Source organism: Stylophora pistillata, chromosome 8, assembly GCF_964205215.1.
Source record: "Stylophora pistillata chromosome 8, jaStyPist1.2, whole genome shotgun sequence".
Lineage (NCBI taxonomy): Eukaryota > Metazoa > Cnidaria > Anthozoa > Scleractinia > Pocilloporidae > Stylophora > Stylophora pistillata.
Window position 1 is genome coordinate 19,023,244 of NC_142526.1, and position 140,837 is coordinate 19,164,080.

Below are 140,837 nucleotides of genomic sequence, written 5' to 3' on the forward strand. Positions count from 1 at the left end.
AACGATTCTATTTTGATAAAACGTAAATGGAGGCGTGAATTGCTGATTATGCAACATAGAGGGGGGGAGGTTACCTTTCATTTCATTTAAGGTGAACGTGTTGAGACGCTACACATAACTTCTGACCTGAGCGCCTTTCCCTTTTTGCAATAAACTAATAAATCTTAGCTTTCAATCGATTGAAGTTTAATACAATAGGCAATAAATGACGTCTGAGTCAAATCGCCCCCGTGGCAGTTACTGTAACTGTAGCTCTGCAGTCGTAAAATGATAGTTATTCGATGTCTAGACGAAAGCCTTGACGAACACTCCTAACGAAAATGATGAGATTGTTATCCTGTGAACTTCGCTTCTATTTTGTTCAGAGTTTTTATCAGTCCATGAAGGTGGCATTGGTTTTTTTTGTTTTACGGTTTTGGCTATTTTTAGATCGCTTTTTCGATTTTTGTACCAAAAAACTTTGGTTTTCCGGTTTTGGTGTTCATTGCCGTTTGCAGATTTTCCGTTTTTTTAACATTTGGGTTTCGGTTTTTGTCAAAATACTGATGGGTTTCTAGATTTGGTATCCAAAGTGCCGTTTCGGTATTTCCTATTTGGGTTCCGGTTTCTCTATGTGCTCCACTTGTCACCACTGTATCGGATTGATTAGGGTTTTGATAATAGCCTTTATCGCATTTACGCCCACTGTACGAGAGCTCAGCGGACTTTGAAGTTTCGAAACGAGGCTACGGGTCACACAGGTAAAACCACAAGCAGCCCAAGCTCTCTTTGAGAACCGCACAAAGAACACAATTTGCATATTTATAAGGATTTGTCAGTGGGATTTTCTACAAGATCTCCATAGAGATATTAAAAAGTGAAAATATTAAATAAAAATGGCTTACCTTATTCCATACGTGTGTTGTTTGCTCCTGATGTCGTTATTTTACCGATTTCACTTGATTTAAGCGGTTTTTTTTTAATCCTGGTTTTCTACCACATAAAGAGAAGTCTTCTCTACCACATAAAAAGAGAAGTCTTTTCTACCACATAAAGAGAAGCCTTCTCGTTATGTGGTAGAAAACCAGGATAAAAAAAAACCGCTTAAATCAAGTGAAATCAGTAAAATAACGACACCAGGAGCAAACAAGACACGTATGGAACAAGGTAAGCCATTTTCATTTAATATTTTCACTTTTAACTATCTCTGTGGATATCTTGTAGAAAATCCCGTACAAATCCTTATAAATATGCAAATTGCGTTCCTTGTGTGGTTCTCAAAGAGAGCTTGGGCCGCCTGTGATAAAACTTTCAAGTAAAATCGAAGCAAACGGCTACGTTTGGAGGCATTTTTATTCATTTTCTTAAGGATACAGCGTGTTCTCGTCATGGTTAGATATTGTATTGCGTACGGGTGCAACAGTTTATTCAGTGAATCGGCAACTGACGAGATCCACAAGATTAGGATCGAAACCGCGGTCTTGCCAAACACGTTCAACTATCAAACTGAAGGCGAACAAAACGCACCTAAAAAACTTCTCAAATAAAGAACTTACAAACGACCAGATTAATTTACTGGCAAAAGGGCTTAAATTCATTCCGACACCCGCTACAAAAAAAAAAAACAGATCAGACAACAACTATTGTGTGACTTTGATCAGTTCGCAAGGAGAATGCGTCTGATTTACATATACCGAGGGGAGGTCAAAAAACCCATCCCTGCCACGTCAAATCTACATGGATACCACCAATACAAAAATCAGTATCCCTTGAAAGCTATTTAGAAGAGGTTAAAAGTGACCTTTCAGTAATAGAAATTACAAAGCCAACTGAGATAATTTGCTTCCGGCCGAAAGCAAGGTGCTGAGTGCCTTGAAACGTGACTCTGAGTTAAAAACCTCAAAAAGGCCGACAAAGGAACAACAACGGTAGTCGTGAACAAACGCGACAAAATTTTGCCGTTCCTTTCCGAAATGACAGCCATTCTTTCAATCTTTCTTTCGTGATGCCAGAACAATTACCACTAAGGATTTCAACCTTTTCCTCGGCAGAAAATAACACAGATTCCAAAGTTATGGTCAGACATGGAGTGTTTCTGGTGTTTCTCGAAAAACGTTGACCAGATAGCCTCGTCCTGAAACTGTAACTCCACGGACCCTTTGCATTGCAGACACAAATGCGATAAGGTTATAAGGGCTATTGGGAAGTGAAAATGTATTGGTGTGGATCGTTTTTCATGCGGTTTTCGGTTTTGATCGAATTTTGTTTGCGGTTTTACGGCTTTGCGCGATTTTTTCTACGGTTTTGCGGGTTCTAAGAGTCTCCAATGCCCCGCCCCCCGTCGTCCATGCACTCGTTGTCGTTCTCAAATACTCCATGTCAGGTTCTTTTCTTTGTCGTAGACAAATAGATAACTTGAATGAAGTACGACCGGAAGAGGTGGGTTCAGTTATTTACAAACGCTTTGGGTACCACAAGAAGTTATTATAAGAAGGGTTAACGCTCTGACAGTGGACACATACACTGGAAAAATGTGATCTTCTCGTGATTTCTACTAAAAGATTAGTAAAAGCTTGTAAAAGCGAAAAAGCGGGAAACACCGTATTAAGTCAAGAAAGCCTGACTTGGACCTTGCATGTACATGGGCTTAAGAAGAGCTTTTTGTTGATTTTCTTTAAAGAACTCCACTGAGGCCAAAAAATTATGTATAGAGAACACACCATATGGATAACCTGCAAATCCCACTTCGATCCTTGATTAAGGTAATATATGTTTCACCCAAAAATTTTTATTGAAATTCCTCAGAAATTTCAAGAAAAATTTTGCGAGTGACGAAAGTAGCAAAAAATTCATTTGACTTCTGACTTCCCCCTTCAACCGAGACTAAGGCATGACCAGCGCAGCAGTGTTTAAAAAACTGACTTTACGGCAGGGTAATTACTGATGTATAAATTTTTCCAAAGCTTTCCCAGGTTCAATTTTCAAAAGGAGACGAAGAAGCCCATTTATCTAATATACTGTACTAACGAGGACTAGGATAGCAAAGGCAATCTTTCTTCAAAGATTACCTACTACTTCCGGAGTTGGTGACTCGTGTCATTTCCGGTTTAATAACTTTAAAACTGCTGACCGCTTGACCTAGTCGATTTTATTCTTCGCTGAGTTGTGTTACCTGCGGAAGGTTCTGTTGTGATATTTTGGGCGGAAATGTTCAAAAAGCAAAAGAAGAAATCGGAAGAAGAAGCGCAGACTGTTGACAACAACCTACAGAACCATCGTTCATCAAATATCGACAATGATTCGTCATTTAATGTCGTCGTCGAAAATAGAAGTAATAGTGAAGTAACAGATGGCGATCAAGTGGACGGCTTCGATTCTCAGGGGTTTGTTGATTTGACTCCGGCAGAAAATCAACCCAAATTACTGGGACCCAAGCAACTTTGTCAGGTACTTAATTGAGTAGTGTGATACTTTTTGCTAAAGAACGTCAACCCATTTTCGAGAACGATCAGCAAGAAATTTGGTAATGTGTTTGAAACAAGTCCGCTCACGCACAAAAATATTTATTGGGCATAGCTCGTGCCAAAGTTTTATCTTGAAACTTAGTACTACTTAAAAAATATATATATTCCTAGAGATTTACTTTCGGTCTTAAGTTCGCTTCTGAATTTTTAACACCTTTTTGTTGAACTAGATGAACCGTAAGGTTATAAAACTAGCTTTCGAAGTCACGTGCTGTTTTTTGACGATATTAGTGCAGATGTGAAAACAAAACTTTGAAAAACAAGAATCAAAACATGAACTTACAAAAGAATCGTTATTAAGAAGGTAAACAACGTTTTTGTTCAAGTCTGCAGACCCTCTTAAGATGTGCTATAAGCGATATTCATTTACGATTTTTCCCAAGAGTCGTAATTGAGTATTTCATCGTGCGTAAAATTATTCACTAGGAGCAATATTTTATTGGCTATCATTTGGAGGAGGTGTTAATTTGCCCTTTGGAAACTTTCCGGAATACTTTTGTTATGTCGGAAAGCTCTTACTTACTAGCTGTTCTGCAGGCATCAAAAACGCTTTTTTTGGGAGTTTTTTGTGTCTGTGTTTTTTTTTTTTCTTTTTTTTCAAGATGCAAATGTACGTACTGGAAAAAAAAAAACACTCATGCATACACACCAAAAAATTTAAATTTTAAATGCCAGTTGAGCTTTTTTTGCATGCTAAATCGCTGCATTGCACGCTCAGGATATCGTCAAGTTCTACTCTACCATGCAGAGTGGATTTACATTTATTTCATCTGGAAATATTTCCTTGCATGATAATCCATACAAAATATTTCCTCTCAATGATACTGAAGGGCAATTTTTAAGGAAATATGGACTGTAAGTGATGGCATTTTCATTGTTTTGTTTGTTTTAATGATTGATTTATTTAGTATGTTGGAACATTTGCTGTGAGTCTGGGTACTGGAGGAGAGGGAACAAATACACTATCAACACACAAAGAAAGAACAAGATTTGTGAAAAAGAAGCTAAAAGAATACCGCGTAGGTTTTATATAATAACTTGCATCACACATCATGCATTTTGATGTCATCTGTGATCTTTTACAGAAAAGACATGGCAACATGAAATCTATTTGTTAAGTATATCATAGTCTAGGTTGTCAGAATTGAGGGATTATAGGATCCTTTTTAGGCAACAAACAAGTTCATGTTCTTACTATGCCTTTTCTATAGTTTTAGAGAATGAAACAACTCTCATCAGATCTGGGGTCATTTGACTAAAGACTTTTTGTGATATGGGGTTGCTGCATTTAAATGTACAGATAGTTTCTCTGCTTTACTACTAGTGTATTTAGATTTTACACTGAGCTTTTCTGTTTGGTTTAGTTGCATTGGTTTTGGATAGGGTAGTTTTTAAGCCCTATAACCCATCACAAACTGAATTACCAGGCAGTTAATGCTTGTGGAGCACTTGGGTAAATCTTTGCAGGGTATGTGCTGCTGGTTTCTGAGAACCTGTACATTATTATAGTGCATACTGTACAGCCAATAATAGACCCCATCTGTAGTCACTTTGGGAAAATGCAATTTTTACAATCCCAGCTCAATCATTTTCTTTTCATGCATCTACCTTGTAAAGCCCTTTAAGAAGGTCATTCTGTAATGCAAGCAGATTGTTAGATATTAAAATAACAGCACGAAATGCCGTTACAACTTTTTAACCACAAATCTCTACCTACCCGAATTTTCTTATCCCTGAAATTCCAAATCGTGCAACCCCATTCTTGTAACTGTATTGAAAATGCAACTCCATTAAAGTCAATGCAGTCATGAAAATGCAACCCATCCAATGGCACAACATCCCCATTAGCCTATTATTAGGAGGAAATCTTCAGTCTCAGAGTCTATTTGTCCACAGGGAATTTCTCTGGATGTTGAAAACTGCAAAACTGAGTGGAAATAACACATGCTTTTATTTCTGACCAAGGCTCACTAAATTACAATTCACAAAAAAATATTGGAACATCAAAACAGATAGAACATAAAATTTGGGCTGAAATCATTAGTTGACCTGTGATCCTGATTAATTATTTCCAAATCAATGAATCTACTCTTCTTCAAAGCTATTCTCCTCCTCTTGCTAACAAAACGTAAAATTGTGACTGCAGTTCTATCAACTGGTCTGGCTTAAGTATTAGGGAGCTTTAGCAACGGCAACGGCAAAGAGAACGGCAGAAAACAGTAGGCTTAATGAGCAGAAACAATCGCCCTGCACGTGCGTTTAACATTTTGGTACGTTTCTTTGCCGTTCTCGGCAAAACAACAACGTGAAATGACCAAACTTTAGGTTTTCTCGAGAACATGAGCGCATGACGGTTAATTTTTCTTTCTTTCTCCTTTAACGCCGTTCGTAGTGATATAGTCCCTTAATAGTTCGCCAGCATTTTCCAAGTGAAACACATTGGAATAACCTCAAAAAGTTACAAAAACGAAAAGTTAGATTTCGACACGGCGTTTTCGTTGCCGTAGTCGTTGTCATTGCTAAAGCTCCCTATTTTGTAGCTTAACAAGGGCAAAATTGAGAGTGGGTGCTTCACCTTTTTTTATATCAAATTTTATCATACATTTCATAGCTTTGCACTTCTTGATTGATAACATTTAGTTTATAGTACTGTACATGATGTCAAATGTTTGTTTCTCCAGAATGCTCAGAAAGGTGTAGCAGTGGCTATTCTGACTTCTACTGATGGAATCAAAGTTGTTTCTCCCAATGACAAGGTAGTTAAAGTACTTTACTTGCCAATGGTCACTGTATTTTAGGATCATGATTTAAAGGTGTTTTGTGGTTTGATTGAAATTAAATTTCTCATCAAAAAACTGAAAATCCATCCTATCAACATATCTTTTCCTCGGGCCTTACATGTACTTGTAAGATTGACTTGCATACTTTTGATTTACAGCAATTTCATTCTGTCTAGTTTTTGTTTTACTATGCTTTAATGGATCAAGAAAGCTTGTGCCATCGTCCCAACCAATCAGTTTCAAAACTAAAAACAGGTGCAATTTGATCACTGCCATTTACCTATATACTGGTATCTGACAGTTTCTCTAGGCTTTTCTTGACTTCACATTTCCTCCTTGTTATATTTTTCTTTGTTTTAACAGGCAATTGGTATTACGTGGGTATTGGTTGTAAGTCCTTGACTGTTCCCTGGTACCTCTTTTGACTCCCCATTGTTGAGAGGAAATGTCAAGGGTGAAGTGTATTGCCCAGGATCAAGAACAATCACTCTCCCCAGAGTTCAAACCCAAAACTTTCCATCCAAATACCAGAGCTAGCCATCTAGACCACAGTGTTTTCCTAAGTTCTTTTACCATATTTTTTAATTCAAGATGGTGATACTTTGAGTGATTGTTTTTTTGTTTGTTAGCGTGTCAGAATGGCCCATCCATTACAGAGAATCTCATTTGCAACATGTGATCCAGAATTTAGACTCTTTGCTTACATGTCTCATGACCCCTCCCCCATGGGGACAGCAATATACTGCCATGTTTTTATGACGAAGTATACAAGACAGGTGAGTGAAAATTACTTTGGTTGAAAATTAAATTTACTCGACAATTTTACCACTCTGCATTTTTCACAGATGGGTAGCAATGGCAGAGTGCTGAATGGATGAGGTAAGAAGATTTATTTATTCAATTCCAACTTGTTTTTAACTCCTCTTTTTCCATATTCCTATATTTTTTCCATAGGTACAGAGTCTCACAGCTTTGGTGGGCAAAGCATTTCAAGTAGCTTTTTCTGAATCAAAGTTTCCACAGGGAACAGAACTTAAGCTGGAACCAATGAAGAAGGGGCCGGATAGCATAATGCCTCAGGGAAGAAAGTGGGTGGGTACAAACTTTCTAGCTTTTTCCCATCAAACTTTTCATTTGATTAAAGTTGGTTTGTTCTCACATGTCACAGAATGCAAGGGCAAATCCTGATGTGAAAGGTTTTCAGCCCTTTCACTTCCAAGATCTCATCAATGAAATTCTCCTAAATGTCTGTTATACAATTCTTATGATGTTATTTTGGAGAATTTGATATTGGATCAACTAATAATCCCCCAATTGATATTTTTCTTTATTCTCATCACTTGCTTGCTTGATAAGGTAATGATGTTCTAAGGAGAAATTCTGTCTTGGTCACTGGTGGGTGTGAAAGGGTTAAGGAAGGCAGGACCATGACTCAGTGTGTGGTTAACCCTCTAACCCCCAGAAGAGATTAACATGTAACTTCTCCCTATAATATCCATACATTATCCAGTAAATGGGTAGCGAGAATACTCTTACCTATCAGGTAGAATTTGTTATCTTGATTTATCACCAGATTCTCCTCACTAATTTACAAGGAAATGTGTAGCATTAGTAGTAGTAGTAGTAGTAGTAGTAGCAGTAGCAGTAGCAGTAGCAGTAGCAGTAGCAGTAGCAGTAGCAGCAGTAGCAGCAGCAGCAGCAGCAGCAGTAGTAGTAGTAGTAAGACCTTATTTATTGAGCGGGTAACATTTGACAGTAATAAAACTGATAACCTAATGGCCGTAAAAAAAAAACAAAGTAATAGCAGTAGTTGTAACAATATTAATAGTAATTAAAATAGTATATAAGCCTTTGTACATCACAAAAGAAGATTTTAAAATGTGGTTATATACAGATTTTAAAATTTACATGAATAATTGCATAAGAATATGATTATTTATAATTATTTTAAAAAGGGAACTCATAAAGTTTTTTACACTAGTACTCCGTTTGAGGTCGACACTACAGCTAAAGGGGAGAAATAACAGTCAGATATTGGCAGTTAAAGAGTTAATGAGGGGACCACCTCTACACGGTGTCCATTGCTGTGGGTTTGACTTTGATTGTTGGTGATTCAATAGCTGTTTTATTTTTCAGGCCAAGCTTGAGGCCCAACAGGGTCATGAGAATTCTCAGCATGCAATGCTTGCAAGGTTAAAAAAGGAGCAAGAAAAAGCAGCAAACAGAAGTAGCTCGCCTAATTCTTCTCCAAGGGAACAAGCCACGCCCAAGAAAGAAGCAAAAGCGGAGGAGCAAGCCTCACCGACTCCTTCTAAACCATCACCAAGGATGGGAAGACGTAGGTCTCTTGGCAAAGCTCGTACCCCACCTGAAGTCCGCAAGTCAAATATTCCGCAGGGTAATGAGGTATCTGGGCAACACGAAAGAAAGGCAAGCCCTTCCGATGCAGTCGCTGATGGAAGCCCTGTGGCACAGAGGAAAATCAATGAAAGCCCTGTGGCACAAAGGAAAATCAGTGCTCCAGTTCAGGGAAACAAAATTTACACGCCACCAAACGAAGAACATGCTACAGCCCCTGTGATTACCAGCGAACGTTCATTTACTCCGCCGCCATCGCGGAGCGACGCAGTTTCGAACGGCGTGTCATCCAAGCAGAATGTTTCGATGTTGCCACTTGCCAAGGTTGCATCAGACCCGAGTTTTTCAGCAGCGGATCGCGAACTGTCGACAGGCAATAAATTTGATTCTGCGTCCAAGAGTACTAGCCACGAAGATGAAAATTGGTACATGCCTGGGATACCAAGGTTGGTGTTTGTATCGAACGAATTACAGTAATTACTTCAGCAATCAGGGTTAGAAAAAAGTTCAAATTGAATATGAAAATGTGTCTTTGGTATTGGATTGACATGAAACCTGTGCGAGGCGTTCGCGAAATAGCGTTTTCGTAAGCAAGTGCTTTCGTGAACAAACGTTTTCGTGAACAAGCGTTTTCATGAATGAGCGTTTTCGCGAACAAGGAAACGTTTCTTGCTTGGCAGGGACATCTTCTTGCCCAAAGTCGATTAGATGACTATTTTTTTGTTACCCGAATGGAATTAAATTTGTCTAGAATTTGATTATTGGATGCTCTAAAAGAATTGAGAAAATTGTCTTGAAAAGGTTTTGGAACAAAGGAATAAAGAAACCCGGATTTTAATTTAACCTGGGGTCAGCGCTAATCAGCCTTCGAAGAACTGGGTCCCGGGCACCAAATCGAATCATTACGGTATCCCCGCAAAGAAAGTTAAAGAGGGCCTAAGACAGGTGGGATTTAACTTGCAATAACCTTTGAAATGAAAGGAGAGTTTTTACTAGGAAAATAAGTGATGGTGAGTGGTCATGATAATTGTTTATATCATTAATGTCAAGATTTCTTCGACTAGGGAATTTGTGGTTGAGATGTTACAAAATTCAGAGGAAGGCTCATTCTTTGTGCGCGACAGTCAAAGTAGACCTGGCTGTTTCGCGTTGACGATGCGTGTTCCAAAGGAGGCGAATCCTAGTGGTTTTGGAAACTTTTTAATCGTGAAAGTCAAAGATGGCGTCATGATACAGGTAAAGAGTGTCTGTTGTAGTTAACGAACCGTTAAAATGACCAGGAAAAGGGCTACATGACTAAAGATGGAGTATATCTCGGTGTCAACTTTTCCAAGGTGCCTTCTTTGTCTTCCCTTTAGAAAGGAAGAACGAGGAGCATGAGAACGAGGTTGTCGTGGTTGCTGTAGCATGAAGCAAGTAGTAGGGTACAGAATGCCAGTCCATCAAGGGTTTCCTCCTTCCCCCCCCCCCGGCCCTCCATAGGGAGGCACTGTTGGGATAAATAAAACTGACCGGCACCTAAACAGTCCTTCCAGTTTTACTGTTCTCCAGAATTTGAACATTTTTTTTCACCCAGTAGGTGAACTTCTAAATTATGGCTCTCTTTTCAACAGGGTTTTGACAAAGTCTTACCGGACCTCACAGCTTTAGTTGAACACTACTCCAAACACGCCGACGGCCTCCCTTGTAGTCTGTTGATTTCCGGTTCGAACGTGTTATGTGAAGATGAAGATTATATGAATAGCGTACCAGCGGATCCTGATTATCAGAGTTTATCAGATTTTACCGCAATGATGGCTGAACTGAGTTGAGAGAATTCAAGTCCTTTTTTAATGAGATACGTCACGGTTAGAGAAATTCCGTGTATATTTTCCAAGCTTTTTAGTTACAATCCGGGTCAGTCTCGGCTATCCTTGAACTGGAACGTCGACGTTCCTTTTCGGATTCTCCTTTCCTTTTCGATGTTTGTCTTCCCTATAAGCTGATTATCTCGATGTTTTATTCTATTTAAGGGAATGCCTCGGTGATATAGTTGGCAAGGACTCAAATATTGTTACTTGACCACACAGTTGATCTTCTATTAACGGTCATTAACCTATCAGTTGTTAGTCAAGGCAAAAGTTGTTGTTCTTCATTTGTCTTGTAGCTTCTTGTGTCTCTTAACACCATATACAGACTCGAGATACCTTCTAATTTATCTCATGAAATGATCGGCGATACTACGAATCAAAACAAAATTATTATGTTTCAGTAACCACGAAGGTTACTTCAGGGAGCATTGTGTTGTTAATGGGGATCAAGGTCTAGGGTGATACTATGTTTCATAACACTATTAATATATATACAGAAATAGTACCTAGGTTTAAGTTATTTTGTGTCAAAAATGTGATGAACATTGATTCGTTAAGTGCTGGTAAATGTGAACTGATACATAATTATGAAAAGTACCCGCATTATTGAGTATTTTGCTTTGTAAAATTTTATTGCTTTGAAAAAACTTACGTGACAAAGTATTTGGGATATATTATGCAGGAGGAGAAAATTGATCGGGAGTAGACAAGCAATCGACATTGGCTGAAATCTTAACCATGTAATAATATATTGATAATTTATATACAGTTATACTTTGATATTGAATGAATGAAGGTGTTAGTTTTCATATCACGGTGATTATTAAAAATAATTTACCCTGCCAAAATTTTCATTTAACCTCTACACCCTGACATCAGTATGCATATTCTCCATACTGTTCTCTATACATTCCCTAAGGTGCTGAAAAGGAGAATTTACTTAGCAATCGAGAGCTTATGTGGTTGATGATCATTACCATTGTTCTCAAGACCTTGATACATGTAAGGAGAAATGAGATGTTAGTCACTGTTAGTGGTTTTAGGGTCAAAGTCAAACCAGCCTCGCTGGCTGTCTTCAGGGGGTTTGAGCGGCGGAGCCAACACCGCCTTTGTTGTAATTGAGCGTTCAACAATTTTACTGCCATGTAAGCTTCTCAGGTCATGTAACCCAGGGTGTAAAATGTTAATTGACTTAAACGGTGAGATGATGTTCAGGTAGCGGGGAACCTCACTCTTGAAACACGCACAAAAAAAAAAATACCTAGAACCTAATGAACAAACACTAAAAGCTCTTTGCAAGAAGATTGCCTGACGCGCAACGTTAACCGTTCACACCCTAACATCAGCATGCATATTCTCCATACTGTTTCCCAGACATTTCCTCTTGATTGTTAATCAAATTCTCTTTGTCAGCACCTGACAAGGAGAATTTGTTTAACAATCAAGAGCTTCTTTAGTTGGTGATCATTTCCAGTATTCTCGTGACCTTGATGTGTGATTCAGGGCTGATATAGTAAGGAGAAATTAGATGCTAGTCATTCTTGGAGGTTAAAGGGTTAAACAAAGCCAACCGCACGGACCTACGAAGAGACAAGCACAAAATAGACAGTGAACGGAAGGATTTTATCAGCCCAGTTGAGGTGGATCAGTCGCTTTCGATGACGTCACCATTCAAAGCAGGATCCAGATGTAATCGATCTGGAAAGTTCAAGAAACAGTCTACAAGGTCAACAGACTAAAGACATCTTAAGAAGCTTCACCAAATGAGTTTATTGTGTATCTCGGCATAAAAATAGCACGCAATCTCCCAGTACTGTTTACAAATTCAAAACTGTAGAAAAACTTACCTACCTACCTATTATAACGAACCCATACTGAAAAGTACTTAAGTTTTGTGATATTACAACTACAATTGAGTTAAAAACGTAGAAGTGAAAATGGAGCTGTTTTCACGCACTCGAATTGAAACTAAACCAAATTCAAAAGCCATTCAGGACTAAGAGCAAGTGTTACGTCAGCAGTCCCCGCACGGGAAGAATTCAGGCTGATAGAATATACTGATTCTAATTGGTTGGGTCGATGACGACTCGTTTTTGACCTAGCCAGTTGTTCAATCATCCTTCACAAAGCTAAACTAAAATATTCCTCAATACAACGATACGAATTTTATTTTTTAATGGCGTAAAATAGAGCTGCTTTAATCAGCATTTAATTTACTACGTTGACAAAATTACAATCGTATTCGTGTAAGATATGATATTAAGTTTCTAAGTTTACCCTTTAACAAGTCATCTCTGTGAAAATTACATTTTTAAGGATCTGATGGTATTGTATGGTAAATGTAGCCTCTTACTCCCCCGCTTTGTACATTATCCGAGTATAGATGACACATTACAAAATTCCTCTTAAGTATATTATCTCTGTCAGAAAATGGGTTTGAATTATTTCACAAGCTTTCCTTTATCTGATACCGCACATGTTAATGTCGTGTAATCTTTTACAAAACTATTACGCGAAGGTGTTCGTATTTGAGTCGCGAGACCAAATCAAGCCAATTAGAAATTAATTAATTGGACATATATAAAGCGCGAATGATCAAATAGCGATTGATTTTGAAGTCCCATTTTTGAACCAATCACAGAGCTAGAGTTATTCGAAATGGTCCTGCTAACAAACGTTAGAAATACTCCATTAACTATCATGCTACCTCTCTGGCTCTGAATGTGAACTTTCAGTGTATAAGTGGTATAAAGATATAATTTCAAGAATGACTCTACTGAGTTCTATACATCAAGCTCTCCACTCTTGGAAGGCAGCCATTAAACGCACTCCTCTGAGGACATTAGAAGAGGATTAATGTATTCAAAACCTTCAAACTCCGACTGGTCGATGGTCTCGAGCATTTTCCTGTAATGAAAAAGTAAAACATGAATCTGATTTCCGTACTCCAATTTGCCTTACCGAGTCATCGATAATCAACACCCATTTTTTTTTTTTTCTGTATGTTGAAATCATAGCAGTGCTTCAGTAAATTTAACTTACGGGTCATCTGGTGTAAGTTGAACAGGTTCGTTGGTGAATTGAGGATCAAAGTTTTCCAGTCCATACTGATCTTCTATCCTTGGCTTGAACGGGGGAGCCACTTGTCGTGCTTCCAACTGTTAGAGTACACAAAAAGAACATTTATAATTGCTCATATTGCCGCCATCTGCGAAACAGTCTACAAATCTTAACACTGACTCCAAGGGCCCGTTTAACGGAAGCTGCGGTAACTTTACGGCCCCGAAGCCATAGTTTAAGATCTCGTCTTATGAATAGTAGTGTGGATCTAGGCCAAATAACAACTCCATACTGTTTCGTTTCCAAAATTTCATTGTTTTAATTTGAAACATATCAAAATCTTGATTTCGAGGCAACCGATAACTGGCGAGACTTTCGTCTGGAAGAATGCTCCAGATTGCACACTGAATCTAGGTCAAAGCGGGGGTCTCAGGGAGCTGAATCTTGAAAGACGAGCCTTCAGTGTTTGGAAAAGTTGAATTTGAAGCATTCTATTTTGAATCTCGAACCGCTGACAGAATTTTCTTCGCTGGAGCTCAAGAGGTCTTTAGTTTAGGGCAATAATAAATGTAAACCAATGATAATAAACCAATGTAAAGCCTGCTAAAAATATACGAAATATGAGAAACGAAATCAGAAATGATAAAATATGAAAGGCTGTACAAACCTGTTCCCAATCGACCGTCCGGAAGAACACATGTGATGTTATATCTGCAAATCCTGTCTGAGGATGACAACCTAAACGTTCGATGGGGTTCTAAAGACATCATCAACAAAGAGTTAACCGCTTGCATACAATAAGCTATGGCGTCTTTATATTTATCATATTTAATTGAAGCCCTTCATATGGATAGAAAATCTGCCCTCTCTCGCGCATTGTGTTATGCCTAGCATACGGGAACTACAATTCCTCGAGTCATCCCAATAAACATACTACTTTTTCACAAAACGATGTTTTACTGTTTCGTTGTTTTGATATCCCCTTCCTTCTATAAACCTTCTTGGTCTTCAAAAACCTTTTGAACGTTTTGCAACATTGGCTGACTGTGAGAAGGAAATATCTTTAAGAAAAGTTGGCAAGCAAATTCATTACAAGGCTAGTTTTGTTTTTCCTTCGTCCTCAAATTTCTAACTTTTTTTTAAAACAGTCTTACCTTGTTGAGAAATCCTTTGAGTATTGACGCAGCTTTTACAGATAAGGATCTAGGAATTCTTATAGGTTTTTCTAAAATGACTAAAAACAGGAATGTAAACTAACATTAGCTTTTGGCAGAGATTAGAGCTTTCTAAGATTAAAAAATTAAAAACAAAAATTATAATCGTAACGGCCAATAAGAGAAGGTATAATAGGAGCCAATGATAACTCAAAGAAAGAACAAGCAGGCTGCCTAAAGCGCGGGAAAACACGGGTGACCAAGACGCATCTGATTGGTCGAGAGGGTGGCTTTCCTCGATCATACCAATCCAATATGGCGGCTTTGGCACTTCATCGGAGAATTTAGCACATTCCCGCTAGAAATTAAGCCTGCCGTGTAGGCGTATTGCGTGAAGGTGGAGGTGAAGGAGAATCTAAGATCAAAACTGCAAGCTGAGTTCACCAGATGAGACAGATCTATACAGGAAATGGATTGAGCTGCGAGTACCAGTTGTTCGTAAAGCGTGATCGTCCTCTGTTGTCTGTGATGTTGACTGACGTTTCAAGAACCTGAGTGAGTCATCATTACAGGCAAATATTACAAGAAAATCTGCTTCGTTGAAACTGCTTTGTTTGCTTTTTAGTTACTAGCTGCAAGACTGGAGAAGCGTTCGTAAACTGTGACTGGTAAGTATGTAAAAGTAAGTCATCGTGTTCGTTTAACAATTAGTTCAATGATTTACGTTACAATTCTTTCAGATCTATTCTAGCACCAAAGCTTCTCAATAACATTTGCATTTATGATGCATGACACCGAAAGAAAATTTGTGATGAGAAGTTCAAGTACTCAGGGCACGCGTATCTAGTATCTAACATTATGTTTAATTTACGGGCAAACCTTGAAAGAGATAATCTTCCGTATTTTGATCAGGGTTTTCTGCACTTCCTACAACATCAAAAGGTGATCTACCAGCTAACATTTCAAACATGAGTACTCCTAAAGCCCACCAGTCGACACTGAAGCCTGCAAAAAATGAGAAAAAATAGCCACCATAGTGGCACATGTAGTGGTTAAGACGCAAAAAGTTAGATTGCAAGGTCTGCGTTTGAAGTTTAGCCATGCCATCAGTGCCTCTCTCCCCCCATTAGTTTTATTGGTTACAGTGTCGCGGAAACTTGTCAAAATACTATGGTTGGGAGGGGGGTTATAGATGTCCACTATAGACTAGCATCTATCCTGATGGAGTAACAATAATTGTCACTTCACATCAAGATAAGCTCCGATGTCCTGGCGAAATGGACCCCTAGGGTTCATATTTACTGGCGGACTTGGAGCCCCCCTGACAGAAATGGACCCCTGGGGTTTTGTAGAGGTTCCCTGGGGGAGCGTCCAAATCCGCTGTGGCATCGGCCATAAACCGTAATGGACCACCGTGTTCACGAGACCTTAATCTATCTACATACCATAATCTTCCCCTCGAAGAATTTCAGGCGCAATGTAGTTTGGCGTTCCGCAAAACGTGCTTGTTGTATCACCGGGACGAAGACCTTCCTGCGAAACGAAGTTTGCAGGACAATTAGTTCATCCTTCAATAAGAAAAGACGGCAGATTTATGATATCACTTAAGGATCTTTTAAAAGGGTCAACTTACTTTACACATTCCGTAATCTGTAAGTTTCACATGGCCGTCAGAATCAAGTAACACATTGTCTAGTTTGAGATCCCGGTAAATCACACCTAACAACAAAAACACACATCAGCTAATAAGGAACAGGAAAAAAAAAATTATATTTCAGTACCTTGTTGTGCGTGAAATCATCAAATGTTTGTAACGTAAATGGGTCATACCTCTTTCATGTAAAAAGTTGAGTGCACATGAAATTTCAGCAGAATAAAACCTAAGGATGAGTTATGAATTAGTATACCGGCATATAATGTTTCCTCTCACAATTCACTTCTGTCACTAAAGCATTAGTGTGACCAATCAAGACGTTTCAAGTCTAAAAAACTGTCGAAATGTATCAATTAGGTCGACCAAAATAGGAATTTCAGTTGAGTATGAAATAACATTTGATGTTTGACAAACTGTCTAACTGACTGACTGACCAACAGGCTGGGTTGCAGAATGCCTGAGTGAGTGTTTACCTTGCATGGTCTTCAGGTAATCTCCTCTGTCTTTGCATGTGATACATAAGGTCACCACCACTCACAAACTCAATAACAAAAAACAACCTGCAAGAAAGTAAACCGATCATAAAAATCACTTTAAAAAAAGGTTTCCATTTGTTGTTTTTTTTTTGGTAATCCTCTGCTCTTTTGCAGAGAATTTCAAAGTTCTTTTCACCTGCTAGCCGTTTGGAAACAAGAATGTAGTCCAACCAGGAATGGATGATTTGATGCTTGTTCAAAGACATGTTTCTCTGTTTGAACCCAGTCAATATCCTTGAGAAATAAAGCAAACCATTACACCAGTTAACAAATTAGGGATACAAAACAATCCTACCTAGCTGCTATCATACCGTTAGCTACACAACAGCCACGGTTGGCTTGAGTGTTTACAAACTTTCCATTCTAGTCTAGAAACACATTTAGTACTTAACAAAAGGTTGCTAGCCAGGCCTTCTTTGCCAATCAATTCTTTGTGGCTCAGTGGTTGAGCAGAAAAGTCAGTACTCAAGCCATGTGGCCCAATCAGCAGGAGCTTGAGCTTATCCTGGTTTCCTAACCATGAAGCAATTTGGAGTATCACTACCCCCCCCCCCCCCTCCAGGCTTCTCTGACAACTCTGGGTGGAGAGAGGTACTGTGAGAGTAAAGTGTTTTCCCCAAGAACACAACACACTGACCAGCCAATCTTACATCCAAACTCTCAACCCGAAGTCCAGCACACTTATCCTACCGCCACTGCATGGTTGAGCAGAGTTTCTTGAAATTCTAGGGTCCAAGATTCATGCCCTCACAGGGAGCTCATATTTTTTTTGTCCCACCCCACACTGGTGACCAAAATGAATAATAACTTTCTTAATTTGCCCACTAAACTCAGAATTTACCATGATCTCTATTTACCCCATATTACTTCCTCATAATTATGAGTAAAAGGGAAGCCAAGATCAAAATTTCTATGTAACCATACTTTTAGCCTGAAATATGACAATTCTGATAAAACTGATTGAGCCTAAAACTTTTCTTCAACACCTACAAATTTCTTGAAAGTCATTTAACGAGAGAAGACTACAAACATGCAATTTTAAGCACAAACACCAACCTCATCATCATTAACAAGCTCTTTCTTGACAACTTTCATTGCATATATTCTCTTATTTTTCTTTAACTCCACCTGGTGGGAGAAGAAAATAGAAAACATTCATTAGCAAGTTTCATACTATTACTTTTCCTGAGCAATAAGTTAATAATAATAATAATAATAATAATAATAATAATAGGATTATTTTAATTACACTATACAAACAAAACTACAGGATACTGCTCAAAGGGCTACAACCTGGTACGATGCAAACTTTCTCAAAGGGAACTATGATAAAAACGGAACAATGGTAATGAGAGGAGGCAGACTGAACGATAAACAAATAGAGCTAAATGTTAATGGGACAGCCATTAAGTCGTACAATCCTATCAAGTTACTGGGTGTAAACACTGATGATAATTTAGATTTTTCTGACCACATAAGTAACATTTGTATAAAAGGTAGCCAAAGGGTAGGCGTAATTAATAGATTAAGGAAGTTAATCCCAGTTAAGGTTAAAATTACAACTTTTTAAGGCTGCTATCCTGCCTTATTTAACTTATTGTAGTACTATATGGAATTGTTATAAAGCTAGTGATTCTAGAATATTAGAGAGGGTACAGGAATGGGGCCTTGGGGCTGTTTACTGTGATAGCATATCATCATATAGCGATCTTCTCAAAAAGGCCAAATTAACAACCTTATACAATAGAAGATTACATGATAGAGCCATGTTCATGTATAAAGTTAGAAACCATCTGTGCCCTAATAATATTAAGAACTTGTTTCACATTAATAATAATAGATATAATTTAAGAAACAATGATTTCATTATGCCCAGAGTAAGCACAACACGTTATGGTAAGCACTCTCTTAGGTACTTAGGTCCAGTAATCTGGTCTAAGTTAGATGGAAAAACAAGAACACTAAGAACGCTACAAGAATTTAAAAGTGCTTTACATACATTAGATATACAAAGTTTAATCTCTTCAGACAATTCCAAGAACTGTATTTTATATAAATCTTATTATTTTATATTATCAGTATTGTATTTCTAATCTTTTAGGTAATTTTAATTACACAGGGTAGGGTAGTACATATATATAGGGTCAACTATACAGAGCAGGACTGCCTATATTATGCATTTTATATATATTGGTCAAGATTAGTTTAGTTTAGGTGTCCTTATTTAGTGGGAAAATGCTATTGATTTGACAAATTAATAAATTTTATTATTATTATTATTATTATAATTATAATTATTAATGGTGTTCATATAATTCTGAGGATGAAACTCACCAGCAAAACTTTAGCATAGCTGCCTCTTCCTATTACTCTGAGAAGAGTAAAGTCGTTCAATGAAATCAAGAAATTGCTTCCGGATGATGCTTCTTTAGCCTTAGATCCATGTGAATAATCTACACTAACAAGCCCTCGCTTACGAGTTGCTGGACTGTCACTTCTCGCTGTGTTCATGAAAGAAATGTGAGGAATGAAATGTAAATGAATGTTCTACACCTGTCAAACAATCATCCTAATTACGAATTTTCTAAACTGGGAAAGAGAAAAATATGACACACTCATCAGTAATGTTATGGAGGATCAATTTCAAATTTTAACATCATCAATTAGTGGTTAATAATTCTATAATTACTCTAATAAGCCCAAAAGGGTCTTGTTTATTTTCAGGACTTTCAAATGAAGGGTGTGTCAAAGATAAAGGTAGGCTATTTCAGATATAGTTGAAAGTCAAAATAGGAGTTCTTTTTTTCTCATAAACTATTACATCATCTTTTGTGAATTCCCTATACAAAAGCATACATTTATATGGCCTCTGGTGAAAGCTTTCAGCATGAAATTATAATTTAAAAATAAGTAGATAAATATTAAGTTAAAATTCTCAAAATATAATTTCTTGCTTACTTCTTTTGGGTCCTGGTGCTTCCTCTGCTGGAGGAAGTTTTGTACCTACTGCCCCAATGGGTGGGAGTGATGAGTGAATTGTTTGACTTGATGGATGCTAAAAGGAGTAAATAACCCATTACTGAGAAGAAAAACCAAACAAACTAGGCCAGGTTAAAAATATGGCTCAGTACAAAAAGTTATGTCATCCACAGATAACTCACTGGTTGTTGTCCACATTGGATTTTTATCAGCTTGTGGCATTTTTTGTGAACAACTAGCTTACATTCAAGGCATTTGTAACCCTACAAGATATCAAAGCAAAGGTAAAGTCAAATGTGGAACTGAAAGTAAAACAAAGAAAAATCATATTTATATTTTAATGCTAAGGTGTACAAGTACTTCAAAGACAAAGTACAATAATGTATTTCTTTGTTTGCTTTATCAAATGCTGCTTTATTGAGCACAGTGCTTGTTGAATACCTGTCTACCAAGTCCCCAAATTCTATCTGAACAAAAGGAACAAGCAGCAAGCTGAAACAAAGATAAAGATAAGTCAGTTTTGAACCTCAAGGTTGTATCCATTCAAACAATTGTGGTGGTCATACACCCTATACTCCAAGAGGATACACAAAGCAACTGAAGTTAACCCTTTAACTTTCAGAGGTGTTTAACATGTTACCTCTCCCTATAACACCCACACATTATCTGGCAAACAGGTAATGAGAATATTCTAACTTATCAGGTTGATGTTGTTATCTTGACCTAACAGCATATTATTGTGATTAATTTACAAGGGAATGTGTAGTAGTTAGAGGAGAGAATTGACAATCAGGTCTTGGGAGTTAAAGGGTTAATTGTAAGTTCCAACTGAAATAAAATCCACTCACCCGACTAAATCTCTTTGCCACAAATGAATGACCATTAACAATGTGTATCTTTCTCCATCTCTTTGCTCCTCGTCTATATATATTCCCTAGGGAATAGCATTGTGTGAATACTTCATCAATTGCTAGTGGAATCTTACAGCTAAAACAAAGGCAATTCACTGAATATAGTATCCTTACACAAAAACTTTAAACATTTCATTTCAACCAACAAACAGCTCTTCACATTTGACTCTGATTACATCTCCCCCTTCCACCTTGTTGTCTAAAGCCCTTTCTCTGTGACCTATGGCCAACAACTGTTTGTTTTGGGACTGTTCGCCTCAGGTTCAAACCATTTACATTATTTTGTACTCTCAGTATTGTATCTACTAATCATGAAAACTCTTATAATTATTAATCCATAGTAATTGCTTTTTCACATTCTTCCTTCATCATCACTGTAAAATGATGAATTTTTCAAGAAACAATATTTTTTACATGTATCACACAGCTCAAACATGTTATCTTTTGAATTCATAAGACTCCACAGCTCTCTATGGCCTGTTCAAGAACCTTTGCAGCTTCCCACGACCTACAGTTGAAAAGTTAGTTCCACAATGGTATAATGGTTATGTAATGAAGTCATTTTTCTTCTCAAACCAATAACTTTCACAATTAAATTTCATGGCTCTCTAGTGAGGGTAGTTCCCTATAATTCATAATTCCAACACTGAGTTTTCACTTTTCTTTTTTTAAAGCAAATAGTTGAGATCAAGTTGGAGTAGAATTTATATAACACAAAAAGAAGAACACTTTTTTTTTATTCCATCCAAACAAGTTATTCAGCCAACCCAACTAGCAAACTACTTTTCCTTGCAAAAAGACAATAAATCTGAATTGATTGCCTGAAAAACACTATGTTGTTAAAAGATTTTATATATTTAGCATTGTTATTAGTATTATCATAATAACAAATTCTCTTGCACACAGAAATATGATATCACTGCACACATGAATTTATATGATCTTTTAGAGTCATGCACATGTACAAAGTACTTAACTTTTATATCAGAAGAATTTTTTTGTTGCACACATGCTTGAAACACAACACAAAGGGTTAAGAGTCTGTTTTCCCATGGAGAGTTACAATTTCAATTGATAATATTAATATTGTTTTATTCTTTTTCTGTAGGGAAGACAATTAACTTACACTTCCAATGACGGTACCATGTGAGCCACAAATAATAATACTTCCAAAGGATCTAACTAAAAAATCTTGTGGCGACTGATGTGATGCAGCACTAAGTCAAGAGCAACTTACTGTGTGTACAGACCCTAATTCTGAAATAAGTTGAGCAAAACAGTTACTACCATGAAAATGTTTACCTATCCTAGAAGAAACAGTTAATCCTTTGAATTCTTCACCGCATGCAATAGAATGAGGACGTCTGGCTTTTCTGCCACTGCTGGAGGTTTGTATTTCTGATTCGTGTGATTCCTCTGTTTCATTATTTTGCCGTGTGAACACAGAACTAAGACTTCCGGAAATGTTCCGGTGTGCCCGTTTGATGGACCGGAAGAAGCGGGCAGAAGCTTGTCGCATGAAGCCAAACTTCTGATTTGCTTTGCTTGCTTCATATTCCTCTTCTATGCATGCTCCAAACAAGCCAGATATAGATAAAACATCTGATTCCATGTAACAGTTCTTTTTAGTTACAAGTTACAATCCCTTCAATCTTTTTGTCCTCAAAGGAAATTGAACAAAGCAAAAATTGGATCCAGGCAAAAAACTAGGATCAAAAAAGTTGATTGCTGCAAATTATCCACAAGAAACTCTTAAATAGTATTCTTTGGTGTAGAAAAATTGAGATGGTTGGAGGTTGACAGTTATGCTTCTCTGCAGGTGCCAACACTTAATATTGCTCAAGAAACATCTTGTTCAAACATAAAATTCCACTGGTTGGAAATCCATGAAAAAACAACTGCACATACTCAAAATCAAAAACCAGCAATTCCTCAAAATGCCTTGTACTGAGTAGTAAATTAATGCCCCGGAAATAAACTTCTGACTGTAAATGGCAGAAGTTGACGAATTATGCCTAGAAATTAAATCATCAAAACAACATTAATTTATTCTTTCACACATTTAAGAAAGTATACAATCAATACTGGTTGTTGATAGAATTTTTTAAAAAGGACCAGTAAAATGTCTGCTCCAGGCAATTGAAATTCATAATTAAATATTAAAACGTACAAGTTATGTACCAAACATAAAGTGGAACCTGCTGATATTTGTACCACAATGAGCCACTGACTAATTAAAAAAAAGGAACATGATTGGCTTATAAATAAATAATTAGATATACCTTTTGTTTTGAGTAACAAAAGGTTACAAAATTCAATTTCAAGTCTGGCTTGTCAGAACACTACTGACAGTACAATTGGAAATCAAACCAAGAAAAAAATGACTACAAAAAGCAAAATAATTGTCTCTAAAAGACTAACAATGCCATTTACTTTGTACAATTTCATGATAAAAGTGATAACCTTGTTATTATGAAAAGACAAATTACAAAACTAAACCCTCTGGAAGCTAGCTCAGGACCTGCACAAAAATGCACAATACTTATGGTAAATATTCTAATTGAAATACCTTCCCTTGTAACAATTTGAATCAAATCAACACCTAAAGGATACCCTGTAACAGACTACTTTCAATAGTTTCAGTTAATATTTTTGAAGTTGCAAGACAAACTTTGACCACCTCTGCCAAGAAAAATACAGGGCTTTGGTAAGTGCATCAGTGCTTGCCATTTGCAAGGCTGTGCTCTAAGAAAAATTGAAGGGAGCCCAGTGCTCTGAAACTTTGAAATCCAGGGTGCCCAGTATATGCTTTTTAGTAAAATACCAAGATTCCTGAGTCACCCACAAGCAAAAGTAAGGTGTCAGGGGCCACTGGGTGCTGTTACACCACAGCCCTTGTTATGTACTTAACGAGCAGTAACATGAAGTTAGCTGTAGAGAGAAATTGTTTCCCCTATTTGTAATATGTAGCACTCTTGAAAATAACTGGAATCACTGGATGGTTTGAACCTGAAGCAATCAGTGGGTTGTCAGAATGTTGTCAGTCCCTGTGACTGATATTTCAACAACCTGAGCTATGATTGGTCAATTCCCAATCATTTGTGTGGTACGACATGCTAACAAATGGACAGAAATTAAAAAATTGATGGGTTTTTCTTTTAAAATGACAGTCATTTGATGCCATTTTGAGTGACCAGCAATAGTTTCCTGAACCTGTCAGACACATGGATGAGCTATAAAACATATTCTACTGCTGGGTAACCTTTTCTTCTTATTCTGTATCATTATTTACACTATTATGAGTATTTTATTTACATCTTTGATTCATAGCTTGCACACTTTATGCTTCACACATAGATCAAATGCAAAAAAACTGTCCACTACTTGCAGCACAAACTAAAAAAGAAAGAGAGGTGATTTTATCACTCACTTGTTTCACCATCACAGAGTCGACCTGGTTCATCCGGAACTCCTTTAAACACTGAAGAGTGAAGAGGAATAAAATCAATCCCATTAAGTAGAAAAAGTATGAAAAAATTAAGTAAGACATAATTTTTTATATTCCTTTATTCAGCTCCTCTTTACTCTCCTCCATTTCTGAGAGAACTGCACTGGCTACCACTTAGCTATATCTCAGTGACACCGTACTTGCTTTTAAAGTGCCACTATGATCAAAATTTCGCATTGCCTTTTCTTTTCACTTCTGGAAACTAGAAGTAAGAAACACTTACCATGCCAAGTTTAATCGCAAAATTCTCACGGGAAGTATGATTATTTCAACCTTGTTTTTCGTTTTTGGTCGCCCGCCATTACTCAATTCAAAAATGGCCGAGTGTGGCAAAAAGAGTTGGCACTAGTTGGAGCCTTTCGGAAGTGACGTCATATGCGCAGCTCGACCGAAAAAACGTGGCTAAATTTATATGCCATTTGGAAGAAGAATTCGAGGAAGAATACATCTTATAAAACACCTAGAATTTCCACTGTGGAATCTCTCACAACACACGAAGCACAATGCGAAAGTGTGCATATGACATCACAGGCCAACTCATGTGTAAAACCGCTTTTCAGTTCAGTCACTGGCTCTCGGTTGCGAGCTGAGTAATGGCGGACGGGTTTTTTGTGAATTTCGGCCAGCTATATCAAGGCGTATTTCGCTTCCATCAACCTAAAAACTATCACATAATACAATTCTAACCATATTAACTTGATTGACGCTAAAAAATGTCAAAACCAGAGACAAAACTTTTCATCGTAGTGGCAATTTAAATGTATGACAGGTTCCACTCCCACATATCTCTCCTCAAAGTTTCTAACACATGGTGAGATAACTGGTCACATGACCAGAAGCTCCCAACTTCTGCATAATTTATACCCTTATATCGAACTAAATCTGGACAAAGGACTTTCTTTTATCGTACAGTAAGTCTATGGAACAGTTTAGATAATACCCTCAAACTCTGTAATTCTTCTTGTGATTTTAAGCATAAACTTAGTGCCAAATTCCTTGCTGCTTTCCTTTGTCATCACTCTTAGTTGTAACTTTGGCAAACATTTATTAACATTTTAGCTTCCTTAATTTTTCTTTTATACATTTTAGTATTGTAATTTTGTAATTTTTAGTTCATTGTCACTGAAAAACCCTCTTTAGGGAGTGTCAATAAAGTTTGTATTGTATTGTATTGTATTCTGAGCAAGAATTACCACCCTTGGAAAGTGCTCAACATGAGCACTAAGGGAAAAAGGAGTAAATCATTTTAAGAAGAATATTTAATTTATGGGAACTTAACTAAAGCAGTACTTTGGCACAAATGACCCTCAAAATCAACAGATTAAATTCGGAACTTAAAACCATGAGAAATAATACTTTCAACATGATAGCTTAAAATTTAAATTGTTTGTGTGAGTCTCATGCTCAATGTATGAGTCATACTCAATGAGACTTGAGAGCTCTTGATGTAACTTATTATTACCTCAAGCGAACATACATGAAATAATGCTCTATCAATTACACACAAAAGATTACCACACATAATCCATAGTCTGCAAGTACTTACAATGGACAACAAGCTCAGAATCTCTGTTAAGCTCATATAATCTTATTGCCTCATCAAGTTCTTCTTGAGTTGAAATGGTGCATGGGTCACCTAACAGATAAAGAAACGTATGCAAGATATTAATTAAATTCTCAAAAGAGAGGGAAAAGAAAACTCCTGGATCTCTGACTAGGATTTGCACCTCAAACCCTCTCAGTTCACAATCCAATTGCTCTACCATTGAGCTTGTGAGCTACTGCAGACCATGTTATTGATTCCTTTGTGTCTGACAATGGTCCTGCATACTACTAAGATCAATTATAGATTGAAGCCGTGTGTGTGCAACTAGGCAAAGACAAAAGGGTAAAGTTAAGGCTTGATCTTCTAATGATGTAAACTGAAAGGGGCAGAGCATCAGACAGGAAAAGCTAAAGGTCTGAGCTTTGATTCCTATATCATCATCATGGTTTACTTTTCCAAGTATTTTCCCCAAAATAGTTACTTTAAGATTTTTTGGCAGAAATTGGTGGGAAAGGGGTGTTGAGGCACTCGTAAAGATCACAGAAGAAAATCAACCACAGGTGATCAATTGTGAGTCTTACATCAGATGCTGTTCAGCAAATTACAATTGAGAGTCAATTGCAATTTCTCTCTACAATGTTGTACTTCTTTAATCTCTGTAATTGGTCAAGAAAACTTTCAAATTTTTTAACTAATCAGAAGTAAAACAAAACCCAATCACAACCTGGTTGCTCACAATTTTCCTCACCTCAGGTAGTTTGCTTGTTTTATGTTGCCATATCATTGGCATTTGAACAATTTCCCTTCTATATGATTGGCTGTTGTGATTCCTTGGGCAATTATTTTACACTCACACTCTAACACTCAAAAACTGGATTAAACAGCACTCCTTCAAATTTTACTATTTACTAAGAGGCTGATCACAAGAGAGCACTGACTGGTTGCCAATTTCACACATGTTGAGGGTGTAGTAGTAATATTCTAACATGAACAGGACAAAAGTCAGAAAGCCGACCAAACATGAATGATCCCAATATGTAAATTTCTTGTCGGGTGACTTAACTTATTCCCCTTCATAACACATGTATGTGTCTGGGAATTTTGATTATCAACATGGACCAAAGCTGATGGGATTGTCATAATTGATTCCTAATAACAAGACATTTCTCAGAGTGCAAATAAATCTAGTTCTTCTAAAACCACTGAAGTCTAGGGATACATTTATGCAAGATAAATTTCTTATCTGGGTCTCTTAACTTTTTCTCCTTCATAACAAATGTACGTGTCTGGGAATTTTGATTATCAACATGGACCAAAGATGACGGGATTGTCATAATTGATTCCTAGTGACAAGACATTTCTCAAAGTGCAAATAAATTTAATTCTTCTAAAAGCCAATGAGGTTGAAGGATATATTTATGCAAGATCGAGATGGATTACTTCCAAGCGCGTCATCGATCAATGTTACTAGACATAAGAATGTTTTTTTTACTTTGAAAAATTTATCTTGGGCTACTTTATACGCTGAAAATTTGAATCACAGAATTCCAACGAGTTATTTTGTTTTCCAGTCATTCGTATTAGGTTCTCGAAAAAATAATTAAGTCTTAAGAATGTTACTCTAGACAATATGGACAGCAATGAAATTAAGGGATGGATAAAATGTTATTTACAAACAACTACAGACGAAATGGAGGAGCGAATTTTTCCAAATTGTTGAGCTTCTTAGAGCTCAGCACGTTTCAATATAAGTGTTGTTACAACATCACTACAAGCCTTTTATGGCAAACTTAAAGTGATGTGATCAGTAGCGTATCAATATAAAATCCTATTTAGATCGTACCTAGGTAGCGTTTCGAAGGCACAGTCATTCACTAACCTTCTTCGTCGAGCCATTTCATCGTGAATTCATCTTCTTCGCCAAACCTGAATATGTCTCGCATTTCATCGCAGAATTTCTCCAGAGTTATTCGATTTTCCATGGACAAAACCATTATTGTCCTGATAATAATATAAATAATAAATTAACCTCCACGAAAATTGAAGTGAAATGTATGAATTTAGCGTCCACTAAATATGAAAATAAGCCGCATAAGAGTGCTACTCACCCATTATAAGCCGCTTTAACGGCGACCGCTTCGATTGAATTCATAGCTGGCATAGATCACGGTCGTGTAAATTGTTTAAGCCCTACAAATAAGCCCTCAAAGTAGAATGTCTTTGCGTTGATTCTTGAGTAAACTAGAGCTTTCTATGACTACATTTCCTACTACACATCTCCTTGGAATCTACATCGATCACGTGACATTCCAACCGGCGGAAGGTGCTTGGCGGTTTCGCGGTTACAAATCATGGTTACCAACACAACGTGGCTAGTGAATTTACACTTCTCATTTACAAAATAAAGTAAACAAAAGCAAAGCTCTTTTTCTTACCCGGCAAAATTTGCACGTAGATTGATAGGCAAATACAGCAAGCCTAATTCGCCTTGAAATCCTAACTCCTCATTTGCAACATTGAAATCCTGAGCAGAGGCCTCCAAGTTCCCCAACTCTTCTTGCTCTTCCTTGCTTCCATCCATCTCACGGTAGCTTGTCAATACACATGGATCAACTCCTTATGAACGAATAATAAGAGAGAAAATTGACCAAAAGTCGGATTGTGATAAACTATGAAATAGTACAATTTCACATTAGCGACAACATATCGTAGGCAAAAACACCTTCTCTTGACTTATTTTCTGTTAAGGGTACACTTGCCAACTCAAGCGTGCCAAGTCGTGTTTGATATTCATAGGGGGCTGCCTGCTTATCCAATTTGTCAGAGTTCAGATTTTAAATTGCGATACGCGCTTGGTTTCGAAAGGCTGGTTTATCGTATTGCAACCATAAAATAGTCTTGCAACACACATTTCTGGTAAAGAGGTTTGACACTTTCTTCTTGTTTATCACTTTCGTGAAGAGTAAAGCAGATGTAAAAAAATACAGCCGTGATTGCCAAGACAATCCTAGTTTTGTCAAATCCCGAGCTTGACAGGCTTTTAGAATTTATAAAAAATAAAACTGGTCTAATCGGAAATCGAAGGCTCTTTTCCGCGAGCGGGTGTAGGCGCGCGAGCGCGAGTAAGGGGTGCGCGAGGACACACGTGGGTTTTTATGGCTGGCGTAGATCTACATCTCATGATAGATGTTCAGGCGTTCCTGCACTCTTGTTCAAAGCGCGAAAAAAATCCATTACTTTCCATGCAGAAAGTCACGTCTTATAATATTTATGTAGTGTTTGTTCCTATTGGATAGATACCTTAGCTCTTACATAATCTGGATTCTCTTGCTTAGCACACCCTTAACCGCAGTCACGAGACTATCCATAGATCTATCATTGTATATTAAGTTCATGAGTATTCTAATAAAGCAGTTGTGTAGAGCACTTGGTCTGTGCACGTGTTACTCTATAGTAGTATACATCGAACCCTAACAGACAACCGTTCACCTCCACAATTCTCGTTTGTGACGTCATTTCCTTCATCATCAGACCCTTCCCACGTGTTGAGGACTGGATAGACATTCTTCCCTACTGATGTCATTCCAATGAGTTCTGTCATAGCGAAATTCCTGGTATCAAAAAGAGGAAGCGAAACGGAGACAAACAGCGTTCTTCTTGGGTGAGAAAAATGAAGATGGCATGCATGGTGATGAAAACGCACTCATCCTCCGCCGCTGGACTCGGCTCAATACGAAACAACTAGACTTTAGCGATAAAAAAACACTTTAAAGCAATTTAATATTCTAGCATCTAACAATTTGTCATTAAAGCTTTCAACCTTAAATAACATTATCCTGATTTAAGGAATTTTTCTGCTTTGATTCAAAGCCAGTCCAAATATTTCCTTTCAGTGCTCCCTCCTTTTTCGGCTCGAGAGCTTTTCGATGTACGATATTTTCTGTTATGCAAGAACTGAAAGTGTAACAACTGAGTCAAGCTCGCTAAAATCACGAAAAGCACGCAGTTCTCTTGCTTAAGACTTAATGTTATTCTTGGCCAAGAATTAGAACAAAAACTAGCTCGAAACGCACACGACCCGCCGATGTCCCGCGCTGTAAAGGGATTAGCTCTTCTGCCGGCTTGTTTAATCTTTGCAAGTCAAGGAAGTAAGATACGTTCGTCGCTCTAAAGTTATAGTATACCGGATATAAAGTGTTACGTCTATAAGCTAGCAGAAATTATCTGTTGTATATTCGCGGCAGGTACGTGCGTATGTAGAAGTTTTGTCCTCAAAATTGCTATATTTTTTTTCATCGAAAATAAACTATTTTTAACTTACCTTTGAAATGTCTGAAATCGATTATTTTCCGTCCTCCTTCTTTCAGATACGATCTAAGGCTCCGCCTTATACTTTTCTGCTCAAGTGTCTTTGAGGGGCATTTTGCATAAATTTTGAATGATTTTACAATGTAAAACAACGTGACAATCACAAGTCAAAATAATCATTACGTCATCTCTCTAGAGTGTAATTTGACTTTTAAATTAATTTTCCATTTTTGATGCACGGTTTTATCTGTTTTGCATGAATTTTCGCTTTCTAAAGATTATGGCTTTTACAATCAATGCAAAAGAAAAACAATAACGCAAAAAAAGGACAAAAAAAATGTTCAAAAGAGTGAAGACTCCGTTTAAAAAAGTGACTTAAAAACAAATTGAAATATCCCGGAGAAAAATATTATATTTACTGTCACGTAAAATTATACATCTCGATCAATTCAATAAATTTCAATTTCACGATATACTGCGGAAGAAATTCTTGACATTTTAAACACTCTTCCTATTGGATCTAAGGTAAGAAGATCAATACAAAGGATATAAATCAAATCTACAGTACGTTTATTGAAAAGTAGGGAGTTACTAGTTACACTATTAACCGGTGCAAGACCTAACTGAAGAAAGACTGAATAACTGTCAGAGAACACGTGACCGTGTAAACCTAGAAACTTCCTCCTAGCTCGTCTCAAAAGATGTTGACGACTTCAATTCCTTTACTTCTACACAGGTGAAACCACAGTTTTTCTAATCAATTTTTCTGAGTTATCAAATGCGGCAGATCTTCGTGCCTCCTACGGAATGCTTCGCTTTCGAAACGTGCTTTAGACGAGACATTTAGGTCTCTATCTTTTTCTTTTGGTTTCTATAATCATTGTTGCGCATAGCATTTCCCTAAGTACGTCGCAGTGATGTAATTGCGGATCGAGTTGCGCAGCATTCATATGGTCAGTTTATCACAAATGTAATCAGTTGAGGCTCTTCTGCTCCCTGTGCACCAGTAGTTGGCATAGTAAGTCGTTATGCCAGATTCTTCATGTCGCCGATTAAGATACATTTCGCCTTTCCAAATCTACTCCAAAAGATCTTATCACACCTGGGTAGCTTTACCCGGAGAGGGGTACTTCCTATAGTGATAGGCCAATGTAGATGTGCCGCTTGATGGGATCGCATTTTCACGACTGGACTGACTATAATGGGGTTGTGTTTTCGATAGATTCACATAAGAGAATAAAATCTCGCATTCTGATTGGTTAATGAAGCGAGGTATTTAACGTGGAATTGCAAGTTGAAAACGAGGTTGAGTGATATTGTTTTGCATCTACATATACATGGCAACTATCGTCCAATTGTAACACCACGACTGCGAGAAAATTTTTTGACAATGTCATTTTAAAATGTTTTCAAAGTCATTGTCACCATTCGAAGAGCCAAAAACAAACAAAAGCGTTTTTCAAAGTGAGCCGGAGGTTCTTGTCGACTTTGAAATGGCTTTCTGGAGCGCACCGCCAAACAATGTTTTTGCTGTTTTCTTTTTTTCTGATTTTTATTTACTTTTGCGATTCAAGGAAAATCCATTACCTTACTCGATTCGTGTGATATCGGTGTTCAAGTGCAATTTAAGGCGGAATTCCCTAGTCAAGTAATAAATTTCCTATAGAGTTACGAAGACGGAGTCGCACATTTTTGGGATAGTGGGGATAAGGAAATTGTGGTAAGTAGGAATTTAAAAATATGAAGATTTGCGGTTCAAATATTGTTACAGTTTTTCCAAGAGTGACTAATGAGGTAGGGGCTCTGTAAAAGCTAGTGGAACATACCCCAGTCCAAATATTGGTTTTCGCGCCCAATTTAAGGCGGAATTCCCTGTCAAGTAATAAATTTCCTGGAAAGTTATGAAGATGGGGTTGCGCATTTTTGGGATTGTGGGGATAAGAAAAGTGTGGTAAATAGGAATTTAAAAATAAGAAGATTTGCTGTTCAAAAGTTGTTACTGTTTTACCAAGGGTGACTAAATGAGGTCTATAATTGGCCACAGAATAGACGACAATGGGGTAGGGGCTCTAAAAAAGCCAGCGGAACATACCACAGCCCAAATACCCCCTCTCTCCCTTCCGAAGCTTTATCTCCCTATCAAGGAAAAGTAACATCAGAAATACCCGTTACTGTGGAATTGACACTCAAGACCTAATAAGATCATACCAATGTGCGTTTGAAGAATCTCTTGACATGTGTAAGAAGTCTCAATAGGAAAGAAAGCCCGCTGATAAGGAACCTTACAGTAACAAGCCAGAATAACTCTTTGAAAACGTACTATAACTATGGAAAGGAGAGGTAGTTTTGAAGTCTGTTTCAAATACAGCAGACTGATGGACTCTTTTAATTGCGGTCACCTGAAATCAAATAGGTAATTTCCATTGGGTATATGAGGAAAGGCTACACAGGAGATATCAGTGACATGTGGGAATCTTTATTTGTAGGTCTCGTCAAATAGGATGACGAATGATCCTTTGTGTACTATACCAAGCCCTACGGAGTGAATGTTCTGCAAGACATTTTTCGCGGAAAAAAACTCCACATAACTCTAGCATGCCATCAAATGATAAAGGAGACGAAATTATGGCAACGACGACGACTTTGTAATTTATATCAGGCAGTAAAAGAAGTCTCTTGCGCCGTAGAGAATGTGTATACTAATGGGTTAATTTTTACAACTTTTCCGATAATTTATGCAAGTACATAGCTTAGTAAGGTGGAATGTCCAGTTTGTATGCTGGATAGTTGTACAGATTTTTTATTTCCTGGTCGATATCCTTTGTCTCGTATGATGGAGTACCTCCGTCCGCTTGAAGCTTCACTGGTGTCGAAGTCCCATAATACACGTTGTCTCTGTACACGTGATGTTGAGACGGATCGCCATTGGTCAGCCAAATGCATTTGTATTTAGTAGGGCGACTAAAACCAACGATCTCAAATACGTTAGCAGAGTACTTGATATTCTCATCCTTTCCAACTGAGTGGGGCTCATAGTAGCTTAAACTGCTTTCTCGTCTGCCTGGTCTTGTTCGCTGTACGAGGTGATTTCCGTAGATGACTACATTCTTGAGACCATTGTGAAGACAGGCCTTGCGTTTTCTGTTTTTATGCGAATACAACAGAATTCCTGTGTCGTCGACGTAATTACGGGCAAGCCAAAGGTTTTTCCCATTTCGCGCTTTGATGCCACCTGATGGATTCGCAGGCCAACCTCTAACGTAGTTGCTTTTCACTTCCAGGTTGTCAAAGCCTTTAAGGTACATGGCGTGGTCTCTGTGTCGGCCGGTATTGGGACTTCCGTTGAATATATTTTCCGCTATTTTCATTCTTTTGTCGCACTGGTCATAAAGACAACTTTTAAAGTAGCCTTGATCAGATTTAAGGTTGTAATGAGTCTTAAGGAACTCTAATTTCTTTTTTTGATCTCGCCAATGGGATACTGGCTCAACTTTGGAAGACAACCAGTCTAATTTACTTAACTCGAGGCCACATACATTGCCAATTACCCAAACGTTAAGAGTACTTCTAAATCTGGAAGCAACTCCATATGCACCCGAATCGCGTAAAAAGACGTTTTTGTAAACACCACTGTTTCCAAGCTCCATCATTACCAATTGTCGATTCTGTCCGTTACTTGAAGTTGGACTTGCCGATGAAAAGAATACACAGCTCTCTATTGTAATATCACGTGTAGATGATGACCCTTTGATTTGATCCTCAAATACTACACGAATTCCGTCAAAATACAGATACTGCAGTGAAACACTGCTTACAGGTGATGCATTGTGTATTTTTATGGCATATGGAGTCGACGCCTTGATAACAGCAATACCACTCTGGGTTCCATGCAGTTCCACTGAGCCACTTATAGCAATATCACCGCCGACCAAATACTCACCACGAGGAAAGAAAACCTTGTTGTTTGTGGAACCTTCTACGTGTTTAACGATGGCCTTGATGGCAGATGTGTCGTCCGTTTTTCCATCTCCAACCGCAGCAGTTAAGGAACCTCCAGGTTGCTTCACGTTGGTCATTCCAGCAGGTACGTCATCTGACCCTGTCAGATAGTTTGGAGCTAGGAGCACAAGGAGAAGGGAACGTGTTAACAAAGGGTCTTTCTAGTTTAAAAAACTCCCCCTACAGTTGCCACGTGACTGGATCTTGTCAGCGATTGAAAGTCAATACCTGCGATGGAGTTACTCCAACACAGCGGTGGAACGGCAGGCATGCTGTGGGAGATCAATTTTGGCCAGCCACGCGCCCAGCATAAAATTTTACCGGAAAATATGAGAGACATCCGCTGTCACACGTAATTAGCAATAATGAATTCAATCGATCGGATGGATCCTCAAAGGGGAAATAAAAGTTGAAAGATGTAAAACTTGTGACTTTTCGAGCACAAAGATTATCTAATTACGCCGGGTAACCTTCATTTTCATTTACCAAGCGTGCTTGCGAAAACACTATTTTAATCAGTATGTAACGAGTAATTTGGAAGATTTAAACCTCTTCCTTCCTGAATAAAGTGATTTATTCACCTCTCTCCGGGTCATATTTTTTCGTTCGCGAATCTTCATCTCAGTTTTGCCGAATAGACACCGACCTTTCTACAACCAGTCAGTTTGACGATGTTCGTATTGTTCTCGTATGTTTGGTGACCTAGAGGAAATTAAGTCCCTTTGTAAGCTTACTTGATTGCTTTTTTACTACGCTTGGCCGCGCTCCATCGTGATGAAGAGGCGTCTTCTGTTCTAAGTTGTATTTTCCAGAATGCTTTCTGGCGGCGCTTCTACCCATCCTCCGGTGAAAAGAAATAAAGATCGCGTCAGGATCAGTTGGATTTTTGTTTATGTTTTATAATACTACTTCTCTTAACGCTTACCTAAGAGCCAGTATGATGCTTACGAACAGAACTACGTCTCTAATCATGTTAAAATGCTTATTAGGAAACACGTTTCAAAAAATCGCCGAATCCAATGAGGACGAGTCCCCTTTTGAAACGAGTGTCAGAAAAAAACTTTATGATACCAGCCACTGAAATATAGATGATCTAAATAACTAGATTAGGTCAGTTCGTTAGGTCAAGTGAGTTGGCATTAACTTATTCGATCAATTTTTTTTTTCACATTTCTCTTATAGATGTGAAAGAAGTTCCACGAACTTGTCTGCTGACGCTGTATCTTAAAAATTTACCTAAGTAATAAGGGAATCGTGCTTTAATAAAGGGGATAGTCCTTTCAATGGTGGATTTAACGGCAACGATGATGCAATCACAGCTGTCACAATTTCGGCTCTCGTGAGATGTTACCAGTAGTAGAACGCTATACTTCTCCTTTAGACATTCATTCATGATGCAATCACAGCTGTCACAATTTCGGCTCTCATGAGATGTTACCAGTAGTAGAACGCTATGCTTCTCCTTTAGACATTCATTATTGTTATAAGATTATAAGAGGTTATAACAGGTGAGTTTTTGATTTTGTCAACTGAGTTCATAATGTAAATTGGCCGCCGTAAAGAGTTTCAAAGATATGACGTTTCGAGCGTTAGCCCTTTCGCTCTGACGAAGCCCTCTGGCTTTGTGAAGCCAGAGGAGTCAACCACAACCACTCATGAGAAGTTGGACCCCCGAAAGTCGCTATGATCACTACATCCATCCGACGAATAGTAATGGACAACTTATTCCTGCCAGCATCGGCGATCGTAGAAGGAATACTCTCGTGGGTAAGTTGGGGCTTCTGCTGCTTTGCCTACTTTACCGAAACCGAACATTTAGCCAAAGAAGTCACAGACAGAGCGAAAAGACCACAAGATCCGATTGACCTCGACATTACTATCGACGAATCCAGCATCCCTGGGGGTTTCCTTCGAGCAGAAGTCGAAAGCCGTGACAGGCGACACCTGATCTTTGCGACATATGAACAACTAGATAAGTTAAGCAAGGCCAAATTGTGTCGCCCGCCTGTCACTCAGCTCTTTATTGCTAACGCGTTTGTCCTAATAGATTCAGATTCGACTTTGTCTCCGAGCGCAAGCTGAAGCGGATACAGAGATCAACTAACCGCTAACTGCAGAGCCGATTCTTTCACTTATGGGAAGCATTTCACAACAAGCAGAATTCGCTACGGCAATTACTGAGAGGATAGGAAAACATCAACGGATCCGTAATCGAATGAACGGAACGCAACTACGATACGTTGTGGTTAAGTTTAGTATATGAGGAAACAAATGATTGTAATTCAATTCAGTTCTATGATTTCTTAAACTTTGACGTTTTAATTATATTCAGAGAAGATTGTAATGTAGGTGAATCTAGGATGGAATGTAAAAAAAATTAAGTGTGTCTAGTGGAAATATTCTATAGCTCCCGCATTTTCGGTGCGTGGCCTTACCCTCGGTGTTCGCGCTTCAAACTTTACTAGTCTGGGTAAGAAACGACTCAACTCTTTGGGTGCGAAACGTCCTTGCTGGGTACGAAAGGACTAGCAAACACGCGATACGGCTAAAAGAGGCCGCACCAAAGAACGAAAGGTATCACTATCGGAAAGGCCTCCAGCAGAGTATTTACGTTTTCCACGGGCTTCCTTCCGGCATCTCGATTGGCATATTTTATTTACATTGCCTCTTGCAGTGCACAAAAAAGGGAATTTCTGGCACATTTCGCAAAACGTTGAGAAATAAGGCTCTTCGAAATTAAGTTTTCCCTACCTTTCGTTTTCTTCTGACGAATTTTAATTTTGGATTTAGTTTAAGCCATTGTAAATTCGTTTTCCCCATTTCGCTAGATGAGGGGGACATGGGGGGTTTTGAATACCGCAACGCCGCTAACAAAATAGAAGAAACACCGCATCATCGCAAGAAATATTATCAACACACCGACACGCGATATAGTCTAAGTCTGGTTCACTCGAATTTACCACGCGCTGGTATTTGGCTGGTCGATAGTGTGTGTGATAAAGGTCCAGAGGTGAAGTATGATATTAACGAACATGGCCAACACGAGCCTTGCCATGGGGTTCGATGTTGCATTTGATTGGTCGGCAGCATGACTGCATTGAGGCACACTTAAGTGAGGTGCGAAAACTGCGAATTTCTATGCCGGCCAAAAGCTCGAAGTTTGATTTTACGCAGGTTACCAAGACATAAAAAAATTAATAGATTTGTTGGATTTTCATAAAAATTGACCAGAATGTTCATCAGATATTAACGCACCAAAGTGTACAAGGCTTTTATAAAATTCGAAATATTTCTGTGACATTACGGAGCTTGAACCGAATTATTTACTATTGTCCAACTTCAAAGTGAAATCTCTCGGGAACCGACAGACTTATCGAAAAAGCCTCAAACACTTTTGTAGGCCGTGGCCATGGTCGTAATTGCCGAAAACCTTTATTACACACTTTGTTCACGCATATACCACCAATAATGAGTTCTTTGTATACAGATTAATCGAGTGAAGCCTTACACTGTTGTAAAAAGTAAAATATTTTTAAAAATCCGAGCTTTCGCGATCAACGGCATCATCGGGGGTAAGAAAATATTCCGGGAGCGCTATATCTATATGTAAAAAGAGTGTGTGGTGAAATGAGTAAAAGATGTGACTATGTATGAAAGCGGAAGAAATAAACTGTGAATGGAACATAATGAAGGCTCTAATGATAGACCGTTATAAACAAAGGACCTACAAAAGGGTTAAAATGGTCTAAAAAAATGAGATACAAAAATAGGTCTGCGAATTCATTACGTTCTCCCCGGGAATTGAGTGTAGGCTTGTACTTTCTAATGTAAAATGCTTCGTAAAAGCGTAGCCGGATTAGCTGGGTCATTTTCATTCATGATAATCTTGACATCAATGCTTTCATGGTCTTTGTTTTGGCAGGAATGGATATGTTTTTTCACGGACGAGTTTCCATTGTTGAGATGTTCCTTTGCGCGGTCGTGGATGAAGCGTGTCGTACTACCATTGTATTGTTGATTGCAGCTGTTACATGTGAGTTGGTATGCTACATTTCGTCGTAAACATAATCCGGTGTTAGAGATGGAGCACTTGTCTTTGGTATATTTGCGTACTTTGTGTGGGATAGGGCTTGTCTGAGTGTGAAGGATTTGTGGGAAATGCGTATCGGGATGTTTTCTTTCCTAAAGACGTTAGAGATCCTGTGATTTAGTCGTTCAGAGATGTATGGGATCTTGAGGTATGACCATTCTGTGTTGGCAGGTTGAGTGTTTCTTTGGGGGTGCTGTGGGCGTTTTGATTGTTCTATATTGCTCTCTGGGTAACCGTTGAGGCGAATGATGTCGTCAAATGCATGTGTTAGGTGTTGTGTTGCAGATATATGTTGGGAGCATCTGTCCTCGATGCGTTTTCGTTCGTTGCGGATGAAGTTGAGTTTGGATTTGGTGGGAATAGCTGATTGATGGTGGACGAATAGTGGTTTCTTGGCTGGTTTTATGTAGAAATCGAAAGAGCTGTCGCCATCCTTGGATATGGTGACTTTGAAATCGAGTAATGATAATGACACGCCATTGGGTGTTATTTCTGGGTTTTTAATTTCAAATTTCAAATTAGGGTGTACATTCTTTATTACATGGTGGAAGTGGTCTGCTGTTTCTTCATTGGTTGTTTGGAGGTAAATGTCGTCAACATATCTTTTGTAAGGGCTTATCATTAGGTGTGAGGTGCGATGGTTTTTATTTTGTCCATGAATAGGATGGCCAGTATACTTGAGATGTTAGAACCCATGGGTAGGCCCTCTCTTTGGCATAAAACTCGATCTCTGAAGGAGAAGTGCATGTGACTTGGAGTGGGTCTGAGATGTCTTGTTTGGAGAGGTGGAGTATTGGGTTCTGGATTCTATCTGTAGCGTTTGTGATGGCTTCGTGTATTGGTATTGGGGTGTATAGGGATACCATATCGAGGCTGTATGGATATGGTAGCGCTTCGTTTGTGGTGAGATTGCCGGTTTGGATACATCTAATCAGTTCGAGACTGCTTTCTAAATGGGCTGGGACATTTTTTAGCATCGGTTTGAGGGCGTTGGCAAGAAGCCATGAAATGCGTTGAGTGGGTCCATTGATGTTGGATACGATAGGTCGTATTTTAATCTCGGGGCCTGCTTTGTGGGTCTTTACTAGATGGTAGAATCTGGGCAGGTCTGTGTTTGACGCAAGGAAGCTTTTTTGGACAAAGGGAGGAATTTTATTTTGTAGGCAAATCTTCTTCCAGGCTGTGTTAACTTCATTTTCGACTGACTTGGCTGAAATGCGGGGTACTTTTTGGTAGGTGTTGGCACTGCTGAGGTGATCAAGGGCGATTTGGGTGTATGTGTCTTGTTGTATAACGAAGAACTCGGTGCCTTTATCGCTTGGGAGGCATACGTAGTTCTTCTCTTTGAGTTCTTTAATAGTTTTCCTGTCTCTGTCTGTGCCATCGATGTTCCGCCATTTCTTTTGGGGTCGTAGTACTTTGAGAGTGAGGTGGTGGTTATGATGAATTCTCTGCAGCTTGTTTTCAAGTTCGTTGTTAGACTGGGGTCTGTAGATGTGTCGGGTTTGTGGATAGGTAAGAAAATCTGACTTTTGGGGGTTTGACTCGCGATAGTGTTTCCATCGTATTTGGTTGGCTAGTCGGTAGAATGAAATATTGACGCCCGTGATTGTGTGTTCATTTACTCCAGGAGAGAGGCTGAACTTGGGGCCTCCGGATAGGAGGTTGATTTCTTGAGTGTTAAGGTTACATGTGAGCTCCCAGTTGGCTTGTTAGCTCAGTTGGTAGAGCACTACACTGGCTCGCAGAGGTCATGGGTTCGAATCCTGTACAAGCCTGAATATTTTCCTGTACAGGTCTTAATTTCACTCTTGCTTTTAATCGTTCTCATATGCGTTTCTGTAACCGCAGTTCAAAAATATGATTCTCATATATTCTTAGCAAGGAAAAGTCTATTCATCACAAGTATAGTCTTATGTTAGAATTAAGATAAATGTTATGCTGTGAATAGAGATTGTTTACAAACAGAATAGATCGGTATAGCTGGATGAAGCCTTTGTTCTCACTAGTACGCACTTGTATAAAAGGAACTCACTTTGGTAGCCTTTTTGACAAATTTTAGTTTTGCATTTGAAGAAGCTGTGTGTTGTGAACTTTCCTCCCTAGCGCACGATTGGATGAAATGTGTTGCGTGATCGAATGTGCCCTGCTAAAGCTGGATGGTGATATTCCCCTCTGATATTCTCCAATTTTTAAACAATGCTTCCAATACGATGAAAGCCCTTCTTTAAAATTTTTTAGCGGGAGAGTATTTTGCTGTTCTTTCAGTAGAAGGGATAAATTTGTTTGTGAATGAAATCGCGGTGGAAGTCAACATCCGTTTTCGATAAAGGAAATGAGAAAGAGAGAGTAAATGCATTCATTTGAATAAGAAATGTCCAGGGATATTTGTCCTTTAACATCATCCGTTATTCGAAGCCCACATCTTTCCTAAAGCTTCGCTCTCCGAAAGTCAATCGCTTCTCGAAGCAAATGTCCGCGGACAAATACCGAGATTAATCCCGCGCTAAACGTAGGCTAATGTTTGTGTGATCAATTTAGAAAAAAAATTTTTTCTTGAGAAAAGTGTGACCAGTGCACCTTTCCCTCAGTAACAGATGGGTGGATGTTCTCTATTCAGCCACCCTGCTGCTATCGTGCCACGCATGTATGGATCTCGTGGTGACTCTGGCATCTTTGAGCCTACGGCTCCGGTGAAACGGTACCACGCACCTTCCACGGGGATGTCGCTGTCACACTCATTGGCCCCATTGTATGTATTCTTCCTATCAACGCTGTCAAGAGCTTTGTAGCGTCTACACTCTAATTTAAAATGTGGCAAAAACAAACAGAGCTAAAACGTCTGCGCATGTCACAAACTCACTAGTCAAAGGATAGCAACAGCGTACATTTATTGAAATGGCGGGTTTTTTTTTTTAAAGTGGTGTGTTCCACTTTTTGCTTAAAACGCTGAAGACCACTCAGCACGCATTTCAACATATTGGAAGCTCAACATTCACAAGATAAATTCATTTTTGGGGTTTACAAACATTTTTGTGCTCCTGTCAAAGGACGGTTGGCAGCCAAATAAAAAGCTTAACCTTTTTACTTCAATTTCAACCTGGGCATAAAAAGGCGTCGCTTACATTTTTTTTCCATTTAATCACAACGTAGTTATGATTTTACACTTCGGTCCGCGAAACTTGTGACATGCCGAGACGTTTTCAGTTCGTTAGACGTTTAGACACATACCAATCATGTCTGGGTGAAGATAAAGGTTTTGGAATTCGTGGTAACCGTTGGGTACAGGCCATGACCTGCGACGGCTCAAATTGATGAAAACTAGGAGAGGAGACTAGCGAGACTTGCTTTGGGCCAATAGTTGTTTTGCGTAATCTAGGATAGCCAAGGAATCCACAACCTCGCCATAAATTTAAAATGACAAACGTGGTTTGAGGTCTTACAGAAAATTTCCTGACGGGGAACGAAAATTGTTTGGAGTTAGCGGGAAGCGTTAGTTATCAAGGTTTCACGAGTTACAGGATGAAAAGAAAATGATGATATAAATGACAAACTCCAGGTGTTCGATTTTGGTTGAAGCTCACGCGGCTACTAGCAATATACCTGGAGCCAGCGGAGGGGGGTTTGTCGGCGGTTCTGTCGGCGGTGGTTTCTTCAGTTCTTCAATCTCTCCCTCCACAGCAGTGAGCCGCTCTGTCAGTTGTTTGATCAACAAGCAAGCTGAAAATAAATTACGACAATGGTCCATGAATCACTCTAGTGAAGTTAGGCTTTAAATACGAAATCAAATATACGGAAAACTTGTTCTCAATTTTAAAAAACCGCAGAGAAGTGCATTTAAACAGCTAATTTGCACTCAAATTTTTGTCATGTCACGGTCACCACTTTTCTTACTCAATTTTGTCTCTAAATGTACTCTTTGGTGAAGAAAATAGAAATCCATCCTAATCGCTATTTCTTTATTAAAGATCTTTTCTTCAACTACAGAGGGTCTCAAGTTTATTAGGTATTCCACGATTAATTTTACCTTTGCATTCTTCTAGTTCTTTCATGCTTTCCTCCTACTCCGTAACCCTGTCCAATAGCTCCTTTTAAGATTTAAGATGGAAGATTTAATAATCTTCCTCGTCCTTTTCTTTCAAATACAGTTTCTGCCGTTCTGATTCGTTTCAGATCCATTTCGCCTTTCCAAATCTACACCAAAAGATCCTTTTAATATTTGGGAAGCTTTACTCGGGGGAAAGGGGTGTTTTCTACAGTGAAAGGCCAACGTGAATGTGCCGCTGGGTGGGGTCACAGTTTCACGACTAATTAAATATCATGGGTTTCTTTTTTTAGAGTAACTAGAATGGGGTCGCACATGTTTGGGATTATGGGGATAAGAAAAGTGTGGATTTGAAAATGAGAAGATTTGGGGTTAAAAGTCGTCACTGTTTCACCAAACTAAGACGATCTGAGGTCTATAATTGGCCGCAGAATAGAAGATAATGGAGGAGGGGATCTAAGAGGTCAGCGGAATATACCCAGCAAAAGCTGACCCACCTCAAATACCTCCCCCCCTTCCTCGAAGCCTTATCGCCCCATCAAGGGAAAAGAAACATCAGAACTACCCGTTACGAGCCAGAGTAACTCAAAGGCCGCGGAGATCAGCCGAATTTACGTCAAATCCCTTTCTCCTTGCGAACATATCATAAATATGGGAAGGGATAGGTAATTTTTGAAGTGTTTCACTGATACAGTAGACTGATAAACTCTTTTAATTGCGGTCTCCTGGAATTAAATAGGTAATTCGCATAGGGTACATGTGTATTGGCTACACTGGAGATATCAGTGACATGTAGGAATCTTTATTTGAAGGTAGTGGTGGCAGTTGATCCTTATAATGTACCATACCAAGCCCTACGGAGTGAATGTTTCGCGAAGACATTTTTCGCGAAAAAAAAAACATATATGAATAGAATGCCATCAAATGATAAATGAGACGAAATTATGGCAACGAAGACAACTTTGTAATTTTTCTCAGGCAGTAAAAGAAGTCTCTTGTACCGTAGACAATATGTATACTGACGTTAAATGGTTAACCTTTACAACTTTTCCGATAATGCACGCAATTACATAGTTTAGTAAGGTGGAATGTCCAGTTTGTATGCAGAATAGTTGTACAGATTTTTTATTTCTTTGTCGATTTCATTTGTCTCGTATGATGGAGTGCCTCCGCGTACTTGAAGCTTCACCGGTGTCGAAGTCCCATAATACACGTTGTCTCTGTGCACGTGATGTTGAGAAGGATCGCCATTGGTCAGCCAAATGCATGTGAACTGAGTAGGGCGACTAGAACCAACGATCTCAAATACGTTTGCAGAGTACTTGATATTCTCATCCTTTCCAACAAAGTGGGGCTCATAGTAGCTTAAACTGCTTTCTCGTCTGCCTGGTCTTGTTCGCTGTACGAGGTGATTTCCGTAGATGACTACATTTTTGAGACCATCGTGAAGACAGGCCTTGCGTTTTCTATTTTCATGCGAATACAACAGAATTCCTGTGTCATCGACGTAATTACGAGCAAGCCAAAGGTCTTTTCCATTTCGCGCTTTGATCCCACCTGATGCATTCGCAGGCCAACCTCTGACGTAGTTACCTCTCACTTCCATGTGATCAAAGCCTTTAAGGTACATGGCGTGGTCTCTGTGTTGGCCGGTATTGGGACTACCGTTGAATATGTTTTCCGCTATTTTCATTCTTTTGTCGCACTGGTCATAAAGACAACTGTTAAAGTAGCCTTGGTCAGATTTAAGATTGTAACGAGTCCTAAGGAACTCTAATTTCTCTTTTTGATCTCGCCAATGGGATACTGGCTCAACTTTGGAAGACAACCAGTCTAATTTACTTAACTCGAGACCACATACGTTGTCCGTTACCGAAACATTCACAGTACCACTAAATCTGGAAGCAACTCCATATGCACCTGAATCACGTAAAAAGACGTTTTTGTAAACACCACTGTTTCCAAGCTCTTTCATTTCCAATTGTCGCTTCTGTCCGTTGCTTGCGGATGGACTCATCGATGAAAAGAATACACAGCTCTCTATTGTAATATTACTTGTAAATGATGGCCCTTGGTTTTCACCCTCAAATACTACACGAATTCCGTCAAAATACAGATATATCAACAAAACACTCTTTACTGGTGAGGAATTGTGTATTCTTATGGCATATGGAGTCGACGCCTTGATAACAGCAACACCGCTCTGGGTTCCATGCAGTTCCACTGAGCCACTTATAGCAATATCACCACGGACCAGATACTCACCACGAGGAAAGAAAACCTTGTTGTTTGTGGAACCTTCTACGTGTTTAATGATGGCCTTTATGGCGGATGTGTCATCCTTTTTCCCATCTCCAACCGCAGCAGTTAAGGAACCTCCAGGTTGCTTCACGTTGGTCATTCCAGCAGGTACGTCATCTGACCCTGTCAGATAGTTTGGAGCTAGGAGCACAAGGAGAAGAGAACGTGTTAAGAAAGATCTTTCGATTCCAGTTTAAAAAACTCTACGTACAGTTGCCACGTGACTGGATCTTGTCAGCGATTGAAAGTCAATACCTGCAATCTAGTTACTCCAACACAGCGGTGGAAAGACAAGCATACTCAGGGAGATTAGCAATAACGAATTCAATTGATCAGATAGATCCACAAAGGGGAAACAAAGGTTGGGAGATGTAAAACTTGAGACTTTTCGAGCACAAAGCTTTTCTAATCACGTATGAACGTGTATATGCAATTACCAAGCGTGCTTATGAAAAAACTATTTTGATTGGTATGTAACAAGTAATTTAGAAGATTTGAACCTTTTTTTCCTGAATAAAATCGGCATTTTCGCCGAATGGACGCAAACACCGTCTTTTCTACAACCAGTCAATTTGACGATGTTCGTATTTGTAACCTTACTTGATTGCTTTTTTATCACGTTTTGCCGCGCTCCATCGTGATGAATAGGCGGCGTCTTCTTTCCCAAGTTGTATTTCCCAGAATGCTTTCTGGCAGCGCTTCTACCCATCCTCCGATAGGAAAAAAAAAAAGATTGCATCAGGATAATGCGGGGTTTTGTTTATGTTTTATAGCATTACTTCTCTCAACACTTACCTAAGAGCCAGGATAATGCTCACAAACAGAACTACACCTCTGATCATGTTAAAATGCTTATTAAGAAACACTTTTCTTCAAAACTTCGCCGAGTCCAATGAAGAAGAGTCCCCTCATGAAAAGAGTGTCAAAACAAAACTTTATAATACCAGCCAATGAAATATAGATGATGTAAATAACTGGATTAGGTCAGTTTGTTAGGTCAATCGTGAGTTGGAATTATCTTATTCAATCTGTTTTTGTTCACACTTCTTTTATGGATGTCAAAGCAGTTCCACGAAGTTGTCTACTGCCGCAGTACCTCAAAAGAAGTTAATTAAGAAATAAATGAATCTTCCTTTCAAAAGGGGAATAGCTTGTTCGGAAGCGGATTTAACGATGATGTCATTACAGCTGTCACAATTTTGGCTCTCATGAGATGTAATAGAACGCTCCACTTCTCCTTTTCACATTTATTATTTTAAATGAGATTTCCACGATCTAAGTTGTTTACTGCCGCAGTACCCTTAAAAAAGTCAGTTAAGAAATAAGTGACTTCGACGGGTTTAATACGAACCAGCATACTGACCAGCTCCCACTTGGCTTGTTAGCTCACTTGGTAGAGCACTGTACCGGTATCGCAAAGGTCATGAGTTCAAACCCCGTACGGGCTGAGTTTCTTTTAGGCCTTATTTCCAACTACTAGATAAGTAGGGTTCACGACTGAGAGGAACGCTTTCATACATTTCATGAATCCGCAAATTCATTAATATAAGTGCATCTTATTTTCAAAAAGAAGTAGTTCTTTCGGTAGCGGATTTAACGGTGACGATGATGTAATTACAGCTGTCACAATTTCGACTCTCGTGAGATGTTACCCGTAGTAGAACGCTCTACTTCTTCTTTAGACATTTATTATTTTTATGAGATTATAAGAGGTTATACAGGTGAATTTTTTCTTTTATCAGCTGAGTTCATAACGCAAATTGGCCACCGTAAAGAGTTTCAAATGTGACGTTTCGAGCGTTAGCCCTTCGTCAGAGCGAAACTTTTGCTCTGACGAAGTCCTCTGGCTCTGTGAAGCCAGAGGAGTCAACCACAACCACGCAGGAGAAATTGGACCCCGAAAATCGCCAAGTTGACTTCATCCATCCGACGAAAAGCAACGGACATCTTATTCCGGCCAGCAGCGGCGATCGTAGAAGAAGTACTCTTACAGAAAGTTATGGATAATGCTGCTTTGCCTACTTTGCAGAAACCCATGCGAAAAGACCACAAGATCCGGTTGACCTCGACTTTACTATCGACGAATCCAGCATCTCTGAGGACCTCCTTCGAGCAGAAGTCGAAAACCGTGACAAGCGACACCTGATCTTCGCGACAGGTGAACAACTAGATAAGTTAAGCAAGGCCTAGCGGGACTTCTTTGACAGAACATTCAAACTGTGTCGCCCACCTGTCACTCAGCTCTTTACTCATAACACGTTCGTCCGCCAAGGTGACCACACAAAGCAAGTCCTCCTCCTATTAGATTCAGATTGGTCTTGTCTCCGAGCGCAAGCTGCAGCAGATACAGAGATCAACTTACCGCTAACTGCACAGCCGAATCTTATACTCATGGGATGCATTTAACAACAACCAGAATTCGCTACAACATTTACTGAAAAGATGCGTAAACATGAACAGATCCGTAATCGAATGAACTGAGCGCTATCACGACACATGATTAAGTTTAGTATATGAGTAAACAAAAGATTGTAACTCAATTCATTTTTATAGTTTCTCAAAATTTGATATTTTAATTACATTAGCATAAGATTGTAATGTAGGTGAATTTAGGATGGAATAAAAAAATTCAATCCTGTCTAGTGGAAATATTCTACAACTTTTGCATTTTCGGTTCCAGGCCTTACCCTCGGTGTTCGCGCTTCAAAAATGATCACCACGTCCACAAAACTTATTTTTGTTATTCACAATGAGAAACTGACCTTATTTTAAAGATATTTAACGTGTAAAACATACTTGGCAATTTCCATCGGTTTCTGAGAAATTTCAGTTTGAAGATGGACAATAGTAAATATTTTGGTTCAAGCTCCGCGCCGTCACAAAGAAATATTTCGAATATAATTTTTGTAAAAGTCTCACACAATTTTCATGAAAATCCAACAAATCTACATACTCTATAAATTTTTTATAAGTCGTTGCAACCTGGATAAAAATCAGACTTTTGGCCTTCAAAGAAATTAACAGTTTTCGCACCTCATGCGCGTGTCAATGTAGCCACGCTGCCGACCAATGAAATGCAGCATTGAACCCCTTGGCAAGTTTCGTGAGAAAGAACTTTTTTGAAATTCGCGGGTAGGGTCATGTACCGAAATGGGGTACACCAGTTTACAATGGCTTAAAGAAATCCAAAAGTTCCTCGGAAGGAAACGAAAGGCAGGGAAAATGAGAAATTTAACTTCGAAAATCCTTACTTCTCAACGTTTTGCGAAATGTGCCAGAAGTTCCTTTTTTTGTGCAGTGCAAGAGGCGTTCTTTAGTACAGTTCCCTAAAACATTCTTTAAGCCGCGTCTCTCGTTTACCAGTCCTTTCGTACCCATCTAGGACGTTTCGCAGCCAAACAGTTGAGTCGTTTCGAACATAGCTCGGTGGTTTCTTAATGATAAAGTTTGTTTCCCATGTTAAGTATGTTTTCCACGTCAGATATGTTTAAAATAAGGTTGGTTTCTCATTGTGAATAACAAAAATAAGTTTCGAAGACGTCATTCAGTGGTGTTCACTTTTGAAGCGCGAACACCAAGGGTAAGGCCTGGAACAAAAATTGCGGAAGTTATAGAATATTTTCACTAGACACGGTTGAATTTTTTTACTCCATCTTAAATTCACCTACATAACAGTCTTATGTTAATATGATTAAAAGATCAAATTTTGAGAAACCATAAAACTGAATTGAGTTACAATCTTTTGTTTACTCATATACTAAACTTAATGACGTGTCGTGATAGCGCTCAGTTCATTCGATTACGGATCTGTTCATGTTTGCACATCCCTTCAGTAAATGTTGTAGCGAATATTCTGCTTGTTGTTAAATGCTTCCCACAAATGTAAGATTCGGCTCTGCAGTTAGCGGTAAGTTGATCTCTGTATCTGCTGCAGCTTGCGCTCGGAGACAAGACGAGTCTGAATCTAATAGGAGGAGGACTTGCTTCACGTGGTCACCTTGGCGGACGAACGTGTTATGAGTAAAGAGCTGAGTGACAGGCGGCGACACAATTTGAATGTTCTGTCAAAGAAGTACCGCTAGGCATTGCTTAACTTATCTAGTTGTTCACCCGTCGCAAAGACCAGGTACTGCCAGTCACGATTTTCGACTTCTGCTCGAAGGAGGCCCTCAGAGATGCTGGATTCGTCGATAGTAAAGTCGAGGTCAACCGGATCTTGTGGTCTTTTCGCATGGGTTCGGCAAAGTAAGCAAAGCAGCATTGGCCCAATGCTGGTCGGAATAAGTTGTCTGTTGCTTTTCGTCGGATGGATGTAGTCAACTTGGCGATTTTCGGGGGTCCAATTTCCCCTGCGTGGTTGTGGTTGACTCCTCTGGCTTCACAGAGCCAGAGGGCTTCGTCAGAGCAAAAGTTTCGCTCTGACGAAGGGCTAACGCTCGAAACGTCACCTTTGAAACTCTACGGAGGCCAATTTGCATTATGAACTCAGTTGATAAAATAAAAAATTCACCAGTATAACCTCTTATAATCTCATTTAAAATAATAAATGTCTAAAGAAGAAGTAAAGCGTTCGACTACAGGTAACATCTCATGATAGTCGAAATTGTGACAGCTGTAATTACATCATCGTCACCGTTAAATCCGCTACCGAAAGAACTATCTTCTTTTTGAAAGTAAAATGCAATTATATCAAAGAATTTGAATATATGAGAGGTATATATGCGTACTGCGGATTCATGTAATGTATGAAAGCGTTCCTCACAGTCATGAAGCCTACTTATATATCTAGTAAGTGGAAATAGGGCCTGAAAAAAATTCAGGCCCGTACGGTGTTTGAACCCATGACCTTTGCGATAACGGTACAGTGCTCTACCAAGTGAGCTAACAAGCCAAGTGGGAGCTTGTCAGTATGTTGGTTCGTATTAAACCCGTCAAAGTCACTTATTTCTTAACTGACTTTTTTAAGGTACTGCGGCAGTAAACAAGTTCGTGGAAATCTCGTTTAAAATAATAAATGTCGAAAGGAGAAGTAGAGCGTTCTGTTACGGGTAACATCTCATGAGAGCCAAAATTGTGACAGCTGTAATGACATCAATGTTAAATCCGCTTCCGAAAAAAGTATTTCCTTCTTGAAATTAAGATTCCCTTATATCTTAACTGACTTGTTTTAAGGTACTGCGGCAGTAGGCAACTTGGTAGAACTTCGTAGAACTGCTTTGACATCCATAAAACAAGTGTGAACAAAAACTGATTGAATAAGATAATGCCAACTCACGATTGCCCTAACAAACTGACCTAATCCAGTTATTTACATCATCTATATTTCAGTGGCTGGTATTATAAAGTTGTGTTTTGACACTCTTTTCATAAGGCAACTCTTCTTTATTGGACTCGGCGATTTTTTTAAGAAAAACTGTTTCATAATAAGCATTTTAACATGACCAGAGGCGTAGTTCTGTTTGTGAGCATCATCCTGGCTCTTAGGTAAGTGTTGAGAGAAGTAATGATATAAAACATAAACAAAAACCTGTACGATCCTGACGCTATCTTTTTTTTCCACCGGAGGATGGGAAGGAGCGCTGCCAGAAAGCATTCTGGGAAATATAACTTGGGAAGAAAGACACCTATTTATCACGATGGAGCGCAGCAAAACTTGATAAAAAAGCAATCAAGTAAGCTTACGAAAGGGATTAACTTTCACAAGGTCGCTGAACGTAAGAGAACAATACGAATATCGTCAAACTGACTGGTTGTAGAAATAACAGTGTTTATGTCTATTCGGCAAAATTGCCGATTTTATTCAGGAAGAAAAAGGTTCAAATCTTTTAAATTACTTGTTACATGCCAATTAAAATAGCTTCTTCACAAGCACGCTTGGTAATTGAATATACAGGTTCATACGTGATTAGAATAGCTTTGTGCCCGAGAAGTCTTAAGTTTTACATCTCCCAACTTTTGTTTCCCCTTTGTGGATCCACATGATTGATTGAATTCATTCTTGCCAATCTCCCTGAGCATGCTCGTCGTTCCACCGCTGTGTTGGAGTAACCCGATTGCAGGTATTGACCTTCAATCGCTGACAAGATCCAGTCGCGTGGTAACTATACGGGGAAATTTTTAAACTGGAAAGATCTTTGTAACACATTCTCTTCTCCTTGTGCTCCCAGCTCCAAACTATCTGACAGGGTCAGATGACGTACCTGCTGGAATGACCAACGTGAAGCAACCTGGAGGTTCCTTAACTGCTGCGGTTGGAGATGGAAGAAAGGACGACACAAATGCCATAAAGGCCATCATTAAACACGTAGAAGGTTCCACAAACAACAAGGTTTTCTTTCCTCGTGGTGAGTATCTGGTCAGTGGTGATATTGCTATAACTGGCTCAGTGGAACTGCATGGAACCCAGAGCGGTGTTGCTGTTATCAAGGCGTCGACTCCATACACCATAAGAATACACAATTCCTCACCAGTAAAGAGTGTTTTACTGATATATCTGTATTTTGACGGAGTTCTTGTAGTATTCGAGGGTCAAAACCAAGGGCCATCATCTACAAGTCATATTATAATACAGAGCTGTGTATTCTTCTCATCGGTAAGTCCATCTGCAAGCAACGGACAGAAGCGACAATTAGAAATGAAAGAGCTTGGAAACAGTGGTGTTTACAAAAACGTCTTTTTACGTGATTCAGGTGCATATGGAGTTGCTTCCAGATTTAGTGGTACTGTGAACGTTTCGGTAACCGACAACGTATGTGGTCTCGAGTTAAGTAAATTAGACTGGTTGTCTTCCAAAGTTGAGCCAGTATCCCATTGGCGAGATCAAAAAGAGAAATTAGAGTTCCTTAGGACTCGTTACAATCTTAAATCTGACCAAGGCTACTTTAAAAGTTGTCTTTATGACCAGTGCGACAAAAGAATGAAAATAGCGGAAAACATATTCAACGGTAGTCCCAATACCGGCCAACACAGAGACCACGCCATGTACCTTAAAGGCTTTGATCACATGGAAGTGACAGGTAACTACGTCAGAGGCTGGCCTGCGAATGTAACAGGTGGCATCAAAGCGCGAAATGGAAAAGATCTTTGGCTTACTCGTAATTACGTCGATGACACAGGAATTCTGTTGTATTCGCATAGAAAACGCAAGGCCTGTCTTTACGATGGTCTCAAGAATGTAGTCATCTACGGGAATCACCTCGTTCAACGAACAAGCCCAGGCGAACGAGAAAGCAGTTTAAGCTACTATGAGCCCCACTCGGTGGGAAAGGATGAGAATATCAAGTACTCTGCTAACGTATTTGAGATCGTTGGTTTTAGTCACCCTACTCAGTACACATGCATTTGGCTGACCAATGGCGATCCGTCTCAACATCACGTGTACAGAGACAACGTGTATTATGGGACTTCGACGCCAGTGAAGCTTCAAGCGGACGCAGGTACTCCATCATGTGAGACAAAGGATATCGACCAGGAAATCAAAAATGCGTACAACTATTCTGCATACAAACTGGACATTCCACCTTACTAAACTAAGTACTTGCATGCAATATCGGAAAAGTTGTAAAAATTAACGCTTAACACCCTAGTATCAGTATACACATTCTCTACGGCGCAAGAGACTTCTTTTACTGCCTGCAGGTATAAATTACAAAGTCGTCTTCGTTGCCATAACTTCGTCTCATTTATCATTTGATGGCGTGCTATTTATATATGTTTTTTTTTCGCAAAAAATGTCTTCGCAGAAAATTCATCCCGTAGGGCTTGTTATGGTACATTAAGGATCAACTGCCAACACTACTTACAAATAAAGATTCTTCCATGTCACTGATATCTCCTGTGTAGCCATTACACATATATCCCATGGAAATTACCTATTTAATTCCAGGAGACCGCAATTAAAAGAGTCTACCAGTTTACTGTATTAGTGAAACATACTTCAAAAATTAGCTCTCCCTTCCCATAACTATGGTATGTTCTGAAGGAGAAAGGGATTTGACGTATATTCGGCTGATCTCCGCGGCCTTAGAGTTACTCTGGCTCGTAACGGGTAGTTCTGATGTTTCTTTTCCCTTGATGGGGCGATAAGGCTTCGAGGAAGGGGGAGGAGGAGAGGTATTTGGGGTGGGTTACCTTTTGCTGGGTATATTCTGCTTGCCTCACAGGTCCCCTCCTCCATTATCTTCTATTCTGTGGCCAATTATAAACCTCAGATCATCTTAGTCACTTTTGGTGAAACAGTGACAACTTTCAACTACAAATCATTCTCATTTTCAAATCCCAACTTAACACAATTTTCTTATCGCCATAATCCCATAAATACGTGCGACCCCATTCTAGTAACTCTATTAAAGATATAACCCATGATATTGAAATCAGACGCGAAACTGTGACCCCACCCAGCAGCACATTCACATTAGCCTTTCACTGTAGGACGTACCCGTCTCCCCCGGGTTAAGCTTACCAGCTATTACAAGGATCTTTTAGAGTAGATTTGGAAAGGCGAAATGGATCGGAAACGAACCAGAAGAAAAAGACGAGGAAGATTTAAGAAGCTACTGAACAGGGTTACGGAACTGGAGGAAAGCGTGAAGGAACTAGAAGAATGCATAGATAAAATTCATTATTGAATACCTAATAAACTTGAAACCTTTTGTAGTTGAAAAAAAGATTTTTTCAAAGAAATAGCGATTAGGATGGATTTCTAAATTCTTCACCACGGCGCACATTTAGAGATAAAGTTGAGTAAGAAAAGTGTTGACATAAGAAAAAGTTGAGTGCAACTTAGCTGTTTAAATTCACTTCTCTGCGGTTTTTGAAAATTGAGACCAAGTCTTCCGTTAATTATTTGACCTTTTATTTAAAGCGTAACTTCACTAGAGTGATTCATAGACCAATGTCATAGCTTATTTTCAGCTTGCTCGCTGATCAAACAAATGACAGAGCGGCTCACTGCTGCGGAGGGAGAGATTGAAGAGCTGAAGAAAGAAGCACGTTAATATTGCTAGTAGATTCCGAACGCTTCCAAAGGTCCAAGATGACTCGAACCCTCTCTAACTCAAATGCCGCGTGACCTTTAACCAAAATCGAACTCCAGGAGTTTTATCATTCATACCCTGACTTTGTTTTCATCCCTGTAACTCGTGAACCCTTGATGACTAAAGCTTCCCGCTAACTCCAAACAAGTCTTTCCTTGTCAGGACATTTTCTGCAATACCTCAAACCATGTTTGTCATTTTATACTTATGGCGAAGTTGTAGATTACTTGTCTATCCTAAATTACGCAAAACAACTATTGGCCCAAAGCAAGTCTCGCTGGTCTTCTCTCCTAATTTTCATCAATTTGAGCCGTCGTAGGTCATGGCAGACACTCACAGAGGCATCTCATTCTTAAGCAACAAAATGCCGGTCAGTACCCAACGGTTACCACGAATTCCAAATCCTTTTCGTTTACCCAGGCATGATTGATATGTGTCGAAACGTCTAACGAACTGAAAACGTCTCTACGCGTCACAAGTTTCGCAGACTCACATGTAAAATCATAACTACGTTGTGATAAAATCGAAAAAAAATATAAGCGACGCTTTTAAATGCCCAGGTTTAAACTGAAGTAAAAAGGTTAGGCTTTTTATTTGGCTACCGACCCTCCTTCAACAGGAGCACAAAAATGTTTTTAAACCACAAAAGTGAATTTATCTTGCGAATGTTGACTTTCAAATATGTTGAAATGCGTGCTGAGAGGTTTTAAGCGTTTTAAGTGAAAAGTAGAACACCACTTTTTTAAAAAAAAAAACCGCCGCTTTAATAAATGTACACTGTTGCTATGGATTGACAAGTGAGTTTGTGACATGCGGAGACGTTTTTTTTTTTTTAATTAGAGTGCGAACGCTACAAAGCTCTGGACAGCGCTGACAAGAAGAATACCTACAGTGGGGCCAATGAATGTGACAGCGAAATCCCCGTGGAAGGTGCGTGGTACCGTTTCACCGGGCAGGCTCAAAGATGCCAGAGTCACTACCAGGTTCATAGATGCATGGCACGATAGCAGCAGGGTGGCTGAATGGAGAACATCCTTCTGTTGGCGAGGGAAAGGTGCACTGGTCATACTTTTTTCAAGAAAAATAATTTTTTTTCTTAATTGATCATACAAAAATTAACCTCCACCTGGCGTGGGATTAAGCTCGGTATTTGTCCGCGGATGATGTTGAAGGACAAATATACCTGTACATTTCTTATTCAAATGAATGCATTTGCTCTCTCTTTCTCTTTTCCTTCATTGCTGTGCGCGGAAGAAAACGATCACATATCAAAAACGGATGCTGATTTCCACCGCGACTTCATTCACAAACAAATTTATCCCTTCTACTGAAACAAAAGCAAGATACTCTCCCGCTAACAAATTGTATTGTAAGCATTGTTTAAAAATTGGAGAATATCATAGGGGGAATATCCCCATCCAGGTTTAGGAGGGCACATTCGATCCCGCGACACATTTTAACCAATCGTGCGCTAGGGAGGAAAGTTCACAACACACAACTTCTTCAAATGCAAAACAAAAATTTGTCAAAAGGGCTACCAAAGTGAGTTCATTTTATACAAGTGTGTACTTGTGACAACGCAGGCTTCATCCAGTTATACAAGAAAAAACTGAGCGTTTTCAATCTATTCAGTTTGCAAACAATCTCTAACCACAGCATAACATTTATCTTAGTTCAAACATAACACTATATTTGTGATGAATAGACTTTTCCTTATTCATGATTGTTTTTTTTTTTCTGGTTTAGGTAAACAGAATAGTCTGTTTCAACCGGTCGAACAGCATTTGCCAGTGGTCAACTGATATTGAAGTACGAAACTGCGACTCGTTCTTTGTATACAAACTGGTCAAACCGATCGATTGCCAACTCCGATATTGTGGCAGTGACTAGAGGTTGATGGGAATCTAAAACTGTGGCGTCTCAATCAGATATACCAGAAATTTACAGGGGAAAGGGAATGTAGATATCAGCTTTCGTGCTTGATTTTAGTCCGTAGCAAGTCCTTTCTGTAATGTGTACTTGAATTATTAAAAAAGGAAACAAAGGACTCATTATTGGTAGTATATATCTGGAAAAAGTGTTTAATAAAGGTTTTCGGCAATTACGATTGATTGTACTGAGTTTAAATTTCAGCATGTATCTAATCTGGATTCACCTAATTCAGTAAATGTCACTGGGTCACGCAGCGGGACAGGTAAATGTCACGAAATAGCTTCGCTGTTAGGAAAAAACTTTGTTGCTTTTATTAACAATAACAATCCTTTTCAGTACAATAATAGAATGTCACTTAGCTGTTGACTTTTCATTAATCAGTTAACTTCTAATTCTTGGGCCAAATATCAGTTACTTGAACTACTTTTTTTTTGGTTAATTGTCAGTTAACTGTTAACCCCATTAGCTCCCTCTGCTAATGCTTCCATGATGGAGATCAGAAAATTAAACGTAATAACAGGAACAAAATTGAATAATTTCAGCCTTGCGTGACAAATGCTTGAGTGTATTACATCTACACCAGTAACAGATTCCTCACCTTCTTCAAAGTCTTCGGCAAAGAACATTTGACCTACAGGTAAAAATGATTGAATTGTCCTCTTTTTAGTCCACAATGAAGCTCAATTTTACCCTTGAACTTTCTTAAAACTTAAATGTGTTTGAATGTGCAAAGAAAACAGACGCCCTCTGCTAGCTTACGAAAAGTTTTTTTGTAAACAATTTCGTCATGGGAAATGGATGACAGCTTGAAACGAATGCAGGGATAACAACCAATCTTTCGTAGTTAGCTATGGAAGGTTGCATGTAGCCCGCGAACTCGACGGTTATCCCCTTTCTTCGCTCCTGAGAATTGAAAACCACAGATAAGTCTGCGTTCCCAGACTGATATATGAGGTAGAAAAGTATCATGATGATGATAAAAGAATAATAAGAATGAAAATAACAATAATAGTAATAATGAGTACAATATTTACGGGAAATGAGAACATAAAACCGCTGACCGTATAGTGTGGTTTCGTCGCCTAAACAGGAGGGAGACAAGGGAGACACGTGACTGTGTCTGGACAACATTTGAACACATATCCTAACGGTGTGCAGATCGATTCGTCCTGTCCTTGGCTATCTACAAGTAGTATTTAACTTATAAATGTCAGGGTAAGCTAGATTTTTTTAAAGGAAACTTCCGTTACTCAGTTCATACCTCGTCTTACACGAACATGCGGCGGCAACACATAGATGTTATAGAGTATTGTGTTGGACTTCAAACATGATGATTCCTCAGCAGCTTTCGAAATACACTTTGAAGTCATTTGAAATATCTGTGTAATGCCTCTTTGAATGTTTTTCAGTTTGTGTGTCCTAATTGTAGGTTAAAGGTCCCTGAAGTTTTGGGAGGAAGAGATTTTATCGAATTGTGGCGGTTGGAACTCTTGGGACGCAAATTGATAACATCAGATACCACGCTTTTCAGGATCAATGCTTCCTAAAGGTTTGCGAACCACTGTCGTTACGATATTGTTGTTAAAGTTTCAAACCTACTGTAATTTTAGTGCACTATTCAGACCAAGCTTCCTTTATTTAAAGATATTTTGATGGTTTCGCCGATTTCGGGAGCTATGGTTTCTTTGAGGTGGACAGTTGCATGAGCGCCACAAACCAACCCTCTGAATTTGCCGAAAGTCTCATTTTTTTAGATTTTCTGTCGTTGGCGTACGTGTTCGCGAGATCACTCTTTGAGAACGATGAACAAAAAGGGGTTGATAGTCTGTTGTTTGGTTCGCTGCTCAGGACATTTAATCGGTTTGTAGGTTGCTACAGAAGCAGTTTTCACGAAACTTTGTCTGAAATGAACCTCATGTACCGTGGCTACAACCTGCTACAAAGTAACACTGATGTATATACAGTAACAAAGGACAGAAAATCGTACGACTTCATCGCAATAAGTCCTGAGGTTTGGTTTTTGTAAAGAATTAACCTCTATTTTGAAAATATCGGCCGTTTTATACTGTTGTTGTTATCGAACTTTTCGCGGTAAGATCTGCCAGTTAGAAAATGGGTCAAGCGCTAACAAAGCTCCCTGAGTATTTCCTATTTCGTATGGCGAGTGTGGCAGTGATTTAGTCGCCTGTCTTACCTTCTTTTCCAACGAAACTCTCTCAAGGTTAAAAACCAATTATTTCTTCATGTATTTCGTTGGTCAATGAATAAATTTGTATTAGCTTTTGTCGTTCTAATCACTCAGACTCGACTCGCGTGTGATGTTACATACAGTCAAATAACTAACAGCAATAGTTACTTGCAAGGCAATCCTTAGATGTCATTTGAAAAACAATAAGATATTTTATTAAAAATGGTCATAAATAGTTCAAAAATTAATTTGAAATGGGCAAAAATATAGGGCAAACAACATACAAAGAGAGACATCTAATAGAACTTCTTAAGTAAAACAACTGGAATTTCCCACTTTCAACTGTGAAACAAATAATTCCTTTTCATCAATTTAAACCAATGGTTGTATCAAGTGTTGGAAAAACATTAACATTACCTGGTAGTTCTCAGGTGCCACTGGTGACAAAAACCATTGTGTTTTAAATTATTTGAAAATTAACGTGAATTTTTTGTCAATGAATATACTTCTAACAACGTGCATAGAATGCAGCTAACTGAACTTTTAGAGTAAAACAAAATGAGAAATTCAAAGGCCTATTTACATTTTGGAAAGTAGTTATAATTACTATCAGCTTATGAAGAGAATTGTTGATGATTTACACTGATTTGATCACCCCTTTGGCATTTTTGTCATTGACTACGACAGTGTTGCTATTTTTCTGACTGCAATCAGCATGCAATTCCTCTACTTTCCAATGCAGTTATTTTACCGCTACAATTTTCTTATTATGAACTTACAGCTAACCCGATGTTTGATATTAGACACAAAAACGCGCCTAGAAGTATTCGAGACCTGTTTCAAGACATTTCTAATATTCACCCCTATAATACCTGATCCTCTGCTTTGCACAACTTCTATACACAAAGCTCTAGGCTCTCTATTCAATTGAACTCATTTTCTAGAATTGAAACAAAAATTTGGAATGCGATGCCTCTTACATTAAGGAATCTCTCAAAATATGACTTTAAGAGAAAAATCAAAAGAGTACTTTTCAATATTCTGTCTTCGTAAGACTCCTATCTCGACATATGATTTTTGTATTTTTGTAGTATCTTTGTTTTTATACCTACTCTTTTTAATTAACTTCCTGATTTCTGTAAACCTGTACACTTACTCTCTCTAATTAATTTCCTGATTTCTGTAAACTTGTATACCAACTTTCTTTCTTAGTTAAGACATGACCCACCTAGATTAGCTAGCTACCTGTGGGCATGTCCAATTTGTTAAAATAGTCATTAGAAATTAGAATAAAAAAAGGTTGTTATTGTTGTTGTTGTGTTGCTTCGACAGGAAGCAACACAACAACAAACTCTTTCACAATTTCCCCATCCTGTTCTGTTTGATAATATACAGTTGTTTAGTTGTATTGTCAATTATATTTAGGGAAGTCGTGTCTTTTCCAGCGATGTTAAAAATGCTGGCCATTATTTTACAGTGACATTTGGTCTCCAGTTGCATTAGGCCACACTCGGAACATTAATTTTGAGGATTTTGTCACCATCTATGACTTTTGAGTGGCACTTGCATGTTGTGGGTTCAATAATATTGAACTTGGGTAATTCCTTCTGGTGGGAATTGCAGCTTCAACTGTTGTTTTTTCTCTACTACAACATCTTCTCAATCTATCTTTAATCTGTCAGCCTCATTTATTGTGTTGTTTTTCATTAAAGTTAAATAGTTTGCGCCTTTGAATTCTTTAATGGTAACATTTGATGTTTTGTAATATAGCCCTGATTTCAGTTTACTTGTGTCCTTTTTCCACAAGACCAGCTGTAGAGATCCACTGTTATCTATAAACAGAACTTCTTGTTTCTAAGTCAATTTTTTTCTGTGAACATTCAGTTTCCGCAGTGCTATCAAATAAAATATGGCCAGCAATGTTGACTGGGGTATTGTTTTCTCGACCTTGAATTTCCTCTTCTGAGCTGTCTGTTGCTACCATGGTTTCTTCATTTATTTGCTGGAGGTCAAAATCCATCTCACTTTGATGGAAAGCTTGAATTTTTTTCTTGTGTTGAAAATCAATTCTTCCTTTCTGCCATCCTATGGTTTTTCTTTAGTTGGAACTTCTGTATTTTAACAGATTGTGAAGACTCGAATTGGGGGCTTGAGCACTGAATGCTTCTCTGGGGAGAAGTAGATAGCACTATTTACTTTAGTGTTTGTTTGGAAATTTAGTGAAAAATATTGGTTCTTGTTTTGGCTGGTCTTTATAGGCAACAGGTTATGTAAATAACCAACCATGCTTTGTTCTGAAATAAAAGGACAAAATTATTGCTGATAAAATAGTCGGAATCCAAGGTAATTTCGAGCAAGGCTTCACTTGTGTAAACATAACCTTTACAAGATGGTGGACAATGCACAGCACATTCAGGACTTGAACCAGTCCCTTGGTACACAGCCGTGCATATTGCGACAGAGGTGTTACTGGTTAGATCAAAAGCATCGAATACTTTAAGTATTTATTTATTTATTACAATTTATGGCATACAAAAAACAGAAGCCAAGGGATGAAATGCAAAAGAGTCAAAGATCCCATATTAGAGCAGATCACCAATGATCATCTGGGGCTCTATTTTTCTAATTACATTAAAAATTGTTTCATCTTCGCACGCTCACTTTGGAGGTTGGTTGGCTGCATCTTGATATGCTTTAAAGTGTCAGCGTGATGCTGTTAGTGAGTTTCATAGGCACTGATTAATACTTGGCTGTGTAGCTGTGTGATGCAGTTCCAGTCAAGGCCTACAAATTGACCCTTGTTCACCATAGAGTCTCAGTAGCTCAGAGGTTAGAGCATTTGAATAGATCAGGGAGGGTTGTGGGTTCAAGTCTCGGGCTCGGATTTTTTCTAATTACATTAAAAATTGTTTCATCTTCACATGCTCACTTTGGAGGTTGGTTGGCCGCATCTTGATATGCTTTAATGTGACAGCATGATGCTGTTAGTGAGTTTCATCGGCGCTCATCAATACTTGACTGTGTAACCGCACAATGCAGGTCCAGTCAAGGCCCACAAATTGACCCTCGCTCACCATAATCTCCAGTAGCTCAGTGGTTAGAGCATCTGACTAGATCACAGAGGGTCGTGGGTTCAAGTCCCTTCTGGGGCTTCGATTTTTTCATATCACCAGTGGTACTTGAATGAAAATAATGATGCAAATTAAAATATGGTAGTAATAAATATAAATATTAAACAATAAATGCATTAATTAAGAGAATGAACTAATCCCTGAATTAAGACTTTAAAGAATTTACAGTTGTTGCCTCACAAATGGAAAGGGGAAGGGAGGTCCATGTTCCCACAACTCTATGAAAATAATGTTTTTTAGGAACATTCCTTCTTGCATGTCTTGTCTTTAGAGTTAACTTATCCTTACGTGTCTAAATGAATAGTGATCAATAATAGTAGATAATACTGTGCCAATTTTTTCACTGGATTGATATGGTACAAGTTGTGAGAGGTCATGGTGGATTCATATAGGAAATTCAAGTTGCTTAATAACATTTTCTTAATTATGTTTGATTTCAAGACAGGTACTGCATCAATTTAGGCTAGTGCACATTTATATGTATGATAACCTGTCAATCAAATTCAGGTGAAAGTAAAATTATTAGTTTGAGCAATAAAAACTCTTTGATGAAAAGTGGGGGTTAATTTCTCAATATTGTTCAATGTTTTATCTTGTTGACTATTAAGCAAATGGTAAAAATGGAATACAACGTACCACTTGAATCATTTATTTTGGGTCACCTGAAAGGGAATTATTTAGAGAGAATTAATTATTAGTACTTTTGATGACACATAAATGCAGTTATTTTTGTTCTTTAAAAAGGTTCTTTGTCATTTGAAAAAGTTGATTCAAAATCTTTGTTCCAACTGTTGTCTGTATTTCAAGTGATTTTTTTAATACTTTTAAGTCTATCAAAAGTTATTGGCTCTACTAAGAGTGAGGACCACCATTTAACTCTACTTAAACCTACGTGTGATGCCCAATGTTTGTTCAGACTTTCCCACGTCCATAATGCAGTGGTTTTGTCACCTTCTCTCACTTTCCTGTTTTGGCTTGGTTATGTTCCTTTTTATAAAGAAAGTTTTTTATATTTTTTGCAAAATGACTCAATAATTGCAGTAAAGGCTGTGTTAGCAATAAGTTGGGCAGTTACTATTGCCTGAACTACACCTGGTGCATGAGTCTCCCTGGTGCTGCAATCAACAACAATTAGTGTGTCTATCCACTTGAGAATTTTTCCAAGGGTCCTTTGGATCTTTTCAGCTTTGTCCTTCATGGTAGGCTGTTTGGTGCTGGGTGATGAAGTTTGTGTTGTCTTAATGACATCCAACAGACTAAGGGAAATGGCTCTCTTGTGCATTAGTATAGAAGAGTTGACAAGCACAGGCTGGATTACCAGCAGACTGTAAACCAGGCTTATGTTTACTGAGCTGGCTGGAAATGAGTGGATAAGTGGTGATGATGGATTTGGAGATAGGCATGCACAAACTGGTGAAGGTGACAGTGCATGAATTAGGAACAACACTGACATTGGAAAGTACACACAAAGGTACAGTCATGTAATGTCTATATTGAATATCCTAAGCCAGGGGGTATTCTTGAGCTGTTTGGATAATCGGCAACTTGTATTTCGTTAAGTCTGGCCAGTGGTAGGGATGGGAGGTACACATCACCATTTTAAAGATGGTAAAGGCCTCCGTCCAGGTGAGGATGTCTTTGTCTTTGACCAGCAGCCACTTTTTGAGACTAAAAGCTTGCCTTCCAGAAATGTGTCAGGCTCCTGATTGACTGCTCGCAGATTTACCGACAATAAGTCAGCCAGTTCAACAAACTCACCATTCATAATGTTTTTAACCAATTTTGCTGGAATAGGTGCATGACCTGGGCATACCACAGAAGCTTTTTTGCCTAACAAGGCCAAACTTTCACTTCCTGAAGGTTAGCTAAAAACATGTGAACCCATAACTGGGGCTGTGATTGAGAGAAATCAGGACAGATAGAATTATAGGTAGCATACCACATGCTTTTGTCATGTTGTGTATTGTTAATTGTTAAGTGTTCATTGAGTTTGAAAGAGAGCCATTTACATGCTTATAAAAAGTATCACATTTGTTATTTTTGCTCTGTTCATAAAGGTATCCTTCCTAGCTTCTTTAAAGGTGTCACAGAGGGTGCTAGGTGGTTGGCATTTAAAATGATTCTGGCCATGCACTCCTGTAATTTCAAGACTGATCTTTAAAGTGATTCCTTGTCACATGATGACCAAGTGAAGTCAGCATAGCTTATTACTGGGTGACTAATGGCATTAAAGAACAACAATCACCATCTAAGTGACAGAAAGCCTCTGATTTTACTCAAAACACCTATGTGAGAGAGAAGCTTATTGCAAAGATTTTTGACATGACCATCAAATGAGAGTGAACTATCAATTGTTAAACCTAAAAGTGTTGCACTTTAAACATTTATGAGCCTATTGCTCTCAACTGTGACAACAAGTTCATCATTGATCTTAGATCCTAGGCACTTCCTAGTGATTGTTAAGACTTTGGACTTTGATTTGACTTGTCGATTGGGAGTGTGTTTGAGTCAGCTCAGTGAGGTATTTCATTTGCGAAGGAATTTAGAGAAAGTTTAAATTCAGTTGAATTGTTAAAGAGAGTAGATGCTGTAAGGGTTGTTTCATCAGTGTAGAGGTCTACTTGTGAACTGACATGCAGTGGTGTCATATTGGATAACAATTTCTCTGTTTTCTTTGAAAATTGTGAGCTTCCTATCATTTGGTATCATTGCTGCCTTTATTTCAAAAGTTGGATCCACCACAGCTCAATGGTGTTAAGGCTGTTGGTGTGACAAAGTGAACCAAAACTTTTTGTTATTTTCAGTAATGACCATTATGTAGAGATTACTTGTTATAACATACCAGTAGTTTTCTTGCAGCTGGGAAACACCACATGACTTGCAATCTCCCATTATGTTATCTGTGTAAGGGATGAGTTTTTTTAAAGCATGAAACACATGAAACTTTGTTGGTGGCTTGCTGTATGTCCATATCTTCACACCGAGCTGTTATTATCTTCAAAGCCATATTATCATCAAAATCAGCCAATGGTCATCCTAATGCAGCTGATTGTTCTGGGTTAAAGTCTTTAGAGTGTTAAGATACCTATCGTTCTATGAGACCTGTAACCTCTGGGTTTTGAACACGTTTGTTGTGTTCACATTCAATTTATCAATATATTCCTCCTATAAGACAAGCCTTATTGGACTTGCTTCATCTTTGAGTGCAGATGACTATAATTGCATTTCTTATTTAACTTAGAGACAATCAAACTATTTCAGCTTCAGGGTTAAATACCTTCAGGTCAATGGGAATACTTTTGTAATTGAGAATTTAATTATCTTCAAGCTAAGAAGAAACTGAACATGTGATCTTTTATTATTCCAAGAACTATCTACACTTTTATGCTTTAAACTATGATGAAAACAATGCATTGTAATAATAAAAAACGTCACTTTATGGCTTCTTGGTTGATTTATTTAGTGACAAAGCCATCTCATATGCTAAATATTTACTTCTGTGTTTTTTAAGTGGTGATACTTAAATTAACTAACTTATTCCTCTTTAGTACATAGGGACAGATGACCATCCATTTTTTTGTTATATCTTTGACTGTGATATACTGCCTCCTTTAGTGTAAAGTGACTTCACAGTAACTAATTTTCATAAATTTCAGCCTATTCATGTAGCCTTATGTGTGTCCATCTGCACAAGTCTCTATAATCTATTTGATTCACAAGGTTTGGAAAGGAGTGATAACGTTCTCTTCCTGGGATGTGCACAAAAGCATTGAGTCTGGTGTTATCTTTTGATTTCTTACAATCCTGGTGCACACCACTATCAATCAAAATACTATCAATGATATCAATTAAACTTACTACTCTCTGGGCAGACTCTTCTTTGAAATTTGGTCCAAGGAGATCCAAGTTTGCCTTTACAGAATTATACTTGTGCTCAAGGAACGAATCCATGGAAATATTTCTCCTAGTTTTTCCATGAATGTTACAGGGCTAAGCTGTTAGCAAGTATGCTTTCTGCTTTCTCCAGTTTGACATGATTGCTATCATTTTGGTTAAGAAGAAAAGGGTAGTGTATATAATACAATACTTTTTGTAAAAAATAATAAGCACTGTTAAAATAAGAACTGTTATTAAGAAAAAGGAAGCCCAGAAGTTAACCTACATTAAGGATCTCCTAAATAAAGAAGAAACTATAGAAACATAGCAATAAAAAATGAAAAAATGTACATTAATATAAATGCAATTTCATGAAAAAATATGTCACAGAAATACCATTAAAATAAAAAGGTATAGAATGTCCATTCAGTAAATATTCATTTGATACCTCAATTTTACTCCAGGTATCAACAACTCTAAACTATCTTGGCAATAGATTACATTACTTAGACCAGATCAAATCTCGCCTAAAAATCTTAAACTAGCACAGGGATCTCTTATACAAGGCTTGTTTGAGTTATTTAAAAAAGGGTAAAGATTGTTGTAAGTTCCCCTAGCAGTGGAAAGAATCTTCAGTTATACCTATCTTTAAACAAAAGGCAGTTGCAAACTGCACGTGGATGCTGGTGGTAAAGATTGAAGGCATTGAAAGAATTTATTTGAAAATCGTCGGGGCAGAAGCGCTATAGTTAATGAGCAGAAAAAGAAGAAAAACAAGACTACCCAAGTAAATAGCAACATTTTTATTAATGAACTCAAATACAGGTCATTGCAATACTGATCGTTTTTTAGTATTAACAACGGGTTTTTAGAAATTGATGTGAAAGTTCATATAAGTTGCTTAAAAGCAGTGTTCTCAACATTTACAAGATATAAAATATAAAGTTAAAAGTAACAAGGGAAACAATGAAATTAGTTTACCTATACTGTAACAGGATATTTGAGAGGTAGTAATTAAGGGAAGTTATAACATGTGGTATTAAAAACAAAAACGAAGAGATGTTGCTGTTGAAATGGTAAGATTTTAACCTTGCCTTGGGTAACTTACTAAATAACACAACTGAACATTTCCTTAGTACTCATGTTCCCATAAGGGAGTTAATTGTATAACACAACTACAATATTTATGGAAGGTAGTGCTCTTGAACCATTTGTGTGGTTTTGTTGGTTTTAAAATTTTTATGCTTTCCCTGGAACATAATTTTGTTTAAGTCATGTAATTACTAACTGATTACGTTGTTTATAGTGTCATTAGCCAGTAAACTTTACTATCTTTTTGTTTCGCAGAGCTTGAATGAGAGTTTAAGAAAAGGAGAGTTAATGTTCATACATCTTAATATCACTTAATTAGGGGAGGAACTTCGAAATCACTGAAGTTGTTGGTCTGGTATATTGCATGGTTTTTTCCTCTGCCTGTAACATAATTTTCTTCAAGCCTCATAATGGGATATCAGACGTCATCTGAAAGTCTTTTGTTATTAGGAAGCTACTTATAGCATTATTAAAGCAAGTAAACTTGTGCATATTTTATCCACCCTGGACTGAACGAAAATTTGAGCAAATAGATAACTCTTGTATTGCAAATACTTGGAAGGGCAGTTATGTTGCACTTGGTACAAGTTACAGTTTTCCTTAAATCTGTGATTCACTATTGGCTGTAAATGTATTTTTAATCTTAATATCAATGCAAGGGGAGGAACTGTGAAATTACTTGAGTTGTTTTGTCTGCTATAATTTTCTTATTCCCTGCCAGCAACATGATTTTCTGTAAGTCTTCTAGTGGGATATCAGATAATGACATCTGGGAGTCAGTTGTTATGAGGAAGCTGCTTATGGCATCATTAAAGCAGGTAAATTTGAGAATTTTTTTCTCCTGCATAGTTTGAATGACAATTTGAGCAACTAATTTTGTATTGCAAATGCTTGAAAGAGTAGTCATGTTGCAGTTGTTACAAGTTACAGTTTCACTTTCAAGTTGTGCTTCGTTGATGGTCATGTTACATACTATGCAAGAGGCAGTACGCTTGATCTGAACACCAGTGCAGCGGCCTTCAATGGTGTTGTCTTTTATTTCTGGTGTGGTCAGATTGATGTTCTGTAAATCATCAATTTCTTGAGGGTCAGTGGCTTCACTAGTATTTAAATACTTGACATCATCAAAAATGCCAAGTTTCAATTGTTTGAAGTGGTATGTTTTCCCAGCATGAATTTTATCAATTATGCCTTCCCACAAGACCAGTTTTACCGAGTTAGTTTCATCAGCTATAAGGCAATCGCTTTTATATTTTGCCTTCTCACCATCTTTTATAATGACTTGTTTATTTTCCGCCTTCTTGAGGACTTTGGCCTTGACATCTACAGTTTCATATAGATCTTTTCCTAGTGCTTGAGTAATTGTGCATAGCTGGTTGCTAAAGCTTTCGTTAAAGGAAAATGACAGAGAAGCTGGAGAAATTTTTGCATGTTTTGCAATGGTAAATTCTTCTTCTCATGTATGGAACCTTTTTGATGGTGTTTGTTTCACTCCAATAATCTTCACTGGTGATTTATTAAGGAATGCTTGGTTTAAATTCATGCGTTTTTGAGGTGAATAGCATACAGTACGTACTGCTTCCTCTTGCCCTGTTTGAATGCGGCAGTTGAAGTAGTTAGTAGTGGAATTTCTTGCTGTTTGAACCTCTGTTGACAAATGTACATATCCTTCTATGGATTCGTCTAGAAAAAAAAATAGAAGAACAATTTAGTAATTTTGTATTTGTGGCTCAGTCAATTCTATAGTTGCAGACAAGGTCTATATCTCCCCCCCCCCTCCCCGCCATTCTGTTGACTGCTTAGCATCCTACACTGTAGAGACTGGTAGGAACCTTAACACAAGACTAACTGAGAATAAACAAGCGACTAGAAATGGGGATGTAAACTATCACATTTATGAAGATCTATAGTTGGTGTCCTTCTGTCTCGGGAGACAATGGAGTTGCGCCCATGGTCAGTCTGTGGTGGAGCTGCAGCGCCGGCTGTGGCTGTAGAGACCGATCCTCGAGCGGCAGATCCTGCTGCAGTTGCTGCATGCAAAGACGTTGTCGTCCAAGGGGGATGGGTTGGCCTCTGCTCTCTGGCGCCTGCGAGCTCTCTTGTCTTCCCACTGCTCCTCTCTTTTCTGCTCTGCTGTCTTGATGGCTGACATGGTGGTGGATCGCCAGCCACTGCGGTCTGCTGCCAGTGCTTCGAAGCCTGCTGGCGCAATGCCACCTGCCTTCAGGTCACGCTTGAGCACATCCTTGTAGCGGAGCGAAGGTCGTCCAGTGGGTCTGGACCCAGTGGCAAGCTCACCGTACAGAATGTCTTTCGGTAGCCTGCCATCTTGCATGCGGGTGACATGACCGAGCCATCGCAGGCGTCTCTTGGTTAGCAGGGCGTACATGCTCACAGTTCCTGCCCTTGCTAGGACCTCGGTGTTTGGGATGCGATCCTGCCAGGTGATACCGAGGATTCTCCTGAGGCAACGCAGGTGGAAAGCATTGAGCCTGCGTTCTTGCCGGGTGTAGGGAGTCCAACTCTTGCTGCCGTACAGCAGTGTGCACAGCACACACGCCTGGTACACTTGCGTCTTGGTCTTGATGGTGAGCATAGTGTTCTCCCACACTCTCTTGGTCAGGCGGGCCATAGCTGTTGAGGCCTTGCCGATCCTCCTGTTCAGCTCGGTGTATACATATTAATCACAGAATCCTGAATGGGAGTCTGCTAAATGCTTAACATACAGTACTAACTAGTTTCAACAACTGACTTTGGAAAGCTGGTTTACTAACTTAGAACACAGACACATCTCTCAACAGATGTCAACAACTATCCATGTTACCAAGGACTCATTAATGACATAAACAAACTGATGAACAATAGATGGATCACAACAGACCAATGACTGTTGACAAACTACACACGTCTTACAGCCAATTGGATCATGGCTTAACTGGCCATAGACCACTTTCATGAATGGCTGGCGGTTTAATATTTTTTTGTTTAAATTTAAATTAGCCCTTCTGACCTCGTTCTCCGGTACAAAATTCAAAAGAATACATTATCTCGAGCAAGGCCAGAAGGGCTAATTTAAATTTAAACAAAAGAATTTTCATCCGGCAGCCATTTATGAAAGTGGTCTGTGGATCAGACTTTACAACATCATCAACTGACAACTATTATTTACTTGACTCTAAAGATGACTTGAAAACAGGTTGTTGAAATGTCATTCACCAACATATTTTTAGAACTTCTTTCACGCGGATCACACTATACAAACTATTGATACTCCTGGGTTCAAACCATTTACTTTATAAAAAAAGCTTTTTTTTACCTGAGTCTTTAGTTTTGCTACTCTTTGTTGTTGATGTACTCTTACTAAAAGAAAAGAAAAATGAGAGAGAATTAAATTTGTGGGTAAATGAATGTAATTGTGTTCATTAGCTTCAATGGCAACGGGTTAATGTATTAAGAGATTGCTAGAGTCTTATCAGGACACAAGAACTTACCTTGCGTTTGACGCCATGTTTGGAATGTCAGTTACAACTGTACTGTGAAATAAAAGTAACAGTATTTCGACCAATTTTCATATTTGCAGCAAAATGAAGTAGTTTGTAATGTGCTTGATATACGTCATGTAGAGTCGTACAATGTAAATGTCCAAGTACAAGTATAGTTAATTTGTTTCTTCTCATTTTAATGTCATTACCGTAAAGAAAGCTCCTAGTCAATGAACATAATGAAGGTTCATGAGTAGTATGAGCATGTACCAGAATATTAGAAAATCAGGAATATCTCTTTCTCTCTCCATGCAAAACAGTTTGATATTTAAACTGCCTCATTAAAGCAATCAACAAGTGCACAAACTGACTTGTGATCTGTAAAATATGTTTCAAGTACTTCTACCTTAATATTTGATATGGGTATGTTAGTATAAACATGATCTATGCAAGTCTTGTTATCTGTGGTGTAAGATGGTACAAGCTGTTTATATCCATGATCTCTTACAAATAAGTTATACAGTGATGTTCTCTCTGCATTTTCTAGCCAGTCAATATTAAAGTCACCAATTAAAACATTGAGTTGCAAGGCCTGTGAAAATAAAACATTGGATAATGCAGAACACATTTGCACTATGGGTACACTAGGTGAGCGATATATGCCAAATATGTGTATGTGTGGAGCATTCATTGGCCTGATAGCAGTTATTTCAATCCCATAGGAAATTACAGGAGTATGGATAACCAGGATAGTAATCAACGCGACTATAAACTGCTGTTCCTCCATATGGTCGGAGATTAGTAGTTGTTACTGTACCATCATTTCGAAACAAACTATAGTTATCAATAGTATATGCACTCTCATCATCAGAGTGACAGAATCTTGTCTCTGTGAAAATGTGTGCATCAGTACTACTGTAGTTCAGGTCACTTTGCACATCTTCAATAAGTCTATGTAAAGACCTTGCATTTAAATAACAAACTTTTAATAGCACTTGATCAGCATTGTAAACGGGATTTATGCACAAATGTAATTTAGCTTCAGTTCTCAACCTTTCCATTTCTTTCTGTACATCAGTATTTACAGCTATTTTGTCTTCACAAAGGTCTATTATGTGTAAGCCTTCTATTGTTGTTACTCTGCTTAAACCTACATAGTGAATATGAGGTACTGCTTTTCTTGCATCAAAGTTGACAACTATTTTATCAACTGTATCACCTCGTGACCTGTGAATGGTTTTTGCAGCAGCAGGACGTAGTGGAAATTGTTTTCTGAATACCTGTGCTGTTCTATTTCTACCCACTGCAAACTGTGATGTAACTGGTTTAATGGGTGTCCATGTAGGTTCAATGCCTTGCTTATAAAGATGTCTATTATCATGTCTTGTTTTCTCACCAACATCAGGGCAATCAAATTGTACCCAAATAATACCTGAAGGTTTGCCAGTTTCTTGTGTTTGAATAAGTTTGATTATGTTACCAGCACCATTTGTCAAGCCATCATCAGTTCTTACATTGAGGGAGATATCTGTTCTTTCACCAACAGCTAGGTGCAACACTGTATGCAATTGACTTGTTTTGTTTGGTTGATCAAGTGGAATCTGTTTCAGTATTTTTTCCCTAAGTTTCTGAGATTGAGCTCCAATTACAGTGTCATGTGCTTTGATTGAGAACTTAGGACCAGACATAGTATGGTGAACTCTGTCATTGAATTTATTTACTTTAACATTCTGTATGAATAAGTGACGTACACTAAGATATGCAGTACTGTCAGAATCTATTAACCTTTCTTTAAGCTTCATGATATCTTGACAAGTGTGTTTACCTTCTCTTAATCTGTTAAGCAATTGAGCAAACATTTTACTTTCTCTTTGCCGCATAATTTCATGCAATTCAAACATTTTAAAATGTTGTTGCCAAAGGTTAGGTGCAAGAACACTATAGTCTGTGTCTAGGTCTTTAAATATGTAACCATCCATTACTGGCTGAAGTTGAAATAGGTCACCTACAGCAACAATACTTACAGCTCCAAAGGGCAACTGACTTCCTTTAATATCTTTCAGTCTGTTATTGATTTGAATATTAAACATACTGTTGCCAACGATGGATATCTCATCTACAAATATCAATTTGATATGACCTAGTTGACATCTCAGAGTATTGAGTCTGCTTGAGTCAGGACTTTTGTATGTTTTCAAAGAGTGAAATGCAGATATTCCAAGAGCAGTATGAATGGTATTGCCTTTGATATTATTAGCAGCCTATTATTAAAAGCTGCTAATAATAACACCTTCACCTGTGTAAAGTCAACACCAGCTCTCTGATTATAATATTTTAAGGCTGCCTGATACAAGGCCTTTGTTACAACTGATTTCCCAACTCCTGCTCCTCCACTGAGGAAGCAATAAACTGGCTCATCAGATGTTTTGATCAGATGCAATACATGGTAAAAAAATTCCTTTTGCTCTTTGTTCAACATTTGAACTATGTGTCTGTAGTCTTCATCCTGCATTTCATTTAGAACTAATGGTTCATGATTTAAATCTGCTGATGGAATGCTAATGTCATCAGAAAGATTGTATTTCTCATTTAAGTCAGGTTGTAAATCTTGATTACCTTCAGCCTCATCTTGGCATTCAACATTTTGAGTACTTGGTGCTATCAGGTCATACTGATGGTCCATGTCTTCCGTACTATTTGTGTGATTTTGTATTTCATTTAAGTCTTCATTACATACAACATATTCTTTCATGTTTTCATTTATTTTATGAGCAAATAGAGAAAAGTAATCTTGATAAGTTGAACAATTACCGATCAAATCAGTATTTTCATTTCTCCATGAAGTAAAAAGCATGATTAGTTCACGAAAGTATTTCTCTGGTTCAGTTTCTTTGTTGAAACATACACTTCTAATTATTCTAGCTATTTTCCTCCTTTTATTTTTCTTTGAAGATTTGCATTTAGAGTGGGTGTGATTATTATCATCATCATTATAATCATCATCGTTGACTTCATTAAGAGCTACTTCTAAAAGAAGGCTATCAGAGTCAAGTTCTTTAGACTGCTTAAGGTATGGTTTTGTATCGCCATCATACCAGGCAGCCCAGTCTGCTAGAGTAAGGTGTTCAAGACTAGCTGGTCGCTTTGTGTATCTTTTGATCAGATGACCAGTATAAATATCTTCAGAGTCATCATCCATATCTTTAATATCACTAAGTGGCTTGAAAAGGTTTACTCTCTCACTGGGAGGTGAGGTGTTTATAAATACAACCTGTCGAGATGCTTTACACATTGGAAGCTGTAAAACAATGTATACAGCTTCTTGTGCACTTATTTCAACATTATTTAAAAACTTGCTTCCGATATCTCTCACTTGCTGTTTAATGTTGGAATTACTCTTTTTTGCTTCATTACAAGCCTGTCGTAACAGTTCACTCATACCTTTCTGAGCCTTTGAAATATAATTTGCTATGTATACAGCACATGCATACACATCTAGTACAAACTGAATATCCATATTAGCTCTCCATGCACTAAGACAAGCAGGATTGTAATTATTTATCCTTAATTCGTTAGGGTTTCTTTTGAGAAATACAGTTGGTGTCTTAATTGATGATCTGATGGCTAACATATAATCACTTTCAGTCATATTTAAGAGCACAAGTAAGTTGTCAAAAGTGATATCCATACCTTCTTTAAGGTCATTCAAATATTTTTTTATGCTTTTCCATGATTCCTTATGTGATTTTATTTCACTCATTAGTATTTCATTCTCAAAAAGTGGATACAGAATGATTGTTTCCCTCATAGGAGGCTGAGGATAATTGAACCTACATTCATTTTTAGATTTCTTACGACATGTATGAGAATGTTTATGAATTTGTCTGGTAACTAGTTCCAATAACTCAGGATTGTCTGCTGGCTTCTCACAAGTTATTATTTTATCAATAAATGAGGTCACTATGCTATCACTATCTTCACCGAATGCAGGTGCATTTTCTATCCATATCATCATGTGAATGTGAGGTGAACCTCTTTGCTGATATTCAACTCTATAAACCAGTCAGATATTTTTCCTAATGGTTCAGCATTGCTTAGCAGAAAATGTCTTAAGAAATTATTCACCCGATGGTCAAAATGTCTAGCACATGTGACTGGATCACTTTGGATCAATCTACACTTTTCCTCCCAGTTTAAATTTCCCAGTTCATCATTGCTATACTGCTTGTGATCAACCAGTTGACCAAGAATTCTAAGAAGGTGAATCCATTGTGTTTCTGCTGATGAGAAACTACAAAACAAAGTAGCTGTGCCCAGTTGTCTTATCATAGCAAATAGATCTCTCTTAGCTTTTTCAAAATATGGTGGGCTTCCTCGTAAAGCTCTCAGGAATTTGTATCCCTCATCATGATGTACTAGTTTTTCTAATCCTCCATCATTTTTTAAATCGCCAGCTTTTAGAGACTTATTATTTCTGTGGCATTTTCTTAAAGCAACTTGTGATTTTCCTATAAGAATTTTCATCTGCAACTTTTTTGCTTTATAAAAAATGTTTTCAACATTTTTTGCAGCTCTACGGTCTGACCTTCTCAATTCTGATTTACAGATGTCACTGTAAAGAACTTTAACTAACCGATCTTTGTAACCAGGTCTTTTCTGTCCAACAAATAAATTATTCCTGGATATGCCAATTGTTCAGAATATTCATCCCTGAATACACTCAGTGGCATATTACCCTCTGATGGTGCGAGATTAAGAATGCACTGCCGCTCATTATGACCTGCAAAATCTGGTGGTGTGAGTCACACCAGCACAAATGTCTGCTTTATCTTCACTCCATTCATCTTCATCATTTTGTGACGTTTCTTCATTGATTTGCCTATTATCAGTTAAGACTACATCCTCATCATCAGTGGTTTCAATGTCTCCAGTTAATGCTTCATTATAGTTATGTAACCAGTTTTCATTCAGTGCAATACCTTCCTCTTGATATAGATCACTGTTGTGCAAAAGCCAAATTGCAGCATTGATAACTTTATTTGGTCTAACAGTTAATGATAATGCACTACTTTTGTATTGTAGCCTACGTTTCAAATTGACTTTAATTGTTGCAGTTTCATGTGGTAAGCGTGGCAACATACTAACAGTGGTGTTCACATCTGCTGGAACATTAACAATATTACCATGTATCTTAAGTTGCCTTCCTCGTGGTGCCTGCATGAGTTTTTGAAAAGCAATTCTGGGTGCAAGTAATCTACACTCTAGTTCATTTAGATCAAAGAATGCTGGTTTATGTGGAAATTGCATTCCATTAACTATAGCACATGGTGGAACTTTGTTTTTACACAAATACTTGAAACATGTTTGACAAACCCATTCAGTATTGTTGACATTTGTCTTACCTGTAAGGTATTTATGAATATCAGGATTCTTTTGTCTTAGATTAGTAGTCTGAAGTACACTATGTTTGTAGAACATTTGATCACAGCAAGTACAAATATACAGTGGCCCTTGAGAGACAATGTCATGAAACTTTGAAATAAAAAACTCAATACTTTTTTTCCTTGCTCTATAACTCTTCATGTATTGATAATTTTTTTTCTCTTTCCTCCTTAGAAATGCTTTTTTCTGCTTTTCTCTTCTTTTTATATTCTTTCATGTAGTCACTGTCTTTTCTTTTACGGTTATGATTTATGCCAAAGTCACAAGATGCAAGATTTACATGAGACTTCTCAGTTCCAGTTTCAGTTGAATTTACTCCAAATTCAGCTGGTAAAGTTGACACATAATGCAGTTCACCAATGTGACCTACATATGTAGACCTTATACTTCCAACCTCAGTATTCACAGATTCCAACCACGGTCAAATCTGAAAAATTTGCATTAGATTCGACAATATAAATTCTTAAGTTCAGTGAATCTGCAACAGCTTGTATAACAATGTTATCAGCCCATGTTCCTTGAATAGAGATACAAGATAAATAACTTAACCATGATCCATCCAAATTGCTTTCTATAAATCGCTCAGGATTATTTCTCAAATACTGGACAGCCAATGCTCTAATTTCTAGGTGATGGTTGGAGTCGCCATATAACTGGTGTGATACTGACTTAAAAAAGCAGTCGCCTCCTCCACCAACATCAAGTGGTCTTAATCCATGTCTAAGTAGCTTGTAGTTTAAGAGCAAATCACCTGTAGTATTGGATACTAATGCCAGTGAACCAGTTTTGCCTTTTGCAACAGGACCTGGATTTAATTCAACATCTCCAGAGAGTAAAAGATTTCTTTTTGATGCATTATAAATGCAAATGAACAAGTGGCACACTTAGCTCGTAAAAGATAATTACTAAAGAAACTTGTTTGCCTTTTAGTATGTCTGATTTTCCACAATTTATAATTACAAGCAATGTTGTGTAAAACAGATGAAGCAGGAACTGATGTTTTGAGCAAATTCTTCACTTTTCATCTCAATTTTCGAAATTTCAATGACTGGATAACTTTTCGCAGTGATATTCTAGATGGTTCTCTATCCCGAGATCTGTATGGTTTTACTGCTAGCCGCCTGAACGGTGTACGTGATCTAAATTGCAGATCGTTTTTCATACCTTTGAGTTCCTTATCACTGATTATTGGTACTTTTGTAACAGAATCAATAGCTGAATTGTGTTTTACAGAACCTGGCACAGCTTTCAGGAATACTCTAACAAGGGTGCATTTCGCAACCACATTGCTTCGAACAGAATGTGTCGGTTTGATTTCTTCACGGTCAAAAGACTTATCCACACTATCGTTTCTGTCAGATATTTTGTCATAAGCAACATTGCATGAAGTCTCATCAGTGTGCGTTGTCTCCCAAAGGAGGTTCATTGTCTCCCAAAGGAGGTTCATTGTCTCCCAAAGGAGGTTCATTGTCACCCGAAGGAGGTTCATTGTCTCACAGAGGAGTTTCTTTGCGTCCCGAAAGATCGGGACGATCCTCAAATCGGAGCTAGTGCAGACAACTCCTGTTAAGCGCTTTTCTACGGAAACGCGGCTAACCTTTTGACAGATATAATGTCCAGTACATCGTCCACGATTACTTCTAAACAAAAACGATGAATGAAAATCAATTGTGCTCAAACTAAAAGAATAGTGGATCGCCAAAGTTTTGACAATGTTCGAATTCGTTTCTCGATAACTGTTGTCAAACAAACATGTCTGTCCATTCACTAAATCTCTTTCAAAAACATCTCGAATGGTGCGGAAAGTGTCGAACAGTTCTTTACAAACATACGAGTTATGTATTCCTCGAAAGCTGCGCCTGATTGAGTGGGTAAAATAGAGAAAAAACATTTTTACTTACCAAATATCGTTATCACTTCGTACACCCGCTACGCCACTTGTTCTGCTCGTCATTAATAAACGTGGCTTACTTGTCATTTCGGGCGCCATCGGTACAACAGCCAAAAAAAATTCTGAGCGTTTGCAGACATTTATCGCCAACCATATTTGGAAGATCGGACATATCCGTATCCTAGTCGTTGGCGATCATTGAGACCCGTCCAAAGTCGTGGAAAAGACGGACTACCGAGAGCTACTCGAGGTCCATCAGAATGTTACTGAGTTAAATCGACTGCAATTCTCATGATCTTATTGGCTCCCGAAGTTTCTTTTGTTACCTTACACATGCGATGGCATAAAGGATGCTGTTCTCACAGCATCCACAAAAAAGGAAAAAGGAATAGACTGGACCCAATTTTTGACCAATTCTGGCTTTTCACATGACGTCACAGATTATGCAAATTTGTTGATCTGCCATGTTGGTGTCCCTCAGCATGTTATCACTTGTAAATTAGAGGGAAATATTATGCCATTTCTGGATTCCTTGATTTGCCAATAATCTTGCGACCTCTCTATGGATTCTGAACTCAAAGACGACTCGGAAAAACTCAGCAAAGCTATCCCAGTGCTTTGAGATCATGTATAAGGGCTGGAAACTCAAGTTAAAGAGCGATATTCAGCAAAAACATCTGTTATCGGAGTCGACCCGGCCAGCATCCCCAAAGAGCAGTTTAAGAGGGAATCTCTACCTCCCATAGAAGTTTCTGATTTGCTTGGATATTTGGTTCTGGAAACAAGAAAAGAATTCAAAGCCTACAAAAGTTTGAATGCTTACAATCAAATGGTTTTGGGGTTTGTTCAATCGGTGAGAGAAAAGGTGCTTGGCAATAAATATGATGTCGTGGTCGGCAAAGTTCAACATTTACAGGCTATGAACGAACCTCCTGTTGATATCTGGATCATAACTGAGACAGATGGGACGATCCTCTCCGCACATTGCCTTGGATGTAAGGCTGGCCTAGGAGAAACATGCATCCCTGTTGCAAGCGTAATGTTTTATATTGAGGCATGGACCTGAATTCATGGAAAGCTGGCATTTACCAGCGTAAAATGCACATGGCTTTTGCCTACTTATGTCATTGAAGTAAATTATGCGCCAGTGCAAGACATCGATTTCAGCTCAGCTGGGAAACTTAAGGAAAATCTAGATGGGAATATAGATGCCTTGACCCCAGACTGCAAAGCGGACTTTATTGGTGACCGATCGGCTCTATAGTGTGTTTTCATGTGACGTCACGGCATATATTAATTTCATACGCCGCCATGTTGGTGGAGTAAAAGACCCAATATAGCGACTAGTCATGCGGAACAAAACGTAAACAGTGAGTCAGAAAAAGGAATTATTCATGAGATCCCTTTGTCTGAATATGCAAAATCTCTCGACAGTGCTGTTAGAAAGCGTTATATTGAGAAAATATCTGTTATTGGAATAGACCCTCTCTTTATTCCAGAGGAAAAGTTGAGTACCGAATGCCTTCCCCGCGTAGAACCACTCGATCTTGTATCGTATCTTGTTTTAGAGACAAGTTTTTATACCAAAGATCAATTTAAAAATTTTAGAGGCTTGCAAGCCTACAACCAAATGGTATCCGGCTTTATTACAAGTATTTTAGGTCAGATTTTTAGTGGTAAATACGTGGTTATTGGCAAAGTTCGACACTCACAGCGAATGAGTGAACCACCGGTGCAGCTTTGGATAATCACAACTAAAGATGGGACTGTTCTTTCTGCGCATTGTCATGGATGTATGGCGGGTTTAGGAGAGTGCTGTTCGCATATTGCCAGTATTCTTTTTTACTTAGAAGTTTCGACAAGGTTAAACGAGAAGCTCGCGTGCACCCAAGTTAAATGCTCTTGGATTTTGCCCGCTACAGTGAAAAGCGTGGATTATTTAAGAGTGAAGGATATTAATTTCACATCAGCGAAGAAAATGAAGTCTGATCTTGACAAGACTGTTAATTCTTTGAATTGTGCTGCAGATACCAAGAGTTTGAGTGCTTCCTTGGAATCAAGCGGTGCAAGTGCTTCTGCAACGCCACGCAAGCCAAAGGCCCCTCCACCTAGACCCTCTTTTAAGGAGCTTGATGCATTTTATGAATCGCTCAGTCAATGCCAAGTAAAGCCTGTTTGCTTGAGTTTGGAAAAGTCATATGCAGCGATGTTTATTTCTAAAACAAGGGGCATCAACCCTCTTTCAGATTTGTTTGATCCCAAATTCCTGCAGCTTAACTACATTGATCTTCTAAAGGAATGCTACAAAGTTGAAGTTAGTATCAGTCTTGAAGAAGTTGCCTTGATTGAAAGAGAAACCGTGGAGCAAACGAAAAGTAATGCCTTTTATCGATACCGAGCTTGTAGGATTGGTGCTTCAAAGTCTCGTGCTGCCTCTCATACAGATCCATCACAGCCATCCCAGTCTCTAATTAAATCTATTTGTTATCCACATCTTTTTTGTTTCAGCACAGCAGCAACAATCCATGGTTGTAAGCATGAGCAAACTGCAATAGAAGCATATGAAACTCATATGAAGCAGAGTCATACTAATTTTAAGGTGACAAAATGTGGAACATTTATTGATGTAGAGCATCCTTTTCTTCATGCCACCCCTGATTTTTTATGTGAATGTGATTGTTGTGGATATGGCTGTGGTGAGGTAAAGTGCCCATATTGCATTGAAGGAACTGATTTCAAGAACTATTGTGAGAAGAAGTCATCTTGTCTTCAATGGAATGGTGAGAAATTCTCCTTAAAGAAAAATCATTCGTACTACTACCAAGTCCAGCAACAACTCCACATAACCAAAAGGGCCTATTGTGATTTTGTTGTTTTTTCTATTTCAAAAAATGGTTCCAAGCTAGTTCAGGAGAGAATTTTTCCAGATTCTGAACATTTTGCTTTGCAGGTGGCAAAGCTTTCTTTGTTTTGGAGGACCTGCATATTACCTGAAGTCCTTGGCAGATGGTACACGCGAAAGATGGATTTGAAGAAAGAGCTTGGTTCTGTCTCATGTGGGGGTGAATGTTACTGCAGGAGGACCTCAAATGAACCTACTGCAACATGTTCAAATCCGGAGTGTCCCATTTCCCGATTCCATTTAGCCTGTCTCTCCATGAAAAATGTTGCAAAGACATGGTTATGTCCACATTGTAGAAAATTACCTAAGTTTGGCCATGGTAAGAAAGGGTTAAAGACACATGATAAAGTTCCTAATTTATTTGAAGAAGCTTTGTCAATGGAAAGTATCTGTGTTTGTAAAAGGAAAGCAAATTCTGATGACAAATTGCTGAAATGCCACAATGATAGTTGTTCTAATGGGAAGTTTTTTCATTTACAGTGCATGTCATATAAGCGATACCCAAATAATTATAAATCTTCTTGGGCATGTAACTTCTGCAAATTGGACAGCATTCGTTCCACTAAATCTATCAAACCTAAAGCTACAAATTCAAATCTACCTTTTTCACCTTCTGAGAGTTCTGTTCATAATGATCATTAGATTGTCTACTTTGGTACTAGAGAAACTGAGCAAGTGGATAAATACAGTATCATTTCAACACTTACAAATCACGACTTCGATGTTATAGAATCATCTACTGGCTGGTTGGAAAATACTGTCATTCAACAAGCTCATGTCCTTTTAAAGCAAGTTAACCCAGATATTCAAGGATTTCAACGTCCAAGCTTGGGTCCATGCCACAACTTTGACAAGGTTCATGGAGATTTTGTACAGATCTTGCATACTGGGGGAAACCATTGGGTGTGTGCTAGTTCAATTGGCTGTGAAAAAGGTGTTGTAAATTTGTATGACAGCCTTTTCAATGATGTTATACTTGATGATCTTGAACAACAAGTAGAGAGTCTAGTTGGAGAGGATTTCCAAGGAATCAATGTTGTACCAATACAGCAACAATCAAATGGTTCAGATTGTGGTGTATTTGCTATTGCTTTTGCAACAAGTCTTGTTTACACATTGGACCCAAATATTCCTCAACTTAATGTATCAAAGATGCGACTTCATTTGTATGCTTGCCTGAAAGCTTGTCTCATTACCCCTTTTCCCACAGTCGAAAGCACATAACATCTGATACCACATTCAGTTTAAAATTGTATTGGCTAACTTAAAATAATTAAACATTCCATTCCATGAATAAAAAATGAAACAAACTTTTTGCATTATTATTACAGACTTTCATAAACTATGTTAAATTTTTGGTGGTTAAATCTGAGAACTTCCACATGGTTACTACTGGGCAACAGCATGTTGTGTAAGCAAGGATAGAATAGTGCACTATAACAGTTATATTTATTAGTCACACAGCCGTAATTCTGGTGCTTTCATTTGTTAGAAATTTGAAAAATTCACCACCAAAAATTTAATATAGTTTCACTGTTACTATTTAGGCTTTCAATCAAAAGGTACAGTAGGAGGGCATAGGTTTACTAGTGCAGAGCAAATTCTAATCATTCTGTCAACTAGAGGTACAGATTCGCCTTTTCGACAAATTAGGTAATCAGTTGGTAAAGTTTGTTGAAGAATGGTATATTTCTGTCTAAGCAAACCAATGATTCTTTCAACGTGTATTCGGACAGAAGCAATTTTTCTTGTCTGTTCCACGTCCGCAGGATCAAGTTGGTCTTTACCTTTGGTGAATGCAGGAATGTTCAATTGGGCTTGCTGAAATTGAACACTTTCATGAATGGTAAAACCCCTATCTGCAAGAACCAAATCACCTGGTATAAGTTTATCCAGTAGACCACAGTTTTCAGTTAAAAATTTATCTGAAGTTCTCCCTCCCCAAGCCTCACTAACAAAACAAATTGTACCCTGTGGTGTAATTCCAATTAATACTTTAACAGTGTTATGATGCTTGTAACTTGAAAAAGTCTGTGCTCTTGCAAGGAGATTAGTCGGTCTATCAATAAAAATTTCAAAGCAATCAATGATAACTGTGGTTTTGCGTCCGAATGAGTCCAGGAAACATCTAGGCATGGTTGCGTACAATTCGTCACGATCTGGCCATTTGACAAGAGGACCTAAGCGAACATCCATGACAGTCAGCCAAGCAGACAAAATTCGAGAAACCACTGCAGATGAAATTTTTAAACGATACGCAAGGTCAAGATGAGGAACAGCAAGTCTCAATTTTACTAAAACCATTGCAAACTCTTGAAACTTAGACAAAAGCTGAGGACGTCTGTCAACATAAGGTTCAACAAAACAGAAGACTTTTTGTAAAATTTCAAAGGAAGGTAGACCAGTGTAAAATTTTACTTTCTCGTTGTTATCAACAAAAAAAGCTTCATCAAAGTCAGAACATTGTTTATTAAGAAACAAAGACTCGGTTTGAAGCATACAATTATGCGTCTCACTTGTCTGAATGCCAACTGTTGTCGTTGAAACTGCTGTTTGTGTTACGGCATTTCTCAAGTTATCTGGCAAATTTTCAGCGAGGTCCTCGATATCGTCCATTTCAACGACCGTAGTCGTAGACTGGAATAAATATTTAACACATACGCCAGGTTCATTCACTCTTTTTGACTTCTCTTTGGCCATTTCTTCTGTGCTCTCATGTGTACGTTTCCTTCGTTCTGCGACTCTCTTTGCTTTTTCAAGGCTTCGTTGCAGCGACGCTTCGTCTATCACAGATTTTTGATGTCCCATGTTAAGAGAAGGCACCCAGTCAACATTAAACTTATCCCACAAAGGAGCTGCTTTTCCTGAGTGAAAATGGTCTCCACACACACGATCGTTTTCAATTATTCGGTCTGTTAAATCTTGTCGACGTATGGCTGACAGCCATCTTCGCCTGCGTTCAGTTGACAAGATCTCCGTTTCCTCGCCTTGATTTTTAATAATTTTCGGTACACGACAGAATGAAAGATCTTTACGTTTAGATTTGTCGTTGGAACAGTTTATAATTAGGCAAAAAGCAGGCATTTTGCGACATACTTCAAACAAAGTAATGAAACTGTAATAGTTAAGTAAACACTTGCACGTCACCCTTTTCACTCCACCAACATGGCGGACGCTAAATTTTGGTGACGTCACAGCAGAATGTGCGAAAACACACTATTTGTTAAGGATGATGAAGTTGAAAAATGTCGCCCCACAGCAGAGGAACTGTCTACGTTCTATGCGAAGCTAAATCAGTGTAGCGTTAAGCCTGTAGCACTGAGTTTGCAGGATGATTAAGCAGGCCAGCTTGTAGTAGGAAGTGGAGCTGTTCCTGTGATTACAGACTTATATGAGACTCAAAACCTCGATTTTAAGTATCCTGACTTGTGAGGAAATGCTTAGCCGTGAAACTTGAATTAACTGTGGAGAGCACTGCGCTCGTAGAAAAAGACACATGCTGTCATGCGAAATGCTCAAGTTTTTATCGACATCGGGTGGGCAGGATTGGGGCGTCTTTGAGTAGTGCTGCCTCAAAGTGCAACTTTGCAAAGCCTCCGCAGTCAACAATAAGAACTTTAAAAGAAGTTTACTGTACAACTGAATCACATTGAAACTAGTCAAATGGTATTATTGGTGGGTATAAATTAACAAGTGCAGAGCAAACCCTCACAATACGATCAATCATAGGAAACTGTGATCCAGGTGGTCCATTTGGGTTGCAAGGAAGGAAATCTGTTGGAAGTGTGCTTTCCAAGATGGTATACTTGCGCCGCAACAATCCTATCACCCTCTCCACGTGGATACCAACACTTGCGATGCCTTTAGTTTTTTCCACATCAACTGGATCCAGCTGGGATTCCCCTTTGTGAAGGCTGGAATAACCAGCTTGGCTTGCTTTAAGCCAACACTTTCTGCAATCTTGAACCCTCTATCAGCCATTACCATGTCTCCTGGTAGCAATTGGTCAAGAAATCCACAATTCTCTGTCAGATATTTGTCAGAGGTGCGGCCTCTCCAGACTAAACTAACAAAAGACACAGTTCCTTGGGGTGTAATGCCAATGAGAATCTTGATAGTATTGTGGTGTTTGTAAGATGAAAATGTTTGTGCTCTGGCTAACAGATTTGTTGGCCTTTCAATGAATACTTCAAAACAGTCAATGACTAACGTTACTTTCCTTCCAAATGCATATTGAAAACACATTGGCATTGTTTTCCATAACTGCTCCCTAACTGGCCAGGAAACAAAAGGAAACAACCTGGTGTCCATAACTACCATCCAAGAGGAAGAAATCCTTGACACAGTGGGCACAGATACCATGAAACGGTAAGCCAGATCTTGAAAGGGTACATTCAATCGCAGTTTCATTAGGACCATTACAAATTTCTGAAATCTGCTGAGGGATAGAGTTTTGGGAGTGACATGTGAAGACACGTGTTCAAAAGCAACCATTAGAATCTCAAATGATGGCAGTCCCATGTAAAAACGGACCTTGCCGTCTGTTTGAAAGAAATCTTGGTCGGGTGCTTGATATTCGCTGGGCCTGGAAAACATTTCTTCAAACTCTTCAGTCTGAGTTTTGGCATTGACTGGTGGAAATGTGGGAAATTCTTCTGTCTGTGTTTCAGCATCGTGAAATTCAACCGCCATTGTTTCTTCATCGCTCGCACAAGCAGCTGAAGAAATATCAGGCTGTTGAGTATCACGCTCTTCAGGCTGTATTTCACTGCTATGTTCTTCGACTTTTTCGGATGAAGTACTCATTGACGCTTCCCTAAAGTCCATGTTAGCAACATGTTCGCCGCTTTGGTCCAAGAACTTTCTTTTCCTTGCAGCCTCATTCTCTTGTTGTTCGATGTCTCTTTTCCTTCGAGTCTTTGCTGTTTGGCTCTTTTTGTCGCAGCCTCGACGTCTTTCTGTTTGTGTATTCCTTTACCTAAGTTTAAGGTCGGTATCCAATCGGCGTTCAATTTGTCCCAGCTCGGTGACGGCCTTCCTGACACAAAGTGGTGTTCACAAACTAGCTCGTTTTCCAGGACGTTCTTTGTATCAGTATCACCTCTACTTATTCTTAGTTTGCACGAGACGTCACACCTAATTATGCGATCTCTGAAAACCGGAAGTCGGCCATTGCTGGTGGACCAGTGCCGGATGCAAACAAAGCGAAGCAAAGACTTTTTGTCACAGTTGTTGAGTTTTTGTTGTTGTTTTATTCGGCCATGGGCTATATTTGTGCTGTCAAAGGCTGCAGTAACAAAAGTAACAAAAAGGAAAGGGGATTTTTGTATACAATATTTTCGCTTCCCCGCAATAAGAAAGAAGAGAGGAGATAAACTACGCAAGCTTTGTGAAGATCGTCGACGACAGTGGTTGGCAAACATACGGAGAAAGGATTTAGATGACAAGAAGGCTGAAAATACGCGTGTTTGTAGTGAGCATTTTAATGGTGAGTAAAAAAATAAGGAATAGATTCATGGTTTAGGAAAATGCACGTGATTCGATTTACGCAAAGATTTTTACGGACCTCGAGTTGATCGCACGTGTTATCATTGCATTTGAGGTTCGCCTTCTAGTGTTTGGGATACCACAGATCCTGACTGGGCACCAACTCTTAAATTAGGCCATGGTGATATATGCAATTCTTCAATAGCAGTTGAACGCAATGCTCGCGCAAAAAGCAGAAAAAGACGTAGACAAGAAATAGCTGATGTGGAGGCTGAAATTGCTGAAACAGTTGTTGAAAGTGTCGAAAGCCCACAAGTAGAGACTGAACCAACAATAGTTCAAGAATTCAAAGTTTCTGAACCAACTACTAGTGAGTTAATTTCTATTATGTCTGTATTCTATGTTTGTGTTCCGATATATTTCCTACAAAAGCTTATCTTGGACTTTCTGTGCTTGTATGGACATTTTATTTCACAAAGGCCAATGCCACAGCATTCACACATAACTAGTCCATCAGGGGATGCTCCTAGAAATAGCAACCTTGGATTTAAATGCAGACCACAGTCAGCTACAGAAAGATTTAAATGGTCTCCAGCAATATTGAATATATAATCTTCTCTAGCTTTACTTTCATAATCAATACCCCATTTAGTAGCAGCACTGCTAAAGCGATGGGCTTCGGGATAACACACCGTCTTAATTAAACTCTCTGATGGTTTTTCTGGATTACTGCGGCACGTTGACTTAAATTTTGAGGCTGTTATTCTAGCAGCTTTTTGCGTATACCACAATTTTGCTTCATTCTGGTTTCTTGTGGCACTTTCAACTTTCTCTGCTTCTTTGGCATTGACATGAAGAGCAGAAAATACTTCGTCAATCAATTCTGGCTCTTCTAAAGTTGCTGAAGAGCATCTGGACTTGACTTGGTCTGCTACTGATTCAGGCAGTCCAGCAACCTGCTCTTCATGAAAAGTAAAAGATGAATTGTATGGGGGAATCAGTGAAAGGATGGCAGACTTTCCATAGTTAAATATTTCTTTGAAAAAGTATTCTCTCTCTGATGCAGTAGGCACTTCAATTTGAGGCCGCTTTTTTGTGCTCTTTGCTTGGACCCGTCTGGTTCTTCAAGCTGTTTTCGTAACTTATTTGCCGAAGTTAAGTCCATGTCACTGACTGGCATGTACGGGATCTCTTTAACATAACTCGGCATTATCCATTGGCTTTTTTCTCCAGTACATGTCACCGAATCGCTCATTCGGTGTCCAGCTTCAACTGCGAATAATAGGGCACCAATATGGGAACATGCTTCACAGAGGCCGGCCATACAATCACAGTGTCCTAGAATTACCTCACCACTCATGTCGGCGAGAAGCCATGTGCTCAATGGTGTTGTTCTGGTTCTTTGCGAGTGATTTACTCTTGCGGTAACAACAACTGAATTCGATTCAGCGACTTTCTTGGTGAACACAGTATTGACCCATCCGGAAACAAAGAAATTATATGCGTCTAAAGCTTTGTACGCCTTCATTTCTTCTCCTGTTGCCCACGAGGTTTGGAGGACGAGATAGCTTACAATATCCGGATATTGGATGCTCAGAAAATATCGTAAATCATCACTACATTCGCTATTCTTTAAGAGGTATGGGTCGAAACGACATAAATTAACTTTCTGACGATATCTAGCCTTCGCAGGTCCAGTCAAAGACAAGTATTTTTGAGATAAAGCTACACCATCGTTGGTACAAATGTTTGCGTCCGCCATCTTGAATTGGTGCTATGGTCCACCAGAATGGCGTCTCCTATTACGTAGTCGATTCTAGTCACGTGATTGCAAGCGGAGAATTGCCAAAATCCAACTATTTCTCCTCTCAGTGGTGAGAACTTCAAACTCTTCACCTTGTTGATGTTTAACTACTAATGGTATACGAAACAAGTCATTGGGTGTTTCGCTTTCCACTTTTCCTTCAACATGCAACGACAAATGCATAAAACCATCTCCAATATCGCACTCTCGCGTCTCTTCGAGCTGGGTTTGTTTACACTTGAGGGACACCAACATGGTGGATAGCAACCGTTGCTAAGTGGTGGGTCACGTGGGTGAAAACCAGCAATATCTTCGCTTACTGCTCCAGGGATACATACTCGAGAGGGTAGTATGCAAATCTTTAGATGATCATATTCTTTCTGTGAAAGTGAATTGTGATTGTCCAGGTGAGTGAAGTCCTGAGGAGGATTGTTGTCGGTGGGGGTGACTGACGTTTAGACAACCTGTGCGGAAGTCATCACCAAAGTCAAGTGAATAGTTGTTGTCAGTAGAATGTTCTTAGTCCAGTTCGTGTAAAATGATTGGTCAGTTTTGCCGTGATGTTATTGGCGGTAAGACTCAAGTGGCGTAAGTTGGTCGCGATTGGTCTGTTTCGATCCACTGGTAAAGTTGGGTCTTTCTGGCCAGTTTTTTTGTTATGTTAATGTCATGAATGAGTTGTTTGTATGGAGCCGGTAGTAGTTGACACATGTTTAGGGGAGTCTGTTCTAAGTTAGTAAACCAGCTTTCCAGAGTCAGTTGTTGAAAGTAGTTAGTGCTGTAGGCTAGGCATTGCGCAGAGTCCCAGTCAATGTTATGGTTTTTAAGTCAATGATGTTCAGCAAATATGATTGTTGACATCACTTTTCCTTGCGGCTCGTCTGTGTTCCGTCAGTCTTGTTGTGAGGTTTCTACCAGTTTCTCCAATGTAGGAGGCTTGGCAGTCAGGGCAATTGATTCTTATAAATCTCTCCCTGTCTGTTCCTTGGTTTGTCCTTGTCTTTAACGTTGATTAGTAACTGACGTAGTTTGGTAATGGGTTTGTGGACGACGCGGGTATTGAAGGGCTGTAAGATGCATGACATGTTCTCAGACAAGCCTTTTACATACGGTATGGTTGATGTAGTCGTAGGAGTTGTAGTGTCATTTGTTTTGGTAGTAGTAGTTGGTCGGTGAGTGTTTCATCAGATGAAGTCATCGTTGTAATTGTTCTTTGAAAAGACACAGTAAAGGATTTGTTCTCATTGGATAAGCTGTCTGTCGTGTTGCACACTAGTTGCGCGCATTGTGTTAGAGTTCGGATAATTGTGGCTTTGTGTTAAAGGATGGTCAAGTAGTCTGTCGGTGTGTGTCGGTTTCCTGTAAACTTTCGTCCAAAGTGAGTTGTTGTCACAGCTTACCAGACAGTCTAGAAAAGGAAGTTTGCCATTTTCTTCCACTTCTCTGGTCAACTTTATGTCAGTGTTTTGTCCTTTAGGGTGGTAGGGGAATACGTCAATTTTGTTGTGTCGTACGGTGGTGAATGGGTCGTCAACATAGCGTAGCCAAAGCGGTTTCGTTTGTGGGCAGGTCGAAAGGGCCCTTCGACTTACCCACAAACAATACCGCTTTGGTTACGCACATCTAAGCGTGATCTATTTTCAGAATATTGATTTCCGCGTTTCCGTACCATTAAATGCTTTAATGCTTTAATAGGTTTACTCCTAAAACAGTTAAAACTATACTAGGAGTATTTACAGTATATAACTTATAACTATATCTAAAAGTATTAAAATAGTGATGACAATAACAAATAATAACATTGATTATTAAACAATAATATTTCTAAAATAAATAATTAAAATTAATATACACCACGTGAATAAAAGCTCTACTGTCTTTAAATATGTAAGGACACATTGGCCTTGAAATCATCTAGAGAGTTAGGGATTTGAGGTAAGTTCGTATTGTTCCAAGTTCTGATAGTTCTAGGGTAGAAGGAATATTTTTATGTGTCATTCAGGGTGCAAAGCTGTTGGAATGGCACACAATTTGGGTACCTTGATGGTCTGGTAACTTGCATTATCTCGGATGGTAGCGAGATCCCAACAAGGCCCCTATAGATTTTGTACAACGTGCAGGTTTGAGTTATCAGTCTTCAACGTTCCAAAGAATCCCATCCTATTAAATTATTATTAAATTTAAATTTATACCGCGCAGTTTCTATAAAAATATTCAACTGCGCCTTACAATAAATATTAAATCAAAAATAAAATAGAAGTTCAAATTTACATTTCTAAAATTCCATAAATAAATAAATAAATAATTAAAATAATTCATCAATAATGCAATTTAATCGTAACAACTATAGTAACTAATTAAGCGCCCTATTAAATAAAAAAGTGTTAAGTCTAATTTTAAAAATATCTAAACTGGAAATAGATCTTATTGTGGTAGGAAGCAGATTCCGAAGTCTAGGGGCGGCACAACTAAACGATCTGTCTGCCAGGGTCTTCTTGGATGTTATTTTCGGAAAGTTAATAAAGCTGCGGAGTCATCGTTGCGCCTTAAATTATACCTAGACGGCGGCAAGACAGATATTAAATGGCGCAAGTAATCGGGCGCCATACCATGCAATACCTTAAATGTAAGAAGGATTATTTTATATTCGATACGATAACAAACAGGCAGCCAATGTAATTCGCGAAGTAGAGGCGTGATGTGGCACGACTTCGGAGCACAATAAACCAAACGAGCACCAGCATTCATAACACGCTGCAGTTTAGACAACTGATATTTCGGTAACCCATACAGAAGGCTGTTACAATAATCAAGTCTACTTGTTATAAACGCATGAACTAGTGTTTCGGTGCTACTTCTGGATAAGTACTTCCTAATATGTCTGATATTATAAAGATAATAAAATGCACTGCTGCATGTTTTGGTAATATGTACATCCATATCCAAATGCGGGTCAAACCATGTGCCCAGATTACAGACTGATGAAGAAGGACTAATATTATAATCTCCGACTCTAACGCCATCGATAGACACCTTTGTGAGCTGCTTCCGTGTCCCAACAAGCATAAACTCAGTCTTGTCATCATTTAGCATTAATTTCCTCACACACATCCACTGTCTGATGTCACGAATACAATTTTCAATGGCAGTGACCGCATCCAACTCACCAGTGCCAACACTAGGACTAAAGGACAGATACAACTGTGTGTCATCTGCGTAAGCATGCGCAGTTGGTAAATGGGACTCCAGGAGACAAAACAAGTCACTTGAATAGATAGTAAACAAAATCGGACCAAGGCAAGAACCTTGAGGTACCCCCACTTCAAATGACTGTGAAAGCGTCTCTTTTATGCAAATTCTTTGAGATCTCCCTTCTAAATAAGACTTGAACCACGAAAGAGCCGAGCCGCAAACACCTAGTTTCGTCTGAAGGGCTTTTAATAAAATCTTGTGGTCAACAGTATCAAAGGCGGCACTTAAGTCTAATAACACCAAGAGTGATACATGCCCCTTGTTCATATTTATGAGCAAATCGTTTTTTACTTTTAACAATGCCGTCTCAGTGCTGTGATGGGAACGTTAAGCAGATTGAAGCTGAGGGAAGAGATTGTTCTTAATCATGTGACACTGAATTTGATTGGCTACCACACGTTCAGTAAGTTTGGACGCAAACTGCAAGTTGCTAATTGGTCGAAAATTCTTGAAAAGTAGATCGAGGCCAGGCTTTTTCAATAATGGATGTACCACAGCAGTTTTCCAGGCGTCAGCAAAATATCCAGTTCGTAAGGACAAATTAACCATATTAGTTATTACGGGAAGGAGTGGGTCAAGGCATGCAGATAACAGAGTCACAGGTATTGGATCCAAGATGCAAGATTTTTTCTTCCCTGATGTAATCATATCACGTATTGCTTCAACCGTTTGACACTGAAAATCAGACAATACAATATCGCTAGGTTCAGATACCAGATCAGGCTCCGACGTCGACGGAAGATGCGATGGAGAGATAACCGTCCAACTTTGATCTGATTTTAGCAATCTTGGTTATAAAAAACTCGCCCATGTCATTTGCAAGCAGAGAAACGTCAGCATGAGGGGGAAGAGATCTATCCGGCTGCATATTCAGTAGACTCTTACTTGCCATAAACAGCCTCCGCTGGTCAGTACTATTATCTTCAATGAATTGATTGTAATAGACACGACGTGCCTCATTCATCAAGTTCACCACACGATTTCTTTCCTTTTTAAAGGCAGCAAAATCTGCAGGTAGTCCAGTAATTCTCCACTTCTTTTCAGCCTTTCGTCTCGACCGTTTAGCTTTCCTGATATCTTCGGTAAACCACGGTGCTCGAGGCCGAACAACAATATCACGGGACAAGACAGGTGCATAGATATCCAGTACAGATCTTATTGTCTCATTATGACAATTGACTAGGGTATCCAAGTCGTCCGGTGGGTCAAGACAGAGCTGAGAAGAGCAAATGGCCTCGGAAAATTGGTCACGGTCAATTGATTTAATTTTCCTGAACTGTAAACGTTTGACAGCCACTAGAGATCTCTCAGGTTTTAGTTGACAGAAGACTGGGAAGTGGTCAGAAAACAACTCACCAGTGTAGGGGCGCCCAGCAATGATGTTATCAGATATACGAGTGATGATCAAATCCAGTGTGTGACCAAGTTCATGGGTAGGGTGTACAACATGTTATTTAAGACGCATCGACACCAGAAGGTCAGACATGTTTCTACAGTCAGTGTCATCAGGTAGGTCCATATGAATGTTAAAATCGCCCAGTATCAACAAGGGCTCACTTGCCATGACCAAAGACTCGAGATAATCTGAGAATTCAGTGATAAATGTTGAAGTAGACACAGGATGTTTAACAGAATATGGAGGCGTATAGACTATAACAACCCGCAAACGAGTAGTAGCCGCAGGATTGACCAGCCATTCCGACACCTCGAATGACCCTTTTCCTGCAACCAAAACTTTTCCAACGTTGATGGATTCTTTGAAAATCAATGCAGTCCCACCTCCTCTGCGATCACTGCGGGGACAATGAAGGAGTTTGTATCCCTGTGGTGTTATTTCACTAAGAATAGCTGTATCATTGTCTGTAAGCCAGGTTTCAGAAACAGCAAATAGATCAGCTTTGCTATCGCATACCAAATCCACAAACGGCGCTGACTTATTTCTCAAAGATCGAGCATTGTGAACGCAAAGCAACAATTGTTGCGTATCGTTCTTGATATTTTCCAATACTTGTTGATGCTTGCCCGCGATAATGTTGACCAAGTTACGCTGACACGGCGGTGCACGATTGCCAGCAGCATAAGCAAAGTCGCCGTTTGTCGAGTGTCGATTTCCGATTACAGTTTGAATAACAGAGGGGCCAGGATTTAAACTTACATCACCAGATTTGATCAGTCGAATCAGCTGAAAACTGGAAGTTGAATTGTGATGATAGTGCACTCTGGCGCCGAGGTAACTCATTCCACGAAGTCGACAACCAAGATGGCGGCCTAATCTCCGAGTGAGTTTACATGTACATTGCTTGTTATCACTTCCAACGAAGACACTGAGCTGCCAAAACGAATCGGTGTACAAGAGAAATAATATAGGCTATTTCCAGATAAATATTTCTCAGGGTAAAGACCAAATAAAAACAATAAAAATGATAAAACTACGGAGCCAAGAAGAACACGTCGGAGTGCCATGCTGACCGCTGACCACATATACATGTACATGTTCACATATACATGTACATGTTCACTCATGTTCCTAGTGATTTAATCATCTGAGAGACACTACTGTGATGAGAGTAATCATTATTTACAAACCTTGCAGCACGTCATTGGACCATCTCTATCTTATTGACATTGCACTGTTTATATGGATTACACGCGCTACTCGCATATTCTAATTTAGGACGAACAAGCAAGCAATATGCAGTATTCTTTACCTGGGAAGAACAACCGGAAAGGATTCTTTTACAGTGAAACGAACTCAACCGGGGCCACTCAACGTTTTCCAGCCAATCACAAGACAAGTACGAAACAAAAGAATGGGAGTTTGTTCACCAGCAGTCAAATTAAACTGCTCCAGTCAAAGACATGCGAAAACTTCTATTTTTTTTTTTACGGTGAAATAAATATGTTGTTCATTTCGTTTACGGTAAAAGCGAATAAATATTTACCGAATGGCGGCCGGTAATTTTGAAGACTGAACAGCCTTAACGTATGTAAATTTAACGACTATGTTGTGTAAACTAATAATGAAATATATTTTTCGAAACACGGTCTGGAATGTCGGGGACAAGAACTTGTATAATTTACCGAGTATTGCTGCCGGGAATTTTGAAGACTGAACGGACTCAACGTAAATAAAATTTATCAAATTACGGCCGTTTAACATATAACAAATAGTTTTCGAAATACGGTATGGAGTTTTGAGGAAGAAAGCTTATATAACTTACCGGATTTTGCGGCCGGGAAGTTTGAAGACTGAACGGACTCAGACGTAAAGAAATTTACTAAATCACGAACGGGTAAACTTATAAAATATATTTTTCGAAACACGGTCTGGAATGTCGAGGATGAAAGCTTCTATAATTAATTTACCGAATAATAATTAATGGAAATTTTGAAGACTAAACCGTCTCGATACAAATATATTTACCGAATTGACACGGCCTGAAATTTTGAAGACGAAACGGTTTTACCTCGAATCAGTATATTTACCGAATTTGTAAAAACAAAATAAATACAACAAAAACCTCAAAACAGAGATTTTTCCAACTGAAATTTTCAAGGGAGATACGTTTTCAAACAATAAACTGAATCAACAAAGAGATATTACATCAAAAAAATGAAATAAAGAAAGATGTATTTTATCAACAAATTCCAAAGGCGAACGCTTGAAACCATACGTATTCATCGCCAGAAAAAAACTCCAAACAGTGAAAATATGATAGGTTCATGCATACTAGTTACCGGGACGTCACAATACACTAACACGTATACGAACGGTTAATGTTGATCTAATACAGCTAAGGAAATCAGTGTTGACCTTAGAGTTCGAAGTGGCATGAACAGACTGACAAATAAAGTTCAGTGTTGATCCTGTAATGAAAAAATGTCCACATTTGATCTTTTGTACCGTTCAATGATGTACGGTAGTTCCCAATCATTCCTTTCATCAAGAGAACTATGTTGCCCATTGCCCTTTTTAGGATCATAAGATCCTTATCCAAAGCGCTCCTGTCGACATATTTAATGTGGTTTTGCTTCCTTAATCTTGGCCTCATCAGTGCAAAGAAACTACTTACTGCCCTTTCTCTTGCAGCCTTGAATGTGTCAAACTCATTCTTTGACTTGTCTTGCCTTTTCTCCAGGTCTTTCAAAACTTTCTTTAGATCCTGTATCTCTGCTCTAACTTCTGGATGTTTATCTCGATTGTTGCAGAAGGCAATCCCTTTACATGGAGCATTGCGGCATTTGGTCTTGTTATGCCCTGCAGCGTGACAAAGAGTACACAGCTTTTGCCGCCCGGTGCCGCTATTGTCGTAATTTTCGAACATTCGCGATTTCTCCGTCAGCATTTCTCGCGCGCTTTCTATCTGTGCCGCTAAAAGCATGTTATCTTCCTTAAGTTGGGCTTCTCGCCTTTGAAGATAAGAATTTGTCTGACTACCGACTTGTGGGGCTTTATTCTCCTCAGCAGTTTCGCTCTCAATATTTGCGCTGACAGTGCCGTTGTTGTTCAGTTGCATGACATTGAACACCAAATTAGATGGAGATAACACTGAACTTACGCCAAAACCTTTTTCTGTAGACGACGGCGGAAAGAGCTCTCGGGGTGGCAAGCTCAGGTTTTTTCCAGGATTTCCTTGCTTTAGCCATTCAAGTTCAGACTCTATTATTCTCTTCTCAGCCATCAGAAGTTTGTGAGGTGAGGGGAACAGGACATCAAGATCTGATAACTTGATATATTTTAGCGAACTTGTCTTTCGAAAACCTCGGCTTTCGAACTCTACTGCTAACCTTTCCAGTCCAAGTCCATTAGAAATAGAATGTAACCAGAGATAAACCTCAGACTTCGGTTCAGACATTTTCCTTCAAAACGACGGCGAACTGCCAAATACTGAGAAGCGCGGGAATTTGCCTCGAAATACCTTTCCTTAACCGACCAATCAAATTTAGCCTTTACATTCCACCATGAGTAAATTTCAGAATATGCAAATTTTCTTTTCTTTTATGTCGACCTTTGACATGCACACAGTCATTTGTCACGCAATACTTTTTTCCGTCCTCTCAAGGCTCTGTATGAAACATACAACAGCTTGAAATTAATGTCACTTTATTTTATATGTTTGCTAAATGTGATATTTGATGAGGATTCTTTATTGTTATTACATCCCTTTTTTTCAACAATACTTCTCAGGGCTTTCGAAAACAAACTTATATTACATATCCACAATGTCTGAAATAAGAAACCGAATTTTGCGGTGAGATTCTGCTGCAGGCCTCATGGATGGCAATTTCTGTTTCATTTTCCGCTAACATCTGATAGTGATTGAGGAAAGCTTTGATTTGGTGGAAACAAAGCTCGCACGTGTTGAAGTGCGGGGAGTACGCAGGCTGAAACAACAGGTTAACTCCATATTCGGCGAGCATATTTCTCAAATTCATCTCTGCAAATCTGGCGTGATGAAAAGGACAGTTATCCATGATGACTGTGTCACCCCTCTCGAGTAGAACAGATCCATCCCGCTTTGTGATGTGAACAGCTTCCTCGAAGAAAAGTAAAAGTTCATTGCCGTTTGACGCACCTTCAATGACACTAACGTGGTCTACTCCAAGACAAGAATGCATGAGGTTTATGGTATAGTTAGCATTAGACGCCGATCGTTGAACCTCAAATGCTGGAACTCCTATAGGTGCATGTCCGTAACACCTGTTCATGGTTGTTTTTGATACACCAGCCTAGTCAAAAAAGTGCACGGAACTGACGTTTAAATCACTGACTTGGTCAAGATAGAAATTGGTGTCATCCTCTATTTCCTGAGTTTTAGATTCGGAAGGTACGGCATGAATTCTCTTTTTAGTCATCAAGAGTTCTTTTTTCAAAAGGTAACTGATGGTACTCGGGTGAGGTAGATCGGCGGGGTGGACAACACCATCCAATACTAGCCTGTTCTGTAACTCACTATAATAAATACTTGGTTTGCACAGTTTTTCGTTCTCTATACACTGAATGGCATCTGGCGTTAGAACAGAGCGCCCTTTATGACCTTTAACCGGCTGACAAGAGGAGTTCGTAGCATCATAGTCACGAAAAACGTTTTGGACAAAGTGGCGACTTGTACAAAGCTCTTGTGCTATTCCTCTTTGCGAAAGACCTGCATGGTGGAGATCTAAGACTCTCTCACGAATAAACTGGGGTAAATTACGGCCATTGTCATATAGTCCCCCGCTTTGGTTAATCCGTAATTGTACCGACATGTTTGAAACACTTCCCGACTTTCAAACTACAACGCAAACGGAATCAACCGCCGGTAATACATGCAAAAACTAAATTTGAAATTTTCTTTGTCCTTGTGATTGGCTACTAAAATTCCCGGTAAAACTGTAGAACGGCCGTTTTTCAGTAACATTTTGAAAATATACTTATGTTGAGCCAGTTTCGTCTTGAAAATTCCCGGCCATAATTGGGTAAACATACTTACATTGAGTCCGTTTCGCCTTCGTCATCCCATTCCAGGCAGTCATTATAGGAAAATATATTTTAAAAGGTTTGGCCGGCCATAATTTGATAAATTTATTTACGTCGAGCCCGTTTCGTGTTCAAAATTCGCGGCCGCAACATTCAGTAAATTACATACGCTCTCGTCTTCAGCATTCCAGGCCGTGTTTTGGCAAATATATTATATGAAGTGAGTCGGCCGCAATTTGGTAAATTTACCTAAGTCAGTTTAGTCTTCAAAATTACCGGCCGCCTTTCGGTAAATATTTATTCGCCTTTACCGTGATAGAAATGAAAAATATTATATTTTTTTGCTTTCGCATATCTTCACATCTGATCCAGTCAAACGAACAGTTAAATTTGACCCATATTGTGATTGGTCCACTGATGAACAAACTCCAATTCTTTTGTTCTGAACTTGTCTTGTGATTGGCTAAAAAACGTTGGGTGGCCCCGGTTGAGTTCGTTTCACTGTAAGAAGGCCAAGGGTGGAGTTTGCCTCGTTGCAGATATTATCGCAGTGTTGATTCCAAGACAAGTTATCAGTGCTTGTTACTCCTAGGTAAGTTGTGGAAGGGACTTGTGATATGATTTTACTGTTCATAGAGTAAGTGAAGTTAACAGGTATTTTCTTTCGAGTAATTCCGAGGTGGTAACATTTGGACACATTGAAACAGAGCTGCCAGGTCCTCGACCATTGGTACAGAAGATCAAGGTCTTGTTGTAGAGTAAGACAGTCCTGGTGTGAGGCTACCTCTCTGTAAAGAACACAATCGTCTGCAAATAGCTGGAGCTTAGATTGGATTGAGTTTGATATGTCATTTATGAACAATAGAAATATTGCTGGACCCAACACAGAGCCTTGAGGCACCCCAGACACAAAAGGTCTTGATGAAGAGTGAGTACCATTAACTGAGACACTTAGCTTGCGGTTTGACAAAAAGGCCCTAATCCAATTAAACATGTTACCTCTGAATCCATAGTAATCAAGCTTTATAAGTATTCTTTCATGGGGAACAGTGTCAAATGCCTTTGAGAAGTCTAATAGCATCACATCTGTTTGGCTGCGGAAGTTTATACATTTGGCCCAGTCGTGTATTGCAGAAATCAGTTGAGTTTCACAGGAAAATTTTTCCCTAAATCCATGTTGATGGTTGATGAGGATATTATGTGAGGACAGATGTTTCGCCATGTGACTGAAAATAATGTGTTCCATAACCTTGCAACAGATTGAAGTTAACGAAATGGGGCGGTAGTTGGCAGGTTCTGATTTATTATCCTTCTTAAAAATTGCTGTCACCAAGGCATTTGACCAATCAGATGGAATTTCATTGCATTCATGACTGCTGAAAAATAAATGCTAGCCAGTGAGATATATAAAAAAAGTCTTCTTATAGGATTACACAATTACTGGGGAACCAGTAGTTTCCATTGTGGTCCTTGCAAACAAATGAAACAAATGGTCTAAATTGAACATAACATCATTAAGAACATCATTAAGAACCCCAACCGGCCGGAGGCAAACCAGTTGGCTATTTACAAGCGTGGCCAAGGATCTGAACACGGGGCTACCGTGAAAAAAATCCAGTGGTCATTGATTCAGAAAGTTCCTTTAGTACTTTTGCTGGAATTTCATCCGGTCCACATGCCTTCCTGGGATTCAATTGAGATAGTTGCTTACGAACACCATCTGCTGAGATATGTAAGTATGGAATGGAAGAGAATGGCGATGTTCCAATATTAGGTGTCGGCAGCTGCTCTTGGGTGAAAACAGAATAAAAGTAACCATTGAGAGATTCAGTTTTGTCTTTGTCATATCAGACAATCATTCTTTAGGGGTGGGATACCAATATTCTCTGACTTGCTATTCCTCTCATAGGACAAGAACTTTTTGGGGTTTTCAGACAAACTGTTTCCAATAACATCGTTTAGATAATTGTTGTGAGATTCTTTGATGAGCTTAGAAACCAAATTCCGTTGACGCTTAAAGGTGTCCCAATGCAGTTTGTTTTTAGAGCGAATGGCTCTTTTGTGCATTCGGTCTTTCTTGCGCATTTCCCTTTTAATGTTGGTATTTACCCAAGGCAGTTTGTATCTTGGGTGTGATGATTTCTGAGGAATAAACTGGGACATTCCAGTAGTTAATGATGTTTTAAACATATTCCAATTTTCCTCAACTGTTCTTTTTTCTGGATCTAATGTGAAAAATTTTAGATGAAGAATCTGACATAAATTTTTGAAGGCCAGGAAAGTTGGCTTTGTTGTACTGATATACCTTGTGAGGAGGCTTAGTAGATCTAGAGGGCCTTTAAGTTCTTAAGTCACAGCAATTGATAATAAAAAAGAATGGAGTAAAAGGGAAATAGTGTGAAAAGAATCGCTGACAATGCGAGTTGATTAGGTATTATTTAGGAGGATTAGTGAGGGATTAGTGGTCACTCAATAGAAAATGCGTGTGGAATGTGTGGATACTCTATTGTACCAGAACTGGCATACATTGACTACTACAATCCCTCACGTACGCTATAAGGTTCATTACCTCGAGTGTTGGGAATCAGTCAAATTCAGATGGTACAAAAGAGAGCAGGTGTGAGCATGGCGGGAAAAAAAAGAGGGCGAAATGAAGTTTCGTGGAGTTGTGATGTGAGTGACGATGAACTCATACGTATTGGGGAATATTATGATAGTGAGAATGAACGAGAGCTGATCGGAGACCTAAATATCTGGGAGAATGATGTGAGTGACGAAGAGCTCCTTCGCAATGATGAACAAGCTGGTCAGGGTGGTGCAGGTATGCCATTATTTGATTTCGAAAATCAAATCATAGGGCAACCTTCCCGTTTTAAGAAGACGTTGTTAAAACGAGTGCGTACGAAAAAGAAGTAGCTTTGGGATGCTAGGAGAAGCGATAATTTGGGGGAAGAACTCACGCAAGCAGTGTCAAGGGTATCGCAGCGCATTTTAGAAGACGCGGGAGGATATTGGCGGTGCGGAATTCGTGATGACGATCAAGTTCTGTTTAATTTTTCCACACTGCGCCTTCAACATGCACTTCTATCGTCCTATTTTCGTGTGAGTGAAGTGCGCGATGGAAGCGATCGATGGAATGGGTATCTACAAGTGCTGGCAAATCAATTGAATTCTAACGAAGCCTTTCAAGCGGACGATCCCTTTGATGTAGATGTCACACTGGTAGCGCGCGGGAATGTACAAGAAGGGGCAAACAGTGATGTGGGGGGAAATGGAAAATGATGGTTAGGCCATAAGAAATTACAAGCTGTATTACACGATCGTTACAGTATTTTAGAAGTGAGCAGCGAAGACAACTTGTGTTGCGCTCGAGCTATTTGGCTCGCAAAATCGGCGTCTGACAGTTTGGATTGCCCTACGGGTCTTACTTAACTGTAGCAGATTGTTACCATGGGAACGAGTAGTAGAGAATGTTAACGAGATGGTCCTGAGAATGCAATACTCGGGGTACAGCAAGAAATTCAGATATGAGGTTGTAGATTCGGCCCTCAAAGCTTTTAGAGCGAGACAAAGAGCTGAGCGAAAAGGAGAAAGACCGTTACATCGACCCAAGGAGTGGAGAAAGGTGGAACGAGAAAAGGAAAAGAGCGAAAGGAAATCCAACTGGTACAAACGCGGCGGGAATGAATCAGTAATTTTTGTACCAGCTACGCCCAACTCACGGTTACGGAAGGAATACCAGACAGAAATAAAGCAGCAAGGTTTCAATATTAAAGTGGTGGAGAAAGCCGGAATCGCCATTAAACGACTACTCCAAAAGTCCGACCCATTTAAACCGCGACAGTGTGGACGAGAAGACTGCCCAGTGTGTAGCACAGGTGGAAAAGGACCGTGTGATAGAGAAAGTGTGACGTATGAGATTAAGTGTATCCAGTGTAACAGCGTATACGTAGGGGAAACAGCCAGGAGCGCGTATACCAGAGGGAAAGAGCATACGAAATCACTTAACAATAAGGAAGAACGATCTGCATTGTGGAAACACTGTAAAGAGAAACACAATAGAGAGGTAAAGCAGTTCCGAATGGATGTGACGGGGGTTTATCACAATGACGCGATGCTGAGACAAATAACTGAAGGAGTGAGGATAAATAATGTGAACGAAGACTCGCTTATGAACTCCAAGAACGAATGGAACTTTTTTCAAATCCCACGAGCTGTGATTGATACATCATGACCGCTTACATGAAGCCTGGAAGAAGTGTGGACATTTCAGAGTCACTTATATGAACAATTATTTATGAGTATTTTAAACATGGCGGAGTACTACTGATGAGGATCGTAATTGATCGAAATCGATTTGGAATTCCGCTACATTTTTACAAGTGACTTTTTATATACCATTTTACACGTTTTTACAATTCTTGTATTCGTTTTATAGTAGTTTTTAGTGCGTCGAACGTGACTACGAGACGTTATGTCTAACAAACTGACTCAATTATCGAACACGTTCCTGGCCTCGGCCCACAAAATTTCATCACAACTCTTCTTTAGCTAGCCAATAAACAACTTCGAAATTTTTCTTGCACTCTTTTCCCTTGTTCTTTTCCTTGTCATCTAATTGCTTCTGAAACTCTGATCCTCGCTGCAGCATCTCTAATTGTATGGCTAGTTTGTGTTGCGGAGAATCAGCATGTGCTCTGATTGTCTCAGGCTTGAATCTCATTGCTGGGATTTCGTTAAAGTATCTCGTTTTGTTTTTGGCACTGTGAGTGTCATGTTTTTTACAAAGAAGGCAAAACATACCCTCATTTGCTTGAAAAACAAGCCACCATATCCCCGCTTCAGGATCATATGCTTCTGGTCTACTAAGCACAGAATGCTGGGGATTTGACACTATATACAAGTTCAGAGGTGTGTTTAATACCACGCAGGTTTTGCTGGTGCACATCTACGTCAGGGAAAGTGTTGTTCAACATAACTGTCTCCCTTCCTTTATAGCAAGAAGATTGAGAAGGTCCTTTACTTGGTTGAGGACTCTTTCGGAAAGCAGTTTTTGAAGAGGAACAACTTGGCTTTTCACTCTCATTACTACTTGCAGGCATTGGATCACAGTTTGTTGCCTCAGACAGGCTTTCTTCATCTGTGGTTGCTTGCCTTAGAATTTCCCCTAAAGACAGCAATATTTTTGTCAATTCATTTCTACTGAATGATCACCGTTGTCTGTGTTCAAAGTTGACATTATCAAGGATTTTATGAACCAGCGTCTGCCGATGATAAAATCGACATCCATGAATTAAATCCTTTCGTGCGTGAAACTAGGCGAGTAATTTTAGTTCCGGTTTCTGGTTTCGGTGAAGTCTTTGTTTGACCCGCGTGACCGCCGAAGTGAAGTATCATCGGGCCGTGAGAGAAAACCTCTGGTATCCAGGGTATCACTTTTGAGATCGCCTGTGTTAATTTTTTCGTTTGTCTTAAGATAAAATCTTTCAGTTTTTTCTATTTCAAAGTCCAAGTCGTATTTTGATTGTTGGATAAGGGAAATTTAAATTTAACCTTGTAAATAGTGACCTCATTAGCAAAGGGCAGCCGTGAGACATTGTTTTGTTTTCTTCGTCAGGAGAAAATTACCATTTTTACTGCTAACAGCGCAGTACAGTGAAACACTCATTCAGAATAATCATGCCTTTCAACTTACCTTGTTTTCTCTTGGCCGTCGGGACGAAAAACCCGCTTATCCTCTTCATTCTTTGAACAGTTTGACTAACACAAGTTGCGTGTTTTACCTGGGGATTTCCCTCAAGACTTGGCCGAGTTGGAATGAGAACGAAATAGTCACTTCAATTCCGTTTAAATGAAGAGGGGAAACCAATAAAATATCCCGCCGCTCAATAAGCGAAGAAAAAAGTCATATGGCCGTTTTGAAAAATGTAATTGATTATTCCGTTTTCCTCTAGTCAGTATGTTCATGAGATACCTTAGTAAGAAAAATATATAATACAGTAGTAAAAAAAATCGCCAATATTGATCTCAAAGTACCGGACGTGGAATGGCAAATGACCGGACGAAACGTCCGGCCTCCGGCCTCAAATGAAAACCCTTACGGTTACAGTTTTTGGCCATTTTATATGGCTAATGCTATTTTTTTTACGGTTACATTATTTTTAGGACTCACAGTTAAAATTTGTCAATTTTTATGCCTGAGGGCTAATTTGTACTGATTTACGGCTAACAGTTAACCCCATTGAGAACCACTAAGATCTGGGGATGGTATTTAAACATGATTTAGGCCTAGGGGGGCTGAAACCAATCTTCAAAAGTTAGAATTCCTGAAGGGAGGCGATGTTGAAGCTTTGAATTGATCGACGCATCATTTTTTCTTCTAGCATAATACTCAGTCAGTATCCTTCCCTCTAACGATGTCATATGTTTGATAACAATCACCCAGAAAAATCGTCCCATAGTGTCTTCTTTCACTCACGCCTGAGTCTAATAATTTTCCCTTAAATAGTTAACATATGGGTTTTTAACGGGGTAGGGTCGAGTCCTCCCACAGTTTAATATCTGCTTTTCAGTGAAACACTCTTCCAAGGTAACATGTTCAATATTTATCTAATGAACGAGCTTTTAAAAGTGTTATTCTCGTGGCCCAAAAAACCGCAAGAAGGAAACAATCCCATCTGTTTTTGTGATTGTTAATATTTCGACCTTGCCTGAATTCATAATAATATCAGATTGCTTCCCGTCTTCAACGTCTTCGGCAAAGAACATTTGACCTGCAGTTATAAATGATTGAATTGTCCTCTTTTAAGTCCACAATGCAGCTTAAGTTTACTCTAGAACTTTCTTAAGATTTACAGGTGTTCGAATACGCAAAACCAAAAAACCAAAAAAAACAGATGCCCTCCGCTAACTTAGGGAATGTGTTTTTGTAAACAATTCCACCATGGGAAATGGATGAGAATTTGAAACAAAAGTACAGATAAAAACCAATCTGTCGTGGTTAGCTGTGCAAAGAAAATCCGGAACAACGTGCTTCGCCATTTTGGCAGACTAGACCGACGCTTTGCAGCATTTTGGAAATCTTCCTCGAAATGGTAATTTTTATTAATGAAAACCTGAAAAAAGGGTTAGCTGGAAAATTGATCTAAAAAATGCCTTACTAATTCTGCGACTTGGCCTGCGCGTTTTTCCTTTAGCATGGCTGGATAACTCTTCTAGAATGGACGGTATCTTTATGACCCTCCTTCATCCAACGCCCAAAAAACAGAGTTGCCCGGAACTGGTGATCAAGTCTGATTGTTAGAAAGCGAGTTAAGAATTGGCGCTCGTCCTAAAATTAAATCCATTTCGGCCTCAACATCGGCTTTGCCGACAGTCTTAAGGTGTTCAGAAATGACTTCACGGCACGACATTGGCTGAATTAAATAGTATTAGCTGAAATATGAAAGAAGATCCAAAAAGAATTACCTTTTTCTCGACTTAGTTGTTTTAATTTGAGAACAGTTTCCAGCCCAATCAATTTACGTGAGTTTTGTAGCCAGAACTCTCAATTTGGGAAGAACGTTATCAACTCAGCTAAGATTCTTTGTTTGTAGTAATGATTTTAAACAGCACATTGCTTATCATACATTTATCCTCACGTCTAGTTCACCCTATCTATTTCATTCTGTTTCCAGCTCCGTACTTAGTATTCTTCTCCTATTTCAATCATTTCGTACTTTGCCTGTGTTTCGCCTTTACTCTGACTTTGATCCTTTCCCTAATCTTTTTTCTATAGCCGTTTGTTGTTTTGTGTTCTTATTGGCTCTTCTAGGTAATGTCATTAATACATTCAACTCTACATGAGATCCCCGCTGCTAAGTTAACAAGTTTGACAGCAATAGCTAACTGATAAGAAAAATTATCATGTAAACAAGTTTGTTAAAAAAAAACGCTATTCATCGATATACATGACCGCAAAATTACAAGATGGGAACAACTTGAAATAATTTCAGCATTGCTTGACAAATGCTTGAGTGTGTCACATCTACACACAGATTGCTTCCCATATTCAACGTCTTCGGCAAAGAACGTTTGACCTGCCGTTATAAATGATTGAATTGTTCACTTTTAAGTCCACAATGAAGCTCACGTTTACCCTAGAACTTTCTTAAATAGGTGTTAAAATACGCAAAGAAAAACAAACGCCCTCCGCAAGCTTAAGGAATGTGTTATTGTAAACAATTCCGCCATGGGAAATGGATGAGAATTTGAAACTAAAGCAGAGATAAAAACCAATCTGCCGTGGTTAGCTATGCAAGGTTAGCTTACTGTATTAATTTCCTGATCAACCACGGTGCTAACTTCTAAAATGTGCTTGGAATTCTGGATTTAACCACGGGGTGCCTAATTAGATTATGTCGTAAAGTAAATGACGATGTTGCGATTTTTACAAAGTTTGGCCTGGTTTTTCCGTGCGGGAATAAAAAGCCCCAAATTAATTTTTATATCCTCGAAAACAACACTATTTCCACTTATGATGAGCTTAACTTGAACTGATTCTGAGTTATACCGCATGGTGAAAATGATAATTGAAAATTTGCTACAAAATGCGATATTTGGATTTTGAAATATTGGTGATTATTTAAAAGCGTTCCGTGATGTCAAAATTGAATGAAACGGTCCCGTTTTAGACTTAAGCCATACCTTAATGCCTCCTATACAAATTTTTCAAATTGATACGAGCTTGCTTTCATTTGCACTTTTCATGAGCAAAGTTGATTTACCTCTACTCGGGGCACTGATTTCCGCCATTTTACGGCTACCGACGCTCGTTTCAGTTTTCGTGAATTTTCTACGATAAAGAAGCAAGTAAGGGAAAAGAATCCTTACCACGTTTCTAAGTTCACTATATGGTATATCTGGGAAAAATATAAAGGTTTTCAATTTTCGATTATGTGCCATGCACATTTTTCGATTTTCACTTGGCCAATTCAAACATTCGCTCTTAAACAGTTGTAAGTGATTTTACAAAAATTACTTATATTGCAATTCTAAACTGCGCTCATTCATATTATTACGAATGTCACGGACCACATTATTTTCCTACCTCAATAAGAATCAGGTTAAAATTTGCGATTACATTCTGGTTTCAAACCAAATATGTAAAGAACATCTTTCTTTTCCTGTAGAATTTTTTTCATCTGTTTCACATTGCCTGACTCCTTTGTGTCAAAAAAGGATCAATATTTTGGAACTGGTCAAAGAGAACTGCACATCGAGCCCAATTCTTTTTTATGGCAGCCTTTTCTGATTCTGACAACACTTGCCCATCATCCTGAAGAGGTTGACTAACGGGACAATACACGGCACATGCTGCCAAGGTCTCTCCTCCCTCAATACCATGATCATCATCACCAATAAAGCCTGTTAAATTCTCAAAAATTTTTCTGCAGTTTTTACAAGGAGCCATTTTGTCTTTATACTCCTCGCTGCGAAATGCTGAAGATGACCACTTGTGATTGTTCCCATAATCTAGATGTTGGCCATATATAATTGCCTTTTTGAGGGAACAATGGAAATTAGAAATTCGTCGGTGCAAACAAAGTGGTCTAAGGACATGACTTACAACTTTTGATGACCAAACATACCATATTCCATTGCATGACACTTTGGGCCTAAAAATCTTCTTCTTTGGCTTAAATTCACCCAATATTGTTGTTGCTACCTTCATAACAGAAGTAGCATGATCTTCACTATCTTGAGGAGCATCAGGACCTGCCATTATTTCACTAATCTGAAAAGAAAAACAACTTATCACATATCTTGAGGCAAAATGAATGGGTGCTTCAAGTCATAAGATAAAGGGGCTAGTCCAATACGGCCTCCTACTCACAACAATCCATCATGGATTTGAGGGTTTAACTTGCTTATTGAAAGTCCCATTTTTTTCATTAATCTCTTCACCAATCTTGGATCTTCTTCAGACTGAAGGGCAATTACTTCGGAGAAATTCCTCATTTAAACACAGCGTAGAATTTCATGCTCTGCCTCACGAAGCTCTTCAAGCGTAAGTTGACTACCTTTCCCCTCAAACTCTTGCTTGGTTAAAGACCATTTTCTGTGCTGTAGCATCTTGTTCTTAAGGTAGTGTTTGTAGCGCAGCAACCATAATACTGCTACCTTGAGTTTCCACCAAGAAGAATAGTACATCATAAGCTCTTCCATAACATAGCGACGCGCTGATGCTACATAGATTTGATTCTCCTTTCTAACTTAGGGATCTTCATCTTTCAGGTCTGGGATCTCGACTATTGCCGGCCAGCATTCTTCTTCCTCCCATAAGAACTTAGGACCTGTCAGCCAATGGTTGTTCTTGATCAAGACATCCAGTTTAAGCCTTTTAGATCCATCATCTGCTGGGTTGTTTTCTTTGTTCACCTAACGCCATTGCTGGGGTGTAGATCCATTATGTATGATTGTCAAACGGTTTGACTCAAAGGTATGAAATCTCTTGGTTATGTTGTTAATGCACTTCATTACTGAGGTGGAGTCTGTCCAGTAAATAACTTTGTTCACAGTTAGACCCAACTCATCCCGGATCACGTGGCTGAGTTTTACAGATATAACTGCTGCAGTCAACTCAAAGTCTAGGTATGGAAATTTCTCTGATTGGAGCCAACTGGGCCTTGCCCATGACAAATGAACAGTGCAATCTTCCATCAACGTCCTTCACACGGAAATATGCAGCAGCTGACTAACCTTGTCATGAGGTATCTGAAAATAGGTGAAGTTGGATTTCTCTGACCTGTGCTAATCCTTTGGGTCTGAGACATCGGTCAACAGTTACTTCTCTTAATTTGCGTAAAGATTTTTTTTAGCATGCACAAACATTATTTTATCCATTTACGCATGCGTAAAGTTTTTTGAGCATGCGCAAACATTACTTTATCCATATACACATGCTCTCAACTTCGGCTCATTCAACTTCGACTCAATTTCGGCTCTAAGTACAAATGACTGCGTCGTTTCTTAATTTATTTCTAAACTCGGACCCAGTTCTTGCGGGATGTACGATATAGACGTCCTATACTACTAACAATTATACAAACTTACTTTTGTTCCGATGTTGTGAACCCTGCCTAGTGGCAAAAAAGCTGCACGAAGCGAAAAGAACAAATATACAGACTACACTAAACAAACTGCACTGAAAAAACTGCACCAACGATGAACAATACGGTTTTAATACATGCTACGTAACGTAATGACACAAAGAAACCGCACGCAAAACTTTACTACAATTAACACCACTTCACAAGAAACAGACAAAAATAATGCATAGCGATCTACACCAACCCAGAAATAGTGCTGAATGGAAGCAAGAGGTTGAAAGCTTTCTTGAAAACTGGTAATTTATCTGCATAGGAGCCTGGGATGGTTTCCATGTTTACATCAGCATGAAGTTCAAAAATTATTTTAGCTTCAAGAGGAGATATTCTGTATCCAGCTTGGGATTCATGCATCTAACAAGAGGTTTCTGTGGGCAGCTGTGGGGGCTCCTGGCTCTACCCACAACTCAAGGCTCCTGAAGAGTTGCGACCTCTTTGTTAACATTGAACAGAGACCGATTTTCTCAAATTCTGTACTAAGAACAAGGTAGTATGGAGACATACCATTCACAACGGTTGGTGATTCAGCATTCCCACGCTACACGTGGCTAATGAAGCCGTACAGCGAAAGTACTACTCAAGGAAGGGCTACTTAAACAAGAGGCTTTGCTCGGGTAGAGTTGTGTCAGAGCATGCTTATGGCATGTTAAAAGGAAGATGGAGCATCCTTGACAAGAAGACAGAGTGTAAACTAAAGAACATCAGGCAAGTCATCATGGCCTGCCTGCATTGCCTTGCTCAATATATGCATTGCAAGGGATGACCCATGGAGTCCCAGGTGTTACCAGTCGTTTCGTACCAATGGATCTTTCATACCCAGAACGTTCGTTATCTTACTCTTGAACAATCATGACCAAGTTACCCCAACTGACGTATCTTGATATATTTTGCCCATTATCACGGAGCGCCTAAGCAACTAAACTTACTTATTCTACTTAGTAACAAATAGATATCCTAGTAGTAAATGCAAATAATGTCTAAGTTCAGTTCAGTTAAGTGCATCACTGGCCTGTTTATATTGGCACATCCTTTGAGCAGCTGCCTCAGTGATTTCCCCTTCTTGTTGAAGGCCTCCCAAAGTTTGAACAGCCGCCTCTGCACTTCGCGATAGGTGGACCTCTGCATTCGCTTAAGCTTCCCCTCAGAGACTGGATGAATTTGTAGTGACACTAGTCTCGCTTCTTTTTGCAGTAGGGCCACAAACATCTAGAGGGGCAGACCGCATCGACCAGCAGCTCTTCTGTTCAGGCTGTGATGCCAGCCCTCAATATCATTGTTCTGATTGATTGCATAAATATGCATTAGCACTTAAAGAGGCGAAACTATGCTGCAAATCCAGTTTTCCTCGATGCAACTGATGAACTGCTGTAAAGGCTTTGTCTTGGCTTCTTGTTTTGAGCTATCGAAGGTTGCGGCAATGGTCTCATGGACTTGTACACCTTTAGAGCATCGCACCCCAAATTTAATCTTTCCACTGTTATGTGGAATTCGTCATCATAAACTTGCCTTTGGAAGGAGTCTAACAATTCCTGGAGTGAGAGGCAATCATCACTACAAGAGTGGCCATCAGATAAAATTGAAAGGGCTTCAACAGCACTATCGACATTGAGACTTCTTTCGGCTATTTCTTTAATCCTCGTATAAGGGGTGTCTGGGAACATTTCCTGTAGTTTTTGGATGACGGGTGTTGTATTTGGCACTGCTGCACTATGAGAGACTAACATATCTTCTAGGGAGATGAAAGGTTTATCATTGTCACCTGACACCTGACTTTGTGCTTGTGGAACAGTATTTATTGATAGACCTGCTGGGACAGCCATAGAACTGTTGTGAGCACCTGACACCTGACTTTTGGTTTGTGTAACCGAAGTTATTGATGGACCTGCTGGGACAGCCAGAGAATTGTTGTGAGCACCTGACACCTGACTTCCAGCTTGTGGAACAGAAGTTGTTGATGATCCTGGGACTGCCACAGAACAATTAAGTGCTGCGTGATGTTCTCTGAGATCGGTTAATGGCACTTCCAGGGAGCAATGAATACATCTTACCATTGGTGAATCAGCCAATGTGGATTTCTCAATGGTTAGAGGTAAATCTGTCTGCAGCGGTTTGACGTATAGGACAGCTGAGCCTAAACTAGTTTTTAGACTTGGTATGGAATATCAACCTTGTAGGGATTCTAATGGTATCACCACAAGTCCCCTTGTACCCGCACCACCCCCAGAGGAACGCAAAACTTCAATGGCACCTTGCTGTCTGGCAAGCTTGGGGAACTCTTCCTCCATTTTTTTCACAAAGTATTGGTGGTTTCCACTTCTGTCAAATACTACCCTCTTTTTTCCAATACCTGCAGCGTTAAGTGTGTCATGATATTCTCTTGATGGAGTGCAGCTATCTTCTCGTTTGCTCAATACGCATACATCGTGTGTCCACGTCTGTGTTGGGACATACCTTACATGTCTCTGTGATGGTGTTCTTTGTCTAGTAGGGGCTCTTGCCTGTGAACTGTACGGTGAGTACCTTACCCCACTTAAACTTGGAAAACCTCGCCTAAAAGCAAAATTTTTTATAAATATAATTTTGTTTTCCTACTGGCCCACAGTACATCAAAGTAACACTGACTGATCCAGGTGCACTGATCATTATTAGAATCAAACATTCACAATTGTTGAGCACTTATAATAACAGCAATTTGAACTATTAAAATCATAAAATATTGTTATACTGTTTACTCATAACTAAATGTATAGTCACTAAAATAATTATAAAAAATAGCTATGATTCTAAGCTAAGTGATTGATATATATATATATTTCTATTCTGCTGCAATAATTGCGACAATGATTACCTGTTCATAAGGCTTTTTATCTTGATAACAAACCAACGTAAACTGGATGCATACTTTTTATAAGCGTTCATTTTCTCAAATAGTTTGTTCTAGTTTAATAATAAATCAGTCCAGTCTTCAGAAGCTAATGGAAAGATAGGGAAAAGACAAATTTCCTTTTTAAATTCTTCTTTATTTCAAGCAAGTTATGAATGAAAATTTTTTTAGTGCAATATCTTGCGAAAGAATAAAGATTTGGCAATGAACTCTCTTCTGCTTATGATTTCCCATGCAGCCCAACTTGGTAACCATTTTATACGAGAAACGACTACTGATTAATTTTTGGCTCTAATTTTACGCGTCTTAAGGGACTATACATTAACTACTTCTTGGGGGAGGGGGGGGATATGAAAATGGTCAATTACTAAATGTAACCCCCTAAATATATGCAATCTGTAAAAATGTACCCTCAAAAACTTTTTCCAAACAAAAATGGACCCCCTTCCTCGAAAAATATCTTTTTGCCACAGGCAACCTAAAATCAATATTTGACTGTAAATAAAGCAAAGTAATAGAGTTGGAATGAACTGATTGAGTTGGAATATCAATATTAAAAACAACAATAAGATGCACTTCTTTTATATCTGCATGTTTATGACAATCTCATATAGTTTTTTATGTTTGAGGCGGACAGCCAGGCTCCCGTGAGGGTGGTGCAATGCCTGCCGACCACACTTCTGATCCAACTCGAGGCGGGGGTGCAAGGCCTACGAGCTGGGTCCACCACAAACAGAGGGTCACCAGACACCAACTTTGTTGGGGAATCGAACCCCACCTCATACACACACACATTAAAGACACACTGACATGGGCTACAAGACATAACAGGACGGACGAAAAGGTCCTTGCGCAGTACACCAACTAAGGAGACCCAGCACAAGGGACACACAACGGATACCAGGGCCCCCGTGCAGTGCACCAATGAAGGAGACTGCAGACAAGAGGTTACGAGACGGAAACGGAGAACATGAAGGAGCCACTGTGCAGTATACCAGTAAAGGAGACCCAGCACAAGTGACTCAGACACACTCGCTCAAGCTAGTCACATGCGCTCAAGTAACGGGGAGAGGAGTAAAAACAGTTAGATGGAAAAAACCAGAGAGCCGTTTACAACAGAAGCTATGGTTCCACGGGCACCCCACTGCCGGTGAAAAAAGCGACGACGTCTGTTAGACTTGAACCTCTTGAACAAGATGGGAAGATGATGTTTGAGGCAAGACAGAACGTTAGCCATGACCGCCACAGCGCCAGGATGGGTTTTGCAGAAGCAGAAGTCATTCCGGGATTCCTAGATACAGAATTTGGACAGATTGAGAAGGTACACAAAGATACGGGGGGTGGCAATCAGCTCATCAGAGTTGAGGCCAAAGAAAACGTGACAGAGGAGTAACACTGGGCACATGGAAGAAAAACAAAACATAAGGGACAGGAGCCAGGAGAGTATACTTTGGGCAAGGGGACAGTAGAAAAACAGTTGTTCCAGTGTTTCCACTGGGGCACCACAGAAGCAGGGGAGGGGAACTGACTATCCAAAAGAGGCAAGACGCTGGGCGGTATAAAGGACGCCATGCCCAATCTTCCAGTTCAGGTCTATCACAGGACGGTCGAGGTCGAATAGTGACAGAGAGCGCCATCTAGAGATGGATAAACAAGGTTGAATTTCTCTATACAGTGTGGTTGAACCATGTTCTCAGATAAGAGATAAGAATAGCAGGACTTTGTAGACATATCAGAGACAGGAGTGCAGACAAGTGGACAGGAAGAACCAAAGATGAGGCGGTTTTGGCACCTGGAGAAAGAGCCATTGAGGCCGTGCCAAGCAAGAATAAGGGACTGGTAAAAGGGCAGTAAAACACGGTGATCGAAAGAAAAAGGGCGGGAAAAAACGAGGGGAGTGACACCAAACTGAGAATGACAGTAGAAAGGCAACATAGCACACCAGTCAGATGGGGAGGTGATAAACCTTCTCACCCACTGGCCGAGCAGAGCCCATACTTTAAATAAACATCCACAACAGAAAAGCCACCGAAATAGGGGGGACTGGGTCACGGCAGTGCAGGCCACGAGTTCCCTTTTACCAGACCAGAAGAAGGAGAATACAAGACGACAAAGTTCCTTCCGCACCCAGGCAGGCATGTGGACGAGAGACGCTACATACCACACCCAGGCGAGGGCAAGGGCATTGATGACTAGAGCCTTACGGCGGAAGGTCAGGGAACGACTACGCCAGGATTTGAGAACATGGTGAACAGCCTCTATGCGAGGGTGCCAGTTTTCCTCCTCTAAATCCCCGGGACCAACAAAAACTCCCAAGATCTTTAGTTTCATTGGCGACCAGTCCAGGGCGACTGGGGGGTCAGTCCGGCCAACCCACTGACCCAACCAGAGACCTTTGACTTTGCTTGGTTCAGTTTAGCACCGAAAGCAGCTTCAAAAAGAGTGTAAACCTCAAAACAGGCTTTTATAGAGTTGTCAGACGTCAAGATGAGTGACGTGTCATCTGCATACTGAGATATCGGAGATAGTGTTGGAAAACCGGGGATGGACAGGCCAGAGATTCGAGGATTAGCGCGAATACTGGCAGCTAGTACTTCAGATGCAAGAACATAGAGGAGGGGGGACAGGGGGCAACCCTGTCAGACACCCCGCGACAGATAGAAAAAGGGAGAGAGATACCCATTGACATTTACAGAACTCTGCACACGATGATAGAAAAGACTCACCCACGCGATGAATGAGGGGCCAAAGCCCATGGCAGAGAGGGTAGCCTTCATAAATCCCCAATCTACCCTGTCAAAGACCTTTCCTTGACCCAGTGACAAGATTGCTGCAGGGAAACCCGTGGACATAGTATAGTGAACCACATCACGGGTTAAGGAGACATTGTCGCCGATGTACCTGCCAGGTACGCCACAGGTTTGGTCTTTGTTGACTACGAGATGGATCACTTTCAAGAGTCCGCCTGCGATAGCTCGGGATGCAATCTTGTAATCCACATTTAACAAGGTGCGCCAGTTTCGGGGATCAAGGCAGTCTCCCTTCTTGAATGAAAGGGTGATAATGCCACGATGTTGTGAGAGAGTGCGGGACCCGGAGAGGAAACAGTGATTTAAGACAGTAACAAGGTCTTGACCGAAAACACCCCAGAACCTGTAGTAGAAATCAGCCGGGAAACGGTCCAGGCCAGGGGCCTTATTCTTTGTCGTGCCTTTGACTGCAGCGAGACACTCCTCCATGGTTAGAAGGCCCTCGCATGTCTCAGCCTGATCAGGAGGGAGTGAAGACGAGAGATTAGACAGGAGAGAGGACTGGGCATGAGGATCGGTGGGAGTGGCGAGAAAAGATCAGAATAGAAGGAGTTTAACGTAAGGCATAAGTCTTCTGGGGACGAGACAATAGAACCTGCGCTGTCGCGCAAGGCGGGTATCCAATGATCTACTGAGCGTTTTCTCTCTAAGCAAAAGAAGTTTCACCTTCCTCAACCCATCTAATCCGAGACCTTACCTGGGCACCACGGGCAGCTTCACGATCGAGGGCTGCAAGGGTGGAGAGAGCTGACTGGTAGGGTGTGACACATGAGACTGAACCAGCATCCACTTTTGCTTTCAGGTGGGCAATGAAATTGACGAGAGTGTCTCTGTTGCGCTTTCTCGTGGAAGACCTTGACTTACAATAGTTAATTGTCAGACCTTTGAGGCGATTTTGCCATCCTCCCACCATTTTCTAAGAGAAGTGAATACAGTTTTTGAGCCTTGCCAAGTGCGCCAGAAGTCGGTCACCAGTTGGACATATTCACTTTCATTGAGGATGGCTGTGTTCAGTTTCCAAAGCCCAGGGCCTGGTGGAACAGTATCTGGGACAGACACCGAGGTGAGAACACCACAGTGGTCCGAGAAAGGGCACGGAACAACGGAGCATGAATTTATCGATATTATCCAAAGGAAAGGAACACCGACTAGGTCAATCCGGGACACAAGAGCGCCATTCCACTTAGTCCAAGTAAAACCGGGAGATGTGGGGTGCAGATACCGGTAGATATCAAGAACGCAACATGCGTCAAAAAGGCCGCGGAGTGATGTAGTACTTTCTCGTGACGTGTCAGAAGGGGCCGAGCCACGTCTGTCCAGGCTACGGTCAAAGACAGTGTTAAAGTCACCACACAATAGCGTAGGAATGGAGGGGTCCACTTTAGGGTGGTCACCGTCTAGAAACTGGTCTCGAGCAGGGTTGCGATTCGGTGCATACAAACAACAGACACGGAAAGATTGGTTACGAAAGGAGAATTCACACTGAAGAAAACGGCCGTCAGAATCGGACCAAGAGTTAGGTAAAGACAACGTGGGGCTGTAAAGAATCACACACCCGCAAGAATGAGTAGAGCCTGGAGATAGTACAGAGTTAAACCCAGAGGAAAGAAACCAAGAACGACATTCATTGGCGGACGCACAATGCGTTTCCTGGAGACAGGCCAGGTCCACACTCACAGGTAAGTTCCGCAGCCACTGCACGAGACCATCTCGCTTAGACCGGTCTCTGATACCGTTAGCATTTAAAGTAATGACAGACAAAGTCATGAGGAAAAATGGATGACCCTCATGAAAGCCAGGGCTGGGGCTGGGGCTTCCCCTTCCTATTGGGAAGATTGGGAACAGCCTTCGTCTGCTTGGAGATAATTGAGCTTGGGATGGAACCATGACACGTTTTTTACCAGGGCGTTTCCTGGTGACAGTTTCAAAACCGTCAGAGGACACACTCCACGTGAGAGGAGAGGAGAATTCTGAGATAATAGGGGACTCTAAGCCCTGGACAGGGGTAGAGTCCTGAGAGGTAAATTCGGTGATATCTTCATCGATGCCACCAACAACGGGACAATTGCTAACGTTAATTACGTTGGTGCTACTATGACCAGAATTACTATTATTTTCCTTAATTACATGGCTGGTACGTTGACCAGACTTGCTACTTTCATTAACTATTGGTCTGGTGCTTTGACCAGACTTACTACTTTCATTAACTATTGGACTGGTGCTTTGACCAGACTTACTACTTTCATTTATTATTGGTCTGGTGCTTTGACCAGAATTACTATTATTAACTTGACTGGTGCTTTGACCAGAGGTACTATTATTAGAATTACAGTTAACTTCTGAGGCCTCATATTTTTTAGTGATAGGTTCCTTAATTAAACTATTGGTTTCATTATTACAACTGGCTTCGCCAGGAACAGACAGGACCATTTCACTAGAAGATAGATCAACAACGAGATCGCTTTGAACAGCATTTGATGGAATAGAAATGTTGCCCGGCGGATTGGCCGCATTTCCAGAAGAAATGGGCGGGAAATCAGCAGCCGGAGGGACAACGCTAGCTCCTTGGAGCGTAGAGCCCCAGACATTATCAGAACGACGAGAAGGGCAGTTACGAGCCCAATGACCAGCTTCCCCACATCCCATGCATTTCCCATTTAAGGCACAATCAGCGGCTTTATGACCCATGGTTTTACAAATTGAGCAGAAAGGTTTTATTCCGCGACACCAGATACGAACAGGGTATCCGTGGATGGTAACTTCTGCCGGTATGGGTTTCTCAAGCGACATCGTGAGAATACGCGAGGCGGTGAGGAGATCAGGTCTCCCCATGAACGTCTGACGTTTACAGAAGACGACTTTCCCAAAATGTTTAAAGTCATCACACAAAATTTCATCATCCCCTTCGGCAGGGTAATGATGAATGTAAACAAGAGTATGAGGACGATCAGAGTTCGTAACACTACAATCCTCCTATGTATTCTCGCGAAAGGTCAGATAAACACATGATGTAATCCATAGCATTCGGAGTTTAATGTAACACGAGGTAGAACTTTTCTCAGTTAAAGCTGACTACTGAAACAATCAAGATACTCATTGTTTCCTCTCTAGTGAACTTTTCTAGAAAAATTATACGGAAAATGACTCATCTGGGTTCAAAACTGGATCATTTTCACCAGCAGAGAGCGATATTGTACCCGCGTGTTCCAGGTACTAACGTATGTTACTTTGACCTCTAAAACGATCAAGCTGGGAAGCAATATCTCGTGTTTCACAAACAAAGCATCATATTTTCCCGCGTAGTTATGCTTGGAAACGAAGTTCTCGGACGTTTTTCTCCTGAAAATTCAATAGTTTGACGATTTAAAACATTTCTTAGTGATTAAATACACCGAAAAGAATCTAATGAGCAATTAACAACTTGGGTATTTTTTTAACATTTTATTGTCAAGTAAATATAAACATAACAGAAATCTGTCATTTAGAATGCTTTGATGGGGGATGTGTTTACTTGGCCAGATAACCACCCCGCCGGGTCATCAAAGCAGTTTTGCAAGTGAAATGCTGGAATATTTTTTAATTTTTACAGAAAAGAAAGCTAATTTGCGTTTTATTTATTAGTAAGCTTATTTAGCTGGTAGACGTTCAGTTACTGTACTAAATTTAGCAAGTTAAATTTCATTCATTCGTGCGTGCAGTCAAACAAAGCTTACAATTAGGCTTACTAAACAGGAAGCCCAAACCCGCTAGCTCAAATTTCGTATTATGTAATGTATTTTTCTTCAATGGGTTTTGGTTCAATGGGATTTTGTACGATGGGATTTTGTACGGTGGGTTTTCGTACGATGGGTTTTCGTACGATGGGTTCCTGCTTCCGATGAATCTGCATTTGATTACTTTGGAACTTCGATTAACGGATTTGACAGTTTGTTTGACGGAGTGACTATCGATTTGATTACTTCGACATTTTGAATACCAAGTTTGGGCAACAGATTTGACACATTTTGTTCGATGAATTTTGTCATATATTTGACTCCATACAAGCGTGCTGTGTGTGATTTTGGGGTGTAGAGTTCATTAACGGCAATACCTAACATATTAACATCGAATTTTATATTGAAGTGTGGGCCGTTGAAAAAAGGAAAAATTACGAAATAAAATTAAGGAAAAATTAAAAAGGATAAAAGCGAGGAATAAAATGTGTGAAGTCTCCTTACCTTTTTTCCGTAGCTGCTTTGTTGCCAAAGGTCGTTTTAATGCTGTTTTGGCGACTTTCTTAGTAACGCGTGCGGTGTTACCAGTCAACTGTATAAAAGGAAAAATTATTAAAAGAAAAAAAAAGAAAAAAAAATTAAAAAAGGATAAAAGCGAGGAATATATCGTATGAAGTCCCCTTACCCTTTTTCCGGGGCTGCTTTGTCGTTTGCGGTCCTTTTAACGCTGTTTTGGCGACTTTCTTTGTAAAGCGTGTTGTGCACTCGCGATTGACGACTTTTTTATTTCACAGTTATTTTTATTTCACAGAACAGAACCTTTTTCAACTTTCCTCAAATATCCGCTCTTAATGTTTGTTTCGACAAATACAGGCCATCGTGCTTTTTGTATAGGTAATAACTCGATTACGGGTACATTTTTCATGTTGTAATGAACATGAATAAAACTACGCTATCTAAAAGATGTTAATGCTACCCCAGAAACTGTTGATAGTTACACACTTTTACGCAGTGATACATCTAACTGCGCATTATAAGACTAACATCAACCCTTATTTTTTAAAGTAGTACAGTCCAATCGTGGGGTGTTTCTAAAACTGAGATTCAGGAGAACCCTTCTTATCTCAAATGATATCCTGTCCGAGCACTGGATTGCGGGTTTAGCTACTCCAATGATTACATACCAGGAAAAATTGGAATATTTTTGGATTAGGAGGTCGTAGTTAATGGCGGATACTTTGATGGAGGTTTTGACGCGCGCAAAGAAGAAATATTATAACACAATCTCATACGGCTTTTCTACACCTCAAGAGCATTCCGATCGGAAAATGAAACCTCAAAACTAACCCCTACTATCACATCACAAAGGAAAGACGTTAAGAGATATGCTAACAAGAGCTTAACTTCTTCTGCAAAGAAAGTTATGGTGCTCCTTCTATTTTGTTGCATGACATTCAGAATGACCAATGTGCTAATCAACATACAGACTCTGTGTCATGTACTACAAATGAAGTTGAAAAGATATTACAAAAACTTAATGGCAGTAAGTCCTCTGGGGTAGACAAAATTCCAGCCCGCCTGTTGAAGGAGACGGCATATATGTCTGCAGTACCACTATGTATGCTCTATAATTTGTCTTTTGAGATGAGTCAAGTTCCTAAATTATGGAAACATGCAAATATTTCTCCCATTCACAAGGACAGTGAACGAGAGCCGGTAGAGCATTACAAAGGTATCTCACTATTAACCATCACAGGAAAATGTCAACAAAGATTGGTGTATGATACAATTTATGAACAAGTTATTGACTTCATTCATTGTTCTCATCATGGATTCTTCAGGGGTAGATCCTGCACAACACAGCCTCTTTTGGTACATCATGACTGGTGTAAAGCCCTAGATAACCGTGGTCAAGTCGATGTGGTATTTATTGACTTTGCTAAAGCCTTCGACCTTGGGAATCAAAATATTCTTTTGGCTAAATTATTTGAGTATGGAGTCTGTGGGCGTCTTCTGGAATGGTGTAAAGACTATCTTAGTGGCCGTAAGCAGAGAGTTGTTGTAAAAGGGGAATTATCTGACTGGCTAACAATTTCCTATGGAGTACCTCAAGGTTCCCAGTTGGGACCTTTGTTCTTTATTATTTACATCAATGATCTACCTGGGGCAGAGTTAATAGAGGGAACTGGTTAAGAAAGCCGGCGGACTTCAAACGATAAGAACAATGAGAGCCCTCTGAGGTTGAAGGTACAAGTCACGTGATCGCGAAGGTGCACACCTTCAAAACAAGATGGCGGATGAAGTAGATGATATCTTGCTATGGGGAGACGATTTCGAAGTTATTTTAGACATTTTAGAAGGTGATGAAACCGTCAATCAGCAGTTTGTAGCAACAGTTAACAATGTAAGTTCCAATTGTGCTAATTTACGTGTCTAATTTCTTGCTACCGACCCAAAACGTTCGCTCGGTTATATATTTGTGGCATGGCAAGTTACTCGAGTCACCCGAAAAAAAATTTACACCTAAAAATTTTACTTAGATATACATGTCCCACCTGCAGTGACTGATCAGTGTTTCTGCAGAAGCTAAGGATATGTTTTACACTGAATGTTTCGTTTAATATGAGAAGTACTTGCTGAAAACAGCTCTGAGTTCAGAGTATCACATCGAATTTTAGCTGGTTGTAGCAATATGTTGCACGAATCGTAATTTTTCTTTGTTTGTTGTAGGTCCAGCAACTTGAAATTATCTGCAGGCTGTGGGAAAAAGTATAATTCAAAGGAGGTTATGAACGACACAGAAGTTTGAAACACAGCAGTCTTCACGAAGGATCTATTCAGGCTTTGAGTGTAAGCATACTTGCTGAAGTTGTGGCTTCCGCAATCAGGAAAATAAATGAAACTGAATTGTTACAAAAAGCTTGAGGGATGAACTAAGCAAGTATTCTTTTCAACAGCCAGAGGAAAGAAGTTTCGAATTCACTAGTATAGAATCAATGTATGATTGGTTTTTAAAGAATGGAGACTTAGTGAAGTTTTTCAGAAATATTATGCAACAGTTCCTGTGAAGTCTACACAGTTCTTCACTGGACTTTCAAGGAATGCTGCCACATTATTGTCAAGTAAAGTTGCCAACTGCCTCATTGCTTAACTCTGGTGACAAATATCCCACCACTACAGTATTATATGAGAGGGAAAAGGCTGGCTTGCAATACCTAGGAGGTTATGTGCTGCACAATTTGTACAAGAAACATGCAAGAATCGGTACTGTGGAGAGCCAGCAAGCTATGGCAATACTAAATGCTGGCAAACTTGACTGTATCAATGATTCAAAGCATGCAAAATCTGATTTCAAGTTTGAACGGTGGTGGGCTATGGTCAATTACAGAGCCAGCTCAGAAGATTTTTGTAGTAGCAGAACAGTACTTCCACCAGCCAGCTCCAAAAGTGGTTTCACTGGGACTTGAAATTGTTACAATAACTCTCAAAGCTACCAGTGATAGTGATGTTCTTTCTAACTATGGATTGATCATAACTGATCAAGGATGTATTGCATGGCATTATTACTTTGTATGTACAGGTATGCTCATTCTCCTTCACAAAGGATGTGAGTGAGAAAAACAAGATAAAAATGAAGCAAACAAAGGGGAAGTCTCTTCACAAGGAAATTAGTCAGAGTTGCTTATAAAATGAACAAGGGAAGCAAAGTTAAAGCTCTCCATTTATAGTTAATTTACTTTTGTGAACAACAAATAGCAAAGTTGTTTACAACATTATTAAAAGAACCTAGTTTCTAATGTTTAGTTCCAAACAATGTGACAATGCCAAATTAAAACTTTCTCATGTGAATGTGGAACTTCTTGTAAATACAATTATAGCTTGTTTGAATGGCATTTGGAGGATTATGGAAAACTACTTATGAATTATTAATTCTAAAAACATGTTATCCCGGTAATCACTGTTTGATTGTGAAAAAGTGGTCTGTTATTTAAAACTGGCATTTGTGGATGGCGAACCAATGTTCTTTTCAATTTCACATTAAAAAAACACTCCCTATGCTTTCTGTCATCTTACATTTGTAGGACTGCAGAAGCAAGGCTGCAACCTAGTTGGCATTGTGTAGTTCCAGAAAATGTCCATACTCCGCTTAAAGAAAGGGTTGAAAATTCTTGGGGATGGAGGGATCTCAAAGGCCAAAAACTTCAAGGAAATGTGTGAACCTTAATTGCAATTTCCAGAGTGTTGGGAGGGGGTCTTAAGAAGAATCCCTTCTGTGGGGGAGGTAAGGATAATATTTATAGAAGTACATATGGCAAAAAAATTCAAACCTCCCAAACGAGGTTTCTAGTTTTAGTCATACAAACTTGACTTTTTTGTTGACCCTGACAAACCTAGAATTCCAATGAAATTTCTAACAAGCAAACTGAAATTCTTTTTCGCTTAAATACAGTGGCATAGCCAGACTCTGGAATTCCACTCATGTGCATCCTCAAAAGGGACTTACCCTGCAATTGTAATTGTCTTCAACAGGGTGGTGCATTTTTTTAACAATTGCTCTATTCAGCCGAGTGACTAGCAAGACACAGGTCAGGAAAATTAAAGATCGAGAAAAAATTCTTCTTTTGTCAGGATATTTAAAAATTCTGTGGCAGTCATGCTAGTACACAGCATTTTTACAGTTTGACTTTTTTTTGGCATGGCAACTTAGCATTGGTAACCTGTTCCCGAGATTTCTTCCTATCTTTCCTACCTTTGGTATTGCCACTCGGACGTGAAATGGATCTCTTTATTCTAATAGTGTTACTATTGTAACCAAACTGATTAAGAACTGAAACCTGTAACAAAATGTTGATGATTAATATGGATGATTTAATAACATAACCACGAATGATTTGGAATAATTTGAGTAAGGAGATATTTGTCATAGATTATCATTTTAAAAAAATCCAGCTGCCTGTGCACTGATCCTGTCAGCCACATTTTATTACTTCGAAACCTGTCAATAATAATTGGAAATAGCTTTCTTTTAACATGTCGGACTGAAAATAAAGCGATACTTACATATATATTTCTATATCCTCGGGTTTGAAGTGTTTCTCGCAAGCGTGTACTTTGTCGTTTTTTATCTGCTCCCCGAAATCCTGATCGATTTTGCGTGCCTTTATTACTTCTCCGAGCCAGTTTTTGCCCCATTTTCGATAAGCCTCTTCTTTCGCGACAGGCAGCTTAAAAATTCCTATTCCCTTCGATCGTCTGCACGATCCGCAGCCAAGGACGGAGCAGTTGACCCCTGGCATCACTTATGAATCCTCTTAAGATAATATTTCAGAAAGATTATTTCTAGATCATCCGTAAAAAAAGAATAAACTCGAAGCAAGCCTACACGCTGGTCGCCATCTTCATATTTTGTGCACCTTCGTGGTCACGTGACATGCCATAAACCAACACAAAGAGTTCCATCGTCTGAAGTCCGCCGGCTTTCATAACCAGTTCCCTCTATTAACTCTGCCTGGGGTTATTATTAGTAAAGGTAGCTCAATCGCTTTATATGCAGATGATATTAAACTATATAGGACTATTAATTCTTCAGATGACACGACGTCTTTTCAGAGTGACTTGGATAAGATTGCTGATTGGTGTAAGGATAATAAAATGAAAATAAATACAAAGAAATGTAAGATCATAGACCAAATGCAAATATGGCGTCCATTTTGAGTTGCCATTGTCCTGGACTCACTAGCCTCTCACGCATGTGATAATCCTTTTGTGTTTCCACGTGAAGACGAGGCTAGTGAGTCCAGAACAATGGAAATTCAAATTGAACGCCATATTTGCATTCGGTGTATGAGAATTACTATAAATAAGAGTCCTTTAGCTAGGGAATATTACATAAACGGTCAGAATTTGGAAAGTGTACATATACATAAGGATTTAGGTCTTCTTACCAGCTCTTATTTGTCATGGAACGCACATGTAGATTCTGTATGTGCTAAGGCTAATAAGATTCTTCTCTCCGACGAAGGGCTAACGCTCAAAACGTCAGCTTTTGTAATCGTTACGGTGGCCAATTTACCATTTCAACTTTGTTGATATATCCAAATTATTTCGTTACTCCCACCGACGCAGCCCCAAACAGTTTCTTTCGAAACTATCAGCCTTAATAAGATTCTTGGTTTGGTGAAAAGAACATGTAAGGATTTAAAAGATATTTCTGCATGGAGAACATTATACTGTAGTCTTGTCAGACCACTGCTCGAGTATTCATATGAGACCTGGTATCCTCGTAAAAAACGTAATATTAATAAAATAGAGGCAATACAGGTGAGGGCAACTAAGTTTATTCTTAAATCTGATGAGGATTATGATATTGGATTGATTAAATTAAAATTACAAAGTTTATTTCATAGAAGATACATCAGGGATGTTTTTTATTCAATTTAATGAAAGGGTATTATGATATGGATATTTCTGATAAGTTGTAGTTCTGTAAAGATCGTAGTGTGGATTATAATTTAAGAAAGAATGATTCTCTTGACCTGGTCAGCATGTATGGAAGAACAAATTTTTTTAAATGTTGCTTTTTTATCCGTATTATTAATGAATGGATTAGTCCTCCTAATAATATAAAGGATTCTGTCAGTATTTCTAGCCTTTAACATAAAGTCACTTCATTCTTTGGTGATACATAGAATTTTCGATTTAAATGACATTAGATTTTGTTAGACATTTAAGAATAAACACTAGCGAGAAAAACACACAACGTTTCGATGACTCCATGTCATCATTCTCAAGTGAGAAGAGAATAAAAATGAATAGAATAAATATGAAATGCTTTTCATAAAGATGAAGCCCTCTTTGAACAAACAATCGGATTCCATACGCGCGAAACTATTTATTTAATAGTTTACATTTATGAACTTAACACGCGCAATTATTTATTTAAATATTTTAAACTTTTTACGTTTGCCACCTTCGTACGGTATAAATTAACTATTCATTTTTATTCTCTTCTCACTTGAGAATGATGACATGGAGTCATCGAAACGTTGTGTGTTTTTCTCGCTAGTGTTTATTCTTAAATTTTCGATTTAATTCAATTTAATATTTTTATATTTAAATTTTATACTCTGATAATTGTTTCTTAATATTATAGATATATTTTGTTAGCTTACTGGAGAGCATCCCTCGTTTGGTGTCTAGGACGCTTTTGGATGCTGCCTCTCCATAATCATTATTATTATTCATAGTTTATTTATTATTTATTTATTATTTATTTATTTAGTAACGATTTGGAGAAACTGTAATAAATAAAAAAGACTCAGAAGCGCCAACGAATGGCAGGAGTTGTACAGGCCTCCCGGTTAGCTCAATGACCGCCTCCCGGTTAGCTCAATGACCGCTTCCCGGTTCGCTCAATAGATAGAGCGCTGGACTGTTGTGCGGGAGGTCGAGGGTTCAAGCCCCGGCCGGACCAACACTCAAGGTCTTAAAATAATTGAGAAGAATATGCTACCTTTCTATAACATCAAGAAATGGTTAGACATTCTAGTCTTCTCGGATAGGGACGAATAAATGGAGATCGCGTCTCCTACAGGGTTTGGGGTAGGAGACGCAAATTTCCCTTTCGTAAACGGTCGTTGCCATTTGAAACGGTCGATGCCATTTCTCGGAACGGTCGTTGCCATTGAAAACGGTCGATGCCATTTCTCATGACGGTCGATGCCATCGTAAAGGTCGATGCCAAGAAGGAACCGATATTTCCGACTCTCTCCGACGACATGCGTGACAATTAGAGCAATGCAGACTAGCTTTCCCACAAACCATCGCGATTTTTATCAAATCAAAATGGCGGACAAACCCGACAATTTTCTCAAAGATCTAATATCTTCAGCTATAAAAGAAGTCGAATCGAAAAGAAAATCTTTTGAATCGACCCAAATTACAAAGGAGAGTTTTCTGGCTTCGCTTCCAGATGATTCATTTTACTACCTGAAGGCAATTTCAGGAAATGGAGAAAAGTTCAAAGTGCACTTTTTGACCGAAGATATAACGAAAGAAAACCTGGAGCAATGGATATCCGAATATGAAGTGATAAACAGCATCTCAGTGAAGTTAAAGACAAAGAAGGCACCAACAAGCGGCTATGTGTTGCAAAACTACTATAGATGCCAACACAACACTCGCAACTGGAGTCCAAGTAAAGATCCACAGCAGAAATTGTACTTGAATCCATCTGCCAGAGTAAAGAACACCAATTGCCCCTTTCAGATGATAGTCAAAATAGACAGCGAGGGATGTTGTTCTGTGGACATAGAGTGGGACCACAACCATTCACTTGAAACTCTGGAGACCTCTAATTTCCGTGACCTTTCTCCTGAGTGCACAGAAAGGGTTTTGAAGCTGTTTGAAAGTGGGCATACACCAGCAACCGCAAGGCAACAGTACTTGAAAGAACTCAAAGAATCATGTCAGGATGAATTGGAATTTCACAGGAAAAAGGCCAATCGGGCAGTTATGCCAAGAAAAAGGGACTTTAGTTACCTCTACACGCAATTTGGTAAGGATAGGTATGGTGGACAGGGCGTTATGATGTTTGAAAGACTTGCCGAAAGGCTTGAACAATACAAGAAAGACAACCCTGAAGCTACTACTTGTTACCAGATATATGAAGGTGATAATACGCCTCTTATAATTGCTATTGTAACACCTCTCATGAACCGTGTACACAAGGAAGTGCAGCAGTCTGGTGAGATGGTTTTTGTTGATGCTACTTCTAATACAGAAGAGCACAATCTTAAAGTGTTTTTAATGTGCACAAACAATGTGTCTGGAGCACTTCCACTTGGCATCTTGATCACCAGTGATGAGCAGGAGCGTACACTTAAACAGGGCTTTGAAATGTTTCGGTCCTGTTTACCAGAGTATGCATTCAATGATCGTGGTCGGGAACAAGGCCCCCAAGCCATCCTTACAGACAACTGTAAAGAGGAAAGAAATGCTCTGAAGTCTGTTTGGCCAACATCTGTTTTACTTCTTTGCATCTTCCACATGCTCCAACAACTTTGGAGATGGCTTCACGAGAGCAAGAACAGTATCAGCCAAGCAGATAGACCCTATTTTCTCACCCTTTTCAAGAGGTCCTTGTATGCCGAGACAAAACAAGATTTTGAGAACTGCTTCAGTGAACTTTTGAATGATGGCCGTTGCAAGAAATACCCAGATCTAGTCAGCTATTTGCAAAATCTATACAATGACAAAGAATCTTTTGCTCTATGCTTTAGAACTGAACTGCTTGTTAGAGGTAACCACACCAACAATTTTGCTGAGGCTCAGTTTTTGGTTCTTAAGGATGTAATTCTGCAGCGCACTAAAGAGTACAATGTTGTTGGGCTTCTAGACAAGCTGACTATTGATTTAGAAGATCACTACAAGAATAAGCTCCTTAGTATTGCTGATGGGAGTTTTGATGGCGTGTACAGACATCGTTTCTTTGGCAAAGGGAAAAACGGAAGCACAGGGTTTAAAGTCCCCGATAAAAAAGATCTTGATGCCTACCTCTCAACTGTGGAGAACTTTGGCAATAATGTATTCAAAGTTGGAAGCTCTTCAGATAGCAGTCACAGGTCAGTAGTGTTTTTTCTTAGCCGTCACAATAGCATAATGCTCTGATGGTACAAGAGGGCATGTGTGGGTGGGCATTATTTTCCTATCTTTCCCCCACTGTCTGATTCAAATTATCTTGATAGGGGAAGCAGTGCAGGGGGGGGAGGGGGCAGTGTTTCTAGGCTCCTCCCCTTTGGAGCAAAAATACATAAAACATAGGGACATAACATGCATAACATATGAGATACATGTAATTCCTGCAGTTCATCCATATGCTGCATTCCAAGGATGTTGATTTAGCATAAGGAAGACCAAAACATGAGTAATATATTGTCCAGGGGGTGGGGTACCTTTAGTAATTTCCCTTCTTGGCAGGGTGTTGAGTTTTTTATAGCAGAGTAAGAGCAAGTCCTTACTCTGCTGTTAGGAATATTTCTATTAATATCTTAGTGGATCAACCAGTTGAAGGTCTAGAATGTATCTATTACAGATTGAAAAAACAAAAATTCCAGTTGTATTGAGATATTTATGAATTGTCTCATTGGTTCTTTGTCAGTTATACAGTGGACATGACTCTTGGGATATGTACCTGCACGGTTGGTAAAAACGGGAGCCCATGCAAACACCAGTATGTCCTGTGGGTGGCAAATCTAGCAGACTGCATAAACTTTATTCCAGTCAGTAACCCACATGAGAGGCAGAAATTGGCCTGGCTAGCAATAGGAAAGACACTTCCTGTTGCTTGCTATAAGCCATTACGCTCTAGTGATGCTGGACAAACATCACAAACTGATGGTTCTAATGGTTTTGTAACAGAGGCATCCACTAGTATGGAAACAGCACAACAAGGGCCAAACTGCTCAACTGCTGAACTAATTCAGAGCAATGATGATGAGGATGAACATTCCACTGAACCAACTCAGAGCAATGATGATGATGAGGATGATTCCATTGCAAATGCTGAACAATTGTTGAGAAACTCTTGTGAAAAAATAATTCAAAAGCTCCAAAGCTCAAGAGACCTTAATTTGGCTAAAGGTGTAATCAGGTTTGCAAAAAGGGTAACATCCTTAACCGCTGCTAGATCTATGCATTCTAATTTGGCAAGCGCTCTTTTTTCTTTCGGGTCCAGTGAGGTGAAAAAAACCGGAAATGGAAAAAAGATCCGAGTCCAGCCCAACAGAAAACGAAAGTGTGGTAGTGGAAGCCATCAGGTTGTATCAAAAGGGCGACCAGTACAACTACAAGAACCAACCTCCAAGAGGAAGCGCACCCATGACTTGGCTAAAGCAGTACAAACAAACACTAAAAGTAGTAAGAAGTCTGGGTCCCATACTATGAAATCCAAGACAAAGCACATGCAAAGGAAAAAATAGGAAAACAGAGAAATCTTAGTGACTAAACAATGGAATGTTTGCATAATGTTTAACATAGAGGGAAATTCACTTAAGGCAAATTGCCTAGATTAAAAACCTCTCTCCTTGGATCTGCCCCTGAACAACAAGGTTATTAAAAAGATTGAGGTTTTGACATTGTAAATAAGTTTTAATTCATTCTTTCCTGTTAAAGTCTAACACAACATTTGTAATGATTTAAAATTTGGTTTGAACAGTAACATGATGTACATGTGCCAGAACTTATGGATTCTTCCATGGGTTCAGATAATTGGTACAATGCCATACAACCGTATAGTACCTTGTGGGTATGAAGGTTTGTTTGCTGATATCCTGATTGAGGAAAATTATAAGCAAAATTCAGCCATTGATTCACATGGGGCGCTAACTAATACTCAGGTAAATTAAGGCCTGGGCCTCCAGTTATTTCACCCAAAAAGTGGGGGGGGGGGGTGGTCTATCTGAAGATTAAGCTGTACAAACGTAAAACTTTGAAAAGATTGAAGGTTTGAAATTGTAAATAAGTTTTCATTCATTCTTTCTTGTTAAAGTCTAACACAACATTGTAATGATTTAAAATTTGGTTTGAACAGTAACATGATGTACATGTGCTGCAATGACCACAATTAATTTCAAAAATCGATAATAATAATTTAAAAACAAAAACAATTATGTATTATAGATTGATCCAATATTCCTTTCAAATCATCTCCAGTTAAAATCACTAAATGCAGGATAGGTTAATTAAGCATGTGACTTTTGATGTCTTATAAGATTTCGTTTCTCTGCAAAAGTCTTTTGACAATGATCACACTTGTTGCTGTCTTTATGTTTCTTGTCTTTATGCCTCTTTAGCTTTTGCTCATGGTCAAACGATTCATTGCATTCCTCGCAAATGCACTCATGACAACCTTTCTGGTGGTATTTGAAGTCCTTCTCCCTTGTGAACTGGGTGCTGCAGGTTGGACATTTTTTTATCTCTGCTATTCCCATATCAAGGTCTTCCCTCAAGCTCTGTGCTTTATCTTTCCAGTCCTATGAAGATCATAGCATGATATTTTAAAAGGGGGGAAATATATTAGGGAACAATCGTGTATTTTTGATCCCCCCTATTTTTTATATAAACTAGATTGCAAAGACAGTTTTGTTCACCCTCTATCATAATTTTTTGAGGATAATACCCCCTTGCCTCCCCCCCTTTCCTCAAAACCTGGATCCGCCACATGTAGGTTATTTCTAATTAAAATTTAGGTTAAATTAATTGGTACATTATAATGGGCCTTGCTATCCCCAAGGTATATTTAAGAGTTCTGTCTGGAAAAATAACAAGTCTGAACATTATATTACAAAATTGACATTGAGCTTGAGGTCCCAGCTTGATTCAAGATCAACATTCATAACCTAAAATACTTTTAATTGGAAAGTTTGACGAGAACATTTACACTCTCGGTCCTTACAAAGTTAGCCACGTAAACCACACAGCAGTCCACTGAAATGGGGCAGGGTTAATACACAAACATTCACAATGTTAGAAGTTTATAACTAACCTTTCGTCTGTCTGTCGGCAATTTCTTCCACATATTGCCAACCACTTTGGAAACCTGCCCGATTCCCGCCCCCTTTCCAAGTTGTTCCTTGACATCTGGCTGTGGAATGATACAAAGTACGAGGAAACTATATCAGCTTATATCGAATGTAATTTCAAGGCCTACAAGAATAATGAATACAAGTGCAACACTTACAGATAAGATATTTGTTAATGACATAAACGAAAATTTTAGATGCGGTTTATTTTTCACTGATATTTCTGATCACTTAATCTTAATCACTTGTAATCGGATGTAAAGGATGTAAGGGAAACAACATGTTTTAGACTATTTGAACAAGCACTTTATCCAGGCTGAAAATGATTGAATATTTCGGGAAATACAAAACAAACTCACCGCAACTGACTGCATAAAGGAGTTCCACCCCGTTGGCTTCTTAACTGATTTTTTTTTTGTTTCTGCACAAGAAGAATGGGTTCGTTCTGTTTCAGCTGGCTCAACTCTCGCGCACGTGGATTGCTCCGCCATCTTATAAGCAACACTGCCCGGAAGTGACGTCCGAGCGTGCCAACAGCGTACGAGCTATTCACGAGGGCTGTCGTCTGCTCGGCTAGTTTGAGAAATGGCATCGACCGTTTTCAATGGCAACGACCGTTCCGAGAAATGGCATCGACCGTTTCAAATGGCAACGACCGTTTACGAAAGGGAAATTTGCGTAGGAGACGTTAGTTTCCCACGCACGAGATTACTGTGTGATGGGTGTCCTCCCCTGGGGTGGGGATGGGATTTATTGGGTGGACTACTCGCATGGTTTGCATATGTTCCGTTCTAGTCCTACCCTACTGCGGTAAGGCGGTGAAAATGGTTTGAAAAAAGAAAAATTAAATATAATGTAATTAAATACAATATAATGCCCATGTTAAGTGAACTACAGTACGGAATACAGCCTCAACTTCATGCCCAGGAGGGTTTCCACAGTTTTCTAAAATACAAAGCTAGAATTGATTAAGTTCATTGAAAATAATGGCTACTTTTTTACTATACCGTGAATTACTTTGTAATGACGGGCGAAAGAAGAAACCATTCCATCACACAATCTATATCGTAAGAGCCATTAATCTGTTTACGGTGATTGTGATATCTGAGTCTTCCTTTATTTTGACTCGCGTTTAATTTCGTCAAATTCCGAAGGATCGATAGTACTCATCGCGCCAATTCAGTTCCTGGAGACATATCAAAACTTTCGATAAAATGTCTCTCTATCGAACAATTGTATCATGATTTCAGTTCTTGCTGACTCGTATGCTTTTTTCATCTCATTGCGAACTCTGTAAAATTCCTTATGGTAAAGTATACAGCGCTCTTTGTTCTTTTCTAGAGTAACTCTGTCACATTCAGTCAATGTTTCCATACCATCGGCGACAACCTTGTCCACTGGGCAATATTATGCACATGCTGCCAGAAAGGAAGTGTCCTTTTTAACATCGTCACTTACAGATATAAACCCTTGTAAACTCTTGAACATTTCTCGGCATTTCTTACAGGGGGGTTTAGCTTTGTCATGACGTGGGCCATGATATGCTGAAGATATCCATATGAGATTGGATGCTTCCTTCGGTAGCGGTTTGGAGGATAAAACAGCTTTCTGCAAGAGTGGTTTAAAATTTTCAATTCTTTTGTGTAAACAAAATGGCCACACAAAAGGACTTACAGCAACGGAGGATCCACCGAAGCACTTGTCACCTCATGAAACTACTGCCAATACCTTTGGCCTGAAAGTGTGTTTCACTGGCAGTTCACGAAAGTGGGTTCGTGCCACTTCCAAAACTTTCTCGGCATGCTTTTTGCTTCCTCTTGGGGCGTCACTTGTTTCCAGTAGTACACTAAGCTGAAAGGAATTACAAATCTGGTTCAAGAACATCTCTGACACTTGATATGGATAACGTTGTTAACAAGTATACAATCAAATTTATAAATCAAATGTACGAAAAATTTAAGAGAACTTTAAGGTTAAAAAATTGGTTATTTAAACATTTTTTCCCCTCTCATTTTCAGACAGATCATCTTCACGTAACTTACAGAGTCACGGCAGGCTTTAAACTTATCTATTTTCTACGATCGCAAAATACAACAGTTTCTGTGCAGGTGACGCGAAGTCGCAAAAATTTATGAAAATTGAAATACTAAAAGAAATCGCTACCACAATTAAATTGCGAAGCGGCAGGAATTCAGAAAATGGTAAATAAAGTGATCGAAACATGAAAACAATAAAGTCAGTGATAAATTTAGCATCGTATCAAACTTATTTTTAACGGTAGATTGAAGTTTGCACTGGTGGAACATAAACGCGTCGATCTACTGTTCAACTGCTGATAATTGAGGATGATGTTGTAACTGAGCTTTGGAGATTAATTGTCACCGCGCAATGGAGAATTCTGCAACATCGGTGGAGTAAGTTAAATATGTTAGCGAGATATGTTAAAATCCAACTTACATCAAAATATTGGTTGTGTTGACGAAATGTAAATTATTTGTGGCAAGGTTACTCGTAAGTAAGTAAGTAAGTAAGTAAGTGAGTAAGTAAAGGCTTTATTTGATGAGGGTAGCACTGAAATAGTAAAGAATACTAATAAACCACTGGCCCTCCTAGCACTAAAAATACAATAAAAATATTAGAGATATTAAAAACTGTTTTAACTACATAACAATGAGCTATGAAAATTACAGAATAAAATGATTTAAAACCTGTTGGTCATTGAAAATGCTCTTCCAGAGTGATGTTTTAGAACTACTTAAGGTGGCCAGTTTTCGAGTTGATAGTGGCAGGGTGTTCCACGTTTTACATGCTGTCGCTGTAAAAGTTCTTCCTCCTTTCTTTTGACGTCTGACGATCGGAGAAGCTATATTAAAATTTGCATATCTAGTTTCTTGTGAGTGAGTTTCACTAGAAAGTTTCAGCAAAGTTTTTAAGTAAGCAGATACATTTCCTTGTAACCGTTTATATACAATGGAGCATTTTGCTATCTTCGCCTGTTCATAAAAAGGTAGCCACTTAAGTTTGTTAAATAACTTTACTGAGGAGGCTCGAGAATCAGCGTCTAAAATAATCCTAGCAGCCCTTTTCTGCAGCTTTAAGACACGGTTGAGGCAATGTTTGTCACAGCTGGACCAAACAACATTTACATAATCCATTACTGGTCTTATCATAGCAGTATAAAATAGAAGGCGATGATTTAGTGGGAAGCAGTATTTGATGCTCTTCAAATTGTCTATTCTCTGCGATAATTTCTTGCATAATTTATCAATATGAGGAATAAATGTTAATTTTTGATCTTTCTCCAGGCCCAAAAGTTTTGCAAGTTGCACATTTTAAAGTTGCTTTCCATTAATAAGAACCTCAAGATCATGTTCAATTCTGGTTGAGAGTCGCTTACCAGTGATGGTAAGCACTTTTGTCTTGTTCTCATTGAGAGGAAGTTTTTTGGCTGTTGCCCATTGGATGACCTCGGAGATCGCTGTGGTCAGTGAACTTTGTAAGTTATCAATATTTTCATAATGAGCAGCAGAAATCAATGTCGTGTCATCGGCATAGAGATCAATTTCAGCAGAACTCACATGTAGTGGAAGGTCGTTGATGTAGGCAATATAAAGCAAGGGGCCTAGAATTGAGCCTTGGGGTACACCATGACGGAACCAAGCAGTAGGGGATTCTTTGTAATCCATAGATACCAGCTGTCGCCTTCTGTCGAGATATGATCCAAACCAAGCTAACTACAACTTATCAGAAATATCCATATCTTAATACCCTTTCATTAAATTGAATAAAAAACATCCCTGATGTATCTTCTATGAAATAAACTTTGTAATTTTAATTTAATCAATCCAATATCATAATCCTCGCACGATCTTTATCAAGATTAAACAGCAACTCATCAATAATTCCAATTAAAGGAGTTTCTGTGCTATGACGCTTCCGGAAACCGGACTGTTTAGGATAAATCAAGTTATTATCGCACAGGTAGCTGTAAAACGTGTGGTGTACATGCTTCTCAATGACTTTTGAAAGTACTGGCAACACAGATATCGGACGATAGTTGTTCACGTTTTCCGAATCTCCACCTTTAAATAATGGAAAGACTTTTGCAGTCTTCCGGCGTTGAGGAATACCGCTAGCCTTGTTTGAACTTATATTCTTGAGACAATCGATAACCTTTCTCTCTGTAATAGGCGGAATAGAGAAATCGATGCCAGCATCTTTTCTTGAATCGACAAAATGAATAAGTTTGGAGATGTCTAAGTTCATTTGAGGAAGTAATGATCTGGGTTGATCCGCGATAGAGGTAAAATGAAAATTAAACTTGGAAGCCATTTGTTCCTTGTCGTATAAAAGATGTTCAGCGGCTTTAAGGCTGCTTACACGCTTAGACTGTTTGTTCATTCCAGAAATTGATTTAATGGTTCTCCACAGTTCTCTGGTGTTGCCTTGATTGTTCTCAAGTTTTGAGACGTAGTATTTTCGTTTGGCACTCCTTAACAAGCCAACTGCCTTATTTGTGGCCTTCTTGTACTTAGCCAAATCGAAGGGGTCTTTTGAACGCTTAGCTTTTTTCAGGAGCGTGTCCCTTAGCCTCAGTTGTTTTAAAATAGCATTTGACATCCAAGGAGTTTGGGTGACAATTGCGACTCGCTTGTTTCGCCACGGACAATGTAGATCCAGTGCTTCATTGAATAAATTCTCTCACGATTCCAGCATATCATCGATTTCATCAAAAACAAAAATAGTATCCCATACACGCTATGCATAATGAAAATTTGCTTGAGAAGGCTGGTAACAAGTTTACACGAAAGCGAGGTCGGTCGGGCCACTGTGTGTTTCTTCGGATACTTTTACCTGGCAAGTAACACATAATGAGCTGGGTTTTAAACAATTTAAAGCTCTCAGAAGCAGATATTCCTGGTTCATCATTAAGTGGGAGAGCTTCAGCTAATTTAAAAGTTCAAGACTTAAAATTCTGGCTAAAATGCAGAGGAGATCCCGCCAAAGGTCTAAAGACGAAAGCCCAACTTGATAAAAGGTGAGACGACAACAATTGATTCTACTTTTAAAGTATTAAGAAGCTCATAGATATTATTGTCCATTTAAGAAAGAAAACTCATAAAATGTTCTAATTGATCCAAAGAGATATTGAATTCAGATTGTAAAGTTATAGATCGCTCAGACTCGATCGTCTTTGATTGAAAGTGCGGTTCCGCACCTTAATTAACTGTTGGATACGAACCAGGATACGTATATGTAAATGAAACATTTGAAATTTTTCTCGTTCAATTTGAAGAGTGGAAGAGTTTTTCAAGACTGGAAAAGACAAAAATGTAGTCGATCCAGACGAAAATAAATTATATACGAAGCGTAAACAGCGACGAGAACAGGGGAATGCCATCCAGACACAACCTAAGAGCAGTCCTGCTGCAGTCAAGTTTCCAGCGGATGGTGGGTCATCCAGCTTACAGAAATTGCCAGATTTTAACAGGGCAGAGTTGGATGCGCATATATCAAAAACTGGTAAAATCATCGATCTTCGAGGTAAAGGCCATTCTCTTCCTACTTGACTTCAAAAGGCAAAGAACTTCTTGCTTGACGAGTATCTGAAACAGATAGAAGCTGCAAGTGACAATCGCTATTTCTATTTTAAGTCGCTTTGTTACCACAGTTTTAAAAAAAATGAAGCTCCACACAAGTTGAAAGTAGCTCTTGACCTCATAACTGGTGAAGTCAAGGAAGCATCTTGCACATGCGTGGCTGGTAAAGTGGGACTCTGCAATCATGTTTTAGCTTTAATGCTAAAGCTTTGTAAATTTTCCCTATATGCATGCAGTGATACCACACAACTAGACTCGGAGGATGACATGAATCCTACTACTGCATGTACATCTTCACTACAATTGTGGCACAAGAAAGGGAGAGGAGACAAAGTAACGCCAAAGCCAATCATGGAAGTCAGGGTTAAGAAAACCAAATTAGATGATTTTACAGCAAGCAGACCAAGAGAGGAACGATTGAAGTGTATATTATACGAGGCAAGAAACAACTTGGAGTCCCAGGTTGAAGATGAAGACAAGTTGAAAGCTGACTTAATGGCAGTTAACCCCAGTATGCCCTTAGCCCAAATCCTTAACACCACTGAAAATCCTGGCTTAAAAGAAACAAAATTTGGCAGGAGTCCCTCTGGTTCTTTTGCAAGCTACCAACTTCAGTTCACAGAGTCAAATTTTAAAGTGTCCTGTGAATTAGGATCTGTACCAAACAAACCCCAAGATAAGAGGAGTCTCCCAAAAGAATATCCTAAATTCCCATTAAAATCCACTGAACCTTTCAAATTGCCAGATAAGCTTGATCAGGAGGGAGTCAATTTACTTAATCACCTCTTGGTTGATGGTGATAAATTAAATGAGATTGAGGAAAAAACTCAAGGTCAGTCTACATCAGATGAATGGAAAAATGAGCGACAATACAGAATCACTGCATCTAATTTCAAGAAAGTATGCACAAGACTAAGAAATCATGAAACACTTGTGAACAGTCTGATCACTCCTATCCCTTTTTATTCAAAGTGCACTGAACATGGTCAGAGATATGAATCAATTGCATTAAGACAATATCAAAAAGATATGTACTCAATCAGAAGACCTGTTGTATTATTCAAGTCAGGCCTAGTCGTAGCCATGGATGCACCCTTCCTTGGGGCTTCCCCTGATAGTAAAGTTATTGATGTAACCTGTGAAGATCAGTATGGCTTAGTGGAGATTAAGTGCCCATATACAAAATCCTATGTGACTCCATTGGAGGCATGCTCAGACCAAACATTCTTTTGTGGAGAAATTGATGGGAAACCAAAACTCAAGGAGAATCATGATTATTGCTATCAAGTGCAAGGACAAATGGGGGTTACTAAGGCTATGTGGTGTGACTTTGTGGTATATACCAATGCAGGAATGAGCATACAAAGAATTCCATTCAATGGTCAGTTCTGAGGCACACTTAAAGAGAAATTGAAGGAGTATTATTTTCAGCATTTTCTTAAAAAAGCAGCTGTCAAATTTTGCAAATTAAGGCAGGATTAAGAGTATAACTGATTTGAACTACTTAAGCTTTCATGAGATACCATCAGTATCATCACCTCAGTGACTTGAATAACCTTTGAATAATTTAGCAATTAACTTTACTGTAAAACAAGTATTATTACTTGAATTCATGAAGAAAAAGGATTTTGTCATGAAAATGTACTATTTAGTACATCTTATTGTTCACATGTTTAGTACTTAGATGAAAGGTCTCAAAGATTTTCATACTTCCATGAAAATCACTCTACTAGACTGAAATAAGTGGATTGCGTGCATTAGTCAGAAATGCACATACACTCCACATCTGATTGAGCAGTCCTATAAGATTCAGTGGCACTTCACCATCTCAAATATGGTAGTTCTTGATTAAATTGATCGCCCTCTCTATGTGGATCCTGACACTTGCAATCTGTTGGGTTGTGATTACATTCTCCTTTGACATTTGAGCATTTTCTCCAAGAAATAGAGGGATGTTAAGAGACACTCCTAAAGGTAGTATATCTTCTATTGTGGAACCCTTATCTGCCATTACAGCATCTCCTTCGTCAAAATTTAAATCCAAAAACCCACTCCTCGTGACAATCTCCCTGTCTGATATGCTTCCGGTATATAGTTGACTGATAAATGTGATGGCGCCATTTGGTGCGATGCCAACAAGACCTTTGAAGGTAACATGATTTTTGTATGAACTAAACAGTTCTGAATTTAGCACTTGGCATTTGACAACGTATTTCGGTGCAGTCAATTATGACTCTCGTGTTAGGATACTTCTCCTTGAAGATATCTGGCATTGTTTTGTTTACAATTGCCCTTGAGGGCCAAATATTAACCTGACCAGTTTTTAAATACATATAATTGATGTATGTTGTAAACAATCTACTGATCGTCGACTGAGACACTCCAAACAGATTGGCCAAATGAAGTTCAGCAAATCCCCTTCTCAGTCTACACATTACAATGAAAAATTCATCAATCAATGCCAGTTTTCTTGGTCTGCCAGCTTTTCCTTTTTCAGTGTTTTGGGATGCCTCTTCCTCCTCCTCATCTTCCTGGTTTTGATAAAAGTCAGCAGTGACCTCGTTCTTGTTAGATGAATAATATCTCACATTTTCCCCTTTGTCTCCTGTGTTCAAAAACTTGAATATTGCCAGGAATGTGCTGTAGTTAGGAAAACCTGTATAAAAAGCTATGTTCTCGTCCGACTTCAAATTATCCAACTTGAAAAGCTTTGCTTCAGCATCTTGTAATTTTTTCTCGAGTAGACTGCATTTCTTTTCCATCCTCTCTTTCTCGGCTTCATGATTAAACAAAGTCTCGAGAGCTTCACGACGCTCTGACCAGAGTTCAGCCATGAGGTGTCTGTTCGCCTTTTCTTGTTGCTGTTTCGCCATTTGAAGTTCATTAAGCTGAATTTGAAGTTTCGATACTTCTTTCAATTTTGTATTGTCTCTCCTGTACTCTGCGAGTAGTTCCTCTATCGTCGGCTCGAGAAATTCGTGAACAAATTCGCTTGTCGAAGCTTCTCTCGGGATGACGTCTTTAGAAGCTTTCGGTCGTGTTGAGGGTTCTCGACGCTTGCTTGGTGACTTTCTCTTTTTTGGCGATTGGGAAGACCAAACAAACTTGGATGGTATGGATCCTGGCTTTAATTTGACAATTCCAGCCAGGGTTGTTTTCATGTCTGTCGTCTTGAAATGCCTTGAGCAAACCTTCGTACGACCAGTGAGTTGAAAATCCTTTCCAGGATCTCTTCGAAGAGGGGCCGTAAGGGGGGGTCACGCGCACAGTTCATGGCAATTAAAAAACGCAAATCACGAAACTCGATAAGTATCGAAACTTACACATGAGAAAGACTTGTCGCCTTACCCTATATATATAATATTGTTGACAGTCGTTTTAATGTATTTCAGAAAGCGCTCAACTCGTGATTGTGTCGTGATTGGTAATGTCAGATTCGGTTTCACAGCTTTGCTCTGCAGCAGACAGGCAGTCGCTTAAGATTTCAGCCTCTCGTTGAATTCTTCAATCTCTCTGTCACTGTCACACTGTGACACGTCTCCAAACTCGTTTGCAGATGCCACTGCCTCAGGGCAATTGTCTTGAAATCTGTAATTGCAAGGTAGTATAAAAAATACACGGTCCACTTGACTACTGAAGTCTTAAAAGTTTTAATAACTGATATCATTCAATCTTGAAAGTTAGCAATTAGAACTGATATTATAAATGTGGATTCATCTTGTCTTGTGACTATCGGTGTAACAACAACTAAATACGTCGTTTTGCAAAAGACCTTAAGATACATCGGGAAGTAAATAGATCAGAGGATCTTTAACAAAAAAAAAAGTAAAAGAAATGTTTTACTTAGGCTGATGGTGACAGATTGGTTAGTATAATATCACAATCTTACAAATAATGTGAAAGACTCTTGCATGTTGTCTAACTCTAAATCACGATCACTGTCATTTCCCACTGATATTCCTTTAGGTGAGCCGACGTTTCACATTACACTTCCATCACTTTGACTTTCTTGATCTCCTCCGCGGCTTCCACTCTTCTTCAGGAAGGCTTCCATATTTCTTTTCATTCCATCTATTGTTGCATTGTATTTCTTAGCATTATCTTCCTCGTTTCGACGTTTTGACAAGTTGTATTAAAGTGATCTGTAAGGCAGCAACAAAAATATGACCTCCAGTGATCTTTACTTTTTTTAAGAAAACGATTAATTTTAACCACCTGCTTTATTCTTTGACAATACAGAAGTTCTCTGGATGGTCTTCTCCAGTGGTTTTCTTTTAAAGTAAAATTGATGATGATACTTCAAAGTGAAACTTCCGAAGTTTTAAATAGAAATGTTTCTGCAGACAAGCTTGAAGGATAATGCTCAACATTTTACGTACTTTTTTAAAGTGTCGGGCTTTAGTCTGCGGAGTCCTGTCCGTTGGTACATTCTTTAATTTCTGGCAACGACCACACCTTATAGTAAATTCATTGACCGCTATGCTATTGAACATACTTGCCAGAGCTACAAACACATTGAAAGGCTAATTAACTAAATACATTAAAGACGATTTAAACAATCATCGTTATCATCATCGTCTCCATCATAGTAATAAAATGATAAAATTTTAGGAAAAATCATGACTGTTAATAATAACAAAAATTCTTAACGATTTCTTTTAGTCGCACATAGCCAAATTTAGATCATCCAACATCTTGGTCTGTCGTTCATTTCGCTCGACACTGAATTTCGCCCTGTTTTAGGCGCTTTACAAGATGGTCGTCCTCTTCCTTTGAAGCTGACCTTTTCCTTCCACCTCTTGGCTTTCGTTTGATGACTTTGCTCTTTTGCTGTTCTTCGCCACCAGCAACTGTGATATTTATCACCGGGGAATCTTTCGAAAAGACCATTTCCTTTTTAAGAACATTGACTGAAAGAAAATAATGACAATAAAATTAATTAATCAAATAATAATCTTTTGACTACGTCCTTTTTATCTTTTGTCTATCTACTTTGACATTTATATTGGTGTCATTTTTTCTGGGCAGTTTCAAACCTCACTCCAGTCTCTTTCGTAGTCCATAAAAATTAAATTTAAGTTGCGTTTAGTCGAGAAAAAAATCTGTCCGAATATTCTCTTCCTAGTCTTCCTAGGTTGTTCCTATTCTCAGGTCTTCTCATTATTGTCAACACGCCCTTTTTGCAAAGCGAGCGATCAAGGATCATCAAGAATTATCTCAGGAGGTGTCTTAAATATCGCCTCTAACGACCCTAACCGAAATCACGGCTCTCATCAATGACTCACTTTCTGTATAATTTCTGAGAAAATTGTCGATTCTTAAGCAAACTTCAAATAAAATATGTAGGGGAGACTGAATAAAACTTTTCTAGACTTCTAGTATTGTAAGGGCCTGTTTACATGGAGATAGGGTGACCTTCTAGAAGGGGCACCCTCTTAGAAGGGTAACCCTTGCCTATTGTATTTTCCGGCTTGGTTTACATAAGAGGTAGGGTCAACCTATCTGCTTGGTGGGGTAACCCTCCTGCGAGGGCCAACTTTTTGCCA

At 39.0% G+C, this 140,837-nt stretch overlaps 14 protein-coding genes, 3 long non-coding RNA genes, 1 other non-coding gene and 1 pseudogene across 26 annotated transcripts; 7 read left to right on the forward strand and 12 right to left on the reverse strand.

The window, feature by feature from the left end:
• The first annotated feature begins 3,116 nt into the window (after positions 1 to 3,116).
• LOC111329231 (uncharacterized) lies at positions 3,117 to 11,339 on the forward strand. The gene is made up of 8 exons (XM_022933865.2): positions 3,117 to 3,426; positions 4,412 to 4,522; positions 6,185 to 6,259; positions 6,913 to 7,059; positions 7,238 to 7,375; positions 8,420 to 9,087; positions 9,706 to 9,877; positions 10,255 to 11,339. The coding sequence occupies exons 1-8, from the start codon at positions 3,187 to 3,189 to the stop codon at positions 10,450 to 10,452; spliced, it is 1,749 nt and encodes a 582-aa protein (XP_022789600.2). The 5' UTR covers positions 3,117 to 3,186; the 3' UTR covers positions 10,453 to 11,339.
• An 898-nt stretch (positions 11,340 to 12,237) lies between these two features.
• On the reverse strand, positions 12,238 to 30,273 carry LOC111329197 (protein kinase C iota type). 3 transcript variants are annotated; one of them, XM_022933823.2, is made up of 22 exons: positions 30,161 to 30,273; positions 29,329 to 29,450; positions 28,275 to 28,455; positions 27,719 to 27,840; positions 25,840 to 25,929; positions 24,216 to 24,266; positions 20,723 to 20,808; positions 20,316 to 20,366; positions 20,057 to 20,137; positions 19,854 to 19,950; positions 19,230 to 19,396; positions 17,952 to 18,023; positions 17,032 to 17,129; positions 16,833 to 16,919; positions 16,536 to 16,585; positions 16,339 to 16,424; positions 16,151 to 16,238; positions 15,585 to 15,710; positions 14,706 to 14,785; positions 14,219 to 14,308; positions 13,534 to 13,649; positions 12,238 to 13,398 (listed from the first exon to the last, which is right to left on the reverse strand). In XM_022933823.2, exons 2-22 carry the CDS (start codon positions 29,438 to 29,440, stop codon positions 13,311 to 13,313), a joined length of 2,019 nt encoding a protein of 672 aa, XP_022789558.2. In that variant the 5' UTR covers positions 29,441 to 29,450; positions 30,161 to 30,273; the 3' UTR covers positions 12,238 to 13,310. The 3 variants fall into 3 exon arrangements, with proteins under 3 accessions (XP_022789558.2, XP_088586121.1, XP_088586122.1); XM_088729995.1 differs by lacking the exons at positions 28,275 to 28,455; positions 29,329 to 29,450; positions 30,161 to 30,273 and adding an exon at positions 27,948 to 28,150; XM_088729996.1 differs by lacking the exons at positions 24,216 to 24,266; positions 25,840 to 25,929; positions 27,719 to 27,840; ... (1 more) ...; positions 29,329 to 29,450; positions 30,161 to 30,273 and adding an exon at positions 22,088 to 22,765.
• Positions 20,797 to 24,325, forward strand: LOC148725339 (uncharacterized). The gene is made up of 3 exons (XR_015990518.1): positions 20,797 to 21,306; positions 21,894 to 22,173; positions 24,143 to 24,325. It is a non-coding gene; the product is annotated as an uncharacterized LOC148725339 (long non-coding RNA).
• Positions 30,274 to 32,512: 2,239 nt separating the features above from the next.
• On the reverse strand, positions 32,513 to 35,231 carry LOC148725340 (uncharacterized). The gene is made up of 3 exons (XM_088729325.1): positions 35,072 to 35,231; positions 34,881 to 34,987; positions 32,513 to 34,264 (listed from the first exon to the last, which is right to left on the reverse strand). The coding sequence occupies exons 1-3, from the start codon at positions 35,116 to 35,118 to the stop codon at positions 32,898 to 32,900; spliced, it is 1,521 nt and encodes a 506-aa protein (XP_088585451.1). The 5' UTR covers positions 35,119 to 35,231; the 3' UTR covers positions 32,513 to 32,897.
• A 7,836-nt stretch (positions 35,232 to 43,067) lies between these two features.
• On the reverse strand, positions 43,068 to 45,530 carry LOC111329230 (uncharacterized). 2 transcript variants are annotated; one of them, XM_088731842.1, is made up of 3 exons: positions 45,378 to 45,530; positions 45,183 to 45,292; positions 43,068 to 44,723 (listed from the first exon to the last, which is right to left on the reverse strand). In XM_088731842.1, the coding sequence occupies exons 1-3, from the start codon at positions 45,422 to 45,424 to the stop codon at positions 43,357 to 43,359; spliced, it is 1,524 nt and encodes a 507-aa protein (XP_088587968.1). In that variant the 5' UTR covers positions 45,425 to 45,530; the 3' UTR covers positions 43,068 to 43,356. The 2 variants fall into 2 exon arrangements, with proteins under 2 accessions (XP_088587968.1, XP_088587969.1); XM_088731843.1 differs by having other exon boundaries at positions 45,183 to 45,283; positions 45,378 to 45,511.
• A 3,692-nt stretch (positions 45,531 to 49,222) lies between these two features.
• On the forward strand, positions 49,223 to 52,410 carry LOC148725341 (uncharacterized). 3 transcript variants are annotated; one of them, XM_088731867.1, is made up of 3 exons: positions 49,223 to 50,066; positions 50,148 to 50,296; positions 50,750 to 52,410. In XM_088731867.1, exons 1-3 carry the CDS (start codon positions 50,020 to 50,022, stop codon positions 52,108 to 52,110), a joined length of 1,557 nt encoding a protein of 518 aa, XP_088587993.1. In that variant the 5' UTR covers positions 49,223 to 50,019; the 3' UTR covers positions 52,111 to 52,410. The 3 variants fall into 3 exon arrangements, with proteins under 3 accessions (XP_088587993.1, XP_088587994.1, XP_088587995.1); XM_088731868.1 differs by having other exon boundaries at positions 50,148 to 50,254; XM_088731869.1 differs by lacking the exon at positions 50,148 to 50,296.
• Positions 52,411 to 56,641: 4,231 nt separating this feature from the next.
• LOC148725342 (uncharacterized) lies at positions 56,642 to 57,832 on the forward strand. 2 transcript variants are annotated; one of them, XR_015990854.1, is made up of 3 exons: positions 56,642 to 56,764; positions 56,979 to 57,098; positions 57,398 to 57,832. It is a non-coding gene; the product is annotated as an uncharacterized LOC148725342 (long non-coding RNA). The 2 variants fall into 2 exon arrangements; XR_015990853.1 differs by having other exon boundaries at positions 57,418 to 57,832.
• Positions 57,833 to 65,806: 7,974 nt separating this feature from the next.
• On the reverse strand, positions 65,807 to 69,344 carry LOC148725343 (uncharacterized). The gene is made up of 3 exons (XM_088731478.1): positions 69,328 to 69,344; positions 69,153 to 69,196; positions 65,807 to 67,519 (listed from the first exon to the last, which is right to left on the reverse strand). The coding sequence occupies exons 1-3, from the start codon at positions 69,342 to 69,344 to the stop codon at positions 67,293 to 67,295; spliced, it is 288 nt and encodes a 95-aa protein (XP_088587604.1). The 3' UTR covers positions 65,807 to 67,292.
• A 36-nt stretch (positions 69,345 to 69,380) lies between these two features.
• Positions 69,381 to 71,573, reverse strand: LOC148725344 (ATP-dependent DNA helicase PIF1-like; annotated as a pseudogene).
• A 2,350-nt stretch (positions 71,574 to 73,923) lies between these two features.
• On the reverse strand, positions 73,924 to 75,495 carry LOC148725345 (uncharacterized). The gene has a single exon (XM_088731834.1). The coding sequence runs from the start codon at positions 74,899 to 74,901 to the stop codon at positions 74,092 to 74,094; it is 810 nt and encodes a 269-aa protein (XP_088587960.1). The 5' UTR covers positions 74,902 to 75,495; the 3' UTR covers positions 73,924 to 74,091.
• Positions 75,496 to 77,840: 2,345 nt separating this feature from the next.
• Positions 77,841 to 80,824, forward strand: LOC148725346 (uncharacterized). Of its 3 annotated transcripts, XM_088730878.1 has the most exons (3): positions 77,842 to 79,250; positions 79,602 to 79,872; positions 80,284 to 80,824. In XM_088730878.1, exons 1-3 carry the CDS (start codon positions 78,282 to 78,284, stop codon positions 80,775 to 80,777), a joined length of 1,734 nt encoding a protein of 577 aa, XP_088587004.1. In that variant the 5' UTR covers positions 77,842 to 78,281; the 3' UTR covers positions 80,778 to 80,824. The 3 variants fall into 3 exon arrangements, with proteins under 3 accessions (XP_088587005.1, XP_088587004.1, XP_088587003.1); XM_088730879.1 differs by having other exon boundaries at positions 77,841 to 79,872; positions 80,216 to 80,426; XM_088730877.1 differs by having other exon boundaries at positions 77,842 to 79,872.
• Positions 80,825 to 81,104: 280 nt separating this feature from the next.
• Positions 81,105 to 82,637, reverse strand: LOC148725347 (uncharacterized). The gene has a single exon (XM_088731479.1). The coding sequence runs from the start codon at positions 82,635 to 82,637 to the stop codon at positions 81,105 to 81,107; it is 1,533 nt and encodes a 510-aa protein (XP_088587605.1).
• Positions 82,638 to 83,378: 741 nt separating this feature from the next.
• Positions 83,379 to 84,359, reverse strand: LOC111347275 (uncharacterized). The gene has a single exon (XM_088731480.1). The coding sequence runs from the start codon at positions 84,357 to 84,359 to the stop codon at positions 83,379 to 83,381; it is 981 nt and encodes a 326-aa protein (XP_088587606.1).
• A 10,942-nt stretch (positions 84,360 to 95,301) lies between these two features.
• On the reverse strand, positions 95,302 to 95,805 carry LOC148725348 (uncharacterized). Its single transcript, XM_088731481.1, has one exon. The coding sequence runs from the start codon at positions 95,803 to 95,805 to the stop codon at positions 95,302 to 95,304; it is 504 nt and encodes a 167-aa protein (XP_088587607.1).
• Positions 95,806 to 95,826: 21 nt separating this feature from the next.
• On the reverse strand, positions 95,827 to 96,345 carry LOC148725349 (paired box protein Pax-1-like). The gene has a single exon (XM_088731482.1). The coding sequence runs from the start codon at positions 96,343 to 96,345 to the stop codon at positions 95,827 to 95,829; it is 519 nt and encodes a 172-aa protein (XP_088587608.1).
• A 23,032-nt stretch (positions 96,346 to 119,377) lies between these two features.
• On the forward strand, positions 119,378 to 120,966 carry LOC111326271 (uncharacterized). The gene is made up of 2 exons (XR_015991267.1): positions 119,378 to 119,514; positions 119,841 to 120,966. It is a non-coding gene; the product is annotated as an uncharacterized LOC111326271 (transcript).
• A 3,752-nt stretch (positions 120,967 to 124,718) lies between these two features.
• Positions 124,719 to 130,055, forward strand: LOC148725350 (uncharacterized). Its single transcript, XM_088730664.1, has 2 exons — positions 124,719 to 126,733; positions 127,270 to 130,055. The coding sequence occupies exons 1-2, from the start codon at positions 124,848 to 124,850 to the stop codon at positions 128,087 to 128,089; spliced, it is 2,706 nt and encodes a 901-aa protein (XP_088586790.1). The 5' UTR covers positions 124,719 to 124,847; the 3' UTR covers positions 128,090 to 130,055.
• Positions 128,560 to 130,364, reverse strand: LOC148725351 (uncharacterized). Its single transcript, XM_088730665.1, has 3 exons — positions 130,051 to 130,364; positions 129,655 to 129,753; positions 128,560 to 129,142 (listed from the first exon to the last, which is right to left on the reverse strand). The coding sequence occupies exons 1-3, from the start codon at positions 130,180 to 130,182 to the stop codon at positions 128,852 to 128,854; spliced, it is 522 nt and encodes a 173-aa protein (XP_088586791.1). The 5' UTR covers positions 130,183 to 130,364; the 3' UTR covers positions 128,560 to 128,851.
• An 8,558-nt stretch (positions 130,365 to 138,922) lies between these two features.
• LOC148725352 (uncharacterized) lies at positions 138,923 to 140,396 on the reverse strand. Its single transcript, XR_015990290.1, has 2 exons — positions 140,075 to 140,396; positions 138,923 to 139,433 (listed from the first exon to the last, which is right to left on the reverse strand). It is a non-coding gene; the product is annotated as an uncharacterized LOC148725352 (long non-coding RNA).
• Between the last annotated feature and the right edge of the window lie 441 nt (positions 140,397 to 140,837).

Coding starts and splice junctions, on each gene's coding strand:
- LOC111329231 (XM_022933865.2), top strand. CDS start 3,187: ATGTTCAAAAAGCAAAAGAAGAAATCGGAAGAAGAAGCGCAGACTGTT. Junction 4,523..6,184: donor AGAAGCTAAAAGAATACCGC/GTAGGTTTTATA, acceptor TTGTTTCTCCAG/AATGCTCAGAAAGGTGTAGC. Junction 9,088..9,705: donor TACATGCCTGGGATACCAAG/GTTGGTGTTTGT, acceptor TTCTTCGACTAG/GGAATTTGTGGTTGAGATGT.
- LOC111329197 (XM_022933823.2), bottom strand. CDS start 29,440: ATGACAGAACTCATTGGAATGACATCAGTAGGGAAGAATGTCTATCCA. Junction 27,841..28,274: donor CTACGTGCAAATTTTGCCGG/GTAAGAAAAAGA, acceptor TATTATTATCAG/GACAATAATGGTTTTGTCCA. Junction 20,367..20,722: donor TGGCAAAGAGATTTAGTCGG/GTGAGTGGATTT, acceptor TCTTTGTTTCAG/CTTGCTGCTTGTTCCTTTTG.
- LOC148725340 (XM_088729325.1), bottom strand. CDS start 35,118: ATGATTAGAGACGTAGTTCTGTTCGTAAGCATCATACTGGCTCTTAG. Junction 34,988..35,071: donor AGCATCATACTGGCTCTTAG/GTAAGCGTTAAG, acceptor TTTTCACCGGAG/GATGGGTAGAAGCGCCGCCA. Junction 34,265..34,880: donor CGTAGTAAAAAAGCAATCAA/GTAAGCTTACAA, acceptor TTGTGCTCCTAG/CTCCAAACTATCTGACAGGG.
- LOC111329230 (XM_088731842.1), bottom strand. CDS start 45,424: ATGATCAGAGGTGTAGTTCTGTTTGTGAGCATTATCCTGGCTCTTAG. Junction 45,293..45,377: donor AGCATTATCCTGGCTCTTAG/GTAAGTGTTGAG, acceptor TTCCTATCGGAG/GATGGGTAGAAGCGCTGCCA. Junction 44,724..45,182: donor CGTGATAAAAAAGCAATCAA/GTAAGGTTACAA, acceptor TTGTGCTCCTAG/CTCCAAACTATCTGACAGGG.
- LOC148725341 (XM_088731867.1), top strand. CDS start 50,020: ATGACCAGAGGCGTAGTTCTGTTTGTGAGCATCATCCTGGCTCTTAG. Junction 50,067..50,147: donor AGCATCATCCTGGCTCTTAG/GTAAGTGTTGAG, acceptor TTTCCACCGGAG/GATGGGAAGGAGCGCTGCCA. Junction 50,297..50,749: donor CTTTCACAAGGTCGCTGAAC/GTAAGAGAACAA, acceptor TTGTGCTCCCAG/CTCCAAACTATCTGACAGGG.
- LOC148725343 (XM_088731478.1), bottom strand. Junction 67,520..69,152: donor TAGCAAAACTAAAGACTCAG/GTAAAAAAAAGC, acceptor TTTTTTTTCTAG/ACGAATCCATAGAAGGATAT.
- LOC148725345 (XM_088731834.1), bottom strand. CDS start 74,901: ATGAAGAGTTATAGAGCAAGGAAAAAAAGTATTGAGTTTTTTATTTCA.
- LOC148725346 (XM_088730877.1), top strand. CDS start 78,282: ATGGTATCCGGCTTTATTACAAGTATTTTAGGTCAGATTTTTAGTGGT. Junction 79,873..80,283: donor ATTACCTAAGTTTGGCCATG/GTAAGAAAGGGT, acceptor TCGATGTTATAG/AATCATCTACTGGCTGGTTG.
- LOC148725347 (XM_088731479.1), bottom strand. CDS start 82,637: ATGCCTGCTTTTTGCCTAATTATAAACTGTTCCAACGACAAATCTAAA.
- LOC111347275 (XM_088731480.1), bottom strand. CDS start 84,359: ATGAGTACTTCATCCGAAAAAGTCGAAGAACATAGCAGTGAAATACAG.
- LOC148725348 (XM_088731481.1), bottom strand. CDS start 95,805: ATGAACAGGTGTTACGGACATGCACCTATAGGAGTTCCAGCATTTGAG.
- LOC148725349 (XM_088731482.1), bottom strand. CDS start 96,345: ATGTCGGTACAATTACGGATTAACCAAAGCGGGGGACTATATGACAAT.
- LOC148725350 (XM_088730664.1), top strand. CDS start 124,848: ATGCCAAGAAGGAACCGATATTTCCGACTCTCTCCGACGACATGCGTG. Junction 126,734..127,269: donor TCTTCAGATAGCAGTCACAG/GTCAGTAGTGTT, acceptor GTTCTTTGTCAG/TTATACAGTGGACATGACTC.
- LOC148725351 (XM_088730665.1), bottom strand. CDS start 130,182: ATGGCGGAGCAATCCACGTGCGCGAGAGTTGAGCCAGCTGAAACAGAA. Junction 129,754..130,050: donor CCTTTATGCAGTCAGTTGCG/GTGAGTTTGTTT, acceptor ATCATTCCACAG/CCAGATGTCAAGGAACAACT. Junction 129,143..129,654: donor TGCCGACAGACAGACGAAAG/GTTAGTTATAAA, acceptor TGATCTTCATAG/GACTGGAAAGATAAAGCACA.